General features: G+C 50.7%; 3 protein-coding genes and 1 long non-coding RNA gene across 4 annotated transcripts; all 4 read left to right on the forward strand.

Annotated features, from left to right (window-relative positions):
- Positions 1 to 10,219: 10,219 nt before the first annotated feature.
- On the forward strand, positions 10,220 to 34,756 carry LOC124239625 (myelin and lymphocyte protein-like). Its single transcript, XM_046661813.1, has 4 exons — positions 10,220 to 10,294; positions 29,081 to 29,248; positions 30,370 to 30,495; positions 34,667 to 34,756. Exons 1-4 carry the CDS (start codon positions 10,220 to 10,222, stop codon positions 34,754 to 34,756), a joined length of 459 nt encoding a protein of 152 aa, XP_046517769.1.
- A 22,326-nt stretch (positions 34,757 to 57,082) lies between these two features.
- LOC124239052 (uncharacterized) lies at positions 57,083 to 62,200 on the forward strand. The gene is made up of 3 exons (XR_006888505.1): positions 57,083 to 57,113; positions 60,538 to 60,582; positions 62,127 to 62,200. It is a non-coding gene; the product is annotated as an uncharacterized LOC124239052 (long non-coding RNA).
- Positions 62,201 to 65,467: 3,267 nt separating this feature from the next.
- On the forward strand, positions 65,468 to 72,041 carry LOC124239626 (MAL-like protein). Its single transcript, XM_046661814.1, has 4 exons — positions 65,468 to 65,518; positions 67,292 to 67,459; positions 69,412 to 69,534; positions 71,748 to 72,041. Exons 1-4 carry the CDS (start codon positions 65,468 to 65,470, stop codon positions 71,808 to 71,810), a joined length of 405 nt encoding a protein of 134 aa, XP_046517770.1. The 3' UTR covers positions 71,811 to 72,041.
- A 42,121-nt stretch (positions 72,042 to 114,162) lies between these two features.
- LOC124238941 (myelin and lymphocyte protein-like) lies at positions 114,163 to 138,026 on the forward strand. The gene is made up of 4 exons (XM_046660190.1): positions 114,163 to 114,403; positions 131,894 to 132,061; positions 133,157 to 133,282; positions 137,439 to 138,026. Exons 1-4 carry the CDS (start codon positions 114,311 to 114,313, stop codon positions 137,511 to 137,513), a joined length of 462 nt encoding a protein of 153 aa, XP_046516146.1. The 5' UTR covers positions 114,163 to 114,310; the 3' UTR covers positions 137,514 to 138,026.
- Positions 138,027 to 141,998: the final 3,972 nt, after the last annotated feature.

The following is a 141,998-nucleotide window of genomic DNA, read 5'->3' on the forward strand; positions in this document are numbered from 1 at the left end:
GCAGGGATGCCCCTCGGTGAAGAATGGCCGGCCGACACCCCTGATATTTTCTGAATTATATTCATGCTTTCTAGCAAGGTTATGTCTATACTTATTTCTGTTTTTCATCCTTGAAGATATATACTTTAGCTTAGCTTTTCAGCCCTTTACTTTACTAACAAAATGATACTTTCTCCAGCAGTGTACTTAAGGGACTGTTAGCTCTACAATCTAAAAGACAAAGGAATGCTTCCACCCCCTAAAGGGCGCGAAAATGTAAAGATGTTTAACTGCCCGCTGAGAATGCAGATAGCCCTGGGGATAAGATCCCATTAACCATCTACACTAATGGCGTAAATGATTGAGGGAGGCAGGGATGGCTCCCCCAGGATGTAAACAGCTGTCCTGTCCGGAGCCCTGGACCTTCTCTCTTTGATTTAACTTTACCATGAATTACAACAGATGTCTAGGTACCTATTTCTTTTAGCTTAGAGACAACAAACACTAGTTAGTTGCGGAGAAGACTACCATTAACCTTATGCTCTATAGAATAGAATGCTAATAAATATTCTTGTGCTCGTTTTTTACTTGCTTATCTCTCTGAGAATATTTGTAGAACTATTTCTGTACTAATCCTGAAAAATATATAAACGACACTTGTGCACAGTAAAGTCGGACTTGCTAACACCAACCCAAGTCTCACGTCCCCTTTATTTTCCCCTCATTGCGCCGACGCCGTCCATCCCTCAGGAACCTGGACTCAGCCGGGGCGGGACCCCGCACTCCTGTGAAGTGTGGGTGCCTCCACCGAGGTTTCCATGGGAAGGCCTGCTGCACACGTGGGAAGAGAAACGGGCTCACACTGCACACGCCCTTCCGTGTAGCGGATTGGAACGTCTTTCCGTGTTCCTGTAGGTTCACACTGCAGTTTCCACGGGGCAGATCCCAGAATCCCTGCGAGGCAGGTGCGATGACACCCCTCCAGCTTGGCTTGAGGCCCCTGTTTCTGTGGCCGCCGCCTGGAAAGCAGTGTAGCACCTGAGAGGAAACCAGCCTCCCCTCCTGGGCAGGGACATGCCCTGGCTGCCTTGCTCCTCCCACAGGCCGGGCCTTACCCAGGGTTGCCGGCCTCTCAGGCCTGCTGGTCACTGCGGCCAGCGCCATTGCTCCAGCCTTCCCTCTGCTCTGCCGTCCTGGCTCCGCCCCATCTGTGCAACCAGGGCCCAGGAGGGTTTAGGATGGAACACAGAATTGTTTGAGAGTTAAACCTGTGACAGTAATTTTGCACGTAAGTTTTGTACATGTTTCACATTCTGGATGTCAAGGTTAAAAGAATTTGGCCTAGTAGAGTAAAAGTTTTCATAGTTTAAAATGTGTCAGAAGTTGAGGTCTGTCATTTTAAGCTGAAACATTCTAAATTTATCAGCAGTATTACAATATTTCTGAGAACTTAAACACACAGTATTTTGAAATTTAATTTATTACATTTATGAGTTATTTAAATACTCAGGAAGGTTTATATAAATCAACTAATTGGAATTATTAAAGCAAAAAGAAATTATTACATTTATAAGTACAACTTTAAAGGCTAGAGGGAATTTAATTATCAAGAAATAAAGGCACCTTTGATTGCTAAATATGATGGATAAAAATTGTAAAATTTCAAAATGTGTTGGCTGAAATTAACGCTCCAGTAACACTAGGTTTTGAGTTTGTGAGTCTGGTGGGTTGGGTGTTAAACTGTAAAGTGGAGGAAGCTCTGCCTGACGGGTCCTGCCTCAACCCCTCCCTCAGGGACGACGACAGGGGCCATGGAGGAGGCCTCCTGGGGGGCTGGAGAGGGACCACAGTGACCCCAAAGCCCAAGTCCTGTGGGCAGAGAAACGGACTAAAAAAGAATGAAAAGAAGAAGAAGCCATGATGAAAACAGGGGAAGTCTAGTCTGATTTCTCTCTAGGAGTCACAGTTTGTATTATTGCTCTAAATTAACATGATCTAGGCAATAATTTCGAAATCCATCATGTACCCTATTATTTAAGCAGTCTGCTCTTCAGTTGTTTGTAAGGTTTGGAGAGCTAGACCAGGAACAGGGGAGGATTTGCTGTGAAGCTGTGAAGCCTCAGCTTCCAGGCCCTTCCTCGGCTCAGGGAGGGGACCCTGGTAATGAGCTCAAGTAGTTACATTTTAGATAAATTTTGCAAACTGTGAGTGTATAAATTACAATCCTAAATTCGAATTACTGAGACCCAGAGGCACGTTCGCTGGGTTGGGGCAGAATCCAGCGCTGTGGTTAAGACCATGGACTCTGGAGCCCAGCAGAACCAGGCACAAATCCAGACTTTCTAGCTGTGTGACCTCAGGCGAGTGACTCCATCTTTCTGTGCCTGCGTTTCCTGTCCTTACCAGTGGGTGTTCCAGCAGATTTCATGACAGAGCAGCACCACCCCCACTTTATAGATGAGGGCACTGAGGCACAGGGATGAGGGATGATGTCCTCATCACCATCTTGGCCGCTGCAGCAGCGGCCCAAGGCTTTGAATACCTGGGATGGTGGCCAGGAGGAACAGTGGGCTCTGCATTCCGGGACAGACCTGGGACAAATCAGGCTCCCCACTTCCTTGCTGTGTGAGCTTAGGAAAGTCTCTTGGCCTCTCTGAGCATCACTTTCTTTGTGAATAAAGATGGTTGTGAAGATCTGAGATGATGGGTAAAAAGCCCTTGGCAATTAATACAAGGCCAACCACTGGCCACTCCCACCCTCTGACTCTCAGAAGGGACCTGGGACGTGGCTCTAGCCACCAACAGGAGACCTGGCACACAGCTCCTGGCACCAACGACCTTGCCTAGAAGTCATGGGCTGCAAGGGACAGCCCCCAACAGCACCCAGCCCACCAGGGAGTGTTCTCTGGCCCTGGGACAGGCTGCCAGGGCCTCACCCTCCCAGGGGCTCCCTTCCTCCTGGGTGCAGAGCCCCCTGTGGCCCAGGGCTCAGGGCCTTGGTCCCAGCACCTTGGCCTCACGGTGGTCAGCACTTGGACCATCTCCTCAGGCCCTCAGGTCATTAGTGACCACAGCAGAGGGGACAGTCCCCTCTCCTCCAGCTTCCCCTGGTCTGGTTCAGTGTGTCACTGACTCTGACCTCGCCCACTGCCAGCCTGGCCCGTGACTGCCCTCAGCCTCGCTGACTCCAAGTCAGAGGTGGGCGTCCTGCCTGGGACAGCACCCAGCCTCTCCAGGGCTGGGCAGCCCTGGGGGACCCCCCAGTACACTCCAGGAGACTGGGGGCTTGCTGGACTTTGTGTATAAACGGCACATCAGAGATACACAGAGAGATGCAGAGGGACCCACAGGGCCTCTAAGTAGAGCTAATGTCAGTGAACATAAGTGAGGCCATCTTCTTATGCTAAATGGCCCCAGCCCCTGTGTGTGCCTACTTGCTGCTCTGCACGTACTGGAAAATAATTCATCATTTCCTGATTCATGGCCTCAGCTTACATGTGTACTCCTCTATAGCTTGATAAATTAAAACTTTCTTTCTCTCCAGGAACAGGCTGACCACAGGCAGGAAACACACCTACAAGATGTTCTTCATCACTGACAGAAGAAAAGAACAATGAAGGAGCCTGGAGTCCATCCTGCCTGAAGCCTGACATTTCTGAACCCTCCTTACTGCCCATTGTCACTATCTAACTACCTCGAGATTCTGTGATCCCTGAAGATGGTTTTTTGAGACAATAGCCACCTGTGTTCTGATTATGGCTGCCGATCAAATGAAAACCTCCTTTATCGATCCCTAACTCATTGTCATTAATTGGCTCAGATCACAGCGAGCAGAGTGAGCCCATTGCTCGGCCCCTAAAATGCACAGAATCCCGCATTGTGGACAATGAATCAGGCTGCTTCTGAGTGCAGGGAACAGAATCCCCAAACAAAGTGGCTCAAACTATACAGAATCTAGTGCCGGATATCACATACTGAAAAGCCCAGAGGCATGGTGCCTGCAGGGTGGATTAATTCGGTAGCTCAACACAGTCAGGTCCTGGCTCAGCCTCTCTGTTATTTCCATGGCTTTCCCTCATCATCTCAGGGAGGCTGCTGCAGCTCCAAGCATCATATCTTCACACAGTAATATCCAAGGACATGAAAAAGCCACAGTGCAGAGCACCCCTCTGTGTTGTGAGGCCTAAAACTAAGGCCCAACGTCATGTGCCGCCTTGATGTCTGGTGAAACAGGAGGACTGACTGGTCTGACCTCACCTTCTCCTCCCCACTCTGCCCACGGATGAGGCCCCTGCCAAACCAGCCTCCTTATCAAGGGAGCAGGCGCGGGCTCCTGTTTATCCCTGAGCAGCAGGTGTCCACTCCCTGCTGGCCCAGGGGATTATTCAGACTGGCCGATCCAGCCTCCTCTGGGGACCTCCACTGACCCCAGGTTGCTGGGAAGCCTGCCTCCCACGGCCCCTGCCGCTCACCTCCTCCTGGTGCATTTGCCACACACAGGTTGTCCCTACAGCTCCAGCTGCCTGTCCCCTGTCCCTGGGGCAAGCCCCTGTGTGGCCCTGCCTGGCAGCTGGCCCTGGTTTGGAGCTGTAAGTGACGAGGAGCCTGACTTTCCTCTGAGGGTCTTTGTATTGCATACCCACCAGAGGTACCTTTAAATCTCATGGAACAATTGGTGCTGTGACAGGATGGTGTGGCTGTGACCTCTGGGTCCTGGATGGCCTCATGGAGAGACTGCTCTTGATTTGTTAATTGGTCCCGACCATGGAGAACTTGGCACAGAGCTTGTGTGTTGGCCTTGTTGCCCGCTGCTATGTCTGCCAGTGGTCACCACTCTCTCCTGACCCCAATTTCCTCAGTGTGGGGATATTGCACATGAAGTGCTAATTGTCCCAACTCTGGGGACTGCATGCCAGCTCAGGTGAGGCCCACATTAGGGCACTGCTTCAGTGTCATTTGTGCTTATTATTCTTTGGGGCAGAACCCTGGTGTGTCTCGGGTGACCCCTGTGGAAGAAGGCATTGGTTGGCCTCCCCTGGGGTAGAGAAATGGCTTCCCGGTCTCAAGTGGATGTGGCCCAGGTGAGGGTAGCGGCTCACCTGTCTCCTTGCTGCTCACACCTGGCTGCTGTCACCTCACACTTGCTGCCCCCAGGTCCTCAGGGGTGTTGTGAGTTACACCCTCCCCCACCCCAACACCTGCAGAAGTTACCCAGCTGCTTAAATACTGCAGGGCCCCTGCCAGTGTGTTTGGGCCTGAGTGAGGGCCCCGCATGTCCACGTGCAAAGGGCCTGAGACCTCAGACAGGGATAACTGTGCTGTCCCAGGAGAGGCTGCTCTCTCTCCTCAGAGCAAACCTGGACCCCTGGGAGGGGATGCCCCTGCCCCTCCTTTTCCTGTAACCTCCCAGAAGGCCCACACCTTCAGTTCTCAGAGACAGAAACTAAACCAGGGCTATAGGCTGCTGGGAGACTCCCTTCCAAAAAATGGGAAAGAAACCTGGATCTGGGGTGTGTGAGGAGGTTAAAATATTTATATATACATAAAATAATACACATATATACATATATGCGTAATTAAATTGAAACAAAAGTCCATAGTCTGACTCAATTGGAAAGCTAAACTTTACCTAAAAAAATTATGTAACAAAAATATTAAAAGAGTACTGATTGGCTTATTGCTAACAGTGTCTGGCCTACAGAGATGGGGAAAGCGCCCAGTGCAGACCCAGCCCAGGAGTCTATTGACTGTGAATGTGTTGTCCCTTTGGGATGGAACTCACCTAGGGAGCAGGGACTCTGTCTTCCCTACTCGTAGACCCTGCACCCTCAGTTCCTGTCCCTGAGACACCAGACAAGGTGAGCCCCTGCTGCGTGCTGGGAATCTGGAGCTTGGTGATGACTCTCAGGCGGTGGGGGAGTGCCAATCTCCCTGGAACTAGGAAACACGAACCTAGAAGAGGATGGGAATAAGTGAGAAAGATCACATGTGGTGGCTCATTGTCACTGGAGGCTGCAGAGCACAGGTGCCCTGTCAGCCCATCACAGCACAGCTCTCTGGTGAGCGAGCCACTCACCACCCTGGTTTCAAGAGTGTGGACTTTATGCAGTAGGCACGGAGGCTGTGGGGACCGTCTGTCTTCTGGAGTCAAGCAGTCCGGGTGTCCTCCATGTGGCCTGAGTACGTTCCCTCCCCATCTGAGCCTGCAGGGTGGGGTGACAGCTGTCAGAAAGACTCCATGGGATTAATGAGGTCATGTGGGCAAAGTGCCTATGGTGGGGCTGGGCACTTAGTAGGTCCTCAGCAGTGCTGTCTCCCCTCTGCCCTCCTGGGGTCAAGGCAGCTGGGACTCCATTAGTCCATCGGCCCAGCAGGTGCCCTTGTTGCTTCTGCCAGGAGTGGGAATCCAGGGCTGCGGGTGACTGTGAAACAGACACAATCCCTTGGGGTCAGTGCTGGCCCAGGGCAGCTCTCTGAACTCAGCCTTCATCCAGCTTCCCCGTCCATAGTGAGGGTGATGGCCTCTGACCTTGTGTTCCCAGTCAGGGAAGGAAAGGTCCAGAGCCCTGTAAGCCGGGCAGACATGCCGCAGGGAGCCAGTGCCCAGCGCCACTTTTGAGATGAGCATGAAGACTGGATTTGGTGGCTGCCGATGGTCTGCATGGAACACAGCATTTGATTGGCACTTGTCCATGGTTTTTAAAAAATTTGACATTTTCTTTTTTAAAGATTTTATTTTTCCTTTTTCTCCCCAAAGCCCCCCGGTACATAACTGTGTATTTTTAGTTGTGGGTCCCTCTAGTTGTGGCATGTGGGATGCCGCCTTAGCATGGCCTGATGAGTGGTGCCATATCTGCACCCAGGATCCGAACTGGCGAAACCCTGGGCCACCGAAGCAGAGCGCGCAAACTTAACCACTTGGCCATTGGGCCGGCGCCTCACCATGGTTTTTAAAAAATTTCTGTACTGTTTGAATTTTTTCCAGTTTTACTGAGAAATAATTGACATCACTGTATGTCTCAGGCGTACAGCATGATGGTTTGATTTACATATAAATGTGAAGTGATTACCACAATAGGTTACTTAACATCCATCATCTCATACAGATACAATAAGAAGAAAAGAAAAAGAAAGTTCTCCTTGTGATGAGAACTCTTAGGCTCTACTCTCTTAACAATTTTCCTGCATCTCACACAGCTGTGTTCGCTGTAGTCACCAAGCTGGACACTACGTCCCTGGTACTTATTCATCTTAGAACTGGAAGTTTGTACCTTTTGACCTTCTTCCAATCCCCCTACCCCCAAGAACCCATCTCTGTCTGACCTCTTTTTCTATGAGTTTGGTGGGATTTTTGTTGCTGTTTTTTGTTTTTTTAGGTTCCACATATAAGTGAGGTCATACAGTATTTGTCTCTTTCTGTCTGACTTATTTCACTCAGCATGATGCCTTCAAGGTCCATCCATGTTGTCACAATGGTAGGATTTCCTCGTTTCCTATGGCTGAGTAATATTCCATTGTCTGTATATACCACGACTTCCTCCTCCATCCATCCATCCATTAAGTACGGTCTTGATCAAGGGCTTGCAGCTCTGGAGGCGCAGCATCACTCAGGTTCAAGGCTGAGCTCCCCCACTCACCTGCTGTGTGGCCTTGGGCAGCTACTTAACCTTTCTGAGCCTCCATCACCTCATCAGTAAAATGGGGGTCATTCTACAGACCCCAAAAGTAAATCCCACCTATTACTGGCAAGTCCTGCCCCATGAATCTTTCCCTGACATGTCCCTGTCCCCCAGTCCCTTCTCTCACCCCCAGTTCCCTCCCCCGACACACACCAGCTGGAGGTGACCTCTTCCACCCTCAGGCTGGCACAGCAATTGTCACTTTCTAGGTCCTACTTTGTAGAAACCCACCCCAGGCCATGTTCTTATTTTGACAGAAGCCCCAGATCCTCCCACACTGACCCCACGTTCACACCCACTGTGCTGCTAGGAGGACCGAGGACCCTGCAGTGAGTCATTATGGGCTGAGTGTGTCTTCTCATGTCCTGCTGGAGACTAAAGTGTGGTCCTGTCTTCTTATGGACATGAACCCCCTACATCATTGGCTCGTGGCCCAGAGCACCCTGGGGCAGCTCTGTGACATGCAGATAGACCGTCTCTACTGACCACACTCTACGTTCAAACAGAGTCATTGTGCTTCCTCCTTGGGCGGTCAAGCACCAACAAGGCTGGGTCCATCCCGGCAGAGGGCAGGTATTTACTGAGCACCATGCATGGGCTGGGGTCTTGGTTGGGCACTGAGGACATGATGTGGCAGGAAGGGGACAGGCGGATGGGGACGGGGTGGGGTCTCCCCTGCAGAGGGTAGAGTGTGGCCAGGAAGAGGAACATCAAGCAAAGACGGCAGGTGAGATGAGGGTCACAGAGAAAGGGCCCCTCCTAAATCCTTGTGGCTCTTGGGCCTCATCAAAGGAGGCTGGAGCCCATCAGCCTCACTGGGCTGCACCAGGGAGCTGCGCTGTCTCCCCAGGGTCATGAGCCCAAGCCTGAGGAATTTAGCAGCAAAGGTTTGAAACAGCCAGCAGAAAACCCAACCGAAAAATAAACAAACAAAAACTTCAAGTCTGGGTGAAGAGGTTATCAAGAGTTTAGAAGACCTTTGTGTATTTAATTAGTGAATACTGACAGTGAAATTGCCAAACAGCTTTGGATGGATTTGCTTGAGGGCGGCTTGTGGCTTGTCCCCACCAGAGTCTCCTGGCCAGGAAGATGTCCTCCCAGGGCCAGCAGGCTCTGCTGAGTGAGTGTAAGATGCCCCCAGAGAATGAGGAGCCATGGGGTGGGGGTGGGGGCTGACAATCTCACAGCCCTTCGAGCCCAGGAAGTCTCATCCAGGCATCAGGTCCTGCCCTGGGGCCCTGGTGGGGATCCATGGGCCCTGGCACAATGGCAACCTAGGTCTCAGGCCAGCAAGGCCAGCAGTTCAGAGGAGGCTCACAGAGACGCAGTGCTATTTTATCATTTTAAATGCCGGGTCTGTCTCTGTAAGTGTCAGAATGGACAGCTTGTGGCATGGGTTTTGTTTTCTTTTTTCTTTTTGGAAAGTGAGTCCAGGGACTGACCTCTCTTCATAAGGACTAGGAAGGAAAGAGCTGTGTAGAGAGAAAGGGTAAGGGTCCCACTGGAGAGAGGGGTCTGTGCCAGCTGGGGCTGTGGGTGAAGCCACAGAAGCGCTGGGGAGTCTGATCTGGCATGCACTGGACTGCTGGCTAGGATTTATAGGAGAGAACTGAGTACTAGTATGTAAACTAAAATAAACAGCAAACCACTGAAGTATGATTCTTGTGTAAAAAATATACCAAAAAGTAATTTAAAAACTGTGGTTCAGAAAAAAAGAAAACCAGCAGCAAAGGGTAGTGCAAGGACGTGGGGAGGGAGTCCTGCCACCGCAGAGACGCAGGGCCGCCCCCTCTGAGAGAAGGGCACGGATCTGCTCAAGGCGGCCCTTCCTGTGCCTTGGATTCAATGCAGATCAGCCCCAGCGCCGCCTCCACCGCCCTCCTCCGGGGCTGGCAGGGCTGAGAGCGGCCTCCTCCCCTCAGACGGACAGACTGAAGCTCCAGCACCCAGTGGAGCGGACTGTGGGTGCAGAGTTCCCGGCGCTCCGAAGCCGCAGGGCGAAGGGGTGGTGGCCAGAACCGGTCCCAACGACGCCCCTGCAGACCCCCAGCCTGCAGCTGCGGGCAGGACCAGGACCTCGTCCCACGGCGAGCCTGGACGCGGAGGTCGCTCATATTAAAGCAACCACTGAAAGATGGAGACACAACTCAAGAACAAAGTAATCGTGACCCGAGCGGTGCCGCAGTGGGGAGTTTTGGGAGCCTCGTTATTGATGGTTCTCATTCTTCAGTGGCTTTTCCTGCTCCCCACGGGAGATGGCGCCCGGAGGTGGACGCAGGAGTCGGGTCCCCGTCCCGGCTCGGCAGGCCCGCTGCGTGCCCTCGGATGGTTCAGGGCGGCGCCCGAGGCACTTTGGCGGGTCCCTTGGGGCGCGCAGGGCTGGTTCGGACGGGGCGGGGCGGGCGGCCGCCTGGACTCCTCCCTCCTGGGTCCCGGGCGCCTCTGCTCTTAATCCTCCCCGCGCGCGGGGGGACCGGGCCGCTGGGCTCCTAGAGCAGGTGAGCGATCACCGCGGAGCCAGAGCCTTGCGTCCTGTCCCGAGGCCACGCCAGCACGCCAGCATGGATGACGGACCCCTGCCCAGAGGCATCAAAGTCTTCACCACCTGCCCAGATCTGCTTTTCAGTTTAGAATTTGTGAGTGGCTGGCGCCCGAGCCTGGGAGGGGGCGGGATGGGCTGCGCGGTATCGTGGGGGCTCCTCTCAGAGATCCAACCAGATCCACAAGTTGCGCGTGTCCTGGGAGCTTTGGGATACCAGGGCCAGGGTGAGGAAAGTCTCCCAACTCGAGTCGTTTGGCCTTTTCTAGACCAATGATAATGGGGGAAACAGTCTCCGGGACTTAGGTAGGAAAATCAAATTCGCAACGTAGGTCAGATGTAGGAAGCTGGCCAGGGTCCATCCGTTGCGCGCTGGTTCCGAAGCTGCGCTCCGACCCGCCTCCCATGGGCGCAGAGGAAGCCTTTATGGGAGAGCGACGTCCTTGTGGAGCTGCCCAGCTTTGTCCATGGTTAGGATTTCGTTTACAAAAATGAACAAAAGAAGTCTGAGCATCACCAACTGAGGTTTGGGGACTGGGTTTGTGTCCTAGGAGGAGCTGAATCCGGAGTATTCTCTTTTGACCTTTGATAGTTTCTGGAGAGAGAACACATTTGCGACAACTTTGATCTGGAAATAATAAAACAGGCCACCCTTGCTCTGCCATAGTCTTTCTGCCCTGTGTGTGGAGTGAGGGGAGGGAGGGGGCTGGCGCTAGTGGTCCAGTGCCTTGGCTGACCTTGAGCAGTCCTAAGGCCTCCCTACCTGTGATTGGTCCATCCTGATACTGCAACCACAGGGCTCTCCAGGTGGCTGCCAGAAAGCACTTCTTACTCTGGGCTCCTGGTAAAGTGCTCACTATGTCATGGCCATCGCGCCCCTCAGCCTAAACTCCCCAGGGGCCACAGGCCCTTACCTGGGAGGGGCTGCTGTGTGTGTTCTATGGGTGCTGAGTGTTGCAGCCACGGAGACTCCATTCCCAGCACCCCTGCTGCAGAAGAGCTTGTTGGAAAAGAGTTTCTCCAAACCTGTTTAAAAACAGGACCCCAGCTTCTTCTTGCCTGATTGGAGGCGGGAGGGTGTGACCAGCACAGGGAGCAGGTTCTGTCATCCATGGAGGGTTTGGAGAAAGGGCTAAGGTGACCGAGGTTGCCTGGTGGCACCATTTCACTGCATTTGTGAGCGTTGAGTTGAGCTCACACCTGCGTGTATCCAGAGTGACATCAAGTCCTGGGGCCAGTCAGGCCCCAGGAAGTGACATCTAGAAGAAACGCTTGACACTACTGTGCCCAGTCCCACCATTTATAGATAGGGACACCCAGGCCCAGAGTGGGGAGGGGCTTGCACCCACTGGCACATCCTTTCCCCAAGTGGCTCCTCTGGGTGCGTCTGTTCAGCACTGGGCCTGTGCTTGCCTGAGGTTGGATGTTTGAAGATGAGCACACAGTGCCCAGGACCTGGGATGAGTGGTGGTGATTCTTTCAGAGGCCACTGTGTTTACAAAGGCAGATTCATGACCAAAAGAGATGGTGGCTGACGGTGAGGTGTGATGGGCAGAGAGATTTTTAAACAACAAAAGGTCCTCCTAGTGTCTCTTGCATTGCCCTAATGAGGGGTTTCCTCTGCCTTTGCAGCTGTTTGGGGAGCACTGTGACAAGAATCATGAGAGGGTATTAGCTGGGCTTCATGCAGAAGACTCTGGGACACCTCCTTCTCTTGCCTTCACAAGAGCTGGCTCAGGTGGCAGCAGGAGATGGCAGGTGGCAGGGACCTGGCTTCACAGAAGGCACAGCCCAGTGCCCACTGCCTCCTCTTGGTATCTCAGCCCAGAGGAAGGAGTGCCCCTGGGGGAAGGACAGCCCAGCCAGGCAGGTGGTCTGTGGGGGAGGGGACAGGAGGATACCCCCCCATCCCACCAAGTGAACGGAGAGAGCAGGGGGGTAGGAAATCTCAGAGCCCTGGATTAGTGGAGACTTTCTCCTACAAGGCAGTTTTCTGACTTGTGATAGTAGGGGCTTCTAGAAGAAATAATTCTCCATTTTCTACACTTCACTTTCAGCTGTCTTAGAAGATGTTTTTTCTCCTCCATCTGAGACATGCTCCCCTAAAGCCAACCCTTCCAACTTTCTGAGAGGCTCTGGATCCCTCTGTTTTCACCGTCAATCTCTTTCCTCCTCCCTAGATTGCAGGTGGCTCGCAGGGTGCCTAGAACAGGAAAGAGAGCAGACACCAGTCCTTTAAGTTTCCTCTGCAGGGATTGTATGTATAAAGCTGGATGTGCTTGGTGTGTGAAAGAGCAGAGAATGAAAGGGCCCAAGGAGGTGCTGGCCGCCCTGGGAGAGTTTTTTTAAAATTATGGACCATTACAACACAACAACAAAAAGATAAACAAGCCAGTTAGAAAATGGACAAAGGACTCAAATAGACTTTTCTCCAAAGATGATGTATGAATGGCCAATAAGCACATGAAAAGATACTCACCATCTTTAGTCATTAAGAAAATGAAATCAAAACCACAGTGAGGTACCATTTCACATGAAATTAGGATGACTATTATATAAAAAAAAAACAACGGGAAATAGCAAGTGTGAGCCAGGATGTGGAGAAATTGGAGCCCTCACACATTGCTGGTGGAAAGATCAAATGGTTCATCTGCTGTTGAAACCAGTTTGGTGGTTCCTCAAAAAAATTACACCATAACCCAGCAATTCCATGCTTAGGTTTATACCCAGCAGAATTGAAAGCAGGGACCTGAATAGGCACATGGACATGCGTGTTCATAGCAGCTCTATTCACAGTAACCAGCAAGTGGAAACAGCTGAAATGTCCAGTCAATGGATGAAATGTACAAACTGTGACATATTCACACAGAGGAATATTATGCAGCCCTAGAAAGGGAGGAAGCACTGAGACATTCCACACAGTTGGAAACGCTGTGCTGAGTAAAAGGAGCCAGACAGGAGGGTCACATACTGTGTGATTCCGTTCATATAAAATACCCAGAATAGGCAAATCCACAGAGACAAAGCACAAACTGGTGGTTTGCCAGGGGCTGGGAGGAGGGGAATGGGGAGCAGCTGCGTAATGGGTGCGGGGTTTCCTTTTGGGGGATGGAAATGTTTGGGATTAGACAGAGGTGGCGGCTGCACAATATCGTGAGTGTATTAAATTCCATTGAACTGGGCAATGTAAAATGGTTAGTTTGATATTATGTGAACTTCAATTTTTTAAAAAAACAAAAATTAAGAAATATTTCAAATATTACAGAAAAGTATATATAATACTTTAATAGACACCCACATAATTATCACTCAGCTTTGTCAAATCTTAATATTTTGCCGTATTTCCTTTTAGTATGAAGCAAATAAGCTTTTCAGGAGGCTTCTAAGCCCTGGATGTGCCGCTGTCTTACTCCCCTCCCTCCATCCTCAGGAGCCCCGGGCTGGACGTGGTGGTCCTGACACCTAGACAGGGTCAGCCCTTCCCTGCACCCTGACTGCCTGTGAGCTCCACGGGCGCTGTGTTCTGTGTTTTCACACTTCATGGAAATAGTGTTGTCCTGTCATGTCCTTCTGCAGCGTGCTTTCCACGCAACGGTGTTGAGGTTTATATACATTGATGCTGTTTGTCCATTCTTCTGATGATGGACATTTTGGCCATTTCCAGTTGTGGCTTTTTGCTGTTGCAGACTGCATTGCTAAAGAACATTCTTGTATTTGCCTCTGTGGTTACATCTTGGGAATTTCCTGGGGGACACACAGAGGATTGGACTCGCTGGGTCATAGGGAACGCACATCTTCATCTTCCCAGAGTTACCACATTGCTGTCCAAAAGGGTTATTCCAATTTACACAGCCTGGGAGCGGAGTCACTGGGAAGCTTATAAAGCTTAATTGAGCTCAGGACCCCCACTTGCTCAGGCCCCTTCCAAGACTCAGACTCATTTTTCATTCTTTTATAAAGGTCCCCAAATTGTATAAGCTTCAGGCTAACCCTGGACCTTCCTGACTCCCACCAGCAGCAGATGAAAGTCCCCGTTGTGCATCATCTTGGCCACACTTGGTAGCGTCAGACTTTGTAATTTTCTCTTAGTCCAATGGGTGTGAAATGCTTGATTAGTTTTTAAATCTGTCATCCAGCGAGTTGATTACTCAGAGTTCCTATTTCCATGCCTGAGCTCCTAATAGCCTGGGATGGGCAGATGTGAAACCCTTGGCCTCCAGGACCAACAGGGTGGGGCTCCCTTCCTCTCCCAAAGCAGGGACACTGCCCACCAGAGCAGGGAAGGGCGATGGCTCAGGGTGGGGCCTGGCAACCTTACCCTGCCCAGCACCTCAGCCCAGAGCCCCTGCCCTCTGAAAGCTCAGGGTCCTCACGGGAGGTGGAAGGCAGCCCAACCAGGGGGTGTGACCCTGGCTCTCTGAGCCCCCCGAGCCCACAGGCCACGCTGCTGTTGCAGGCGGTGGGTCCCAGTGCACCCCACACAGGCCCCGGTGGAACATTCAGGGTCTCCCTTCCCCAACAGCTGCACCCAGGGCTCTGCTTCTGGCCTGTTCCCTGTCGCCACCCAAGGGGGACATTCCTTTTGGAACCACAGTCTCTGTTTCTTCCTCTTCCTCCTCCTTCTAAGCCAGGGGCTTCATGACACTGGGTCCCCATTCACAGCACAGGATGTTAACATAGGACGCTGCTTGTCTCAGCTCTGCCCAGGCCCCAAGAGGAAGCTTCTCTCACAAAGTACCAGCAGATAACCCCACCCCCCCAACCCCCTTTCAGAATTTGGGAAGGAAATGCGTCCTCCTTTCCCTCAGGTTACCTTGAACAGTCTGGCGGGCCACAGCCAGCCAGGCGGTTTGCCTTTTCATCTTCTTGTCTTCTCTTTCATCCTCAGTTAAATCCTGGTTATTGATGGAAAAAGGGGCCAAGGGGTTTTCCACTGCTGCTGCCTCTTCTGCTGCTTGTAGCACCTGGGCCAAGCTGGGCCAGGCCCAGCACAGAGGCGCCCACCTGCGGCTGGGGCTGCCACTGCTGCCACCACCGTCACCATCATGGCTGGGGCCGCCGCTGCTGCCATGATGGCGCAGGAGCTCTGGGCTGCCCTCCTCCACCTTCTGTGCCGCCTTCCCCTCTGGGCTGCTGCCACTACTTATAACTTTGAGAACATGCCCATTTCAGGCAAACCAACAAACTTACACACACACGCACACACACACACACAGCTGCTGGAGACCACCAACCACACGAACCCTCACCAGGGCCATCCGACCACGGCACAAGACTCCTGGCTGGCTCAGCAGAATTGACGCCAAACCTCTCAATCTCAAGTTCGTGTGCCGGATGCCCAGCAAGTCAGACACTGAGACACTGGTGCTTGGAGATGGAGAAAGATTTATTTTAATTGGCGGAAATGAGTAGGCAGCAGCCTGGGTTCCCTTAAGCCCACCTCCCAAAGAACAGAAAGGCGGGGGGTGTTTACAGAGCTAAGGCACTTGGCAGGAGGAGCCTCAGGGAAATAAAAGGTCCCTCCCAATAAGCCCCTGAGCCATCTGACTTTTGGGTTTCAATGACTGCTGAGGGCTGGCCATTTGGTGATCGTGGCCTCTCTCAAGGCATTCTCTTTCTTTGTAAAACAAGCTCACGAATCCTCGAGACCCATGAGTCACCCCTCTAGTTAAACAGGAAAAACAGCAAATTGCCTTAATATCTGCAGAACCCCTCAGGTACCTGGCTTCACGATCACAAAAGAGGCTCAAATGCACACTCCGTGATAAGTGTCAGGTGTCCCGACCATAAAGCTAGACTCAAATCCAGAGGGAATTTAACTCCATCTAAGGCGACCCCTCCTTTTGTCACAGACACAGGCACAGACTACACAAACTCAGCGGTTCCAGAGGGCCTCAAGCCCACATAGGGCAGACTCAGTGACTCCACGGGGACCTCGAACCCCCACCTCATCACTCCAGAAGGGAATCAAACCCCATTAATGACTAGTCAAAGGTCGGAACACTCCCATTTTGCCAGACCCAAAGCACTGGGCCTCTCCAATGGCTGGGTCATGTAATCCCTTAATCACTGCAGAGGTGTCTCAAGCCCCGAAAGACAGGCACGGGGGCTTCAAACCCTCTAAAGACAGAACCAGGCTTAAACATATTTTGTGAGACAATTTAAAGAAATAATTCTTATAGCCATGCTGTGGCATGTAGGTGAGAGGTGGCACCACTCACCACCGTCAAGAGATCCTCTGAGCAAAGTTCTCAGGGCAACCTCTGGGTCCCCCGATGGGGCAGTGACGTCAAGCTGATGACACAAGATGAAGAAGTTTGTCCCTTCGTGGTTGCCATTTTTGTTACCTAACCAAAAGTGAGTTCACATCCTGGCAGATTAAAATCAGACTCTCGACCAGAAGTAGTTGTCACACAAAGTGGAACTTATTTGCAGCAAATGGGAGGCCACATGGAATCATTTCCAAAGTCCTGGCCTCCAGGAACAAAGGGACCCAGGGGCCTTTTATTATGGATGAAGAATGAATATTCAAAAGGGAGGAGTGGGTATTCCCTTGAGCAGGCTCAGTTGGAAAACACGCTTCCACATACACTACAGGTTACAGGAATAAGGCCTAAGCTCCTCCTGAGAGATCTCAGCATTAAAGTGAGGCAAAGGTCATAGGCCTCGCTCTTGTGGTGAGGCTTGGTCTGGTCCAGAGTGGTTGGCGATTGCATCTCTTAAACACGTAAATGCTTCAGAACCTATGCTTGAGTTCTGCAGTTCAGTTAGTGATGGGCGTCATGCATGTCGTCACTACCAAGCCACATGGAGAAAGATTGCTTTTAAATTTTCCCTAAGTCACTTCTCCACTTGACACAGATGGGGTAATATTGGGGGTGGTACGAGGCACCCTCTCTGTCCTAGTGTTTTCAGGAGAGAGCAGGAGGACCGCAGGCAGATGCCATGGCAGGGAGAGCTCAGGCTCAGGTCAGACAGGGACAAAGGCTGACTGTTGCACCCACAGGCCCACAGAGAGTGGGAGAGCGCATTGGGCTGCTGGCCGAGGCCGGGTCTGCAGCCTTAGGAATGGGTGGCTTTGCTCTGGGTTCAGGCACATCCTCTGAGGGAAGGGCTGGGGGTGGGGGACTCAGCCCCCTGGGCCCTGCCTTGAGGTGGGAGGGGGCAGCCAGTCTAGACTGGATGGGGGCTGGGGGCTGACTCCTGATGGATCCAGAGCTGAGCCCTAGCTCCTACCTGTGACACAAGTCTGTCTGGGCTCCCTCCTGGCCTTTCAACTCTCAGTCCCTGGAAATAGTGTTTGGGACCAAAGGCCACCAAGGGCAGGCCCTGGTGAGATGGCCCAGCAGGTGTCCTCCTCGGGTGCTGATGGACTAGGGCAGTAGGTGGGCCCCCTCGTCCCTGGAGCACTGATGCCATGGGGAAGTGTGGCCGACTCCTCACAGGTTGCAGACTGTCCCGGGAGCAGGAGCAACTCCCTGGGTTCTCTGCGTCCTGGGTCCTGACTTGCCCACTGCATTCTGGTGGAAGGTTTGGTTCCTGATTGGCTCCTGCTGGGCCCCAGCAGCATAATGATTTCCTAGGGGGATGGACTGGCCTTGACTCTCTGCTCCAGGCTCTCTAGCACTCCCAGCTCATTAATAGCTGCTGTTCTGTCCACACTGGGGCAGAACCACCCCTGTGGTGAATCACTTTGTGGCACCAAGGCCCTGGGGCCTGAGAAAAATGTGCTGGAACCAGAAGAAAAGCCTTGTCACCAGCCATCACACCTTGATCTGCACAGGCAGTGGGAAGAGAAAGGCCCAGGGCCACCCAGCCCCTCTCAGCTGAACTGAAATTGCACCCCAGAGCCCCCACTCCTGTTGGAAGGCTGTTGGGCTGGAGAGGAGGGGGCAGGAAGAGGAGGAGGAGGGGGAGGACCCTGCAACTCCTGGATCTACCCTTGAAGGAGGCCCTTAGAGGGCCCAGGGCACAGGCTTTGGGGGGGACACTCCAGGAAAAGAGCAAAGGTGGAAGGACAGGAGATGAAGGCCACATCCCGACCCTGGCAGTAGGGGTGGGGGTGGGGTGACAAAGGTCTTGTTGATGGACCCGGGGATGAGGAACACAGGCCTGTGTCTGCTGAAGAGGGAGTTATGTCCTTCAGGGTTCGGGTCTTTTGCTTGTTTTTGGTCTTAAACACACACCTTGGTGTTCTTTCCTCTGAAGGAACAGAGCCTGTTAGCCAGTGGAGGGTGGGGGAGGGGAGGCTGCCTCCCATGGCCTCCTCCTTTGGGTTCTCTGCTCCTCTAGACCCAGGGCGGAGGGAGCAGGACGAAGGCTGCCGGGCGGTCTCCTCTCCCTCCGTGTTGCTGTTCTCATGGCCATTTCCAAAGCCGGCCCTACACATGGGAGATTTCATGGTGAACTGCCTGTGGGTGGCCTTGGGTGACTGCCACACACAGGGCCGTCCTGACCTGGCTCCACAACCAGCCTGTCAGAGCTGGCCCTCAGCAGCTATGGGCATGTGAGCGGCCACTGCACCTCAGTTTCTGCATCAATGAAATGGCCTGTAATAGCACCCACCTCCAGGATTGCTGTGAGGACTAAGTGAGTGTAACGTACGCAAAGCTCTTCAAACCACATGGTGCCCGCAGCTCCAGCTCAATGGCTATTAGGTGCAATTATCATTAATTTACTAATAAGTCAAACAGCTGCTCTGATCGACTGGCTGATCCATGCTCAAAGGGGGCAACTGCAAGAGGGGCCGTGCGGCCAATCCCCACCACCTTTGACCTTCCATGCCCTTCCCGGGCAGAGTGCACGTGGCAGGGGGAGAGTGAGATTAGGGGGTGGGCTGGGCTGTGGAGGCACACGTGACTTGTCCCTGGGGTCCCCAAGTTCTGCACAGACACCACCCTCTGTAGGGCTTTCCAGTGGCTCCTGTGCTCGGAGCTGCCCCTGGTCAGCCTGATAGGGTGGCCAAAGGAAAGAGGGGGCTGTGGCAATCCTGTCCTGCCTCCTGCCTTGGGGGTGGGGATTTCCTGAGCCTCTCTCTGCACTGCCCTGCCAGCCTGGTGCCAGGTCGTGTTGGGGGAAAGCTGTATGAATTCTGAGAGCCAAGCAAATTGCTGCATCTGCCCGAAGGGGAAGGGACTGATGCGGGCTCGGGGAGTCGAGGAGTGGAAAGAAAGATTTCTTGGCTCTCAAGGTCTGGCAGTAGTGCTCTTTCATTCAGAGAATAGCATGGAGTAGCATGGGGACGGGACCCATGGGTAGTGAAGAGCTGCAATGGGTTGAGGTCAGGGCTAAATTTATAAGGCATAGGTGTGTGAGTTATTTCATTACAAGACAAAGGAAAGATCATGAAAGAAATCTTTAAAATGGTATCAGTTCAGGTGGGGTCTGGTTATCAGGTGGTCTTACAACTTTGGATAGGAATCAGGTCAGGATGTCCTGTGCTTCCCGGAGGATGATATAGACCGGAATGTAGGGCAGGATGCCTTGGATTTCTCTCCCTGTGGCAGCCTTGATCCTCATCAGGACCAGTTTCCAGGATCAAACCTTTAAAACTGATTTGTCGTCGGTGTCAGTGCATCACTGTTTGGGAGGGCGTTGCTTCAGGGAGGGGACATTCTCTAGCACATAGTCATGCCCACCTCCCCAGCCTTGTGGCTGCTTGGTGATAAGCCAGGGACGGTTGGACTGAGGGCCCTGGCGGGAAGGAACCACCCAGCTGTTACACTGTAGAACTCTTTCCAGAACCAGCCCCACAGTCCTCGCTGGTCTCCATTTGTGACGCTCCTTTGTTGTAGGTGGCACGGTGGGGCTAAGTCCTCTGTCCTTCAGGCCTGTCTTACCCAACATCTCCACCCAGAAGCCCACCTGCGGGAACCCCTTTCCTGTCCTGCAGGCCCTTGCTTGTGGTCTGTCTCCCACCTGGACTCTGAGTCTGCCCATGTCCCTGCCCAGACGGTGCCCTCTGAGACATTTGTTATCAGCGTGCATTGGTGGGAAAGGGGCTAGGATTTCATCTCCTGCGTGGATAATTTTTATAAATCATAAGAGAGTCCTTGACCCCAAGGACAGACAGAGGGTGAAACTGACAGTCACCACCACTCATGAGGGAGACCCCTGGGACCCTCAGAGATGCTTTGGGCCATTGATGGGGGTTTCTTCTCACTGTCAGCAGGTACACATCTGTTTTGTTGGCTGACCACATTGCTGACTTATTTGGTGACTCCCATCAATACCTTTTGTTTTTCTCGGACCAAAGCCTCTCCCGTCTGGTCTACATTTCCACAGATTTTGTCTCTTAGAGGTGGCTTACTGTATTTTTCATGGAACCTCCTTGTCTCTGTTCATCCTGTGGGTAAAGCCAGGGGGTACAGGTTGGTGGGGAAACATTTCCACCCAGACGAGGACAGGCCTGTGTGAGAGCCCCCAGCTTTGTCACCTAGGGGAGTGTCCTTCCCTCAGGAGCTGATGACTGTCTTCTGGCTCGTGAGGGAGGCCGACACTGGTCAGCGATTGTCCATCATGCTCACGGCCAGTGCTGTGGAGCAGAGGGCTAGCGGGTGCTACGGAGAGCAGACTGCCTGGGGACTTCGGGAAGGGGGGAGGCCTGAGTAGGGCCTCTCCCAGGGTACCCTCGCCCTGGTAACATCAGCTACAGACCTGAACACTCCTCCTCTCTCTTTTTTATTTTAAAGATTGACACCTGAGTTAACAACTGTTGCCAATCTTCTTTTTTTTCTTTCTTTCTGCTTTTTCTCCCAAAATCCCCCTGGTACATAGTTGCATATATTTTAGTTGTGGATCCTTCTAGTTGTGGCATGTGGGATGTTGCCTTAGCATGACCTGATGAGCAGTGCCGTATCTGCGCCCAGGATCCAAACCAGCAAACCCCCGGGCCTCTGAAAAGGAGCGCGCCAACTTAACCACTTGGCCACGGGACTGGCCCCATCTCCTCTCTCTTTGAATCCCAAATCTCTATCCTTCTCTTTACAAACAGACTCAAGGGCCCCTGAGTCCTGGGTTTGCCTACAGTGTAGATGAAAGGACACGATCTAAGCTGCCTTGAGAGGATGGTGCATGATAGGTCCCCTGGAAGGAGGGAGCCTGCTCATGAAGGGCCTGGGAGGGCAGAGCAACTGGAGCAGGTAAACTGAGTCAGGGGGCCTCAACACCACTGTTTGTTTTCACTTTGGGAGTAGCCTCAGAGCTCAGATTCCCAATAATTGGCAGAGAGGTAGGGGTCCCCACACAGGAGTCTTCTGCCTCCTTCCAGACATGTCCCCTGGGTTCAGAATGGGGGTCCTGTGCAGATTTCTGGGCCCTTGTCCTGGGGAGAGGTGCTGAGCAGTGTTCACCCTCGCTGGGGCCCTGACACTGTCACCAGGACCTGACTCTGCCCTTGCTGGACCCAGAGCTGCTCCAGTGGGCCTGGTGGCAGGACTGGAAGAGAGAGGACAGGAAGGGAGAGGTGGGCTCCATTTATTCGTGTGTGTTTAATAAAGTCTATGTCCCTGGATGGACCTGCCCTCAGTGCTGACCGTGGTCATGGTCACCCTCGGCATCTGTTAAATGCATGAATGAATGTATGAATGAATGAATGAGTGGGTGAGCAAGTGAGCAAGTGAAGGAAGTCCCTCCTTCGGCTTGCTGAGTTGAGAAACTCCATACGAGGGGGTGGGGCTCACACAGAACTAGGGCTCTGGCAGAAGCCCCTCCGTGTTTGCCTCCTGCTCTCCCTGCCTCTCAGCACCGGCCGCCCTCAGCCCCGTTCTCTGGGGTCTGGGAGGCCCCAGTGTGTTGGGGGTTTGGTCTTTCTCCTCTGACTTCCACTCTGTGCTTATCCTGTCCCCTGGTGCTCATGTCCTCTTGACTTCACCTTGATGCCACTGCCCTTCCCTGCAGGAGCTCATCCTTAACCAGTGTCTACACACACAGACACACACACACACACACGGCACATGCCCTCTACTCTAACTCACAGAATGACTCACCTTTGAGTCAGCACCCCATGGACCTGGGACTGCTGGGCCTCTCCTTGGGCACACAGTCATTGTGCTGGTCAGTCCCCTCCACAGCACCCCTCCTGGCATTGCGTGGTCCCTGACTGCTGACAGAGCTCAGTGGGGACAAACGCTTCCAGCAGCAGAATCGAGGCTGCTGATCCTGTGGCCTTGGGAGAGCACCCAGGGCCCAGAGTGCACAGCACCTGGGATGAGCCTCATCCGGTGTGGCCAGCTTTTCTGTTCCTTCCTGGAGAATGACTTTTGCCTGCCTGACATAAGTGACAAGATGGCTGAGAGTTGGGTGCACAGCCTGTGCTCTGTGCCCAGAGTCCTTTACTTCTCGAGTCCAAGGCACAAACTCCTGTCACACGCACCTTCAGGGCGCATCCCATGCCCTCGGAGCTGGTGGGAGTTCTGACGCTGGGCTCCGAGGGGCCGCACGAGCAGACGTGTGTGTGGGAAGTGCTCTGTCGTTTCACGTCTTGACTTGTTATTGGAAGAGGGTCTGCTTGTGGAGACCCTGACACAGTAAGATGGAGCCCCTGAGAAAATTCCAGAGAATTTGAGCAATTCCTCTGCACTGACCTCAGGTGTCCACGTCCTGCAGCAAGAACACTGGACAGTTGTGCATGCAGAGCTCCTCCAGCCCCGCACGAGCAGGGGGACGCCACACGGATCTCAAGAACGTGCCGGGGGATCCCTTTCCCTTTGTGACCAAGGCTCACTGTTTGCAGGAGGACTTGCTCATATTTTTACATCCTTTGTGTCCTTCCGCGGAGGCACACACATTTTCCTCCACTTCTGGTTTCCTGGAGATCACAGGTTTTTCTCTTTGATGCTTTTGAAGTTACCTTTAAATCCTGGTTTGCACCCGGGTGTGGAGGGGGTCCCTGTGCATGGTGAGATCCTAGCCCTCCTGAGATGTCACGTGGTTACAGGGGAGGCTCTGCCTCATCACATGACAGCTGTGACAGCGAGCACTTCAAGTGCTCCCCACATGCCAGGCACTCGGGCCCAATCCCATGAGGCAGTCCTGCTGTTATCACTGTTTTTCAGAGAGGGAACAGAGGGGTTAAGTGACTCGCCCGGGGACAACAGGCCACCCAGCTAGTAAGTGACAGAGCTGCTTCCAACTAAGTAACTCTGGCTGTAAAGTCTACACCCTTCACCACCCTCGCCTGCCTCCTGTGGATTAATTTAGAAAGAAGAAGAGTGAACCTTCTCTGAGATTACACAAGAGCGCCCCCCAAGACTAGCTCCTGAGGAAATTTTTTTCACAAAAGTCATTTGATCAGGTAGACCTCGGATGTAAACTCTTTTATGTCTTTGGAAATTTTTGTCTAGTTTTGTACATTATCCTTGGTTCTTAGAGAACCTCAGCTCTGCTCAGCATCCTAAACTGGACTGAATTAAAGAAGGGCGGTTTCCAGTCCTGAAACACCAGGGTGGGTGGGGCCTCAGATCACCAGGTCAACCCCATTCACAGACACTGAGGCCGGGTCCCAGCATCTAGAGGACACCCAAGGTCGAGCTAGTCTCACGTTCAAAGTAAGACAGGGACTGAAGCTTAAGGAGAAGAGAGGAGAGGAGAGGAGAGGAGAGGAGAAGGGAGGAGGGGAGAGGGAAGTTTGCCCACGTCCAGGCGGGAACTGCAGAGCGTCTGGGCCACCGTCGCTGAGCTGGGCAGGGCGTGCAGACAGCAGGCGCTTCTTCTTCTGTCTGACGGGGTCACCAGAGCATCTTCCACAGGCTCGTGTGGTGTAGACACATCACCAGGCCTTTGACAAATAGCCCGGGTGTCTGTTCCCTGTCCTGTAACTCTGCTTCTCTGCAGTCTAGTCAGACCCTGGGCCCAGACCTGGGCGTCGGTGTTTTTCCAGGTGTGTCAGTGATTCCAGTGTAGACTGAGGGCTGAGAACCACAGAGCCTTGGCCCAGGCCCCGCCCCCATTTTCCAGCTTGGGGACCTGGGCCCAGAGAGAGAGCTCCACCAGGTGACTGTCGGCCCCCCGACTTAGAGACCTTCGTCTGAGAGCACACCAGCCAGCTGCACCCTCTCTGGTGTGGAGGACGGTGACCCAGGGGCCGGCGGGGGTGGGGAAAGTCTGGCCTGTACTGTAGACAGAGATGAAGGGAAACTGAGGCCCTGCCTCCACTTGTGCGCCTGATGTTTCAAGGTGATCGCCTCTGAGCATTTACCGCCTGGAAGCTGGGAGCTGCTTAGAGTTTTCTTTACGAAGGAAAATGCTTGAACCCTCACCTACCCCTTTGCTCTTGAGAAGTATTTATCCAGCGGGGTCCTGATGTCAGGATGGGGTGGGCTGCTCCCTGCCCAGGAGGCCTGGTCTCCCTGGGTGTGGGCGCAGCGTCCGCTCTCCCTGGTGCTCTCTGCACACTGAGTAGGGGGAGGGCGGCAGGCGCTGGCTGTGTCCGTGATTCCCGCCGAATCCCAGCTTTGCACTGAGCGGGGCCTGGAGGCCTCCACACTGGCCCAGCGATGAGTTCTGTCTCAGGCTCACCCTCCCTCGAGCCCCATCTCCTGCCACTCCTTGTCCCCCACGTCGTGTGTGGCTCCCCGGTCTTCGGAAGGCCTCACTGGTGCTCCAGCATCCTCTGGACTCGGGGTGTACTCTTCCCTTACCTGGAGAGCTAATTGGTGACCCTGTGACTTGGACAACCACTGACGTCCACCTCTCCCTTCAGGACTCCATGCCCCAGTCCAGGCTGCTTGGCCCATTCAGGCGGGGCATCATCCTGCATTGTAACTGGCTGCCTCTGCGTCTGTCTCCACCGGGCTGTGGGCTCCTGGGTGAGCGGTGTCCTACCCCAGTTGTTGGGTGGTGCTGGGCATGGTGCCAGCAGCTTCACACACATCTGCACGGTTTCAGCCAGTTTGCACCAGCCCACAGTCAGGGGAGACAGCTGAAAAATGCCATTACAGACGAGGAAGCCGAGGCCCAAGAGGCCGAGTCACGTGCTCCAGCTCCTCCAGCACATGCAGCGAGAGCCCCTCTCCAGGGCTCACATGCGTCCCCACCCGTGCAGACGCTGCGTGGTGCAGGTGCTGCGGGAGCTGGCATGTGCCCGGGAGGAACGGAGCCTTCACACCTGCACAGCTGTTCCAGCTGTTACCCCTTCCAGCACGCATCTGCACTGGAGCTCTCACAGCATCCGTGTCTGTGTCCAGGGTGCTGCTCCCAGACATACAGCTGGAATAGACCCTCTGTTCTCAGCCTCGTCTCTTTTCCTAGCTCCACCCGTCCTCTCTCAGGGGTGTTCTGCACCCACCTCAGCAGCCTCCCAGATGGTCCCCTGTGCAGGTCGTCCTGCATTTGTCCCCTGGGCACCTGCTGGGCAGGGCTGTGAGGGGTACAGGGCAGGCCCACTGCCCATCTCCTGGGAGCAAAACCCCAGGGTTTAATCATTTCCTCTGTGTGAGGACATTCCCTTCACATGACGTGTCACTTAGAATATGTTTCTGGACAGACGGGACCTGGTGGCATGTTTCCTATGAGAAGGTCCCTGGGCACCAGAGGCTCCTCAGCTCTTTCCAGTTGGAGGCTCCAGAGAGCTGAGCCACATTCACTCAGTGTCCCCACATGGTGGGTCAGAATGGCCGGTGGATGGTGCTGTGATGGTGGAGGCATTTTGTAAAAGTCCCCTCGAGAGGGAATTTCTAACCTGGAAAGACATTTATTCTAAATGAAAGAAGCTCGTCACAAAAGTCCACCTTTTATATATGATTCAGCTTATGTGAAAGTTCATAGGGGAATCCATAGAGACAGGAAGTCGGTCAGTGGTCACTGAGGGAAGGGAGGAGTGGAGGGGGCCATAGCTAAAGGGCACAGGGCTTCTTTGAGGTGATGAAAATGTGCTAAAATTGGCTCTGGAGATGATGGCTGCACATGTCTGTGATCATCCTAAACCATTGAATTGTTACTTTAAATGGGTGAGCTGTGTAGTGTGTGAGTTCTCTCTCATTAAAGCTGTCTAAGAGAGAGAACTTCTCCCCGCCATCTTACCATGAAACTCAGTGCTACAGAGAAACCACACAAAGAAAAAGTCAGCATGATTCTTAAAGGACCTTTGCAAGGTGGTGCACCCAGAGGTGGGACAGGGTCCTGAGGTCCCAGAGGGCAGGGCTGGGATGGAGCACATTGTGGGCTGTGCTCCTGTAGGTGGGATTCTTACCAGAGCTCCTGGGGATCTGCATAAGGGTCTGTGTGTGTGTGTGAGTGTGTGTGACAGGGAGCATTCCTAGGGAGCTGGAACACAGTCTTCCTCACACTGGTGGAAGCGCACACCCAAAGCAGGTGGAGAGTCGGGGTAACCTCGAAGCTTCCCTCTGCACTGGGGACTGGGAGCTTAGCCCAGAGCTGCGGCCCTGTCTCGCTGGCGCTCACTCAGGACTCTGTGACGAGCACTCAGTGTGGGGACTGTGCTCTGACTTCCCCTCACTCTTCCTGCCTTTGATTCCTGACTGAGCCACACGGGGAGGAATCGAGCTGAACGAGGTGCAGGGCACTGAGCCTGAGACCAGGGTGTGAGAGCCGCCTTCTCAGATTGTGCCACTTCCAGGTACCCCGTGCCTTAATTTACCTCCTATGTATGTTAAAGTTAATTTTTCCAGAACTATGTCACTACCTTAAAAATAAAAGCCATGCCCTTCTCCAGGTCCCCTCTGCCTGCCCATCCTTGGAGCTCATGCTCTAGGGGAGCTTCAGATGCCTGGCTGCCCCCTGAGCCCTTCTCCTTGCCTTAGTCAGAAAACTTAAGAGAGTGAAAAAGAGAACCATTTTCCTGATGTGGCATTCAGTGTCCCTCAATGCCATGTTCACTGGCCACATACAAGCACCTCGGGCCAGCTGGGTCCCACGTGGGATTCCATAATGGAGGGCTCTCCCCTCCACGTGCAGCACCAGCTGCTCCTCTGGGATTTGGTCCATCAGCTGCTTGTTTGGGCACACCCATCTCCCAGGAGACCCTGAAGGTCAGGGAACTAACTCGGACCCTGACATACGGCTGGACGGGTCTTCCCTGTGTCCCACACCCAAGAGTCAGCCGTGAGCAAGGGGGACCTCACCCCCTCCCTCACCTGGTCACGGACAGGGCTACTTTGTGACTAACCAGATGCACCTGTCTTGTGCTGGGTGCTTCCAAGGGTCAGTGCAGGGCTCCCTGAGAGCACGTGAATGGGGACCTGACTTAGATTGATCCTCTTTGGATGGTCACCAGTTGACCAGGTACAGGACGCCTAGGAGAAGCGTGTCCCAGGCCCCTGCCTCTGCCCACGGGATGGTCATGCCCGATCCTCCTTCTTCTCCATGCCACACTCTCGTGCTTCCTAAATCCATGTCAGCTATTGACATGCTCATGTCCTTGTGTCCATGGACATTATGGAAAAGGCCAAGTGACCTGTTTGACCTTAAAGGCAATTGTGGATGAGATGGACACACACGTCTCATCTGAGGCAGTCTGAGGATTTGTGTTTAACTGATTTTGCTCCAATTACTGTATGTTGTAAAATGTGTCCCACTCACTCTGTCACGTGCCTTCCTCCAGGCCATCTCAGGTTCATCAGTAGAGGAAGTCTTCTGGGCAGAGATGCCCAGATCTGATTCATGAGGCCCAGCTTGGTTTTATCACTGCAGATTCTTCATCGCACTGATTTTCCTACCAACTGTGATTCTCTCCCGATGCTTCTCAGCTGAGAGTCTTGGAGAACCCCTGTGAGGACAGTGGTGTCTCTTATCCAGCAGGTGGGCAGCGGGACAGGGAAACGAGGTCAAGGTGCCACTTGAGTCCACACCACAGGGGGTGTAGGCCTGGGAAGCAGTCCATCCTCAAATGCTCAGGAGGATGGTGCCAAGGGTCACAGCACCTTGGTGCTTCTGACGGCAAAGCCATCTCCCCCCATGTCCTAGCCCACGACCAACACAGTCCTTACTTGGGTGTGGATGGTAAATAGGCTGAGCTGATGTCACTGGGATACAGAGGCAGAAGGAGAAGGGAAGAGAAGTACAGAGTCCCAGTTTGGGGTGAGCTTGTCCACAGGGTGGGCGGGACTGTGGCACTGAGGGGTGTTGTGACCCCACGTCTGTCCCTACGCTCCTCTTTGATTGGGGCTCACTGACCCTGCAAACATCAACTGGGGTGGAATCTGGGTGACGATGAGGGAGTGCTGCTCTCGTGCCGTCCTCCGCCACCCAAGGACACCTGTCTGACCTGTGTCCTGTCTACAGCCCAACTCCAGCCCAACTTCTGGGACTTGGAGATCTAAAGGGTCAATTCTTTTAAAAACGCTAGTGACATAGCGTGGCTAATTTATTTTGCTAATGAAGACCAAAAGAATCTTCTGGTCACTACCATTTCATAACAGAAAGGATATTTTTTTATATCAAAAATACAAGGAATGATATGATCATAGAATTAGCCCTTCTAATGATAATATTGGATGGTGTAAGTCTTTTCTTGGGATGATTAATTACTTAACTTCCACTTGCCTCAGTTTACCCATCTGACAAATGGGTCAGTATGTTGCTCATAGGGTTGTGTGAGGAGTAACTGAGTTAATATTTGTAAAGTGGTAGGACAGTCTCTGGTATATAAATGTGATATAAGTGCTCATTAAATAAAAAATAAAGAAGTGTATTTAAATAGTGAATGAAGGCAAGCAAGCAGAGGATTGGGAAAGACTGAGATTGGAGATCAGGCTAGAGCCTTGGGGCTGAAAGAGTCATTCTTGGTGAGGAAATGCCCCCCGCTGTTCTCTGCCTCCTTCCTGTTTTTCTGCCCCTCGTGCCCCAGCGTGACCTCTGGGTCTGGCCCTTCCTGGGCGTGGGCTCTCCTGGTCCGATGCTCACCCTGCCCTCCTTCCCTCTGCAGGTCTTTGGGGGCCTTGTGTGGATCCTGATCGCCTCGTCCCAGGTGCCCCTCCCCCTGCTCCAGGGCTGGGTGATGTTCGCGTCTGTGTTCTGCTTCGTGGGCACCACTGCCCTGCTCTTTCTGTACCTAATTGGTGCCCATGGTGGTGAGACTTCCTGGGTCTCCCTGGTGAGTCCCAGCTCTGGGTGTTTGGGTGGGGTGGGTAGGACCCTCTCCCCTGGGAGGCTGGCTTTTCCAGTGCTGGGTGAGGCTGCCCTCTAGCCGTCTTCCACCCATGTTCCAAGGCTGAGCTGGCTCGGCCTTTAGCTCTGAGCTGTGCACAGCAGCCCAGGGCTCCCTGCAGCCAGGTCAGGAGAAGGTGACAGCAGAGGTTGACTGTCACCGTCTGCTCTGCTTCCTCCTGCGTGACTGCCTTTTTCTTGGGTAACCAGCTGCCCAACCCCCCTCCCATCCCATCTGCACTGGCCAGGGGCCTGTTGGCACCTCCCATCATGCAGGAGGGCTGGTTTCCATCTCTTGGGAGCAGGGTCCTGGGGGCTGGCCTGGGCTGCCCAGTGTGAGGCCATGCTTACTGCCCAGCTCCATGTCACAGCTTCTAAAGCTGGGTCACCAGAGAGGGAGTTGGTGGGGGAGAGAGATGGCCTGTGGTATCTGTATTCTGCATAAATTCTGCCTTGAGGCCCATAAAGAGGGTGAAACTTACACATGGACCCCTGTACCTTACGTCCCCTGGAAGGGGTGGGGCCATTTGGCCAGGGCTCTCACTTGCAAAAGGTCTCCTTCTTACACTTGAGAAATCACCTCCAATTACAGCTACTCAAACCCCAGTCTAGTGCTTTTTTGCTTGTAAACACACCTGGAGCCCCCTGCCTCCCCCTCTCTCCCCTGCACTGGTCCCTGAGGCCACACTGGAACCAGGACTGTGACCATGGATGACATTTCTCAAGCCCAGAACCAACTTCTGCCTATTCAGTCCCAAGCTGCGCCCCTACTTGATCCCCCCTCAAAGGAGAGCAGTGTCCCTTCTCCACTGAAGTCCTTGCTCTGCCCCCAAACCAGCGAGATGAAACTCAGCTGGACCAACGACCTCTGTGAGGAGGGGGTTAGGGGGTGTGGTGATGGTGGATGGGGTGGGGGGAGTCAAAGGAAGTAGCAGAAGATGACCAAGGGACCTGAGCCATGCCAGGTGGGGACAGGTGGGGTGGACAGGGCCCTGCTGGGACCACAGCTGCCCCATATCCCTGTGTTTGGGCTCCCCATCTCTGTGACGGCCATTTTTGACCCCGCAGGACGCAGCCTACCACAGTGCTGCTGCCCTGTTTTACCTCAGCGCTGCCATCCTGGAGGCTTTGGCCATGATTCTCATGGAAGATAAAGTCACGTATGAACATTACCTTGAAAACATCTTTGCTGCGGTGAGTGCCCCGTCAACCCGCCCGTGCTCACTCTCCCACCGCCCGCTGACGGGGTCTGAGCGGAAGGCTGCCCGAGCTCTCCCCTCTGTTTTTAGTTCACTGACTTTTGAATGAAATGGACCTTCCCCTCATCATGAAGACACAAGTCCCGGAGAAGCGAGGGACGTGCCTAAGACTCCCTTCGTCACCTGGTCAGGGCTGTGCTGTCCAGGCCTGGGCTGGCCCAGGGTCCGGGCCTGGGTGGGCTTTGCAGACGGCGGGTGTGTGAGGACGTGACCACTGATGGCCGGCACCGTCCGAGCTCTCCGTGAACCATCGTATTGAGCCCTCACAGCAGCCCTGGGGTGTGGGCGCTGTGTCATCCCCATTTCACAGATGGAGAACCAGGGCACCACGAGCAGGATAACGTGCTCCAAGGTCACCGGGAATGGGTGGGGCTGGTGTCAGGCCAGGTGCCCTGTCAGCACCCTCAGCACCAGCTTGGAGCAGTGAGTCTGGCCCCTGGGTGTCCTGGCCCCCTGAGCGGTCTTCCATGGAAGCACAGTCAGGGGCGGGAGACTGAGGCCTGGGGTGAAAATCGAGTGGCGGGGGTCTCCCCAGGCCCTGGCTCTGGGCTGGGCTGTGGGGAGGCCCTTCTGGGCCCAGCGAGTCCAGACCCCCAGCTGTGGGTGTTTGCTGTGCGATCAGGCCTCGGCTCCTCATGATGGCGTCTCCTGCCCCACAGCTCTGAGCACCTGTGGGAGGAGGAGGGGCCGGAGGTCACGTCTCCACCAGCTCCCCGTGCACGTCCCCTGTGCTCCCTGAGCCTCGGCCTGCTCCTCTGTGAAATGGGACGGCGATTCCTGTCCCTTCCCCTCGAGGACTGTGGATGTTGAACAGCTCCCTGCCGAGGCCTCACAGGGGCCCTGGGGGGAACAGGGCTTGAGCCTCATTCACCCCGTCAGCAGAACAAACGCGGGGGCCGACTGTGTGTGACTGGGGGCACGGTGTGTGCAGGTCTCTGAGCTCTAAAAGGAACGTTCTCCTCTGCGGGGCCAGACCCACTGGTGGGGGAGGTTATGTGAGGTCATGACCTGGATTTTGTTTTTATGGAATGGGTCAGAATGACAGGAGTAGGAGAATGTATTGTTTCAGAAACGTTTTTCCAGAGCTGTGCATGGTGGGCTTGCACACGTGTGCTAACTCACCATATCAGATGTATTTCTAGGCAAGGGTATTGTTTAAAAAATAAGAAAAAGTTTCAGAAATAATACTCCTCAGATTCCTAGAGGTCAACCTCTGAATAATGGAAATTCTGAGGTCAAACATAATGACAGATCACAAGATGTCACCTCCAGGAGCCAAAGCTGTGCCGTCCCCCCAGTTTAGAGAGGACAGAGCAGAGGCTGAGGGAAATCCCACAGGGTGGGCACTATTGGGCTGTGGAGAAGGTTCCTCAAAGCCTTGTCTGCTGGTCCTTGTGGGCCTGTCCCCTGCCCCGTGGAGCCCACATGCTCCTCTTAAGCTCCCAGCCTATTCCCAAGTTCCATCAACATGACCACCTCATGGTCCCTGCACCCCTCAAGTGTCCCACAGTGTGGCAATGTCTCCCTTTTTGGCTCATCTCCCAAGATGGCTGGTTTCTAAACAGTAGCACAGCCAGGCAGCCCCTAGGATGCTCTTCCTTCCCTTGGGAGGCTGGTCATCCACCTCCTTCATCATCCTTCAAATGGCTCTGTTTCATCTCCAGTCATCTGGAGAGCCTTATACCTCCCCTATCCCAACCCCAGAAGCCTTCTCTCTGAACAGACTTCAGCAAGGCATTTCCCAACAAGTTCCGTAAAGTCATTGCAGACAACAGTAATGACATGTAGATGGAACATGGCTAGTGGGTCAGCACTTGGCGGAAGAACCCAGATGGGGTGGATTAATGTCCTTGCCTGCTGGACTGATCTCTAGCTGAGAACCACTGGGCTCTACCCTGTTCCAACTTCTCTTTTACTCTTTATCGAAATGCAGCACACATCCAGAGAAGTGAGCAGGATGCAAGTGCACAGCTTGATGAACTTCCATAAAGTGAACCCCTCTATGTAACAAGCATGCAGATTAAGAAATAGAGCATCATAAACAGCTCCCAGAAACCCCCTTCCTGTCCTGCCGCCGTCACTGTGCGCCCACACCAAGGATGACCACAGGCCTGACTCCTAGCTGCCTCCCTCGATTTTGCCTGATTTTGAACTTCATGTGAATGGAATTGCACAGTGTGCGTCTTTTCTCTCTGGCTTCTTTCTCTCCGCCTTAGGTTTGTGAGGCTCATCCCACTGTTGGGTGGAGATGCAGACTGTTTCTTCTTGTTGCTGTAGAGTATTCCATTCATGACTCTCCCAGCGTCTCTTTATCCAGGCCACAATTGATTGTGTCCCCCTTTCTGTTAGCTGAGTTGGAGAAATGTGAGCGCACCCAGGCAGAGTCAGGAGTGCTAGAACCAGGAATCACGATGTTCTCAGCAGGCAGGGGCGCTGGGCTGAAACCATCAAGGGGAACACGAGCCCGGTTCAATGTGAAGTCCCGCCTTTCTGTTCAGAATATCAGCTGTGTCCGTGCACAGAGGAAGGAGTCCTGGTAACTCAGGGTTCAATCCCAGATCCTGCCCAGCCATCACACAGCCTCCCATGGTCTCAGGGAGGCCCGTCCAGGATGTGGGAGGTGTCTCAAGACCTTCTCCTCACACCCCTGGCCTTTGGGAGCATCTGGCCTGCCTCTCGCCCTCTGTGACTCCTAACTGGGACCTGCCTCAGGAGCTGAGCTTCTCCCCTGTTTGCTGGCAGCAGAGTGTCTGCACCAAAGGAATCCCTGGGGTTGGTGGGAGCCGACTGAGGGGAGCTGGAAATTTCTGCAGAAATCAGGAGGTTTCTGGATCCTAACAGTGGGAGGCAATGATGACAGCCATTTAGGGAAAGGGGTTTCTGAAAACCTCAGGATGTCCCTTCATGTCCCTGCTGTCCGTGTCCCCAAGGTGCCATTTCTTGCCCTCACTTGGAAACTAAGCTCTGTGTCCTGTTCCTGTGGGGACTTCTGAGGTGCCTCTGCCAAGGTTTCTCGCTGGGTCTGGAGATGCCTGGACAGTAACCTGCTCCCTCCTGACGGGCTGAGGTGTTTTGGGGGCTGCTCACCCATGGTGACTGCCGCTTTCAGGTGGGCTGCCTCAGAGTTCCCGGATGAGCTCTCTCAGATGTGCGATCAAATACTCGGCTGACTCATCACCTCTGGCCAACGAGGGTGAAGTGTTCGCCCTGTGTGGGGCGGGAGAGGGCAGGCCTGGTGACGGCTGCTGTCTGTGGGTATTTTCACAAGTCACGGACGCTTAGCCGCTCTCAGTGTCGTGCCTGGTTGGACACTCCTGACCCCACGCCCCAGGTCACAGATCCAGGAGCAGATATGGGACTTGGGGGCAGCAGGCCTTTAGGAGTAGATGGTGCCCAGTGAGCACAGCACGTCAGGAGCCTGACAGGCCACAGGTGACTGTTTGCCATCTTTCCAGGGCCTTTGTTCCCAGCGTCAAAACAGCAAACTGGATCTTCCCAGCAGCTTTCTCAGGAGCCCCTCCTTTGCAGAATCTCACAATCCCACCTCCCTGTCCCTGTCCCTCAGTCCTGTGAGCCTGGCTCCTCGCCCATGTCTGTGAGATTATGATCCTAGAATAACATTCTGATGGGTGTGAGGATGTCCAGGCAGCATTGAGACCTTCACCAGAGCCAGCAATCCCTGTGTTCATGTTCTCCAACTGAGGCCGCTGGGCTCACAGCTGGTGGACCAGGCTCTTCCTGGTGTGGAGGAAGCAAGTTTCTCATGGAAAGCAGTTGATACTCGCCTGTGAGGATCATTTGAGGGGCCTCTGAGGGCCCCTGTTTCCCGTTGGTGGCACCAGTGTGATGGTGTGAGATGGCACGTAGTTGACCTTGCACACCACATCTGGTGGGTCGTGAGGTCACCTGGAGCTCTGTTCTGAAAGCATTCAGGGCCACATCTGTGCTCAGCAAGAAGATGTCTGTGTGGGTGATGGGAAACAGTGGTCCACACACTTCAGGTCCATCATCCCGAGGACCATGGGAACGGCCAGCCCAGTGTGGATGACCCATGTCTTGCCCTCTCCCTTCTCATGCCCATTTATGGTCATTTATCTTGGTTTCAGATGTTTTCGTACATAGCCGCTCTGCTGTACGTGGTCCATGCGGTGTTTTCTGTAGTCAGATGGAAGTGGCCTTCAGTGAACAACAGCTGAAGAACTTTGGCTAAAAACCCAGATGGTGGTAACCGATCAGCCCACCTTCCAGCATAACTTTTCAGCATACAGAAATGCTCTCCATGGAGGAACTAAGAAACCAAAAGAAGAGCAATGCTGTGTGTCTTGAGGGTGTTATGCGGACTCTCCCCTGTCCCTCCTGTCAGGGTTGGGACTTGCTGTGTTTAACCTCCAACTCCTGAGCCGTCTTTCACGGTCATCTCCTGTTTGTGAAAGGGGGCGGTGGGGTGGAGTGTGGGGACTGTGACCTGAGAGACCACAAAACAAAGATCCCCTGCTGAGCCCTGGACTGGATCTTGAGAACTCTCTGCTGGAATCTTCCACAGGCTCTTTTGAGCCCCTATCTGGTGGCGTGTTTCTAAGTCTTCATGGAGATTCTCCCTGTCGTAAGGATAAAACTTACCCAACAAGTACTTGCAGATGTCCACGGGGGAAGATGATAAAGCTTTGAAATAATTTACAAGGTGCCTTTATGTTCAATACTTTTGTGCGGTGTTTTCTTGGTTTTGTTTCAATTCCCCAGTATCAGAACACCATCTTTCCAGCTTTCTTTCTGAGGAATCCTGGGCTTAGACTGAATCTCTAGAGGTGGCATCAAGTGGCAGTTCAGATACAGCTGTGTGTGCTCGGCCACCGCACTCAGAGAGCCCGGCTCTTGGTCTCCCACCCTCCCCAGCTACCAGAGGCCTCAGATGGCTCCACCCTCTCTGGAAACTCGCCATGTACCAGCCTGGGGTCCCTTCTTTTTCCTACAAGACAAAGGGGTCTGTGCTCAATTAGAAAGTCCTCAAGCCACAAGAAACCAGATGCCGAAGTTTCCTCTCACTCTGTGAAGCTGATCAGAGATGTTCTGGGCAGTGGGCTGTGTGTTCTGTTCCAGTTAGTGATGTGGATAATAAGCTGGGTTTAGAATTTCCTTGGGCCACTCCATAGGGGAGAAAGGGGATCAGACTGCAGAGTGACAGGAAGTGTGGTGACAAGTACTGAGTGCAACATCCTGGGGATGAGATGCCCGGGTTGAAAGGAGAGGAGATAATAGGAAGGGGGCACTCAGTGAGGAATCCTAAGAGTCAGCTCCTGGCATGAAGTGCTCCTTCATCCCTTCACTCAAAGAATCCATGATGTCCCAGAGCTGGGGCACTAGATCAGGAGCCTCAGAAACTGGTCAGCCCCCAGCCGTGGAGGCGGATGGGCAGGGCTGGCTGACCTCTGGCTCGGAGCCACGAGGGCAAAGCTTCCAGCCTCAGGCAGAGGTTTAACTAGTTGACATTTTCCTTACCCTCCATCTTGGGGATCCCATGACTAAATTGAGTCTCAGCGTCGTCTCCAGGAGGTCCTTTGTTATCCCCAGATAATCATTCCAGAAAAGAGCCACTTTTAGTGAGTTCATGTAAAACAGAATTTAAATAAAAAACTTCATTGTAAATTAGGAGCAAAAGGTTTGATTGGGGCTTTATCCTCGAAACTTAAAGTACAAATTAAGAAATGATAGGAAGTTTGTCGTGTGTTTCACAAAATTCGCAATCAAGTGTTGATCTACGGAAGTCTCATTTTTTTCAACAAAACCACTCATCACAGTCTGGGGAGCCAGCACCGTGATGCTGACAGAGGCGCTTTGTTGACCCTCGTCGGAAGGAAGAAATCAAAGGCTTAGTTGAATTTCCAAGAGTTTCTCGTGTTTTGAAATTTTAATCATTCTCTTAAAAGAGATCTTGATCTGGTCTTTCTCTGTTTTCTCTTTTTTGGTTGCGAATTGGTCTCAGGATTAAACCCTTATAGTCTAAGGCTTTGCAGATGACGCTCTGACACGACTCTCGTTCCTCCCATCTTGAGTCAGCGTGAAATTTTCAGTTTCATTTGCATCCTATTCTCCTTGGATATTATGGGACGGGCAGCCTCAAACATGCCCTCTCCTGGTCTTGCTTTTGCTTCCCCCAGACCACCCTTCCTCCCCCCAGACCCACCCACAGTGGCTTCCTTTGGCAAATACTATCTAGACACATTACTAGTTTGGAAAGTGTCTTTATGGGTTAAATGGACAGTTTTCCAGTTTTCCTTCCCTTACACATTCATGTATATGTTTCAAAAACAGATATTCACTATGGAAACTTTACAGAAAAGTATGAGGAAGAAAGTTTAAATGACTGGCAAACCTACTAATTAGAGTAAACTTTATTAACCTTTTCGTTGCATATCTTTCCAGTTTTTTTCTTGCATTTACACATACTTTCTTTAAAAAACAAAAACTGGGAGTATATTATACAGTCTTATGTGAAGTTTCTTCTTTATTTAGCATTATTTTGTAAGTGATTTTCCCTAATTCTTTAGTGGCCACAGAACATTGCAATTTGTGGCTATACTCTCTCTGTAACTATGTCCCTATTGTTGACTACCTAATGTTTTCCCCCCTAATTTTTCCTATTAATTATAATACAATGGTATCTTGAGCCTTTTTAAATATCCGTTGTCCTCACCGGAAAGGGCAGGTGTAGGAAGATCTAGTCTTTCTTGTCCCTCTAAGGGATCTCACGGGCTTACGCAAGACTGTGAGCCTGGACCACATACAGATTTAACCAGGAGGAAAAGTCTGGCCGCAGCCTGAACCCGGCGACCCCACAGTGCAGCCCGGCCACGTCTGTCCTCTGTCACCACCACCAGCACCGCGTTCACCTGCAGCTCCTCTGCCGTTCCCCACAGCGACCAGGACGGGGATTGATTTCTTTCTTCCCTCTTTTGCCGTCATATGGAAAACATTTCTGACCTAAAAGACAAAGTGTCTCATGAATATTACACCTGAATAAAATTCTGAAGTAGGAACTGGAGTGACGACCTTACACACATGCACACGTGGTGAATCGTCCATTGTCCTCCAAGTCCACGAGCACAAACTGCAAACTTTCCCCAAGGAAACCTCTGTCGGGACTGTTTCTTCAGGAGCAAAATGGAAATAAGACTTTCTCTTCCTATTTCACAGCATTGTTAGAAGTTTCAATTGAAGTAACTTTTAAAGGAAACTGAAACTGTACAACTCAGCACGCCCTATTTTCATGAATGAATGACAATAAAAAAAGGTGATTATACTTTGACATGGTTTCTAACTGATTGACTATAAGACATACCCAATGTCAGAGATGTTAAAATATGAAAACACGTGCATCTTACAAATGATGAAATGCAGTATATAGACAGAATCAGCATAGGACTGGATCTCTGTGATAAGGATTAGGCTCAGCTGAGAGTAGAAAATTGGGACATTGCTTATTATGAACTACAGGAAAATCTGCATTTTTTGGCATATTTAAAGGGCAGGAACTATGAAGCTGTTAACTGCTTACCTGGCAGCCGCTTTTCCAAAAAATGTGGTTAAACGAAAAGGGAGCTCCTGTCTATGCCTGTGGATAATCTTACAGGAAATCACCACATACACAAGAATTGTTCAAAGAGATTAACTTCCAAAAGGTATAAACTGGGGCCAAAGACATAAAATACTTGTAAGCAATTTAAATTCTATAATGCAATTGACATTGAAGAAACAATGTACATATTCATTCACAAACTCAGTAAATGATCATTCCATGTGGTATTAACACCACATGTGCAGCACGAGCTCATAGGGACGTTGACCACTGTAGGGAACACCCTGGAAAGAGCGGCTGAAACTCACCGGGGACAGGCTTCAGTTTCAGGTGCCTGCAAACAGCCCAGCAGGTCACTTCCCATCAAGAGCTGGGCATTCACGGCCACTCCAAGCTTCCTACCCCCGTCCCATGGCTCCTCTCAGGCTCAGCTCCCTGAATTCAGTGCCACATGCAGCTGTTTATAATTCTAGGACAGATTCCTAATGCTATCTTAGCTTCAGGAAGGAGGAAATTTAAAGGTCATCTCCAAATTCTGTTACCGACAATACCTCCGAAGTCACCATGTCACGAGACCTCAACTGGTAGCCCCCACGAAGTGCAGCAGTCAGGAGAGCCACTATCAAGTGACTGAAATTCCAGTTCCATTATTTACTTACTCAGATCAGCTCTGTGTCTCAGAAAAGTCATGCACCAAAGCTTTTCCTAGCTGTTCCTCTTGCTCCATCCCCACCGCCCACACAGCTTCCCCTAAGGCTTAACTGGGTATTTAATTAGCATGCCTACCTCAAGTATCCTGGTATCAAAATCGTCATATGTTTCTGGAGGGAGAGAGGAAACAGGCAGACAGATAAATGTGTCTGCACAGTTAGTGCCTGAAAGCGCTTTTCAACACAGGCACCATCACCTGCTTTTAAGTGAGAAGAATCTCAGATCTTTTGGTGCCACTCCCAAGGCCACACCCTGGTCCTCCATCATCCCGAGACTGCTCCACCACTAAACTCATCGCCTCGGCCACCATCTCCCTGACTGCATCCTCCTAACCCTCCAGCTCGCTCACTCGTCCACTCCCAAGACAAGGGTTCTTGGAGCTCCCCAGCACCTCCAGACTCTTGCCGACTGTCCTCCCCTTCCCTCTCACTCCCTCTGGTCCTCACAGCCTCTCCCGCTCGGCCAGGACACCACAGTCCATCACCTCCACCAGATCTGGTGAATGTCCTCAACTCCCTCACACTCTTCTCCCTCCACCGCACTATCCAGGCCTGAATCCAAGCAGCTGTCTGGCCACCCCTGCCTACTGGGTGCTGCTGGAGAGAAGTCAAAGCATAGTACACACCTGGGCCACTAGAAACTCATGGTCTCGAACTCAGTCATGTCCTCCCTGCTACCTGCAGGCCTTTCAGGTCTTTTTAGTTAGCTCTGTCCCCACTCACCACAGCAGCCATTTCAAACACTCTGTGTGTGCTTCTATTTTTATCAACTTTTTGCTGTAGAAAATTTCAATCATATCCAAAAATAGAACGGCTGAGTGAAAGCTTGTACCCATTAGCCAGGTTCAACAATTATCACCTCATGGCCAATCTTCTTTACTCTAAACTCTGTCCACTTCTCACTCCCCTGGATAATTCTGGAGCCAGTCCCAGATACCCCACCTTTTCATCAATATTCTGGTGGCTGTGCTCATCAGTGCCCCCACCCTACTTTCAGCAGATGACCCCATCTCCTCCTCACAGACTAAATGAGGTCACCAGACAGATACACTCACACACCCCACCCCACACGCATCTCCACCACCAACAATCCGGGCTCCGCTGAACCTGCACTCTGCTGTTTCTTCTGTCAGAGTTAATCCACTTATCTACACTCTGGATTTGGGCCCTCATTATGGACTTACTGTGTTTGTAGGGTTTTTTCTCTCCTTCCCGTGTCTTCATCCTCTCAAGGGAAGCACTTTGCTCAGTTCTAAGCATGCCGCCTAAGCCTCTCCATCCCAGACTCTCCTCTCCTCCTTAAGCCAAGCTGAAGGAAGCAGCCAAACTCTGGTCTGACTCCTCATCTCCGACTCATCGACAGGAATCAATTTTCAGAGGATTTTTACTTCTTTACAGACTCAGGGCAGGGGGAGGGCTTTGTTTTCTAATTTGGCCTGATAAATTTTATCAGTTTTTATTTCCTGTGTGCTTTCATGAGGCTTAGTGACAACCATCCCGTCGGGTTGTCTTCTGTTACAGAAGCAGCTCTCCCCAGCTCTGCTGCTCCATGGGCCCACAGGACCAACGGTGTTTGGGAAACTGCATCCTGTCGGGGCCTGTCCAGATCCATGATGCCCCCACCACATTGACGGCTCTGAGAAGCGGCACAATAAAGACGCCAGAACCCAGGGCTTTGCAGCTCGTTTGTGGAATCTTCTTGGTTATGGGCCTCTAGTGTTCCATCAAATACAGTTGGATAATAATGTGGAGTTATTTCAATGATGTTCAAATCCTTTTTTGGAAAAAGGCAATTTAAACAGACAAGTAAATAAAATTGTAATAAGGAATCCCAGAACTACAAGTGCTCTCTCTGTCACAAAGGTAACAGAACCAGGACTCTGATACCTCCATAGGGACCAGGGTCTGGGGCGCCGAGACTGACACCTCCCCACGTGTTTCCGCTCCATCCTTGCTCCCGTTTAAGCTTCATCTTCCTCTTCCGGTCCCACTCCTCTCTCTGCTGGACCATCTCAGCCTCCACCTTCTCCTGCTCTTCTTTGCTTCTTTGGGCAATGGTCTGCACAGCTCCATTTCTCAGAAGAGGGACATTCAGACCAGGCCATAGGAAGCCATGATGCCCTGAAGGTTTAAAAACATACATAAATGAGAATTTTTTTAAGGTGTTCATTTCTTGAGTGTTAAAGCACCAGGCAATGGGTGTATAGATAATGATACTTCTAGTGGGAACTTAAAATAACATACATCACTTGGCAGGTGACTCAGCACTGTCTATTAACATTGTAAATGCACCCACCCTAACAGCTAGTAATTCCTCTTCATGGTGTCACCTAAAGAAACCCTCCACACAGGGACAAGGCACTGTGTGCTCGGACAAGGATGTCCACTGAAGCGTTATTTGTAAAGGCAAAAAACACAAACAATCTCAATGTCCTGCACTATTGGAATAGCTAAATGAAATGCAGCATATCCAACCTATGAAGGATTCTGTCCTAAATGGAAGAAATAAGGTTGCTGTATATGTTCTGATGTGTAACAATTTCCAAGACCTATTGAGTGAAAAAAGTTAATTATAATAGAGTATGTACCATATGATATGATTTAATTATTTCTAAAAAGAAGAAATCATATATTTCCTTTAGGGTTCTTATATATATAAAAGCATTAAAAAATGTCAGAAGGAAACAAACAAAAATGAGATCAGTGGTTTCCCTGCGGGTGGCAATGGTGATTGGGGGAGACAGAAAGAGCATCAAGGGGCACTTTAGGTTTCTGTATAGTCTTTGAATTTTTTACCAAGAGGGTATATATATGTATGATTATTATAATTTTAAAAAACATTAAAACAAGAGAAGTCATAGAGAAAAATATTTAAGTAGATGTGCAATATCCAGAAATGCTATAAATACAGTAGAAGGTGTTTTCTTTCACCCAGAAGGCTAGTACTATCAAAGATAATTTGTTAGCAAGCACAGTACAAAATGTTGACTCAAGTACACTGTACTATTTTTATTCTTCAGAAAACACAAGTATAGGACATCAGTGTCATGGCAGAGTGAGCTTGCCCAGGACTCTCTTACCTCCAACATACAACAAAAAGGAGGAACAATATTTCAACAGAAAATACTCTAAAAGCACAAAAATCCTCGGAGAGTAATAGCAGGCACATGACAGAGGGCAGAGAGGCTGGGGCTCCCCTTGGAGGAGCTGGAACAGTGTAAGAGAGATCTTTGCTCCCTCCCCTAAAGACTGTGGTCACTGCCGTGGGAGGATCTGTGAAGGAAGGAGTGGGGGAGGGGTTGAACATCCATGGGATCACCCAGGACTCCCTAGGGCCCTTCCAAAGGAAAGCCCTCTAAAGGGGTGAAAGCTTTCATGTGGGGTGACCTCATCAAGCCAAGACCCCAGAAGACCAGATAGCAAGAGCTGATAGAGAAACCCAGGACTGCATTCAGGAGAAAGTGCCCCTACCCTGACCCATGCTGTGCCATCCTGGCTGGAGGCGGAGGGCTCTTAATACACAGCTCTCAACCCTCACCCAGTGGTGATAGGCTGTAACTGCAAGTGAATAATATCAGAATGAGAAAGACCTGACCTTCCAACATCAGGCAGTTCATCAAATCTGCAGACCAGAGAGAGAACAATAAGCACCCAGAACTCAGTCCTGAGGACACAGAAATATGAAAACTAAATGGCAATGAATTAAAAATAGTCATCGTCAAAAAACTCAATGAGGTAAAAGAGAATATAGAGAAACAATTCAATGAGTTCAGGAGCTACTTCACAAACGAGAATGAAACTATAAAGAAGAACCAATTGGAAATATTAGAGATGAAAGTCACAATGGAAGAGATAAAACAAAATACAGATTCCTTGAATGCTCCTGTGGACATCATAGAGGAGCAAATCAGCATAATCGAAGATAGACATGTTGAAATGCTCCAGACAGAGGAGGAGAGAGAACTAAGAGTAAAAAGAAATGAAGAAAGTCTCTGAGAAATATCTGACTCAATGAGGAAATGCAACATAAGAATTATAGGTATTCAAGAAGGTGAAGAGGAGAATGGAGCAGAAAGTGTGCTCAAAGAAATAATAGCAGAGAACGTCCCAAATCTAGAGAATGAGAGGGAAATGTGTGTGGAGGAAGCTTTCAGATCTCCTAGATTTGTCAATGTAAAAAGACCTACTGCAAGGTATGTAGTGGTAAAACTGGCAAAAATGAATGACAAAGAAAGAATGCTCAGGGCAGCAAGGCAGAAGAAAATAACCTGCAAAGGAACCCCTATCGGACTTTCAGCAGATTTCTCTACAGAAACCTTACAAGATAGGAGAGAATGGAATGACGTATCCAAAACTTTAAAAGATAAAAATCTTCAGCCAAGAATACTCTATCCAGTGAAAGTATCCTTCAGATATGAGGGAGAAATTAAATCTTTCCCAGACAAAAGCTAAGGGACTTTGTAGCCATGAGACCTCCCCTAGAAGAAATCCTCAAGAATGCCCTCATACCTGAAAAAAGAAAAAAAGGGTCACAAAACACAGAGTAAGGAGACAAATAGAATCAGAATAGGATAGCAAATATTCAACTATAGCATTAGGATAAAGGGAAGGAAAACACCAAAAACAAAGACAGTCTTGTCACTTTAACCACAAACTCACAACACAAGTTGGAATAAGATATGAGAACAATAACTTAGGAGGGGAGGAGGAAAGGGACTGAATCAGTTTAGGTTAAGGAAATAAGAGGCCATCAGAAAATGGACTATGTCGTGCATGAGATTCTGAATACAAACTTCAGGGTAGCCACTAAGCTAAAAAGCAGAACAGAGACACAAAAAATAAATAAGGAGAAAACAAAGAAACACATCATAAAAAACTGCATAATTCAATTGGTAGACCAAAACACACAGGACAAGGAACAAAGGAAATGCAGGAAAACCAGAAAATAAAAGATATAGTGACAGCATTAAGCCCTCATACATCAATAATCACCCTCAATGTAAATGGATTGAACTCTCCCATAAAAAGACACAGAGTAGCAAGATGGATTAAAGAACAAGATCCAACAATTTGTTGCCTCCAGGAAACACATCTCAGCTCCAATGACAAATACAGGCTCAGAGTGAAGGGGTGGAAGACGATAGTCCAAGCTAATGGCAAACAAAAGAAAGCAGGTGTCACAATGCTTATATCAGACAAAGTAGACTTCAAGATAAGGCAGGTAAAGAGAGACAAAGAGGGGCAATATATAATGATCAAAGGGACACTACATCAAGAAGAAATAACGCTTATAAATATGCACCCAACAAAGGAGCACCAAAGTTCATAAAGCAACTATTAACAAACCTAAAAGAAGATAGTAATATTAACACAATAATATTAGGGGACCTCAACACTCCACTCTCATCATTGGACAGATCATCCAGACAGAAAATCAACAAGGAAACAGTGGAATTAAATGAAAAGCTAAACCAGTTGTACTTATTGGACATATATTGAACACTTCACCCCAAAACAGCATAATACACATTCTTCTCAAGTGTGAATGGAACATTCTCAAGGATAGACCATATGTTGGGAAACAAGGCAAGCCTCTATAAATTAAAAAAAATAAAAATAATAAAAGTGTCTTTTCTGACGATAATGCTATAAAGCTAGAAATTAATTACAAGAAAAAACTGAGAAAGGGACAAAGATGTGGAGACTAAACAATATGCTATTGAACAAGCAATGGATCATTGAAGAAATTAAAGAAGAAATAAAAAAATCTGGAGACAAATGAAAATGATAATATGCCACACCAACTCGTATGGGATACAGCAAAAGCTCTTAAGAGCTCTTTGCTATACAAGCTCACCTTAACAAACAAGAAACATCCCAGATAAGCAATCTCAAATTACACCTAACTGAATTAGAAAAGGAGGAACAAACAAACCCCAAAGTCAGCAGAAAGAGAGAGAGAATGAAAATCAGAGCAGAAATAAATGCTATTGAAACAGAAAAGGAAGTAGAAAGGATCAATGAAACAAAGAGCTGGTTCTTTGAGAAGATAAACAAAACAGACAAACCCCTAGCCAATCTTACAAAGAAAAAAGGAGAGAAAGCTCACATGAACAAAATCAGAAATGAAAGAGGAGAAATAACAGCAGACTCCACAGAAATACAAAGGATTATAAGAGAATACTATGAAAAACTATATGCCAACAAAATTGATAACTTAGAGGAAATGGATAAATTCTTAGACTCTTACAACCTTCCAAAGCTAAGTCAAGAAGAAGTAGACAATCTGAACAGACTAATCACAAAGAAAGAGATTGAAACAGCAATCAAAAGCATCCCAAATAATAAAACCTCAGGACCAGATGGCTTTCCTGGGGATTTCTACCAAACTTTCAGAGAGGATTTAATGCCTATCCTTTTCAAGCTACTCCAAAAAATTAGGGAGGATGGAACACTTCCTAACACATTCTACGAGGCCAACATCACTCTGATACCAAAGGCTGACAAGGACAACACAAAAAGGAAAACTACAGGCCAATATTGCTGATGAACATACACGCAAAAATTCTTAACAAAATTTTGGCAACCTGAATTCAGCAATACATCAAAAGGATCATACATCACGATCAAGTGGGATTCATACCAGGGACACAGGGATGATTCAACATCTGCAAATCAATCAACATGATACACCACATCTACAAATTGAGGGAAAAAAATCACATGACCATCTCAATAGATGGAGAGAAGGCATTAGACAAGATCCAACAGCTATTTATGATAAAAACTCTGAACAAAACGGGGATAGAAGGAAATTACCTCAACATAATAAAGGCCATATATGACAAACCCACAGCCAACATCATACTCAATGGGGAAAAACTGAGTGCCATCCCCCTGAGAACAGGCACCAGACAAGGATGTCCACTATCACCACTCTTATTCAACATAGTACTGGAGGTTTTGGCCAGAGCAATTAGGCAAGAAAAGGAATAAAAGGAATCCAAATAGGGAGTGAAGAAGTGAAACTCTCGCTGTTTGCAGATTACATGATCTTATATATAGAAAACCTCCAAAAATCCATTGGAAAACTAATAGAAATAATTAGCAACTACAGTAAAGTTGCAGGGTACAGAGTCAACTTACAAAAATCAGTTGCTTTTCTATACTCCAATAACAAACTTACAGAAAGAGAACTCAAAAATATAATTCCATTTGCAATTGCAACTGACAAAATACAGTACCTAGGAATAAATTTAACCAAGGAGGTGAAGGACTTATACAATGAAAACTATAAGACATTACTGAGAGAAATTGATAATAACTTAAAGAGATGGAAAGAGATTCCTTGCTCATGGATTGGAAGAATACACATAGTTAAAATCTCCATACTTCCCAAAGCATTCTACAGATTCAATGCAATCTTTATCAGAATTCCAATGACGTTCTTCATGGAAAAAGAACAAAGAATACTAAAATTCATATGGGGCAATCAAAGACCCTGAATTGCTAAGGCATTCCTGAGAAAAAAGAACAAAGCTGGAGGGATCACAATCCCTGACTTCAAAATGTGCTACAAAGCCATAGTGACCAAAATGGCATGGTACTGGTACAAAAACAGGCACACAGATCAATGGAATAGAACTGAAAGCCCAGAAATAAAACCACACATCTACGGACAGCTAATCTTTGACAAAGGAGCCAAGAACATACAATGGACAAAAGATAGTCTCTTCAAAAAATGGTGTTGGGAAAACTGGACAGCCACACGCAAAAGAATGAAGGTAGACCATTATCTCACACCATACATAAAAATAAACTCAAAATGGATCAAAGACTTGAAGATGCATCCTGAAACTATAAAACTCCTGGAAGATAATATTGGTAGTACACTCTTTGAGATTGAACTGAACAGGTTCTTTTCAAATACCATGTCCTCTCAGACAAGGGAAACAAAAGAAAAAATAAACAAGTGGGAATTTCTTTTGCAAGGCAGAAGAAACTAGGATCAAAACAAAGAGACAACCCACCAACTGGGTGAAAATATTTGCAAATCATATATCTGACAAGGAGTTAATCTCCATAATATATAAGGAACTCACACAAATGAACGATAAAAAAGCAAACAACCCACTCAAAAAGTGGGCAGAGGAGGTGAACATTTTTCCAAAGAAGATATACAGATGGCCAATAAACACATGAAAAGATGCTCAACATCACTAATCATCAGGGAAGTGCAAATCAAAACTACTGTAAGATACCACCTTACGCCTGTTAAAATGGCTGTAACCACTAAGTCTAAAAATAACAAATGTTGGAGAAGGTGTTGGGAGAAGGCAACCCTCATACACTGCTGGTAGGAATGCAAACTGGTGCAACCTCTATGGAAAACAGTACGGAGATTCCTCAAAAAACTAAAAATAGACCTACAATATGAACTAGCTCTCCCACTACCCGGATATCTACCCAAAGAATTTGAAATCAACAATCCTAAGTAACATATGTACCCCTACGTTCATTGCAGCACTATTCACAATAGCCAAGACATGGAAGCAACCCAAGTGCCCATCGACTGATGATTGGATAAAGAAGATGTGGTATATATATACAATGGAATACTACTCAGCCAGAAGAAAACACAAATTCATCCCATTTGCAATAACATGGAAGGGCCTAGAGGGAATTATGTTAAGTGAAGTAAGCCAGTCTGAGAAAGACAAACACCAGATGATTTCACTCATATGTGGAATATCAACAAGTACTGGGACAAAGAAAACAGTTCAGTGGATACCAGGCAAAGCAGGGTGGAGGAGCCACTGGGAGTGAAGGGGAGAACTTATGTGGTGACAGTCAAGAAATAATGTACAACTGAAATCTCACGTTGATGTAAACTATTATGAACTGAGTAAAAAAAAAATTACAATCAAAAAAAAAAAAAGAGAGAGAAAACACACGTATAAACTATCATGGGTTCCAGGGGTTGGCAAACTAAAGCCCATGGGCCAAATCCGGCTCACCACTTGTTTTCGTTAATAAAATTTTATTGGAACACAGCTCTGCCCATTCAATCATGTGTTGTCTGTGACTTTTTTTGTGCTCCAACAGCAGAGCTAAATAGTTGTAACAGAGACCATATGGCTCACAAAGCTGAAAATATTTACTGTCTGGCCCTTTGCAGAGAAAGTTTGCCAACTCTCTATTTATTCCATTTTCTGTCACTGAATCATAAGCTCTTTGAGGGCAGGGACTGTCACAGCAGATGCCATACAGGGGCGTCTTCTCAGGTTGACTCTTGTGTTCAACATATTCCCAGTAATATCCAGAACATTTTCAGTTCTGATTTTAGTAATTTGAGTCTTCTCATTTTTTAGTACATCTAGCTAAAGATTGTCAATTCGGTCATCTTTTCAAAGAAAGAAGTTTTGGTTTAATTGAATTTTTCTATTGCTTTTCTAGCATCTATTTTATTTATCTCTGCACTGATGTTTATTGTTTCCTTCCTTCTGCTAGCTTTGGGTTTAGTTTGTTCTTCTTTTTCTAGTTCCTTAAGTTGTTAAGCTAGGTTATTGATTTGGGATCTTCCTTATTTTTTAATGTAAATATTTGTAGGTATACATTTCCCCCTTAACCCTGCTTTCACTCTGTCCCACCATTTTGATATGTTGCATTTTCTTTTTCATTCATCTCTCAGTATATTCTAATTTACCTTGTGATTTCTTCTTTGATCCATTGGTTGTTTAAGAGTGTGGTGTTTAATTTTCCAGTTTTTCCAGTTTTCCTTCTGCTATTGATTTCTAGTTTCATTCCCTTGTGATTAGAAAAGATATTTTGTATGATTTCAGCCTTTTAAATTTATTAAGAATTGTTTTGTGGCCTAAGATGGTCTATCCTGGAGAATGTTCCATGTGCCCTTGAGAAAAATGTGTGTTCTGTTATTGTTGGGCAGAGTGTTCTGTATGTGTCTGTTAATTACAGTTGGTCTACAGTGTTGTTCATGGCCTCTATTTCCTTATTGATCGTCTGTCTGGTTGTTCTATCCTTTATTGAAAGTGGGATATTGAAGTCTCCTACTATTATTGTAGATTCACCTGTTTCTCTCTTCAATTTTGTCAATGTTTGCTTCATGCATTTAGGAGCTCTAATGTTTGGTGCATATATATTTATAGTTGTTATGTCTTTTTGGTGAATTGACTCTTTTATCAATATATAATAGCATTCTTTGTCTCTTGTAACAGTTTTTTGGCTTAAAGTCTATTTTGTCTGATATTATAGCCACCTCTGTTCTCTTTTGTTTACTATTTTAATGGAATATCTTTGTCTATCCTTTCATTTTCAACATGTGAGTGTCTTTAGAGCTAAATTGAGTGTCTTGTAGGTAGAATATAGTTGGATCTTATCATCTATTCTGCTAATCTGTGTCTTTTGATTTAAGAGTTTATTCCATTCTATTTAAGGTAATTACTGATAGGGAAGGACTTACTATTGCCATTTTTTAATTTGTTTTCTGTGTCTTGTAGATTTCTTTTCTCTCATTTCCTCCCTTACTGCCTTCCTTTGTGTTTAATTGATTTTTAGTGGTGACACATTTAGATTCCCCTTTCATTTCCTTTTGTGTATATTCTGTAGATTTTTTTCTTGTAGTTAGTGTGGGGATTACATATAACATCTGAAAGTTATGACAATCTATTTTAAACTGATACTAACAACTTCAATATTGACATTTTTTTTTTCCTGTTTTTGAGCCCTTACTGGGTACCAGCCATTGCATTAAGCACTCCACATTTACCTCATTTTTTAAATTAAGGTTATAAAAGATAACATCCTTGTGAAATTACAGTTGTACATTATTATTAGTCATGTTGTAGGTACACCACTTCACCCCTAGTGCCCTCCCCCCACCCCCCTTTCCCCTGGCAACCACTGATCAGTTCTCTTTGTGCATATGTTAACTACCACCTATGAATGGAGTCATACAGAGTTCGTCTTTCTCTGTCTGGCTTATTTCACTCAACATAATACCCTCAAGGTCTATCCATGTTGTTGTGAATGGGACGACTTTGTCCTTTTTTATGGCTGAGTAGTATTCCATTGTATATATATACCACAACTTCTTTATCAAATCATCAGTTGTTGGGCACTTAGGTTGGTTCCATGACTTGGTTATTGTGAATAATGCTGCAATGAAGATAGGGGTGCATGGAACTTCTGGAATTGCTGATTTCAGGTTCTTAGGATAGATACCCAGTAGTGGGATGGCTGGGTCATAAGGTATTTCTATTCTTAACTTTTTGAGGAATCTTCATACTGTTTTCCATAGTGGCTGTACCAGTTTGCATTCCCACCAACAGTGTATAAGTGTTCCCTTTTCTCCAAAGCCTCTCCAACATTTGTCACCCTTGGTTTTGGATATTTTTGCCATTGTAACAGGTGTAAGGTGATATCTTAGTGTAGTTTTGATTTGCATTTTCCTGATGATTAGTGATGATGAGCATCTTTTCATGTGTCTATTGGCCATCCATATATCTTCTTTGGAGAAATGTCTGTTCACGTCCCCTGCCCATTTTGTAATTGGGTTATTTGATTTTTTATTGTTGAGTTGTGTGAGTTCTTTGTATATTATGGAGATTAACCCTTTGTCGGATAAATAACTTGTGAATATTTTTTCCCAATTAGTGGGCTGTTTTTTTCATTTCAATCCTGTTTTCCCTTGCCTTGAAGAAACTCTTTAGTCTGTTGAAGTCCCATTTGTTTATTCTTTCTATTGTTTCCCTCATGTGAGGGGTTATGGTGTCCAAAAAGATTCTGTTGAAGCTGATGTCAAAGAGTGTGCTGCCAATATTCTCTTCTAGAAGACTTATTGTTTCATGCCTAATCTTTAGGTGTTTGATCCATTTTGAGTTTATTTTGGTAAATGGTGAAAAAGAATGGTCGATTTTCATTCTTTTACATGTCGCTGTCCAGTTTTCCCAGCACCATTTGTTGAAGAGACTTTCTTTCCTCCATTGTAGGCCCTCAGCTCCTTTGTCAAAGATTAGCTGTCCATAGATGTGTGGTTTTATTTCTGGGCTTTCAATTCTGTTCCATTGATCTGTGCATCTGTTTTTGTACCAGTACCATGCTGTTTTGATTACTGTGGCTTTGTAGTATGTTTTGAAGTCAGGGATTGTGATGCCTCCAGCTTTGTTCTTCTTTCTCAGGATTGCTTTAGCAATTCGGGATCTTTTGTTGCCCCATATGAATTTTTGGGTTCTTTATTCAATTTCTGTAAAGAATGACATTGGAATTCTGATTGGGATAGTGTCGAATCTGTAGATTGATTTAGGTAGTATGGACATTTTAACTATGTTTATTCTTCCAATCCATTTGCATGGAATGTCTTTCCATCTCTTTATGTCATCGATTTCTTTCAAGAAGGTCTTGTAGTTTTCGTTGTATAGATCCTTCACTTCCTTGGTTAAATTTATCCCAAGGTATTTTATTCTTTTTGTTGTGATTGTGAATGGGATTGAGTTCTTGAGATCTTTTTCTGTTAGTTCATTGTTACCATATAGAAATGCTACTGATTTATGTATGTTGATTTTATACCCTGCAACTTTGCTGTAGTTGTTGATTGTTTCTAATAGTTTTTCTATGGATTCTTTGGGGTTTTCTATATATAAGATCATGTCGTCTGCAAACAGCGAGAGTTTTACTTCTTCGTTGCCTATTTGGATTCCTTTTATTTCTTTTTCCTGCCGAATTGCTCTGGGAAAAACCTCCACTACAATGTTGAATAAGAGTGGTGAAAGTGGGTACCCTTGTCTTGTTCCTGTTCTGAGAGGGATGGGTTTCAGTTTTTGTCCATTGAGTATTATGTTGGCTGTGGGTTTGTCATATATGGCCTTTATTATGTTGAGGTACTTTCCTTCTATACCTATTTTATTGAGGGTTTTTATCATAAATGGATGTTAGATCTTGTCGAATGCTTTCTCTGCATCTATTGAGATGATCATGTGGTTTTTGTTTCTCATATTGTTAATGTAGTGAATCACATTGATTGACTTGCAGATGTTGAACCATCCCTGTGTCCCTGGTATAAATCTCACTTGATCATGGTGTATAATCTTTTTGATATATTGCTGTATTCGGTTTGCCAAAATTTTGTTGAGGATTTTTGCATCTATGTTCATCAGTGATATTGGCCTGTAGTTTTCCTTCTTTGTGTTGTCCTTGTCAGGTTTGGGGATTAGGGTGATGTTGGCTTCATAGAATGTATTAGGGAGTGCTCCATCTTCCTCTATTTTCTGGAATAGTTTGAGAAGGATAGGTATTAAATCTTCTTTGAGTGTTTGGTAGAATTCTCCAGAGAAGCCATCTGGTCCTGGACTCTTATTTTTGGGGAGGTTTTTGATTACTGTTTCTATTTCTTTACTTGTGATTGGTCTATTCAGATTCTCTATTTCTTCCTGATTCAGTTTGGGTAGGTTGTATGAGTCTAGAAATTTATCCATTTCTTCTAGGTTGTTCAAGTTGTTGGCATATAGTTTTTGATAGTATTCTCTTATGATCCTTTGTATTTCTTCGGTATCTGTTGTGATTTCTCCTCTCTCATTTCTAATTTTATTTATTTGAGATTTCTCTCTTTTTTTTTTAGTGAGTCTGGCTAAGGGTTTGTCGATTTTGTTAATTTTTTCAAAGAACCAACTCTTTGTTTCATTGATCCTTTCTACTGTCTTTTTTGTTTCAATATCATTTATTTCTGCTTATTTCTGATATTGTTTCAATATCATTTATTTCCCCCCTTCTACTGACTTTGGGCTTTGTTTCTTCTTCTTTTTCTAATTCCATTAGGTGTCATTTGAAGTTGTTTATGTGAGATTTTTCTTGCTTATTGAGGTGAGCCTGTATTGCAATGAATTTCCCTCTTAGGACTGCCTTTGCTGCATCTCAAATCATTTGGTATGGTGTGTTTTCATTTTCATTTGTCTCCCGATAATATTTGATTTCTTCTTTAATTTCTTCAATAATCCATTGTTTGTTCAGTAGCGTGTTGTTTAGTCTCCACATTTTTGGCCCTTTCCCAGCTTTATTCTTGCAGTTGATTTTTAGTTTCATAGCATTGTGATCAGAAAAGATGCTTGATATTATTTCAACCCTCTTGAACTTATTGATGCTTGCTTTGTTTCCCAAGATATGGTCTATCCTTGAGAATGTTCCATGCATGCTTGAGAAGAATGTGTAACCTGCTGTTTTTGGATGAAGTGTCCTATATATATCTATTAGGTCCATCTGATCTAATTTTTCATTTAATTCTATAATTTCCTTGTTGATTTTCTGTCTGGATTATCTATCCATTGGTGTTAATGGGGTGTTGAGGTCCCCTACTATTATTTTATTGCTGTTGATGTCTCCTTTTAGTTTTGTTAATAGTTTCTTTACAAATTTTGGTGCTCTTGTGTTAGGTGCGTATATATTTATAAGTGTTATGTCATCTTAGTGGAGCATCCCTTTTATCATTACATACTGCCCCTCTTTGTCTTTCTTTATCTGTTTTGCTTTGAAGTCTACTTTGTCTGATATAAGTATGGCAACACCTGCTTTCTTTTGTTCATTATTAGCTTGGAGTATTGTCTTCCATCCCTTCACTTTGAGTCTGTGTTTGTCTTTGGGGCTGAGGTGTGTTTCCTGGAGGCAGCATATTGTTGGATCTTGTTCTTTGATCCATCTTGCCACTCTGTGCCTTTTGACTGGAGAGTTCAATCCATTCACGTTTAGTGTGATTATTGAAACGTGGGGGCCTACTGTTGCAATTTTATCACTTGTTTTCCCTTTCTTTTGCATTTTATCCATGGAGAGCTGTTACTTTGTGTTATTGTCCTTCTGCTTATCTCCTTTGTTCTGCATTTTGTAACCCCTTTCCTTTTTTTTGATTTTTCAGGAATGAGTTTCTTCCTGGACAATTCTTGAAGAGGAGGTTTTGTGGTGATGAACTCCCTTAACTTTTGTTTGTCTGGGAAAGTTTTTATTTCTCCTTCATATTTGAAGGATATTTTTGCTGGGTAGAGTATTCTTGGCTGCAGGTTTTTGTCCTTCAGAGTTTTGAATATTTCATTCCAATCTCTTATAGCCTGTAAGGTCTCTCCTGAGAAATCTGCTGATAGCCTTATGGGATGCCTTTGTAAGTTATTTTCTTCTGCCTGGCTGCCCTTAGTATTTCCTCTTTGTCATTGACTTTTGCTAGTTTCACTACTATATGTCTTGGGGTTGGTCTTCTTTCATTAATAAAGTTTGGAGATCTATTGGCTTCTGTCACGTGAAGTTCCATCTCTCTTCCCAAGTATGGAAAAGTTCTCAGCTATTATTTCTTTGAACAGGCCTTCTGCCCCCTTCTCCTTCTCTTCTCCTTCTGGTATACCTATAATCCTTATCTTGCATCTCCTAATTGAGTCAGATAATTCTCGGAGAGTTTCTTCATTTCTTTTTAGTCTTAATTCTCTCTCCTCCTCTGCCTGCAGCATTTCTATATTCCTATCCTCCAAATTGCTAATTCTGTCCTCCATATTATCGACTCTACTGTTCAGAGAGTCCAGATTTTTCTTAATCTCCTCCATTGTGTTCTTCATCGCCAATATTTCTAATTGGTTCTTCTTTATAGTGTCAAGCTCTTTTGTGACATAGCTCCTGAACTCATTAAGTTGTCTATCTGAATTCTCTTTTAGGTTGTTGAGTTTTTTCATAATGGCAGTTTTGAAATCTTCGTCATTTAGGGTATAGATTTCATTGTCTTTGGGATTGTTTTCTGGGTGCTTATCATTTTCCTTCTGTTCTGGAGATTTAATATATTTTTCCATACTGCTTAATGGCGTGGATTTGTGCCTCCGCATAGAGATAGAGTTTAGTCACTGCTTCCACTTGTTGCGACTGGTGTGGGGGGGGCAGCTGTTTAGACTGCCCCAACTAGGAACCCTGTCAGCTGTTACTGACTGGGCCTGGACCCCTCCTCGTAGTTACAGTGGTCCTGTGGTGTCCCTCGTTGGTTGTGGGGGCAATCGCAAGGGGGGCCTCAGGCTGCTGGTACCTACTGCTGCAGCCCACCTAGATGCGCACCCTCCTTGTGGTCTGCAGTGGTGTTCTGGGCTTTCCCGTCAGCTAGGAGCAGGATCACCTATAATCTCCGATTTGTCCCTAACAGAGCCCACCAGATCACACTTGTCCACTATAGGTCCCAGCAGAGCTATGGGTATCTTCTGCAGTCTGTCGTTAGCTCACCTAGCTGTGCTACTTTTGCCCCAGGGCCTTCCTGCCTTGCGATTGCCAGTCAGGACCTCTCCACTAGTGCTGTGCAGAGGCTTTCGCTGAGGCAGCTGTAAGAACCTGGAGTTCCCCCCTGGGCTACGTAGCCGTTTCACCGGAGCTCTACTCTGCCCCACTTCACTCTCACAGGATCTCTGGAAGCCCCTTGCCTCGTCTGGGACATGGCCAGAGTCTGTGGGCCTGGCTGTGGCTTGTAAGCTGCTGCCTTGTGGGGAATTCTGCTCTAGGGAGCTTACTGGTGTTCTGAATGCTGGGCGGAGCCTCCCTGCCTATGGTGAGCAGAGGCCCTCCCTGCTGTGGGGGTGCAGGACCCTGGTGCAACACCCCGGGCCACAGAGCTGGGTGTTGGAGCTCCACCCAGTCCCCAAGTGCATCCACGGGAAGTCCGGGCACCCCCTGCAGTGACCCATGCACCGGAGACCATGAGCCCAGCGGCAGCTTGTAGTCTGGAGCCGCCCCGGGGGATCCTCCCACCGGGAGCTTCCCTTTGTCCTGGCTTCTGGGGGTGGCCTCCCTGCTAATGGCGAGCAGAGACTTTCCCTGCTGGGGAGATGCGGGACCCCAGAGCCTTCCCCCACACCACAGAGCCAGGCACTGGAGCTCCAACCGTGTCCCCAAGCACATCTACGGGAAGTCTGGGTGCCCCCTGCACCGAGCTGCACACGAGAGACCGTGAGCGGTCTGGTGCCATGCCGGGCCCTCCAGGAGCTTCTCTTTGTTCTGGCTTCTGGGAAGGGCCTCCCTGCTAATGGCAGGCAGAGGCCTTCCCTGCTGGTGGGTGCGGGACCCTGGGGAATTCCCTCTGGGCTTAGGTGTGATCGCGGGGGGCTTGGGTAGGAGTGTTGTCACCTGTTTCCACTGTCGCTCCACTGGTGAGTGCACACTCCTGCCCTCGGTGTGTGGTGATGCTATGGGGGAGACTGCTGGAAGAGAGCCTCCTGCAGCAACTAGGCTGTCCAGGGGTTGGGGGTTGGGGGTCGGAGAGTTTTCACCTATTTCCACCTCCTCCTGGGGGGAAGTCCATCCGCCTTCTGATGTGTAGTAGCATGAGACTTTTAGGCGTCTTGAGATGCTATCTGGATAGCCTTTGTTAATCGGTGAATGTCCAATTAGTTGTAGATTTGACAGGGGAGAGACAAAGAAGACCTCTCACTCCGCCATCTTGGTCCCACCCCTCTCACATTTACCTCATTTTAATCCTTTTAGTAACCTTTTGAAAGGCAGCTATTACTATCTGCATTCTACAAATGAGGAAACTAAAGCACAAGGAAAATAATTAATTAACCCAAAGTCTCATAGCTAGGAAGTAGCAAAGTCAGAATTCAGTCCAAGTCTGCCACCCCCTCCCACATTCTACCCAGAACCACGAACAGTCTGAACTCATGCTTCCCTCCAGTTTCCTTCTCCAACATCCATTGATGCCCAGACACCAGTCTGGGGTCCTTCCCTGAGCACTGGTGGATGGGAGTCAGACTGGAGCAGCCTACCCTGTGCCGCCTTTCCACTGCCTTCCTGGTTCCTGCTCAGCCTTCCATGAGCAGGGGGGCCTCCTAACTGGAAGATTCCTTTTACCACACCACAGTCATGAGGAGGAAAGAGAGGTTGGAAAAAAACATAGAAAGAAGAACAAAGTTTTCTAGTCTTATTCTGTCAGAGCCACTTCACTCCCACCATAGAAGTCCTGTCTACTTGGGCCAAGACTGACTTCAGAGCTCCCTGGGGTGTGGATGTTGTAGGGGCAGGTGAGGTGGAGGGGGCAGCTTTGAGCTCTCCCAGAGGTTAAGGTTATAGAATGTGTTATCAACAAATCATGTGGCACAGTAATTTGATGTTTTTATGCCTACTGCAGTAAAATAGACTGGATAAATTTTGTATAAAACCCTTTTTGTTCTTTGTATTTCAGATTTAATGAGTAATCCTGTGCTGGCCACCTTCCCCAGGCTCTGGGAGCAGCCTGATGTGATGGACGCTCTCAGGGTGGGTAGGCTGCATCATGATGGAAACCTGGCGGGCTCTGAAAGCAGTTACATTCACCACGTTACTGCGTTCTGACACCTGCTCTACGTTGTTCTTTCCCTATTTGGATGATGTCTCCCAATCCTTGTCCATTGTCTAGCTAACTTGGTCTCATCCTTCCTTTCTTAGTATGAATGTTGCTTCCCCAGGGCCGCCTTCCTGACCCAATAAGTAGATGGCGTATGTGCTACATACACTATTGTGACCTCTTGCCTGTCGTTTGTTCCCTGACTTCAGATGGCCACTGACTGTGTCCTAAGAGCAAAAACCCAAAATAGTTTGTTACATAAATGAACTGAATTTTCAGGGGAGAGTCAGGGCATGTATATAATTTTTAATTTAATTTGATATATTCTGTCTGTGAAATAGCCAAATATTAGGTTGAACCATATAAAACCTTTAATTTTCATCTGTTGTTTTGACCTTCAAAAATGGCAGTTTCATAAAGTTCAACTTAATATATCAAGGGCAACAAACATTAGAAGACCCGTATGCCTGTGAGGCAAATACTCAGATAAGATGACAAATGCCCCAGGGGAGCATAATCCAGGTCCTTGGAGGTTTGAAGAAGGTGGCAGTGAGGCTCAGGAGTCTGATTCATTGAAGAGGTCCTCGGCGAGCTGGACCTGATGACAGGCTGAGGGCCCAGTCGGGTTTTGACCTGCTGAGAGGGGAGGGGAAGACATTACAGGTGGGAGGATGAGCATGAGCAGACATTCTGAGGTGGGAAGAATTAGAGAGCGCTCTTGAGAGGAGCAGATGATCCAGCTTGCACGTTTGGTGTCGTCTGTCAGTGGGCAAGGTCCATCTGAGCCTCAGCTGAAGGTGAGGAGTGTGGGAGGTAGGGGGCAACCCGTGAAAGTTTTTGCTTCAGGAAAACTCCTGGCAGCACAGAGAGGTCGAAAAGCACCCGTGCAGGAGGGAGGTGAGCTGTATTAGGAGGTGGCCCCTGTTGATAAGGAGGGAGGTCATTTGAGCCTGACAGAGACATGGAAGGAGGAAGCAATCATCTGCAGAGGTTTCTGTTAGACTTCTAAACTGATTTCATGTGCTGGTTTGGCTAGGGTAGGGGTGTCATCAGTAATGATGAAATCTTCAGTAGAAAGACAAGAAAATATTCATGGCATCCGATTACCCATAATTTCAGACAAATTCATTTGGCACTATTGCTAGATAATACAGAATTTCTCAGTCTTCCTTTATATAATCATTAGTACCACAACATTTATTCATTATACAAAACATACGTTCAGTGATTCATTCAATAAATATGTCATGAGAGCCCACGATGGCTAAGGCACTGTGCCAGGCTCTGGAGCATTTCTCTAGAAGTGGAACATTCATGGAATCTGGACTTTGTTGTCAGGAGGAACCTTAAGACTAATCTAGCCTGAATTCTGCATTTCCTGATGAGCAGATGGCTCAGAGAAGTGCAACGACCTGGCTGGCCGTGGAGCTCAGCAGTGGCCGGGCCAAGGCTGTCACTGCAGGTCAGCTCTGGGTGCATCCAGATATGCCACAGGCTCTTCTAGAAAAGGCTTGTGGGTAAAGTTGTTCATGGATATTATGAAGTGAAAAAAATTTTGAGGTATAATAATAATATTTAAACATATATATTTATATTTGTACATCTGACTGTGGAAAAGTCTGGAAGAATAAACCCTAGGAAGGTAGCAATGATTACCTCTGGGTCATGGGTTATTTTGTTGATCTGTATTTCGTTAGTTTTTCCACCATGGATTGTTTGTATAATAAATGATAGAAATAAAAAGAGTGGTTTGCTCCTGCACCCTTGAGCCTTCTCCTCGTGGCGTCCTGTGTCACTAAGGATAAGCCAGGCTGTGTGGTGGTAGCTGCACAGGTGTATTTCTCACTCATGGTACCTTCCAGATGGATCAATGGGAGACCCTGCTCCATAGTCACCCGAGGGTGCAGGCCAGTGGAGGTTCCACTTCCTTATGGCATCATCTGGAAGGAGCGGCTTCCTCTGTTGCTAGTCACCCTCCAGGAAAAGAGAGAATGGAGCATCGTCCTTGGACTCTCCACTGCCCTTGCCCCGAGGCAGCACTGGCGCTTCTGCTCAGATTTCATTGGCTGGAACCAGTCACGTGGCCCCACTTAACTTCAGGGGAGCTGGGAGGTCTGGTCTTCTGTTTGCTCCAGAAGGAAGGGAGAAGGGGATCTTGGTGGGTAGTGGTGACTCCCCCACGTTTGCTGCTCCCCACTGAGTTACCATAAGTGAAACACCCTACAGCTGGCTGGGGCTCAGTGCAAATGAGGTGGGACCTTGATGCTTAACTGACAAACAGTAGGCAGATTTCACCAGACATAAGTCTAAAGTTGCCTCATGATATTCCCGTTAAGCCAGGTACCTTTTGAAGTTCACATTGTGAAGTGTGTGAGCCTCGCAGTGTGAAGTTAGCTAGGTTCAGTTTGTTGTTGGGGTTTTAATGTTAATGATGGCACCTGGCCTGTTTAGTAAGACACTCTGGCTCTCTAAGGGTCCTCTTCACACTCTCCAGGACCCACAGGCACAGCAGTCAATAGGGTGGAGAACCACAGTCCTGTAAGATAGTTCCTTCACAGTAGTAACTGACCATTCCAAGATGCGGTACGTGAGTGCACAGCCTGTGGTCTCTTGGTGGAAACTTCTCTTTTATTTCATGGAGCATCTCTTTCTTGGTGCCAGATGTCATATTCACCCCAGGGCCTTCCTACTGAAAAGTGCTGATGCTTTTGTGTGACCCATGAAATCAGGCCCCAAGAGGAGGAAACCTGCAGACAGACATGAAACCGAGGCCCTGGAAGTAGCAGCCGGGAGACTGTGCACACTGCCCCACGCTCACAGTCTGCGCAGAACCGGCACTGAGTGCCTTCAGTTCACACTTCCGCGGGGTTAATGGAACTCTGGGTTTCTTATTTCTTCAGAGAAGCTTTGCGAAGCCCTTTGGATAGATTGAGAGTATTTACTTGCAAAGCTGCCCTTCAATTTATTAACCTGACTGTTGTCATCATCATGGCAGACAGAATTGTAGAGAAGTATGGTATTTGGCAGTTTTCTTTTTCATTAGTGTCTCACCTTAAAAGCTCACTAGTATTTTATTGTTCAGGTGCTGTGTTTTCATGGATGTGTTAGTGTTTCACTGATTCTGTTCTTAAATTGATTTTGACTTGTAAGAATCGTGGGTCCCTGAGGTATCTTCCATGGCCCAGTCAGTCTGGTTCCGGGTTGTTGGAACAGATGCCACAGACCCACTTCTTACGTGTGTAGGTTCTGTACCATGTTTTTAGCCCTGTTCATGAGTTTCATTACAGTGACCTTGCAGAAGTGTGACGAAGACTTGTGAATACTCGGCTTACTATCATATTTCTGTTTTCTGTTTAGAGTTCGTGGGCTGAGAAAGAAAGCACATTGAAGAGATCAGAGAAGGTAATCTGATTTTCCAGCTGCACTTTATGTTTGCTGTGCTCACTGTTTGCTTGCACCTTCTAATAATGCCTCTGCTTCAGCTAAAGTAGCCAGAGTCACATCCCTCTGAATCAGGTCAACTGTGTCACTGTGGTTGCAAAGACGCTTTCCAAGAAGGGTACGGGTGATCAATTTCTAATGTGAAAAGAAACACGTCATCAAGACAGTCATTTTGGACCACTGAGTTTTATTGAATTGAGGGAAAGTTTCTAAACCAAAGTCTCCCAGTTGGCTATGAAATTTCTCTTGTTTTTAAAAAGCTCCTCTAGCTCTCAAGTCCATATCCGGTAAGGAGAAGGGATAAAATTGTAAGCTGTGTCACACACTGAAAAGGTTCACGGCTGGTGCTTACATCGCCACAGAGGTGCGGTCGTTACCAACCAGAACTTGCCTTAGTCAGTGAGTGGGGGCTTCACGCTCCAACCCAGGACTCAACAGACTTGTTCAGTAAATAAGATAGTAAATATTCTTGGCTCTGTAGGCCCTGCGGCCTCTGTCACAGCTGCTCAACTCTGCCATTGTGATACACAGCAGCTACTGACTACGTAAATGTCTGAGCAGGCCTGTGTTTCTATAAAACTTGAGTTATAAAAAGAGGCAGTGTGCCACATTTGACCACGGTCCATGGTTTCTGGACTTCTAAAGGGTTAATTATCTACAAGGAACGTGGGAGAACAAACCAACCAAAAACCCTAAACAGTGAAAAAAAATTCACATTGTGTCTTTCTTTGAGTTTCCATATGACCAGTACCATCTACACTTTGCTAAAATTGGCAGATTTGATGCAATTCTAGCACAGCAGTGGCCAAGGTGCTGGGCCTCTGGCCTGTAGAAATTGCCCCCTACATACGTGCTGTGCTGGGAGAGGTGACATCTGTGTGCAGACCCTGCTGCGCACAGACATCACCTTCGGCTGCTGTGCCCTCTGAGGTTCCCACCCGGCCTGTCGGTGTCGGGGGTCACTGACTGTGCTGATACGGCAGCCCTTGTTGTCCCCGGAGAGGGTCTGACCACACTGCTCCTTGGGTCTCCTTTCTCTGGATCTCATGCGGAACACTTGCTCCCCTTCTCTTATGACAACTCGACAATGTCTCTGATGCGCTGTAACCGAATTAAGTGGATACAGCTGACTTCACATTGTGCTTTAGTCATATTTACCTGCAGCCACATCCTTGTCCCCAGAATTAGGTTTCAGCCCCCACTTTCCTTGATAGGATGTGTGGGACAGCCTCGTGGAGCTTAGGAGACGCCCAGGTCTCAAGGAGCCGCTCCCGGACTCGGGGAGGATTGCTTGCCTCTGCTCCGCAGTGACTCTTGCTGCTTCCACTGCAGAGAGCGCTGTTTCCTGACTGAGCAGCTGGTTCAGAGCCGTCACCTGCCAGGCACTGCTGGCCCCTCTGTCCCTCCCATTAGATGGCTTCTAGTTAACAGAGTCCATAAATTTAACACTGAAAAAATGACGACGCAGATCCATTCATAGTTACTTGTGGTGCCGTTGTCCCCAGAGAGACAAAGAGCTCCTGAAGGCTGCGTTCGTCCTGGTCTACCACGACTGCGCGCTCCCTCTCCTCCAGTCCACCTCCTGCCCCCGTTCAGGTGGGCGGAAGGAGAGGCTGAGGCTGCCCGCTGGAAGGTGATCGCTGACTTCCTCACGGAAACCCGAGAGAACGGGGGCGCCCTCCACGCTCTGCTGTCCCCAGATGGGCTCCATGAACCCTTTGACATTTCAGAGCAGACCTATGACTTCTTGGGAGAAATAAGAAAGAATGCAGCCTGACAGCATGGCCCTGATGGACCCTCCACGGTGACCTGAATAAAGCGACAGAACCAAAGTAACGGTCGCATCAAGACTTAGGCTTTACTCTTTCTTGTACAGCCACGTTCCGTTAGAAATATTGATCTGATAATTGGAGTATGTTTTAATACAATAGAATAAATTCTTATAAAGAATACTATTATATCTCAATTTAAAGAGAAGTTTTTTCAAAAGACCAAGTAACAAATTTAATTTGACTGTATCTATAGATTTGTGTAAAACCAAGATTTCACCAAAAGCTAAATTTATGATTATTCAAGAAAATGAAAATACAATCTACACAATGGGAGAAGATATTTATAAATCAAATATCTGATAAGAGTCAAGTATCTAGAATATATAAATATACGATTATTGCTAAGAAAACTTGTGAAATGAAGGGAAAATGAGAGTAATCTATTTGAGAAAGTAGTGTTATTAATGGCTTAATTCAGTCTAATATTTGAATGTGATTTAACCTAATTAGGCATAAAAGCAAAATCCTATCTTGCCTTTTTGAGTCCCTATAATAAATGCTCTGAAAAAAACAAACAAAAAAACAACTTTCAGGCTTTGAGGAACGAGTTACCCCACCCCTGCGTCAAAGAACAAAGATTTTAGTGCATTTCAAATAAACTTGTGACTGCTGGTAAAGTGTCCCAGTCCTTCACCATTCGTAATAATGGTACAGTGGGCATTTATTGAGTGCCTACTGTATTTGTCCTCAATTAACTTGGTTAATCCTCACAACTATTGTAAGAGGTAGATACTGGGTTTTTCTAAATCACTGCTGAGGAAACAGGCCGGGCTGGTTAGATAGTTTCCCTAAGGTCAGAGCTGGCAAGCGGCACAGCTAATATGCCAAGTAGAGAAGCCGTGTGTCATTTCCTACAGCCTAAGATGTTCCCCTCGTCGGTGCAAATCTTTAAGAATTACATGTGAAGATGAAACGTGAGAAGGCTGTTTGAAGAAAACGTGATCAAATTTGAAGGAATTTAGCCTAAATGATCAGAGTACCAACTGAGGGACTTTTTTTGACAGCAGCTGCCTTAATAGAGGCGTTCAGTTTAGAGCTCCAGCATGTTAGGAAACTTCTGGGCTGCATCTCAGAAGCTCACCCTACACCCTTCCCCGACACTGAACTTGGGCCTTCATCTCAGAAATGGACATGGGGAGAGAGGGTCCCCCACAAACGTGACAAGAGAGCTGGGCCTTGGAAAAGACCTTCCACTCCGTCTCCCAGAGCTGATTCCAGAGACTCGGTCCCTCTGCGTCCCCTCCACCCTCAGGGACAGGGAAGCTGAGCCTCCGGACGCCGCCCACTTGCCCGTCACGATGTGGTGGCCCCATCCCCTCCCGGGCGAGGCTCCCCTTCTCCGGGGCCCTGGCCCCCCGTGTCCTGCTGACCAGAGGGAGAGGGTTTCTGCCTTCGAGTGGAGACGGTGAGTGCACAGGGCCTTTCCCCGCTCTGTCGCTGAGTCGTCTCCTCTCAGGCCCCTGCATCTTGTTGGAAGGAAATGAAACCATGTCCCTCCCCACTGTGGAGGGCATTTTTCTGTAGAGTCTTTAATTCCTGAGTTCCACCTTTCCATTTTTTAATCATCTGGCTTATTCTTAGCACGAAGCCAGAGGTGGGGCATTCTGAGTGAGAGAAAGTGTTGCTGTGGATCCATCTCAGGAATGCACAGCACGAGGGGAGAGAGCCTTCTTCAGGGCGTCTCCTCACGGACTGTCTCCCGTGTTCACGTGAAATGTGTCGTGACTGACGGTGTGGGCAACTTTATGGTTTCTGATGCATGAGAAAAATATGGGGACACGAGAGAGACAATTTCAGTAATGCTGGGGCCAGGGTGAGGCACAGAGGCAGTTGGTCGAACCGGACGGGACAGTCCCACAGGGGCAGGGCGTCTGCCATTGAGAGACTCATGCTTTCTCTTCAGTCAGGGGCATCTTTTTTTTTAAACAATGAAACCTGTCTGATGCCCGGTTCAGAGTGGACAGCAGCTTCTGTCCCTCCACACCCCCTCCTCAGGACAAGGCAGCCCCAATGCACTCAGAAGTGGTCCCAAGCCCAGCCCAGGACTCCCACAATTCACTTGGAGATTGATGTTAGGGTCGGGGAGATGTGCTCCCAGAGCTGGTGCTGTAAGAGAGGCCAGGCTTCTGGAGCGTTGCCCAGCCCTATAAGAGCCCAGGGGTCTCTGGCTTGTGGTCAACTCCCTGGTCTATTCTGGCCTCTCACCTCCTGCTCCCTTTCTCTCCTGAAGAGGCCACAAATCCTCCATCAATTCTAAAGTGCTTTTCCTCCCCAGGCCAGCAGCAGCGGAGCCTCACCAGGGATGGGGGGACACGTCCATGTCTGTGTATTGTTTGTGAGATGAGAACTGCCTGTCCCAGAAAGCTAGGCAGATGTCATGAAAAGCAGAACCTGAAGCTTGTGTATCTTTCAGCTGAGCTGGACAGAAGTAAGTGGAGGTGTTTAGTCTAGAAGGTTCTGACAGCATCACTCAGAACTGAGCCACCCCACAGTCATGAGCTCTCAATCAAAATTCATGAAACATAGGAGAGAAAAAGAGAACAGGAATGAAAGTTAACAGAAACCACAGACTGCAGAATCAGGCTACCAAGACTGAAATAATGGAATTATCAGATATGGAATATAATGAATACGAATATAAATGGACATGAATATAAAATGAATATCAAGCAAAATTATAAAAGGATATCCACACTTTGACATATTGTATCACTATCTCATAAACTGCAGAACACCAAAGATAGAGAGAAGACTCTAAAAGCAGCCAGACAGTGAAGACAGAGTCCAACAAACGAGCAGCAGTTCAACTGACAGCTGGCCTCTCAGCAGCAACAATGGGAGCGAGACTACAGTGGAATAACATGGAAAGGATGTAGAACACAGGGGTAAAATGTCTTGGAAGTGCTGAGAAGAAATAATTGTCAGTGGAAAAATAAGGACATTTTCGAATTCCAAAGAATCAAGAAGAAGAAGACAAACGTATAACAAATTTGTAGTCAAAGAACATCTTAATCATGGAGAGGCATACCATGTTCATGGATCAGAAGCTTCATCATAGTGAAGATGTCAGTTCTTCTTAAATTGATCTATAACATTAATAAGATCAAAATCCCAGCAGATAAATATTGTTGTTATTTACAAGCTGATTCTAAAGTTTATGTGGAAAGGCAGCAGAACTAGGGGAGGGGATGAGCTATCTCCTGAGATGGGCAGAAATGTGAATCACCTGCACTGGCAACTCTTTTGATTACTATAACTTTATAGAAAGTGTTAAAATCTGGTATTGTGATTCCTCCAAACCACATACTCAGGAGCCATCCTTGGCTCCCCCCCTCAATCAACACAAATCTCCATTGGTCTCATAATTCAAGTTCTTCCTCTTTTTTGAAATTATTTTATTACTTTATAAAAGATAAACTCCTGTGTAACCAGTATTCAGTGTAAGAAACAGGACATTATCCTGATCTTTGGAGGGCTCTGTACCCTCATTCCCAATCCCGTAACTCTCTCTCAGCAGGTGCTGAGGCAGGTGGGTTCTGAAGGAGTTTGGGAGTGACCGTGGGTTCAGATTTTTTACCTGTTGGATTTGAGGTGCTTGAGGGGCAGGGCCAGGACTAGGATAAAGCAAATGAGGAGTCTAGGGGCAAAATTAATGAGGCACTCTCTCTCTCAGGGTCATGCAAGTGCAGGGTTGGCCCCCACAGAGGGATGTCCAAGTAGAGACGTCCAGTGGGCAAGTGGACGTGTGGGGCTGAAGGCCGCAGGGAGAAATGGACTGAGGGGAGTTCCTGGGATTGCCAGCCTCTGTGGTGCCTGAAAACGCAGACGTAACAGGAGTGAGAGGGAGAACTGAGGAGGCTCACAGTGATGTCCCGAGGAGGCCCAGGAAGGGGAGGGGCTCAGAACGTCTGAGACAAACCAACGACAAAACACTTGGTGCTCTTGTTCATCTTCTCTCCAGGCCTCCAACTAAACACGCCGTCTGCTGGACACTTACTTCCTCCCCTGGGCTCAGCAACACGGGGCAAGCCCAGCCCCAAAGCAAACAGAGGCAGAGCCCAGAGAGGACAGGACAAAGGTGTGGTTTCTCCATCAAAGAAAAATTCAATGGCTGGACAGAGTTGAGAGGTGATTAAACTGGAACCGGGTCACCGAGCTGGTAACTGACCCCAGGGCATCAGATACTATAACCCCAAGAGACTCCATACCAAATGTCCTCAGGACCAGGCAGGCACTGTCAGTGGGTGAAGAGAGCCAGGAGAAGGAGAGCACTATTCCACAGTGACAGCGAGCAACAGGGTAAGTGCAACACAATGACGTAGGGTTGGGGGAGGGAGGATGTGGTCCACTGAGGACTCTAGATCCTTTTTAAAGAGACAGTCACAACTTGTTTCAGCCTACTCAGCCCTAGGAAATGAGTTCATTGTGGCCAGAATTGTGGATTTCTCAGGAAATGTCTGAAATCTGGATTTTTGATGTGAAATATCCTGTTTTAAATGTTTGCAACTGTGGCGGGCCCTGTGGCTGAGTGGTTAAGTTCACGTGCTCTGCTTCAGCAGCCCAGGGTTTTGCTGGTTCGGATCTTGGGCACAGACCTAGCACCACTCATCAAGTCATGCTGAGGTGGCGTCCCACATGGGAGAGCCAGAAGGACCTACAACTAGAATATACAACCATGTATTGGGAAGGCTTTAGGGAGAATAAAAATAAAAGATTGGCAACACATGTTAGCTCAGGTTCCAATCTCTTAAAAAAAAAAAATCAAAAACTATGCCCAGCAAAGGGAAACGTGCCCGCACAGACAAATGACGCCCCTTGTTCATGGTTTTCTCTTACAGGTGTCCAGGTGCTGGGTCTGGATCCTGGTGGCCGCCACCCAGGTAGCACACCCGTTGCTGCAAGGATGGGTGACGTACATCTTGCTCACCTCGTTCCTCATCTCCTTCATGTTCCTGTTGTCTTACTTGCTTGGATTTTACAAAAAATACAAGTCCTGGAAAGTCCTGGTAAGAAGAACGAGGGTGGCCCAGGCCTCGGGCTCCTCCCAGACTGACATCCTGGGTGATGTGAGGACAACGGCCCTCTGGGAGGGAGGGAGGACCAGAGACCAGGGTCCAGAGACCTTTCCTGGGCTCAGACCCTGTGGAACCAGGACTTTTTATTTTTGTGTGTCTCCTATTAAACTGGAATGAAGGCATCTTCTGCCGGAGTAAACCTTTCATTTTCGTCCCCTCCATGGCCGTCCTCGTCCGGAGTACGCACGTTCTGTAGGTTCCTGTGCAAGCCCGTCCCGATGCATTTTATTTATGGTGAAATCACTGGAGAAGCACTGAAGGAAATGTTAGTAGGAAAAAAGTCACCCCAATCTCAAGGTCCTACAACAGTCACTGGGTTCGTTCTTCCATATTCGTGGTAAATTTTATGCAAAACGTGTATAGAATCACATTGATCCAATAATTCAGGATGTTGATTCTTTCATTTAATATGAGGTCATTAATTTTTTTATGTTGTCATCATCATGATAACCATTTAAAACTTTTCTATATTGAACAATTTGAAACATTTACAAAAGTAGGGAGGGTTCCATCATGGACCCTCACATAACCATAACCCAGATTCCAGCGTCATCAAGACTTTACCACACTTGCTACATCAAGCCTTTCATTTTCCTGATGAATTCTAAAGCAAACCTTGAACATCACGTCGTCCCATTCTACAGGCATCAGTAGCCTTCAGAAACCTTGCAAACTGTCTCACACTGTCACACGTACGTAAAGCTGACAGGGATCCCTCAGCACCATCTGGGACCCGGCTCACATTCGCATTTCCCCAGTTGTGTCTGAAGTGCCTTGTGCAGTTGGCCTGTTTGAATCCGGGTCCTCACGAGGCCATGCACTGCCTTGGGTAGGTAGAGATCCTGGGCCCCTTTCATCTAGAAGGGCTCCCCCTACAGTGACTTGCTGAGGACCCTGGGTCGACCGTCCTGTAGAAGGTCCTCCATTTGGGGTTTGTCTGTTGGCTTCTTCCTGATGTGACCTGAATTGCTTCTCTAGTCCTGAATTTCCTGTCGACTGGAAGTCAGCATGAAAGGCTTCGTGGAATATGGGTTAAACCTTTGCAGTAAGAACGCTTCACAGGTGGCTTCACGTCACATCACACATGGTGACTGGCGGTCCCTCTTTCCGTGTGGCAGCCTTACTCCATCAATTCTTTCTCTAATGCCTTCAATCACCTACTGATGTGTTTTCCTGAACTGACTGTTTCATTAGGGGATGCAAAATGCCGATTTGCCTATTATGACATTCCTTCTGGAACCGATCACCGTTTTTAATGACTACACGATATTCTCATTGAGTTGAAGAACACTGCTGAGATTTAACACAGAGGATCAAAATTGGAAATCTAGAGTCAGATGAGCCTGACGCTCCCAGCTCTCCCACCTGTCAGCTAAGCCTCAGTTTCCTCAGCTGTGAGTTGGAGATAATGATAGAAGCAGCCTTATGAAATTAGCTGTGGAAATGAAATGAGACAACATGGGCACATTGTGAGGACAGTGCCAGCACATAGTAGGTCTTCACAACACTCATGGTTAAGAGCACTGGAGATAATGTGGCCTGGGTTCAAATCCTGGCTCATCCATTTATTCATTGACCTTAACCTTGAGCTTTCATTTCCTCCAAATTGACAAGGTTCAATGAGATAAATGAGAGAAGGGCTTAGCATAGAGCTTGGCATGGAATAAGCACCCAATGAATGTTGGCTAGTGTTAATATTATTATTGCCATTTATTAATCTACTGTTGTTGGCTACGTAGATATTTCATTAGAAACACTGCCCCCCTAAAAAAGCAGCAGTTTTGGGCATCGCCTTGTCTCTTTCCCTCCCTCTTAGCAGCCGTACAGTCAGAGTGGAAAGTGCTCACCTGTTCACGTGACGAGGCCTCTGCTGTGCCTTCCAGGACAGCCTGTACCACGGGACCACCGCCATCCTGAACATGAGTGCGGCCGTCTTGCAGGTGCACGCCACGATCGTCTCTGAGACCCAGAACCTGACCAACTACTTCATCAACACCACAGCCTTGGTGAGCGCTGGCACAGTGACCGCCACGGCACAGGGGCATCGCCTGAGGCTTAACTCTGTCTCATGGGGAGCAGAAGACCTGAGCCTCAGGCTGAGGGAGCTTGGAGGATGGGGGAGGGTGTGTGTGTGTGTGTGTGTCTGTGCCCGTGTGAACAGGTGTGCCCAGCTCACAGAGCACCAGGCCCCAGCTCAGGTGTCAGCTCTGTCTTCTGTTTTCCCACCTCAGCCTTGCGCCCTCTTCCAGCCACTGCACTGACTCAGAATATTTTTTACAAAACACAAATTGAAACACGTCTCTCTCCTACTGAAGATCTTTGGTGGCTCCCACTGCTTGTGGATGGAGCCCCAATTCCCCAGCATGGCTGAACTGTGTGTCCCGCAATGACAGAAGTCCACAGGAGGCAGATGGTGGCTGATGGACCCAAGGCAAGGTGGTCCAGGCGAATCGTGGGAGGAGCAGGACCCCTAAACCTCAGGCCTCCTGGGAGCAGAGACTCAAGGCAGCCCTGCCTCCCCTCTCCAGGCTCTGCACAGCAGCCTTTCTCTGTTGGTGGAATGGCGCCCTCATGTGGCAGGGAGCTCACAGCCAGAAGAGTCCTCCTCTGGAGCAGCCTGACCTTCCTCCTTAATCATCCCCTGAAAACCCCCAGGAAGGACTGGGTCTGAGTCCACCCCTGACCAGTCACTGTGATCAGAAAGGTGGAGTCCTGTGTCAGGCTGGGGGCTCCTGAGGGATCAGGCGGCAGGAAGAAGGGGTCCAGTACGGGGTGCTGTCCCCAGCATGAGATGGGGTGCGGGCCAGCACCGTGACGCACTGGGGGGCCGCAAGGTAGCTGAGCTGCCTTTCCGGCCTGTCTGCCTCCATTCTCTCTGCATCAAGCCTCTAACTGCCTTCAATTCGGCCCTCCAGCCGCGGCCCCCACCCTCAGAGCCCGGCCCAGCACCGCTCCCACCTCCCCTCCTGCTGCTCGCCCTGGGTGCGCTGCTCCAGCCACACTGGCCTCCTGGCTGCCCCTTGAACACACAGACACGCTGTCCCCTCAGCCTTGGCAAGGACGCCCTTGCTCCAGGAGGCAGCTCTCTCACCCCTTCTGTTCCTTTCTCACGTGTCGCCTTCTCAGTGAGGCCCTCCCTGACCCCCCGCATCCCCTCCCCCTCCTGCTTTATTTCCTCCTGGGCCCATGTCCCCAGCTAACCTACTCTCCTGCTGTTTATTGGGCTTATTTCCTGCTTCTGCCACTAGAATGTAAGCTCCACAAAGACAGGGGTGTTTGAACATTTTGATCACTGTTGTAGCCACTGTCAGTTTTGAAGCAGAGCAGGTGCCTAAAGGATATTTGTTGAAGGAATAAATGAATGAATGAATGAATGAGAACAGACTGTGAATGGACAGTGGAGCAAAGTGAGGCTGGAACGGCCGGCCAGCCTGGACGGTGTGTTGGGGTGATGGCCTCTGTCCTGGGAAGTGGGAGCCATCACACCGTCTAACGATGTGACAGAGCAGCCAGGCCACGTTTCCTCTTGGGGCGGATTAGAGGGAGGAGGGGGCAGAAGTGGAGAAGCTGAGGCCATGGGAGGTCCTGGTGATGGATGAGGGCGGCTGAGACGAGGGAGAAGTGGATGCACCAAGAGATGGTCAGGACAATCAGGCGACTCTGGGGGGCTTTGGCCATGGCGGGTGGGGAAGGAGGAGAGGGAGGGGTCCCAGGTTCCTGGTTTGGTGGCTGGACGAGAGGAGAGGAGGGTCCTGGAGCCCACTGAGCTGTGGAGGCCGGTGTGGACATCTCAGGAGTTCAGGGTGAACCGCTGAGAGCTAGGGGCCTCTGAGGCCTTCATGGAGGGGACAGACAGACGCCCAAAGCAGAATTCTGGGCCGTGAGTGAGACTGTGGGAGTGGTCAGAGCACAGGCAGTGACGGACGGTGGGCAGGGGCCCGGCAGGGGCAGGGTGGAGACGAGCCCCCTTTATGGCAGGTGGAGGTGGACACGTCTGCAGGGGAGATGGAGACTGCGTGGTCTGAGCAGGACACGGGGAGTGCGACCTCAGGATGCCTGGGGATGGCGAGCCTCAAGGAGGATGGAGCAGTTGTCCAGTGGTGCTGCCATCAGGCCGGGCAGTGCGCAGGGGGCGAAGTGGGGTCAGAACACGTGGCCTCCAGGCTGCAGGGGCTGAGGGCAGTGGCGTCTCTCACACTCCTTCTCCCATCCTCTTCAGCTCTTTGCCTTTATCACCACCCTGCTGTACATTCTCCACGCCTTCAGCAACTATTACCACTGAAGGGGCCGGGAGCCACGTGGCCGCGAGAAAGGCCCTTTCAGAAGCTGGGTGATTGGCTCCCAAAAGTGATCTTCAACGTCTGCCATCTGGGTGATAAACAGAAGATCGACAAAAACATCAATGGGATTGACAGACCATCTTTTCAGACTGAACGATGAAGCCACACTCTGGCACATCTGTTTGGGACATTTTAATTCATTAGGATGAATATGAAAAACTGTTTTTACTTTTTTTTTTTTTTTTTTGGCCTGGAAAAGTACCTGTCTCTTGGAATTATCTGACAATGAAACTCCATCTTCTAGAAAACTAATTCTCGGCCTCGCCGTTGAGGCTCCCAGACCAGCCACTGTCTCCCCACCTGTGGCTTCCGCCTCAGCAGCGAGGTTCCCTGTGGCAGGTTTGTGGGAACATCCAGCCTCACTTTCTAAAAATCGAAATGGTGCCGTCGACGCCTCCAGATCCAAAGAAAATCCACGGATCTGCTCCTGCTCCAGGCTCTGCCTCTGCTCTGGAGAGTGATCCAGACCCCTCCCCATCCCAGAGATGCTGACGGGGAGGAGCACACTGCCATCCCCCGCTCCACTTCCCTGCCCTTCCCTCCCAGCTCTGAGATCCAAGGGAAATCTGCCTAAAGTCAATTCTGAGGGTAGATCTGTGGGGAAAATAAGTGACCGACTACAAAATTGTCAGACAGTAAGACCTGGGGAGGGGCAGAGGGGACAGAGAGGGGAGGGTGTGATCCGCTTCTCCATAAGTCAGGCCTCTCAGAGAACTGCGGGGCTGCGGATGCCTGTGTGAGGCCTCCAAGTGCCCACCCCGTAAGGACTAGAGCCACCTTGTCCCTCAGACAAGACCCTCAAGGAAGGAGGCAGGACGTCGCGTGCAAGGATTCTCCTCTGGGCTCCTGTCACCACGTGGGACATCTCAGGAGGCCGGACACGACCCCATCCCAGGTCCGTGCTCTTTTGTGTGTGCCCACTGCCCTCCACCCCCTTGAGTGGGGCCTGGGACAATCAGTAGCCTCATGCGTGAGGGGCTCATAGGGGCCTGGACCTGCGCAGGCGTTTGCCCTTTGGGGCGGTTCTCAAGCAAAAGGCTGGCGTTGTGCGCAAAGAAACACAACATCGAGGTGCTTGGTTCAAAGTCACTGTTCTCCAGCAGAAGGCTGTGCTCTGGCATTTGTCCAGCTGTGTGGGGCTCCAGCCCCTGGTCCTCGGTCTCTGTGCTGGGGCTCCTGACCCCGGCTGGTTGGGCACAGCCCTGTGACTGCAGGTGCCACTGTCGTTCTGAAATGAAATAACTTATTATGTGGAGGGGACTTGTCCTTGCCGATTCCGGGCCTTACAGTTGTGTCAACTGTTCTCTGCGCCTGGCGGGGGTGGGGCACAGGGAGTCACCAGAGAGAAACCTCTGGCTTCACTGTCCTTGACGGCTTGCTGGCTAACCGCCCCGAGATCTTGAGAGGCCACCGTTTCTCTCTCACTTTGTTGCCTGGCAGCCATCGGGGACGATCCCTGTTCGATATTTCCAAACAAAAGGTGTTTGCACAGTAAAAGTACTGAGCTGGTCACTTTCGTGATGGCAGCAGCTGGAACTGGCTCCCATGTCACAGGTCCTGACAGCAATTGCACCCAGAGTGCCCCGTGAGGGTTTGGAGGCCCCAGCCCACCCGGCCTTGCTTGTGGGGCAGCCGTGGGGAGGCCAAGTTTGTCCCCAGGGCTCGGGGCTCCTGGTGTAACTTCAGTAAGGACCGTTTGGGTGCCAGTTCCAGAAACCAAACCCACAGCTTAGGCAAAGTTGGGGATGCACTGGCCGGCTTGGGAGGTGCAGAGGCCTCGGTGGGTGGGCAGTGGACCCTTGCTGGCCGCTGCCTCCTGTTCCTGCTCTTCCTCACCGGGTGCTGTCCTTCTGTCCCACACTGCGAGCTCCCCATCACTGTGCAGACGTGTGGACCAGCCCTGAGCCCAGGGCCCCCCGAGGTCACTGCAGTTGCTGCAGCTCCCAGCTCCCTGCCGCCTTCCCACCTTGGGGGGCAGCTCTCCTCTCTCCAGGGCCGCCCCAGGCTCCTGTCTCTGCAGGAAGACCCAAGGGCCCCGCATGGCTCCTCAGAGCTCCAGCAGGAGTGCGCCCCCTGGGCCAGGGTGCCGGCTTCACTGCCTCTGCTCCCTGACCTCATCTGTGCTCCACTCTCCCACGGGGCTCCCGGCCTCCTGCACACAAGTCCTCGCCTTAGGGTCAGCTTTCAGGGGAACTCAGATTAAGATGACCCACAACCATGTCCTGAGCACCGAGCATGAGCTGGGCTCTGGGGTCCCAGGGCGTTGGGACGCAGGTCCCACAAGCCACACCCTATGCCCCGTGGTGAGCAAGCCGGTGGTAGGTTTGATGTGTGGCTTTGTCCAGGACAGACAGAGGTTCCACTTCACCCAGAACTGGGCTATGATCATTTAAAAAAATAGGAAAAAATTTTAAAAATGTTAAAATTTGAAAATAAACAGCATCTTCACTTCTGGGGTAGCCACAGAGGGACAGGAGAACCCCTCAGCTGACAGGGTGTTGGTCCCCTCCTCCTGCCCCCAAATCTGTGCCTGACCTTCGTAGGAGGAACTGGGAGGGGAGCTCATCTCAGCGAAAACTGGACGCCGACTGGGGAGAACCGCGTGCAGGCTCGTGGTCAACGTGATGGGCGCTGAGGGAGCAGCGCCAACCCCCCAAATCTGCAGAGCTCACATCCCTCGCTCTGCTGCTTGATTCTCCCTCTGCTGGATCTCGCCCTTCCTGGGACCCCAGAGGATGACAAGTCCCCTTGCTCCCCACACACCTGTCCCTCTGTCAGCCATCTCCAAGGCTACAGATCAACCCTTTCTCCAAGCCTCATCATCACACAGCAGTTCCGCCATCACCTCCAGCAGTTCACAGATGGCGGGGGTGTGTGTGTGATGTTTCCACGGTGACGCTGGACCACCCCAAGGCTTAACTCCTAGGAACCTTTACTGACTTAGGGGACCAGGGCCTCAGTGCGTTGAGGTTTATCTCTGTGTGCAAGTCTGGAACAGGACTCTAAGCCCCTCCATCTCCCACATGTGTGTCCTCAGAGAAGGGATGTCAGAGTTAGTGACTAAGCCCCTGGGGTGAGTGAAGGCCCCATCTAGAGGCCTCTTTTACTCTAAGGCAGCCACCAGGGGCATCCAGGAAGCACACTGCTTTTTGCCCACCCACAGCATCCCATTGACCCGAGTCCCCTGACCATCCACCTTTGCTCCAGAGCCTGTGGCTGCATCTCACAGGGGATTCAAGCCAGGAGGGGCATCTCTGGTCCCCACTTTCCCTCCCTGTCCTGCCCCCATGGATCTCCATCCCTGCTCCCCAGGCCTCCCCACCAGGCCCTGCTCCCTGGACCAGCCCACTCAGAGGCACCAGCTCCTCACCTTACAGAAGAGGAAGACCCGGATTCGACACCCAGAATGCTACACTGGACGTTCAGGTCGTAGATCAAGGCCTCTCAACCATCAACCCCGCTGTTTCTCCACGTTTTCTTCCTTGTCTTGACCCTTAGCTGTAAGGAAAAGTTTTCAAAACATAGCAAACAGAAAAACATTACCCAATTTATCAAACATGCAGAATGTTGCCCCAGGAATGTTAACTAGCCCTGAGCCAAGCTCTTTTCCCACTTTCCCATCAGCTGCAGATTGATAAATTGTATATCACAGTCAGGCCCCTGACACCCATTTCTGGCTTCTCCTTTGTTAACAGGACCCTGATGCTGCCGAGGGCGGCAATGTGGGCAGGCTCCCTGGCAGCTAGGGCTCAATTCCGGCCCCTGAGAGACAGCAGAGATCTGCTCCAGGGGAGGAAGGGGTGGGGGGTCTGGGAAACCTCTTACTTTCCTGATTAAGGGCTCAGACATAACTGGCTGTCTTAGACTGAGTTTCCTGGACATGGACTCTGAGACCGAGGCTGTGTGTGCAGGCTTACTGGGGAGGGCTCTTGGAAGATGCCCCTGGGACAGGTGAGGGAGGCAGGACCGGGCAGAGGGGGAAGCTGGTCTGCAATAAGTTCGCAGCTGAGGCCCCGGCCCATGAGCTGACCACCCCTGCAGCGTGTCTGCCTGAGGCAAGAGGGCAGAGCCTGTGTCCCCACATCAGCCATCACTGCTTCCAGGTCAAGACCGTAATGGGTGAGTGGTCACTGCTCTCCCCAGCAGCTGGGGGTCCATCATCCTGAAGAGGTGACCTGGGCAGACACCACCTCACCCACTACACTGTCACCTCCTCTTCCTGCCTTGAGCAAGGACAACACGGCCAGGGCTACTGCCAAGGAGAGGGCAAGGACAGCCGGACACTAATGGCTGTTGGACCAGCACCAGCCACCTCCTTCCTCGGCCTCCGCACGGTGTAGAAAGATGGCTCTCTGTTTAATCCCTTGTGGTGAGCTTGCTAACGCAGCAGCTGAGGGCGCTGCAACCTGAGAGGCGGGCTGCTTCCCGCCTTCCCCTCCATCTCCAATGCCTGGCCTCCCCTTGGGCCTGACCCCAGCTCTTCCTCCTGCAGGATCTGGAATCCGTCTTCTCCCTACTGCCTCCCAGGCCCTCATCACTGGGAACCACAGGACCTGCGTCCCCAGAGCCAGGCACCAACTGCAGGAACACCTGGCCTGTCCCCCAGCCACGGATCAGATTCTGTCCCTCCCTGGCTCATATCCCTCACCGCCCTCAGATAAAGTCCAAACCCCTTGGGAAGTGGCCACCCAGGCCCGAAATGCAGGTCTGGCCCCTGCCCATGACCAGCTGCATCCCCACCCTGCCCCACCGGCCCTTACCCCGCCCTGATGCGTCAGGACGGCTGCTGGGGCCGCTCAGCCTGCTGTTGTGTCCTGCATGTGGTGGACACTCCTTTCCCTCCTCCTGGGGACATGAAGGCCCTGACCTGCTCGTCTACATGCGAAACTCTGGTTCATCTCGCAGGACGCCTTCCTCATCCCCTAAGGGTAATCATGGCCCCCTCAGCAGTCTCTGCCCCTGGGGCGTGTGCTGTGTCCCACTGCACTGCCCCCTGCGCACTGGAGTCTCCCCACTGGACCAGGAGGTTTCAAGGGCAGGGGTTGGGCTCTTGGATGTTTTTATCATCTTTGCCTTTCCCTACCCTCCCTGGCTGGGCCCTGCCACCCTCAGCTCTGAGTGCTCTGCCCCTGCACAGGTGACAGGGACAGGGATGTGCAAAGGCCACAGCCAGGCTGCAGGGACTGATGGCAGAGGTGACTCCTGAGCCCTCCAGGTCCTCACCTCCAGCCCACGCTCTGCCATCCCGGGACAAAGGGCTGTTTTCTGCCCCGTTCCTTTTCCTCCTGGACTCCTGTGTGGCAGTTTAGCTCCTTTCTCCCCAGAACTTCACGTACAGTGAGGAAGAGCCCAGCCGCCACCTCCAGGGCCCAGTGCCGCTCTGGTGGCCTTGGGGCCCCACTGCAGGCAGCACCGTGGACGCTGGAGCTCCCTGGGCTGACAGCTGCTTCCCAGTGCTCCCTGGTCCTGGGCCTGCACAGAGCAGGGCGGACATAGGCATTAAGTGTCCCTGGAGCCCCGAGGCCCGAGTGTCAAGGAGCAACTCTGAGAGAACTGCCACAACCAGGCCTCCAAAGTGTCAGGCTGGACCTGAGAGGCATGTGGATTTGGGTCCAGGGGGGCGACTGTGGCCTTCCAGTGGGACTGGGCAGGGTCCTCATCACTCCTGTGTGGGGAATGTTGGCAGTGGCTGCGGCAGCTCTTTTTAGGGCGCCCCTTCCTGGTGCCTGTTTTTCTTCACGTGGAGACCCACGCCCCCTCCAGGAGGAAGGGAGGGCAGGGCCGGCTCCCTGGGCAGCTCCACCCAGCTCCCTGCCCGGCCGAGGGCGATGGCGGAGGGCGGCGAGGAGAGCGCAGAGGATGCTGCCCCTGCCTCTTCCAGCCCTGTGAGCTCAGGCAGGGATGTCACGGCTTCAAGACTCATGTCTTATCCATGACCTGGGAGCCGTGGGTGTCCCTACCCTGGAACACCCAGGGCAGGCCCATCAGGACGGAGATGTGTCAGGTGGGGCTCCGCCAGGCTGAAGGGGGCCGAGGCTCCTGTAGGTCCAGGGACAGCTGGGTTCAGGTGTAATTCCTCCAAGATGTGGTAACGTCACGGTGTATTTACGTCAAGATGCGGCTGTGCAGGATTCAGAGACGTCAGGGGGCAGCTACGTCAAGGTGCTGAGAGGCTAAGGGGCGGCTACACCAGGACGTGGTCACGTTAAGGTGCATTTACGTGGAGTCGTCTCAGGGGGCAGTGAGGGTGGGGCGCCGTGAGGTCATGTAGAAGCTGGGTCACCAGGGGGCTTGGGAGCCTATGAGGTGTGATCATCACTGACTTGTGTGACTGACCTGGCAGGAACCCACAAGGGCGCCCCTGAATAATGTCCCTTCCTTCAGCGGTGATAAGAGACAACCCCACTGCGCTTAAGATGATGGGACAATTTCTCCTGTCAGAGCGAAGACTCTTTTAAGGGAAAATCATTCAGGAGCCTGATGCAGGCAGGAAACTGGTAGGACGGGCTGGTGCAGTTCCCCGAGTTTTCCACTGGGTGGCGTGTGGGCTGCACTCTGATGCCAGAGGAGCGGTCTTTCCTGCTGGTACCAGGTGGTCAGAGTCAGAAGGGGCGGGGCCTGACCCAGGCAGAGTCTTTGGGGATCTTCCAGGGAAGGCTGCCCTGCTGCACAGAGGTGCCCCCTGCCCTCGGAGCTTTGCCCACTGCCTCACATGAGAAAACTGAGGCTTAGGGACAGACTGCACCTTCACACGGTTTGCATGTTGGGGCAGAGCTGAAGGAATGGGGTGGGTATCGCTCAGAGGCCCCTCTGTGCATCCCCTGTCACTGTGGCAGGTGATGGCTGGGCCCAAGCCATGGGGAAAGGCCAGCTCTGCCTGGAAGGGGGTGGAGGGGCTTCTGTCTGATCCTCCCTGTTCATCCCCACCCCCTCCTCCCCTTTCTGCTCAGCTGTGTTCACCGAGAGCCCACGGCCTCCTGGGCCCTGGGGGAGGGGCCTGTGATGGAGAGGGTCACACGCTGAACAGGAAGTGAGACACATGCAGCTCCCAGGGGCAGCTGAGGGAGATGGGGGAGGATGTCGGGACACAGGGTCACCAACCTGTTCCCTTAATCACCTTCTGCCTGTCTGGTACATGCCCAGGTATCCAGAAGCTTCCTGACCTGTCCCAGCTCCCCAGCCTCCCCCTCCAGGATCCCTGAACAGACAAATTTGTGCAGGTGTTTCAGGCCTCAGCCCTGCAGTCTGGACCTGCTGTGGCTGAAATTCTGCAGCTGGATCTGAGGAGGGGCCGCCCCCACGTGCACTAATGCCCACACTCCTAGGCATGGGCCTTTCCTCTGTGCCTCGGTCTACTTCTCGGTGGGCTGAGGGGGACACAAGATGCCCTCAAAGGCCCCTTGGGACCACTACCTCCTCCTGGAGACGGGGACAGGGAGGCTGGAGGTGAATAGAGGGGAGAGACCCCAGGCCACTTCCATGCAGTGAGAGGCAGGTCACAAGCCCAAGTCAAACCCGAGGTCCCTCCAAGCCAGACTCCTCCGTGTGGACTCAGGAGACACGGGGCAGGCGAAGCTGAGACCTCGGGAGAGGGCAGGGCCCTGCTGGGCACGTGCCTTCTGGGAGCGGCCGTGGGCTGTGCTGTCAGCCCACACTCGCAGGTTCGGTTCCAGGGCCTGCGTGTCTGCTGAGTGCCTGCTGCCCGCCTGCCCTGGGCAGGACTCTGCTCTCAGGAACCCAGGAGGGGGTGGGCGGGGCCCAGAGGGCTCATGGCTTAGGGGACAGGGCACTGACTCCACCTGGAAAGGGAGGGGAGGGATTTACAGAGGCTGCCTAGAAAACGGGAGCTCCAGAAAGTTCCCAGAATGATCAGTGTCACCCACATGCCCTTCCCGGCTTAGAGCTGCCCCGGCTGGAGATCTAGAGGATGAGGAGCAGCCGGGAGGGGAGGGCACGCAGGATGGGGAACAGCATGAGGAAGGGCTTGGAGGCTCGGAGCAGCTGTGTCTCAGGAGCCACAGCAGCCAGGCTGGGGGTGAGTGGCACAGCGCCTGGCCTGGAGTCTGTGGGGCTCCCAGTTGGCGCTGTCCCAAGATTCTCCTGCAGAGATGGGGAGCTGGAGGTAGTCAAGCAGGGACGGCAGGTCCTTGTGCCTGCACTGGCCACCCTGGCCTCCCGAGCAGGGGAGGACACTCAGGGAGGTGACCACAGCCTCCTGGGGCTTCTGTCCCGCTCGACAATCTGTGAACTTGAGTTCTCTGAGAACTGAACACCACCGATTTGGATCCCACATCATGATACATGTATAAGGAGGATGACACTTCCCACGTTAGCAGTAAATTAGTAATTTAAATCAGTAGTTACAATACTAGCCAACATTCTCATAGGGCCTCGTAGGTCCTAAGCCCTCACACGGACATTTCTCCCTGGTCATCGGGATGTGCACCTGTGAGTAGATGCGGCAGGTGTTAAGTGACACCCTCGCTGCCTCCCAACAAGTGAGTGACAAGTGCTGTCTTTTGATGGAAGCTTACAGGCTGAGGGCTGGTCCCCAAGGCACCCATCCTGGCACAGCTGAGTCAGTCCCCAGTGCCCATGTCCCTGGGACGGAGGTCTGCGTCCTTGTTCGGTGTGAGTTAAGGGCTCCCAGACAGTGAGAGAAGGGACACAGCAGCCCTCAACTCATGGAGCAGTTGACTGGGGGGGCATGTTCAGGCCTAGGACTGACCAGCTGAAGCCCCTTGGCCTGTGCTGCTGAGGGGAAGGCCCAGGGGATGAGGGCTCCTCCCCTGCTCTTCCGGCTCCTGGGTCCACAGGCAGCTGTGTGAGAAATGGACTGGCCACACCCCCCATGCGTTCCAGAGGAGGGCAAGATGAAGCAGGGAGTGAGTGGCCCCAGCTCTGGGGGCACCTTGTCTGCAACGAGGGGGGATGCCTCCAGGAGGCTGCTGGCTCCCTCTGCCTGAAGTGCAGTCACAGTTCCCAAGGTGGGTGGATTCATCTGGCGGAGACCCACACCTCTGTGTTCAGAGCTGGATGAGGCCGGAGTGCTCTGCAGCCCTGGGTGGAAGCACTGGCATGGATGAAACCAGCCGGGCTCACAGGCGTCTCTTCCTGGTGCAGGTTAAATGGAACGTTTGCCTTTCATTTCACAAGCAGAGGTGAAATAATGCTCTAGAAACAAATTCACACTAAAGTGTAAATGGTAGATACAGGCCATTCCTTCCTTAGCAAATGTTTACTGAGAGCCGATGGGCTGGCAGTCAGAGGCTCCATCCTGGCCAGTTCATCCTCTTTCTTGGCCTCTGTTGTGAGAATTAAGTGAGTTAATGGGGCTCAACAGCCTGGCACATGGTAGAACCTCCTTACATCTTACTTCCCAACTTTTACACAACGTAGATCAAATAGCAAATAATACAATTTTTTTCACATTCAGATAAACTGAGATAACCATGTGGGGCTTAGTGAAAAAATTCTTACATTATCTTTATATATATACTTAAATATGATAAAAACAAATTTAAAAGTACTAGGGGAGATGTTAAATGTAGAATTCTTATGAAACATCAAAATAAAGTCTGTTCAAGAAAACTTGCTCTTGCATTTTTGTAGAAACGTTTTGGTGTAGGTGTGTTTGCATGAACTGGCTGCGGTCGATCCCTGCTCAGGACTTTAGCTCATCGCTCAGCGGAGTGAGTGGAATGGCCCCAGGTCTGCAGGTACCCGGACGGTCACCGCCCTCCCAGCAGGCGCTCACACGCCCATCTCAGAGAGGCTGTGCCTGGGTTCAGAAGTGTAGACACCAGGGCCTGGGTGTCGAGGAGGAATCTCATTTCTGGAGCTTTATGCAGGTAACGGGTTAGAGACCTGAGACTCTCTGACTCTGGTGTGAGAGCCAACTCATGGCTTTAGACTCATGGTTTTAGGCTGAAATCGAGGTTTGTAAAGAGTCGGAACGTTTAAGACAATGTGAGGTTCATCATATTTCAAATTCAATATTTGAAATTAAAAGGCTCAAAATGACTTTGTTGTCACACTGTTGAAGTTCTTTAAAAAAGTGCATATTAAACTTATAAAAACAGTTTAAAATATGGGAAGGTATTTCCTTAACTAAGTTTTCAATTGAAACCAAATGTTAATCAAAGACCCATTGAAAGTGATTGCTGGCTGTCACTATCAACGAATCATCCAAAAATATAATTAAGAAAACAATTCCATGTACAATAGCATCAAAAAGAATAAAATACTTAGGAATAAATTTCATGTAAAAAGTGTAAGACTTGTACACTGAAAACTACAAAGCATTGTTGAAAGAAACTTTAAAAGGCCTGAGTAAATAGAAAGACATCCTGTGTTTCTGGATCAGAAGACTTGACATTGTCAGATGGCAACATTCCTCCAAAGGAACCAACAGATTCGGTGGGATCCCTCCCAAAAGCCCACTGGCAGGTTTTGCAGAAATTGACAAACTGACTCCCAAATTCATATGGAAACGCACAGGACCCAGAATAGTCAAAAAGAAAGTGAAAAAGAAAAATAAAGTCGGAGGACTCTCATTTCTCACTTTCAAAACTTAATACAAAGTACAGTAATCAATACAGTGGGGGACTGGCAAAAGGTTAGACATATGGATCACAGCAATAGAATTGAAAATCCAGAATTACACCCTCACACTTACAGTCAATTGATTTTTGACATGAATGCCAAGACAATTTAGTGGGGAAAGAATTATCTTTTCCATCAACGGTGCTGGGACAACTGGGTATCCACGCGCAAAAGAATGAAGTTGGACCCTACTTCACACCAGATACAAAAAATAACTCAAAATGGATCAAAGACCTAAGTGTCAGAGCTAAGACTACTGAAGGCTTATAAGAAAACAGAGGAGTAAATGTTTGTGACCTTGGATTAGGCGGTGGTTTCTTAGATACAACACCAAAAGCAAAGGAAAACAAAGAAAAAATAAACTGAACTTGATGAAAAGTAAAAATGTTTATGCTTCAAAGGACAATATTAAAAGAGTCAACTGACAGCTTTCAGAATGGGAGAAGATATTTGCAAATCAAATACCTGATAAGGGATTGTATCTAGAATATATAAACTCTTACAGCTCGGTAACAAAAAGACAAAATCCCATTAAAAAGTGGACAAAGGATCTGAATGAAAAAAAGATATACAAGTGGCCAATAAGTATGTACAAAGTTGTTTAACTTCATTCACTACTAGGAAAACCGATATTAAACACATGCACCTATCAGAATGGTAAAATTTAAAATAATGACAACACCAAAAACTGGGAAGGATGCAGGAAAACTGGAAAATTTACACATTGCTGATGGGAATGTATGTAAAATCTGTGAAACTAAACATGAAATTACTACACGATCCAGTAATCGTACTGCTGGGCGCTTACCCCAGAGAAACGAAAACTTACATTCACACGACACCTGTACACGCATGCTCACAGCAGCTCTATTTGTAACAGCCCCAAACCAGAAATGAGCCAGGTGTCCTTCCACAGAAGGATGGTTAAACAGCTGTGGCCGATCCACACGATGGAACACTACTCAGTAATTAGGAGGAACACACTACTGAGAGACACAACAACCTGGATAAATCTCCAGAGAATTATGCCGACTTGAAAAACACCAATCCCCAAATGTTGCACACTGTATGATTCCATGGAAATAATATTCTTAAAATGACAAAATGATAGAAATGGAGAGGAGATTAGGGGGTCAGGAGTTAAAGAGGGGGTGGGGCAGGAGGGACATGAGTGTGATTATAAAGGGCTCAGGAGGGGTCCTTGTGGGGATGGATGTGTTCTGTGTCTTGACTGTGGTGGTGGATACACAAACGTACACATGTGATAAAACTCTATAGAACTAAATACACACACACACCCACACAACAAGTACAAGTAACACTGGGACATCTGAACAGATCCGTGGACTGTGTCCATGCCCGTACCCTGGTTGTGATGGTGCACTATGTTTGCAAGATGTTATTATTGAAGGAAACAGGGCAAAGGGCACATGGAGTTTCTCTGTATTACTTCCTAAAACCACATGTGACTCTACAATGATTTAAAATTAAAACTTGGGTTTTTTTTTAAGTGCTTTGGATCAGGAGGCAGGAGACCTGGGATGTGGCCGTGGCTGTTCCATCAAGTCACTGTGTGACCTGGGCATGTCACTTCTCCCTCTGCTTCTTTTTCACTTTTGTTGCCTTATCTGGAAAATCAAGGTTTAAATGTCCCGAAGGTGTCCTTCACTGTGGACAGTCTGGAGTCACGGCTGTGGGGTTGGTGTGGCCTGAGGCCACACTGAGAGGCTCCTCAGGTGTACGGAACAGACAGGCCTCCAGGGGCTGTCCTGCCCCCTGGGGTGGGGGGGAGGGTCTCAGGGCCAGGCATGGCACAGGATGTTAGGTACCAGAGACCAGGAGTCCTGGCCTGAGGGGTCACTTGCACTGCAGGCCCAGGCCAGATGCCCCACGTCGTGACCACACACCTGCTCCCTGTGGGAGGCAGAGCACCTGGCCAGAGGGGGAGCAGTCAGGAGCTGCAGAGTGGAGAGTGAGGAGGAGGATGGTGGGCCCACACAGCTGCCCAGGCTGACATGGGGACAGCGCTCGGCTGACTGAATCAGCCAGAGTCCAGATTGGAAAAGAGAAGCCACATTAGGTATCTCACAGGAGGGTTTTAATTCAGGGAACTGGTTCCAAACAGCGTGAAGGGCCGTAGGAGTCAAAAGGGGAACGAGGGGGAGCTCAGAGATGAGTAATTGCAGGAAGTCGGGACACCCCTGAGGGCCAGAGGAACACAACAGGGAGGTGGTGACACCACAGCCCAGCGGGACATTGCCGCTGACGCTGTTGCAGTGGGACCACGGCCACAGGAGCCACTGGAACCCGTGGCTGCCACAGCCAGAGCCACCCCCAGCAGCAGAGGAAAGAACAACGGCTTCTCCCCTCCACCCTCCTCCCGCTGTCCTGCCGGAGCCCACCTGGGCCAGCGACAGAACCCAGCAGCCAGGAGCCTGGGAGATGACGCAGAGCAGAGGAAGGAGGGGAGGGGCTGTCTGAGAAGTTTTCCTTCCAAATACACGGCCTCTTGCTTACACACATGTGTGCACAGACACTGCACACCAACACCTGTTCTTTACTTCAGTCTTGATGTGCATTTTTCTAGACACTCATATCCTTATCTTATCTGACTCCCGGGAGTCATTGATTTTCTCAGAAAAAGTTCTCATATAGGAATAATAAATTGTAGACATTTGGAAAACATTTTAGAAAATTTCAAGACACAAAAAGTGAAAAGAAAAATCCCTTGGAACGCTCCTCCCCAGGGACGGCCAATGTTAATCTTTTGGCGTGGGCGAGCCCTTCCTGACTGTAGCTGTAGATGTGACAGGGTGACAATGTGGTCCTTACCCACTTTGATGATAGAGGAGACAGGAGAGTGCCCTCAAACCAAATAAGGGGCAGCAGGAGAGTGTCCAGAAAACTTGGCTGGGTCCCCGGGAGTGTGGGGAGGTCAGCGCCAGGGCCCAGCTCCAGATTTGTGTCTGGGAAATCTCAGAGCAGGACAGGTGGCTGGAGGGGCCTCTCCTGCAGAGGGAGGAGACAGTGATGGAGGGCGCGCACTGCCTTCCCTGGGCAGCAGGGGCAGCCAGAAGGCACGAGCATCCCCAAGGGGCCTGGGAGGCCGGGAGAGGCAGGGTGACCTCCCCCAGGGAAATCCAGCCTGGGGTGGACAGCCAGCAGCCCAGAGCTGAGCTGCAAACAAATGGGGAGCCCCGTGAAGGACCCACAGGTGGAGTCCCCAGCACAAAAGCCCCCAGTGAGGGAAAGGCCACCCAGGGCATGACCCCGGCAGAGAGGACTGCAGGGAGACCTGGTGGCCCAGGTTTCTCTCCTTGTCCTCTAACTGCCTCTGCCCCCTGGTCCTGGCAGAGGAAGAGGGTGCCAGGGGCAGAAAGAGCAGCTCTCAAGTGGAAGAAAAGACGAAGTGAGGGAGAGAGAAAGCCCCCAGCTGCCCCTGCCACTGCAGGGGTCCCAGCCCAAGTCACCCTGGGCTGGGAGAGGGACGTGTGAAGGGGATAAAACATCGCAGCTTTGGTTCTAGACTGCACTGGATATTTTAACACCTGAAAACAAAGCCATCCCTGGTATCAGACCAGACACAGCTGCCGAGCACTTGGAATGAGGCCAGTCCGAATAAAGATACTCTGTTAAGTGTGAAATGCACACGGCATTTCAAAGACTTAGAATGGATAAAGTAAGAATGTAAAATTCTCAATAACTTTTATATTAATTAAATATTTAAATGATAATGTTTTGCATATATTGGGCCAAATAAAATACATAGTTACGATTAATTCTACCTGTTCCGTTCGACTTTTTCTCCTGCGGCCCCAGAATGTTGACACTCAGGTCTGCACAGCTATGGCTGTCACTCTCTCTCTGTAGGACAGCGCTGCTGGGAGCAGATAAGCTGAGACCTCACTCAGGAGTGGGCAGGAAGGACTCTGCTTGGCATTTGAAGAGGCAGGAGGGGGAAGGAGGAAAGTTGCTTCCACTTTTCCTACCAGCCGGGTCCCTTCAACAGCCTGTGATGTTCAGGGGGACTTGTGCAAGCAGTCAGAAAGCAGCTGCATTTGAATTTCCCTCTGTCCCTTTAACTCACTCTCTGGGCTGGTTCTTATCCTGGATGCAGAGGAGGGCCGGCTGTCAGGTGTTCCTAGGTGATGGAGACTGGGTCCCATGTTGAGTTCCTTCAAACCCCGCTCCCTCCCACCCCCACGGCTCAGCCTGCTGCAGCCCAGGAGGGGGCATGGCAGGCTCCTCCACTCTCCTTCAGGCCCCTTCTTGCCAGTGCAGTTTCTGACCCTCCCAGGGTGAACCAGGAAAGAGGCAGGAGCGGCAGGGTGGGGATTTTCCAGATGGGTCCTGTGGTGTGAGGGGCACTGGCAGAGGTGGGAAGCTGCCTCTTCCTCAGACAGGGGTTTCCATGACTTCTGAGGACATTCCCCTCCCATCCCCCAGGTGCTTTGCTGTCCCCTTTGGCCTGCAGACCCTGAAGGAGGGAGGATGTGGCTCTGTCCACCTGGGCTGCTTACCAAGGAGGCCCTGGGCAGCCAGCCTCGCCTCCAGCCCCTCAGTGCTGTCCTCCTCCCACAGGAGCCAAAAGCACCTCAGGACCCCTCCTGTCTGGCCACCGTCTGGTCTGTGGCAAACCTTGCTGGCATCCTTCGCCATGATCCACTTGGGCTCCAGCCAGCCTGTCACTTACTCTGGATTTTTCAAGCTTGACTCTGAGACCAGCCCCTGGGTCCCTCAAACTGCGGCTCACAGGTTAAACTCTTCCTGCAGCTCCTCACAGCCCCGACTGGAGACAAGCAGGTGGTCCTCTCTCCCTCCTCTTGGGGATCAGCCCCTGGCTCCCAAAAGCCCTTCCTCATTTCTCAGCCTTTTATTCCATGTGAGGGAGCTGTGGGGAGTCTTGTAAGAGTTTTCATCCCCTCGGTGGAAATTCGGCAGGTGGTTGTCCCAGGACGAAACCACAGTTGCACAGCTGTCCAGGGATGAGGTTATTGACAGGAAGGGGCGACAATGGTGAGGAGAGAAAGGGAGCAGAGGGCCTGGGGTGCCCACGAGAGCCTCCCCTCTCAGTCCAGCAAGAGCTCCCTAAGTGAGTCCTAAAGCAGCAGGGTCGCAGGACCAACTCCAGGCCCTCTCTGGGGTTCATCCACCTGCAAACGCGCGTTCAGACCGTGACGTCATGGTGCTGCCCTCACTTAGGTAAAGATGGTCCCGCTCTGAGCAGGCGCTCTGGTCTCTGTTCCACATCTTCCTCCTGCACAGCTGCGCACCTGCGCCCCAGCATCCTCCACGCCCTCACATGGTCCAGTGAGAACCCGGCTTCTGGGCTCCGGTGGGTCGCACCTGGCCCCTCCCCTGCTGTTCCCCAGGGGTCCAGCCCCTCCTGTGAAGTGTGGGTGCCTCCACTGACGTTTCCATGGGAACGCCTGCTGCGCACGTGGGAAGGGAAACGGGCTCACACTGCACACGCCCTTCCGTGTAGCGGATTGGAACATCTTTCCGTGTTCCTGTAGGTTCACACTGCAGTTTCCACGGGGCAGATCCCAGAATCCCTGCAAGGCAGGTGCGATGACACCTCTCTAGCTTGGCTCGAGGCCCCCGGTTCTGTGACCGCCGCCTGGAACGCAGTGTGGCACCTGAGAGGGAACCAGCCTCCCCTCCCGGGCAGGGACGAGCCCTGGCTGCCTCGCTCCTCCCACAGGCCGGGCCTGACCCAGGGCTGCTGGCCTCTCAGGGCTGCTGGTCACCTCCGCCAGCGCCATTGCTCCAGCCTTCCCTCTGCCCTGCCGTCCTGGCTCCTCCCCGTCTGTGCAACCAGGGCCCAGGAAGGTTTAGGATGGAGCACAGAATTACCTGAGAATTAAACCTGTGATAATAATTTTGCATGTAAATTTGTACACATTTCACGTTCTAGATGTCAAGCTGAAAATAATTTGGCCTAGTAGAACAAAAGGTTTGATTAGTTTAAAATGTGTCATCAATTGAGGTTTGTCATTTTAAGTTAAAATGTCCTAAATTTATCATCAGCATAAAATATGTGGAAAACTTAAAACATACTTGGTTCTAAATTTAACTTATTAGATTTTTTAGTTATTTAAATATTCAGGTAGGTTTGTATAAATCAAATAATTAGAATAGTTAAAAGGAAAAGACAAACTATTACTATTTGTAAATACACTTTTAAAGGCTTAAAGGAATTTAATTATCAGGAAATAAGGGCACCTTTACAATGATTGCTAAATATGTAAGATAAAATATGTAAAGTTTAAAAATGTGTTGGCTGAAATTAATGCTTCAGTTTTGAATTTGTGAGTCTGGTGGGTTGGGTGTTAAACTGTAAAGTGGAGGAAGCTCTGCCTGACGGGTCCTGCCCCAACCCTCCCTCAGGGACGACCACAGGGGCCATGGAGGAGGCCTCCTGGGGGGCTGGAGAGGGACCACAGTGACCCCAAAGCCCAAGCCCTGTGGGCAGAGAAACGGACTAAAAAAAGAGGGAAAAGAAGAAGAAGCCGTGATGAAAACAGGAAGTCTAGTCCAGGTAAGACCTGATTTCTCTCTAGGAGCCACAATTTTTATTATTGCTCTAAATTTCCATTGTCTAGGCAGTAATTTCAAAATCCCCCATGAAACCTATTATTTAATCAATCTGCTCTTCAGTTGTTTGTAAGGTTTGCTGGCCTAGACCAGGAGCAGGGGAGGATTTGCTGTGAAGCTGTGAAGCCTCAGCTTCCAGGCCCTTCCATGGCCCTGGGAGGGGCCCCTAGTATTGGGCTCAAGTAGCTAAGTTTTATGTAAGTTTTGCAAACTGTGAGTGTATAAATAACAATTCTAAATTTGAATTACGGAGACCCAGAGGCATGTTCTCTGGGTTGGGGCAGAATCCAGCACTGTGGTTAAGACCATGGGCTCTGGAGCCCAGCAGAACAGGTGCAACTCCCAACTTTCCAGCTGTGTGACTTCAGGTGAGTGACTCCATCTTTCTGTGCCCCTGTTTCCTGTCCTTACAGTGGGCGTTCCCACAGACTTCCTGATAGAGCTGGTGCGGGCTCGTCTCCATCAGCTTCAGTGCAGTGGCTGCTGCCCAGGACACTTGGTGACTCTTAGTGGACGTGGTGGGTTTACAGCTGGAATCAAGGGTGGAGACTCTCCCCTTGTGTATGAATCAGCTCGGGCTGCTGTAACACCATCGACTGGGGGCTTCACAGCAGACATTTATTTCTCATAGTTCTGGAGGCTGGGACGTTCAGGATCACGGTGCTGGCAGATTCTGTCCTTGGTGAGGGCTCTCTCCCGGGCTTGCAGACGGCTGCGTTGTTCCTCTGTCCTTACATGGTGGAGAGGGGGAGCTCTGGTCTCTCTTTTCTTCTCCTAAGGACATTAATCCCATCCTGGGGCCCCACTCTCATGACCTCATCTAAACCTAGTCACCTCCCAAGGCCCCCTCCAGCTACCATCACAGTGGGGTGAGGGCTTCCCCCTGGGAACCTGGGGGAACACAGTTCAGCCCATAGCACCTCGGCAGCTGCAGGCTCCATGGAGGATGAGTGCGGGGGGAGGGCACATGGCAGGGGGAGACCATGCTGAGCAAAGGCCTGGAGGACAGACAGCAGGAGCACATCCAGGAGACAACAGGCCAGGAGACGGGGCCACACGAGGGCTTCCTTCCGTCAGGAGATGGTCCTCTCACTGCACGCTGCTGCCTCTCCTCCCACTGCGGGCAAAGTGGTGTCTCAGATGACTGTCTCACTCTGCCTGAGGCTCCCGCGGGCTGGAAGTCTCATGGAGGAGCTTGTGGGAGGGGCAGGATTTGAAGGTGGGAGGAAGGGGCTGTCCTGGACCAGGACAGGGGGAAGGCCCAGGGGTGGGAATGCAGGCTGGGTGGATGCACAGAGCGGGGAGAGGTGGGGAGGATTCTGGGTGATAACTAGTGCCTGAGGCTCTCCTTTGTTAGCCGCTCAGATGGGATACACTCAAGACGGGAAAGACTCAGTGGATACCTAAGGATCCCAAGGGGAGGACCACGAGTGTATCTGCTTCACAAGGAGGAGATTGAGTCTTGAGTGAAGTGACTTGCCTCAGCTTCCAGGTGACAGAAGTGGACTTGAACTCATGCTCTGTGACCCAGCTCCCAGCAGGCCTCACAGCACCCACCGAGGGCCCATTCCTTAGACTCCTCTGTCCTCACCCCACAGCCACCATGTCCTCCCCTCCAGGAGCCAGGAGTTAGAGTGGGCCTTCCCACGTCCACTCCATCCTATGCTGTTGGAGCCTGCAGAGCTGCAGGATCAGGAACCAGCTCTCCCCCCAATCAGTCAATGAGTCACACTGTTGGCTCTCTGGCTCCAGACCTGCCAGTCAGCCTTGGAAGGAAGATTTAGAGGCGCCCAGTGACCAACTGCCCAGCCCAACAGGAACCAGTGTTGACCAGTCCTGTTCTGGCTGCAGAGTGATGGAAACAAAGATTAAATTCCAAGGTCTCTTGCCAGCCAATAAACCCTGGAGCATGTTGGCAGCCCCACCCATGTGTGTACACAGTGGCCTGTGTAACTTCAGCTCCCAGCACACTGGGGGCTGTGAGGACAAGGGGCTCTGCACCTTGGGCTTTGCAGTGGGGGAGACGAGATGGTGGGGTCATCTGTGATCTTCTTAAAGGCCTAGGGCTTGACTCCATGCTGCCATCATAGCTCCATCTCCTCTCTTTACTCTAATGGATGGAGGTAAATTTTAAAGGAGGCAGTCCAGCAAGAGACCAGTCATGCAGCGGTCAAGGGCTGCTCTGAGCCAGGCCCCTCACACATCCCTGTCAACTCTAATGACAGCAGGACCACCCCCACTTTACAGATGAGGGATCCACTCTACAGATGAAGCTCAGGGATGAAGTAACGTCTCCACCTGTCCTCATCACCACGGTGGCAACTGTAGCGACTGCCCAAGGCTTTGGATACCCAGGCTGATGGCCAGAAGGAAGAGCAGACTCTGCATTCCAGGCCAGATCTGGGACAAATCAGGCTCCCCACTTCCTTGCTGTGTGAGCTTAGGGAAGTCACTTGGCCTCTCTGAGCATCACTTTCTTTGTGAATAAGGATGGTTGTGAAGATCAGAGGTCATGGCTAAAAAGCCCTTGGCACTTAATATATGGCCAATATATCACCACTGCCACCCTCTGATTCTCAGAAGGGACCTGGGGCGTGGCTCTAGTCATCAACAGGAAACCTGGCACACAGCTCCATGCACCAACGACCTTGCCTAGAAGTCATGGGCTGCAAGGGACAGCCCCCAACAGCACCCAGCCCACTGGAGAGTGTTCTCTGGCCCTGGGACAGGCTGCCAGGGCCTCACCCTCCCAGGGGCTCCCTTCCTCCTGGGTGCAGAGCCCCTGTGGCCCAGGGCTCAGGGCCTTGGTCCCAGCACCTTGGCCTCACGGTGGTCAGCACTTGGACCTTCTCCTCAGGTCCTCAGGTCATTAGTGACCACAGCAGAGGGGACGGTCCCCTTTCCTCCAGCTTCCCCTGGTCTGGTTCAGTGAGTCACTGACTCTGACCTCCCCCACTGCCAGGCTGACCTGTGACTGCCCTCAGCCTCGCTGACTCCAAGTCAGAGGTGGGTGTCCTGCCTGGGACAGCACCGGCCTCTCCAGGGCTGGGCAGCCCCTGGGGGACATATCCCCCAGTACACTCCAGGAGATTGGGGGCTTGTGAGGCTTTGTATAAAGGGCACATCAGAGACACACAGAGAGACGCAGAGGGACCCACAGCAGGTCTAAGCTCCTTGGCCGTGTGGAGCTGGGGCCCTGAAATGCACGGAATCATGCAGTGTGGACAGTGAGTCAGGCTGCTTCTGAGTGCATGGAACAGAATCCCCAAACAAAGTGCCTCAAACTATAAGGAATCTAGTGCCGGATCTCACCTTCTGAAAAGCATGGAGGCCTGGTTCTCCAGGGTGGATTAATTCAGTAGCTCAACCCCAGTCAGGTCATGGGTCAGCCTCTCTGTTATTTCCATGGCTTTCCCTCATCATCTTAGGGAGGCTGCTGCAGCTTCAAGCATCATATCTTCACACAGTAATATCCAAGAACATGAAAAAGCCACGGTGCAGAGCACCCCTCTGTGTTGTGAGGCCTAAAACTAAGGCCCAGCTTCATGTGCTGCCTTGACGTCTGGTGAAACGGGAGGACTGACTGGTCTGATGGCACCTTCCCCTCCCCGCTCTGCCCATGGATGAGGGCCCTGCCAAACCAACCTCCTTATCAAGGGACCAGGCACGGCTCCTGTTTATCCCTGAGCAGCAGGTGTCAGCTCCCTGCCAGCCCAGGGGATTATTCAGACAGGCCAATCCAGCCTCCTCTGGGAACCTCCCCTGACCCCTGGTTGCTGGGAAGCCTGCTTCCCACGGCCCCTGCCGCTCACCTCCTCCTGGTGCACTTGCCACACACAGGCTGTCCCTACAGCTCCAGCTGCCTGTCCCCTGTCCCTGGGGCAAGCCCCTGTGTGGCCCTGCCTGGCAGCTGGCCCTGGTTTGGAGCTGTAAGTAACAAGGAGCCTGCCTTTCATCTGAGGGTCTTTGTATTGTGTCCCCCATCAAAGGAACCTTTAAATCTCATGGAACAATTGGTGCTGTGACAGGATGGTGTGGCCCTGACCTCTCCTTCTTGCATGGCCTCATGGAGAGACTGCTCTTGGTTTGTTAATTGGTCCAGTCCATGGAGAGGGGCTTGGCACAGAGCTGGCGTGTTGGCCCTGTTGCCCACTGCTGTGTCTGCCAGTGGTCACCACTCTCTCCTGACCCCAATTTCCTCAGTGTGGGGATATTGCAAATGAGGTGCTAATTGGCCCAACTCTGGGGGCTGCATGCCAGCTTAGGCGAGGCCCAGTTTAGAGCATTGCTTCAGTGTCATTTGTGCTTATTATTCTTTGGGGCAGAACCCTGGTGTGTCTCGGGTGACCTTTGTGGAAGAAGACGTTGGTTGGCCTCCCCTGTGGGAGAGAAATGGCACCCCAGTCTCACTGTGGGTGTGGCTCAAGTGCAGGTAGTGGCCCACCTGTCTCTTTGCTGCTTGTACCTCACTGCTGTCACCTCACACTTGCTGCCCCCAGGTCCTCAGGGGTGTTGTGAGTTATACCCTCCCCCACCCCAACACCCGCAGAAGTTACCCAGCTGCTTAAATACTGCAGGGCCCCTGCCAGTGTGCTTGGGCCTGAGTGAGGGCCCCGCATGTCCATGTGCAAAGGGCCTGAGACCTCAGACGGGGTAACTGTGCTGTCCCAGGAGAGGCTGCTCTCTCTCCTCAGAGCAAACCCGGACCCCGGAAGGGGAGGCCCCTGCCCCTCCTTTTCCAGTAACCTCCTAGAAGGCCACACCATCAGTTCTCAGAGACAGAAACTAAACCAGGGCTCTAGGCTGCTGGGAGACTCCTTCCAAAAAAAAAAGAAAGACACTTGGATAAGGGATGTGCAAAGGAGGTTAAAATACATATATGTAATTACACATTTATATACATACATGTATAATTAAATTGAAATGAAAGTCTATAAGGTGACTCAATTGAAATCTAAACTTTACTTTAAAAAATGATGTAACAAAAAAAATAAAAGAGTGCTGATCAGCTTTTTGTCCAGACAACATTGATTCTAAATTAACTTTAACATTTGTTTAAATGCACCAATTGACAAAATTTCATGGACTGAATCAATATTGGGGCTCTAATTGTAGTTATACCTGGGCAACCCCACTACAATTAAACATGACACCCCTGTAATCTTAAGGAAGTAACTAAATATAAGCTAGAGAAAAGATAGGTGTGCCTCCCTTTAACTGTAGCCTTGGATAAATTCTCATAGTTACAGTAACTAATAAATAAATGAAAAGCAATATGATAGATTGGAGTATACGAGGAAGCCATTTGGTTTAAAACGAATTTGTTCTGACCTTGTTTTTCTAAAAGGGCCTGATGTGGCCTGCCGCGCATGCATTGTACAACTGCTTTAAATATACTATGTCCCAAAGACAAGAATACTACCCTTAAAGATAGGGAGGTAAGTTCCCCCATATTGGCATTTCCTTTAGGATAAGCATCTCTCCCTAAACTAAGGATTAATTACTGACTTGCTTGTGACCACTCACCTGGTGACCTGCTATGTTCACCTATCTGCTACGCCAGCAAAGCAATCTTATGACGATTATAAGAGGGACATTCTTAGCATATGTGATGTATGCTTGTTCCAAGATGGTATATAACCACTCAGTACATCTGACGTCTTTGGTGCCCTTTCTTCCTTGGGGAAGGAAGGCCCTGGGCTAGTCCTCAGATCTGTTCATAATAAGCTCACCCCAATTTTGATTTCTAGATTGGTTATGGATTATTTGTGTCAACATACTCATTGCCCTAAAATATCCCACAGATGTTCTCACACAATGAGTAATAAGTTAAAATTAAGTTAAGTCTTGGGCACTTACAAATTGGTTTGACAAAATGGAATCTCTCAGATCCCAAGATATAATATTTACTGTGGTCCTATGTAAGTTATAGCAAGGCCGTCTAGGATTGAACTTACTATATAAGATGTAATGAATGACTGGGTGATTATCCTCACTGCTTCTCCATTGACAGCCCAGTTTTGCCTGCTCTTAAGCCTGAAAAGATATGTGGCCCCTCGTGGTGAATTATTGCAGCCTCCGTGCTGTGGTCCATCCAGTCAGACCCCCATACCCAGTACCCATTGTTGAAATCACTGACTCCATCCAGTCAGCAGACAGTGACTACTCTGCTGTTGTGGATTTGGATGGTGGGTGCTGTTCAGTGCCTGTTTCAGTAGCCTCCCAGCTGCAGGGTGCCTGCCCCTGTGGAGTAACTGTGTTTTCTCATTTCCTGTGTTCTTGATGCTCGGGCAACTGAGGTCCTGCTGATAAAGAGAGACCACCTCTCCCAAGTTTAGCTATTTCTTAGAGATACAGGCAACTCATTTGCAAACCAATCAATGCAAAGCCCACGCCCCCCGCCCCCTGGCCGCCCCCTCCCACCTGGCTCTCACCTGCCAGAAGCCAGTATTCCTCTTCCCTAATCCCCAGGGCCAGGACAGGACACCTAGGGCCACCACTCTGCCCCAGAGCCCTCAGAAATGACTCAAAGTGGCCCATCCTCAGCCTGCTCGCCCTGCCGTGCCCGCTCCTTCCTGCGAATCCACAACAAGGCTCCCGCTCCCTCTGCCCCCTCACTGACCTTGATGCCTCCCCATGTGACCCCTGTGCTGGGGCGTGCCCCTCCTCCTGGGACTGTGAGCTGCAAACTGTCTTTTCAGTGGCATCTGAACACTGAGCTGTTGGCCTCGTCAGACCCGAATAATCATAAAATCTACACTGTAAAACACTCCAGAGGACACAATGCACCTTTTCTGGGCTACCCAGTGGTCCCCCCATAGCTCTGCCACTGCACAGTCTTCCAGGCAAGATCTTACCTGCACCCCCTTTGCCCAGGAGCACAGCTGTGACGTTACGGGGATGACGTCCTCCTCCAGGGAATTGTGCTTAATGCTTCATTGAGGACACACAGTCCAGCATCCTTTAGTCCGTTTGAGCTCTGGAGGCAACAATTCCTCACTGACAAATTCTACTTAATCTCACTGGTGCTGCTCCTTACAAACCAGCCCTCCTTCCGTGGGGCCCTCACCAACCAAAGGCTCTGGAAGCTTCCAGATGCCCATCAACAGGCGCTCCTGCCAGGGCTCTAGAAACCCCTTCCCTGCAGAGGAGGTCCCAGCCTCCCCTCGGGCTCCTGGGGTCTCTGGGCGGCCTGTGCTGCCCAGCAGTTGCCCCTGGGCTTCTGAGGCAGAGCCTGCCCTTCTCAGCTCCGTCTGCCCACAGTGGAGCACCAATGGCTGACCACGTCCCGGGCTCTCCTGCACACAGAGGCCCTCACGGACCTGAGCCTGTGACCCTCTGCACCCAGCTGCCTCGGGTCGTGAAGGCAACACCCCACAAACTCAGCACGGCTACAGAGGCCTCCTTGATCTAGGATGGAGCCACCCCTGGGCCCTCTGCATATTCCCCCTGCAGGAGGGGGCGGCCTCCCCTACTCAGTCCCTTGCCAGATGCTTTTCATCTACCCAAGTGTCAGCGTGTTGTGTTCACCATCAAAGAATCTTTAAATTTTATAAAACACCAGTGCACCAAATGCTCTCTGACTCTCGAGTGGTTGGGAAGCACTGGGTCTGGGAAGGTGCCGTGAAACTTATAGGGGCCCAGGACCTGATGGAAATCTGGGTCTTGAGCCAGGAAGACGGCAAGATGGGGATGGATGTGAGTAGGCTGCCTCCAAGGTCAGCCCCAAAGGAGGAACTTTGCTGCCAGCCCACGTCTGTCCCCTGTAAGTCCTCTGTCAGAACCACTGTGTAGGTGCCATGACAGCCAGGCAGGATAGATCATTCATTCACTCACTCAAATATTCACATATTCATTTGCTCATTCACTCACTCACTCATTCATTTATTCATTCCCTCAGTCATTCACATATTTAGGGACTTGGTCATTCACCCGCTTATCAGACAGTTATGCCCCAGGCTTTAAGGATAGAAAGATGATTAAAATTGTTCTTTCCTTGGGGCCAGCCCTGTGACACAGTGGTTAAGTTCGCGCACGCCACTTCAGCGGCCCAGGCTTTGTAGGTTCGGATCCCAGGTGGAGACCTAGCACTGTTTGATGAGCCACGCTGTGGCTGCACTGCACGTAAAATAGAGGAATATTGGCACAGATGCTAACTCAGGACCAATCTTCCTCACACACACACATAAATTGTTGTTTCCTTGAAAACTCCCAGACCTGTTCTGGGGGTTAGTGAATAATTAACGTAGAGAAATGCTAGGTGAATAAAGTGACACAAGAGGTCTGGGAAGGAGCTGCCCTAGGGGGTGGAGGAAGGAGACATGTGGGGGCTACACAGGTGGTACCTTGGGTCAAGAGGCAAGTGGAAAAGAGAGTGGAAGGCGAATGCACAGATGCAGAGAAAGGAAAGAAAGTTCTGGTTGCCACGCAAAGGACCTGCGAGCATCACATCAGACATCAGTTCTAGGTCACAAAAAGTGCACACTGAGGGAATTCTGATGGATCTCTGAGGGGGAGGAAATGTGCACTGACAGAAAAAATGATGATGTTGATTGGAGATGCAAGAAGGTGGGGCAGCCTCATGTAAGCAGTGCAGATCATGAGTCAGACTGTAGACGATTCAGAACGTGGTACCTCCTGACCCCGCTCGCAGACACGGCATCTCCATCCTGGGATGCTGCGGTGGGCGCTGGCTCCCAGAGAGCTCAGCAGCAAGTGCCAACTGCAGATTAACTCTCATCAGTATGAACAAAAGGACCAGCTGCACCTGCTGAACTAGGCTAGCTTCCAGTTTCTGGAAGGATCTCACCATATTCCCTTATGAGATGCATTGACTCACCCAACAGCTGTTTATTGAGGGCCTTCTCTGTGCCAGCATTATTCCAGGATGGAGGACAAGGCAGGCCTTCCAGAGGGTGAGCGTTCATTAAACAAGTAAACATAGGACAATTCTCAATAGAAGAAAGTGCCATGAGAAGTGATCAGGGGGACACAATAAGTGATGTGGGGAGGAAGGGTCTTTTGGGGTGGGCATGTCAGGGAAAGTCTCTCTAAGAGGAGATCACATGACTGTGTCCTCCAGGAAGAAGGGTTTTGAGTGGAGAGAGCACAAAGGCCCTGACGTGGGGACAGGTTTCCTCTGTCTGAGGAGTGGAGAGGAGGGGAGGTGAGACCTGAACAGCTCAACAACCGAGATGAGGCTGGGGCGGCAGGGGAACCGGGCAGCGCTGTGGAGGAGAGGCCATCAGAAGATGTGAGCACGGGCTCGAAGTGCCCTGAGCATAGCTCGAGAAGGCTCCTCCAGACCCTCAAGGAGGCTGCCCAGGGGCCCCAGCCAGGGCGGCCTCAGGCTTGGAGCAGGGCGGTGAGGGAGAGGAGAGAATGGATGGATGGGTGAGATCTTTTGGAAACTTCCCAGGCTTTGGTGTGAAGCTGATGAGAGGAGATCATGCTGCCCAATGGGTGTCCGCAGGCTCAGGTTAGAGCAGGAGAGAGGTGCCTTCCAGCCTCACTCTCACTTCTGCTTCCTAGGGCTCCACAGGCCCTACTTCCCTACCACCCTTTTTCTGCTTTGGTCCCACCCCACCCCCTGCCCTGGGCAGAGCCTCCGGTTCTCCTCCTGCTTGCTCAAGAGTTGGGCGCTCTTCTCCATGCTGTAGACTCTGCTGATCAGGTCATAGCTGATGAAAACACATCTGACTTATTATCTTTCTCTACCGAACACACTAGCAGACAGAACCCAGAACAGGGAGCTGAGAACTGTCTTCTCTTCTGGCGCCTTGTGGGCTTTTGAGCCAAGGGTTGCAAGGTTTTTGGTGGCCGACCACACACTGTTCTTGCTTTCCAATGCAGGAAGAATTTGGTGACCACAAAGTTCAAAATAGAAATGATGCATTGACACAGGAACAAAGCAATCAACAAAAGAAAGCATAAATTGTTCTAAGGCTGTATTAATTAATACAAGTGAAATAGCTATTGAAACCCATGAGAAACTCAGGATGACTCTTGTTTTATGGTGATCTTCCTCAAAATTGTAAAAATTATACCCACTTGCATGAGAGTGAGACCTAGTAGTGGGAGCCTTAGCCTAACACTCCTCACCAGACAGATTTCTCAGGGAAATACTGAACTAGGGCCCTAGAAAAAACTCGAGTAACAAGCTTATCATTTATGATTACCAGCCTTAGCAGTGCTTGGAAAGTCCCTGAGGAGTTGCTCCGTGAAGTGTCTTCAAGTTATCTGCAAAATCCAGGGAGCCAGCTGTCCTTTGCTTGTTAAGAACATGAACAACCAAGAAAGATTCAGGGAGGATTTGTCCAGTCAGTTCTTGGCCTGTGGGGAGTAGCCTGACAGTTCCCCAGGGGCCCTACTTGAGCCGGTCTCTTCCTTCAGTGGTGTGAATGCACTCCTTACACCCCCTCCCTCCCTCAGAACTGAGTGCCTGAGCCAGGGGATTTCAGGTTGTAAGTAGCACCAAATTACAGTGAGAAAAGTGTTCCCTTTTCAATAAATCATTCTTTTTATTTTATTGATTAGTTCAAAGAAACTCAAAATATACCAAATGGTGAATGGGGAAAAATAATTTTTCTTTTCACCCTTTTCTCCCCAACCACCCACTTGACCTCCCAGGAGGCAACTAGTGCTACCAACTTCTTGTGCATGTGTCCCAAATGTCCCAGGCATCTAAAGGTAGGTTCCAGAGCAGTGGAGCAGTCTGGACAATTCCGTGAATGTTGCTGGGACAATGACCCATCATATGAAAAAATGGAATTGGATCTCTACCTTCACCACACACAAATACCAATTCCATTTGTATTAAAGTCCTAAATGAGAAAAGAAAACCATTATCTTGAGATAGAGAAGAACTTCTTAAGACACATAAAACACAAACCATAAGAGAGAAGCCTGATAAAGTCTCCTTCACTAAAAACAAACTAACTTCTGTCCCAGAAGTCACAGACTGGAAAAGACATTTGCAAAGAATAAAAGTGTCACAAGAGTAGAAAATATAAAGAATGCCTCTAAATACCATCTCAGACACTTAAGATTGACAAAATTTAAAGAACTTGGCAATGCTGGGTGCTGGAGATGTGGAGTGACAGGAGCCCTGCCCTGGGGGAGGGAGAGTCAAGTTAGCCCACTCCACAGGGAGCTGCAGATGAGGCTGTACCCTGAGGGCCAGTGGATCTCATCCTTCTTATGCTGTCATTGGATCTATATCTCCACACATTCTCAGGCCCCAGTGGAGACCCCAGTGTGGCCACATAATCTTCTGGAATGTAATCCTGCTCTTTGGCTTTCATAGTATCTATTTTCAGAGTTCCTTTTTACATATGGTACTATGCTGTTTTTCCATTTACAAAGATGACAAAGTTTCCGATTAAGAAGTACAGCTGTCAGTCAGAGGATTCTGGGAAGATGGAGGAGTAGGAAGCACCAGGAATCTCTCTCCCCACCTGGACAACAGCTGCAGTGGTGGAATCTGTTTGTTGTAACTATTTTGGAACTCTGGAATCATAAAGGCCTGCAACTTCCAGGGGAAGACATGGGGAAGACTTCAGTACCCCACTAATAATAATGGATAGAACAGCATGAGAGAACATAAGCAAAGAAATAGAGGACGTAAATGACACAACAAACCAACAAAGTCTAGCAGACACACACAGAACACTCTATCCAACAGAATATACATTCTTCTCACTTGCACTCAGGGCATTGTCCAGGATAGACTATATGTTAGGCCTAAAGTTAAATTTCAGTAGATAAAGAGATAGATATTAGACAATGGATCTTTTCTGACCACAGTAGGATTAAGTTATAAATCAGTAACAAAAGGAAAACTGAAAAATTGACAAAATTGTGGAAATTAAACAATATGCTTTTAAACAATCAGTAGTTGAAAGAAGAAATCGAAAAAGAAATTAGAAGATACTTACAGATAAATGTAAACCTAAAACACAACATACCAAAAATTACGCGGTGCAGTGAAAGTGGTGCTGAAGGGAGATGTGTAGCTAAAGGCACTTACATTACAAGAAAAGAGAGATCTCAAATCAACAATCTTACTTTACAACTTAAGGAACTAGAAAATGAACAAACTAAACTCAAAGTTACCAGGAGGTAAGAAATAGTAAAGATTAGAGCAGAGATAAACAAAATAGGGAATATAAAAACAGTGGAGAAAATCAATGAAACCAAAAGTTGATTCTTTAAAAAGATCAACAAAATTGACAAACCTTTAGCTAGATGGACTAAGAGAAAAAGAGAGAAGACTTAAATCACTAAAATCAGAAATGAAACTGGAGACATTACTACCAACTCTACAGAAATAAAAAGGATTATAAGAGATTCTTGTGAACAATCGTACATCAACAAATTGGATAACCTTGATGAACTGGACAAATTCCTAGAAACACAAAACCTACTAAGACTAAATCACAAAGAAATCAAATACCTGTAGACCTTTTAGTAAGGAGATTGAATCAGTAATCAAAAATATCCCAAGAAAGAAAAACTCTGGACCTGATGACTTCTACCAAACATTTAAAGAAGAACTAATACCAGTCCTTCTCAAAGTTTCCAAAAAAAATTGAAGAGGAGGAAACACTCCCAAGCATTCTATAAGGCTAGCATTACCCTGATACCAAAGGCAGACAAAGATAGTACAAGAAAAAAGGGGATATTGATGCAAAAATTCTCAACAAAACACTGGCAAACAGAATTCAGCAGCATAAAGATGGATTATACAACACAACCAAGTGGAATTTATTCTTGGAATGCAAGGATGGTTCAACATATGAAAATCAATCAACGCTATATGCCATATCAACAGAATGGAGGAAAAAACCGCATGATCATCTCAATAGATGCGGAAAAAGCATTTGATAAAATTCAACATCCTTTATTGATAAAAACACTCAACAAACTAGGAATAGAAGGAAACTGCCTCAACATAACAAAAGCTATATATGAAAACCTAACAGTGAATATCATACTCAATGGTGAAACACTGAAAGCATTTCCTCTAAGATCAGCAACAAGGTAAGGATGCCCACTTTCACTACGTCAATTGAACATTGTACTGGAACTTCTAGCCAGAGTGCTTAGACAAGAAATACGAAAATAAGGCATTAGAGTTGGAAAGGAAGAAGTAAAATTATCTTTATTTATAGACAACATGCATTTATATGTAGAAAATCCTAAAGATTCCACCAAAAAACTGTTAGAACTAATAAATTAATTCAGCAAAGTAGCAGGATACAAAGTCAACACATAAAAATCATTTCCATTGCCATACATGAATGATGAACAATCTGAAAAGAAAATTACAAAAAAAATTCCAGAGCCAGCCCTGATGGCCTAGTGGTTAAAGTTTGGCACGCTTTACTTTGGCAGCCCCGATTTAGTTCCCAGGCACAGAACCACACCACTCATCTATCAATAGCCATGCTGTGGCAGTGGCTCACATGGAAGAATTAGAAGGACTTACACATACTAGGGCTTTTGGGAAGAAAAAACAAGAGAGATGAAGATTGGCAACAGATGTTAGCTCAGGGCAAATCTTTCCCAGCAAATGAAATAAAATAAAATAAAATAAATTCCATTTATAATGGCATGAAAATGAATAAAATATTAGGAATTGACAAGAAGGTGAAAGGCTTGTACAATGAAAACTACAAAACATTGTGAAAGAAATTAAAGAAGACAAAAATAAATGGAAATCCCATGTTCATAGATCAGAAGACTCAATATTATTAAAATGTCAATACTACCCAAAGTAATCTCCAAATTCCATGCAATCCCTATCAAAATCCCAATGAAATTTTTTGCAGATATAGAAAAATCTATTCTAAAATTCATATGGACTCTCAAGGGACCCTGAATAGCCAAAACAATCTTGAAAAAGGACGAAACTAGAGGACTCACACTTTCTGATTTCAAAACTCACTACAAAGCTCACTACTACAGTGATCATAGTGTGGTATTGGCATAAAGACAGACATATGGACCAAAGGGATAGAATATGGAGCTCAGAAATAAACCCTGGCACACATGGTCAAATGATTTTTGACAAGGGTCCCAAGACCATTTATTGGAGAAAGGACAGTCTTTTCAACAAATAGTGCTGGAGAAACTGTATATCCTCATGCAAAAGAATAGATTTGGACCCTTTCCTAATGCAATATACAAAAATTAACTCAAAAGGCATCAAGGATCTAAATGCAAGACATAAAACTCTTTGAAGAAAACATAGGACAAAAGCTTAATGGGATTGGATTCGGCATTGATTTAGAGGACAGGACACCAAAGGTCAGGCAATAAAAGAAAAATAGATAAAATTGGACTTCATGAAAATTTTTAAAAATTTGTACAAGAGACGCTATCCATAGACTAAAAAGGCAACCTACAGACTGGGAGAAAATTTTTTTTTTAAAGATTTTATTTTTTCCTTTTTCTCCCCAAAGCCCCCCAGTACATAGTTGTGTATTCTTTGTTGTGGGTCCTTCTAGTTGTGGCATGTGGGACGCTGCCTCAGCGTGGTTTGATGAGCGGTGCCATGTCCGCGCCCAGGATTCGAACCAACAAAACACTGGGCCGCCTGCAGTGGAGCGTGCGAACTTAACCACTCGGCCACTGGGCCAGCCCCTGGGAGAAAATTTTTGCAAATCATATTTCTGAAAAGTGATTAATATCCAGAATATATAAGGAATTCCTAAAACTTAAGAACAAAAACAAAGAACCTGATTCAAAAAAAAAAAGACTTGACTAGGCCTTTCTCCAAAGAAGATGTACAAACGGCTAATAGGCACAGGAAAAGATGCTCAACATCACTTATCATTAGGAAAATGCAGGTCAAAACTCTAATGAGATACCATCTCACACCCGTTAGGATGGCTACTATAAAAAAACCAAGATAATAAGTTTGGCAAAGATGTGGAGAAATTGGAACCCTTGTGCACTGTAGGTAGGAATGTAAAAAGGTTTAGCTGCCCTGGTAAATGGTATGGTGGTTCCTAAAAAAATTAAAATTAGAACTACCATATGACCTACCAATTTCACTTCTGGGTCTATACTCCAAAGAGTGCAAGCAGGGTCTCGAAGAGATATTTGTACACCCATGTTCACAGCAACATTATTCACAGGACCTAAAATGTGGAAGCAACCCAAGTGTCCATCGACAGAGGAATGGGAAAACAAAACGTGGTCTATACATACAATGAAATATTATTCAGTCTTAAAAACGAAGGAAATTCTGACGCATGCTACAACATGGATGAACCTTAACGACATGATGCTAAGTGAAATAAGCCAGACACAAAAAGACAAATACTGTGTGGCTTCACTTACATGAGGTGCGTAGAGCAGTCAAAATCACAGAGACAGAAAGGAGATGGGGGCTGCCAGGGGCTGGGGGATGGCAGAGTGGGGAGTTATTGAATAAGGGGACGGAGTTTCAGGTTCACAAGATGAAAAGAGTTCTGGGGATGGATGGTGGTGATGGTTGCACAACAGTGTGAATGTATTTAATATCACTGAACTATACATTTGAAAATGGTTAAGATGCTAAGTTTTGTAAGTACATTTTACCACAATAAAAAAAAACTTTTAAGCAGAGTTGTTGGACAATTAATGAGATAACACGTTAAATAGTGAGAACCTGGAAACATGTGCAAAATGGAACAGGTGCTGTTCATATAATTAGCAACAGCGCATGCCCACGTTTCATGACCAGAAGGAGGTCCACCTATTTTGTGAGCTACAAGAGATCCCCGGGGAGGGAAGAGAATCTGTGCCTGAGCTGGTCCTGGCCTGGTTGTAGAGGAGCCTGGGGGCTGGGAGGGGCTTCTGCAGACGGTGGGGGGGGGGGGGGTAGGGGGCGATGGCAGGACAGGGTAGGCGGGGTGTGGGGGTGGGGAGGCAGAGGGGTAAGGAGCAGGGGAGGGTAGTCATGTTGCCCTCCTCTATGTCCCAGGGCAGGACTCAGAGGCCAGCGGGGTGCAGTTGTAGGTGGGGAGAGGACGTGCCTCCTCCTGAGCAGGCGGTGCTGGAGCAGGAGGCAAGAGGATTTCATGGAGGCAACATGAAGCCTTCTGGGCTGAAGGCAGCTGCTCAGGACCCCACTGAACCAGGCATGACCCAAGGTAATTGGTATGCCAGTGGCAATTCTGCTTCTGTCCCCTACTTCAGAGCTGGGAGGCCCCCATGTACACCCACAGGTCACAGAGGTCACTCAAGGGTGAAATGTCCAGAGCAGACTGGCCCAGTGACTAAGGCCTGACAGGGAGGAGGCATCCAGCTGCCACACTGGGTGCCGCCTGGTCCCTATGATGACATGGTGCCAGCTGATGGCGCAGTGGGAGCAATGGGGGTGAACCACAGAAGAAGAGAGTCCACAAGGGCGGTTCCTACTGGGGCTGAGATTCTATTTGCTGGTGAAAGTTCTGGGACCTTTTGGAATTGGTTTTCCTTCCCCAGCACTGCGAGGCCGTGAGGACCCCGTGTAAGAGCTCCGAGTTAGGCAGGGGGCCTCTCACATGGGTCACTCTCTGGTTCAGCTCTCAGCTGCTGACTGTGGGATTGGCTCCATGGCCTTCCCATCTTCTGAGTTACAGCAATGCACGGTTGGTGGCTCCTGCGGTGACCAGAATAGAAATTTCCACTTTCTGAAAGAGGAAGGGACAGCAACAGCCTCAGGCCAGCAACTGGCGTGGTATCCCACAGTAGGGACACAGACCTTGTGTGTCTGGGTGACTCGTCCTATGCTGAGTGGATGTGGTCACAAGGCTTTCTTGAGAATGAGTTGTCCTTTCCCAGACCTGCTCCCTCTGAGTGACTGATCAGAGGTGGGGGAGGTGGGAGAGGATGTCGTGTCTCAGAGAACCTGGCAATGCCGGGATTCTGGTCTCTCTGAGGTTTAAGGGGTTGAGGGGAGAATTTGGATCTGAGAGGTGATGGAGGTCTGGGAAGTGATGGTTTGAGAGAAGGTGGGGTCTGGAAGGTCTTGGGTCTGTGAGGTGACAGGTTTGTGAGGTGATGAGTCTGGGAGGCGATGGGGTCTGGGAGGTGATGCAGAGGTGGTGGGGTCTGAATCATCTCCCATGATGCAATGGGCAGCTCTACATAGTCAGGAGTGCTCCCAGACCAGCTGAGTTGGTCAGACGAGCGTCCAGCCCTCCTCCCCACAGGTTGTGGTTGTCCTCCACCCTCTTCGGCCAGCCTGTTTGCTGCCCACCTCTGGGGTGCATATCTCTGGAGCTTCCTCCTCTGTCATCCAGGTGAGGCAGCCACGGGTCCCCTCCCTTCCTTCTGAGGGCTTGGCTGCTCTGAGTCATAGACCAAGACCCAGGGCAGCCAAGAGCTTTTCCTTCCTCTTCTTTTAGGCCCCATAGCTGGAAAAACTGGTCTGTTTGTCATGACAGGAATCAATTCATCCAAAGGACACAGTTCATTTCACAGTTGGCAAGTTTAGGAAATCAATGGACACAGCCCCTGAGGAGTCTGAGGGTTCCTCGGCTTTCCAGAACTTGCCGGCATGCTTCACTTTCCCTTCCCTCTTTCCTTCTCTCCTTTCCTCCACTCTCTGTCCTTGTCCTTCAGCAAACACTCATGCCCCTCCCATGGACCAGGCGCTGTGCTAAGCACTGGGCACCGAGAGACGAGTCAGCAAGTCCCCCCTACTCTCCAGAAGAACATGCCATTCTTCTCGGTACCAAGTTTCATACTCTATTTAGTTGAGTTCTATGATTTTATTGTTCTTTCTGGTCTCATGCTGTTCTAGATCTCCAGGCCCCCTAGGCCAATTTAGAGACCTCTGCCCTGGTCTCTGGACCCCTGTTTCTTTTCGCACTGCTCCAAGTTCTTGGCACTGACCAAGCTTTCCGAGTCCAGAAGACAGGTGGGTACCTGCTGGACTCCCTTCCCCTCCCCCAGAGAGGACCTCACACTGACTGTGGAAAGGGCCTTGATGGCCCCCACGCTGGAATGCTTGCAGGAACAGTGGCTTCGGCTCCACCACCAAAGATCCCACACGCACCTTCTTTTCCAGCCTGGTTACCTGTGCTCAGACAGCTTGGACATGGTACTCAGAGCGTGTGTTTGAAACTGGATGAATAGACAAGTCACTATGTGGAAATAGAAGCTCAGAGAGGTAACAAGTCTCCTCTCCATGAGTTCTAGTAGATAATATGCAGAGATGAACACAGTTGCCTTGATTTGGAAGAATCAGGGGGCATTAGTACAATTTTCTTTTCTATGTTTTCTAAGTATAAGTGTACTTTTTCCAAATGAAAACAGAATTGGTAGGAAGAAGAACAGATAGCCGACAGGGCCCACTGGTGTGGTAGGTGGGAGGTTAGAGGTTCCCTCACTCTCTCAGTGACTGCAGGGCAGGTGGCTTCTCTAGAAGGTGGGCTCCTGGTCATCATGAGGGGTCAGTCCCCATGGAGAGGCCTTTGGAGGAAGCCCAGGTAGAAGGATGAGTGTGAGAGTGAAAGGTGTGGGCCAGGGCTGTCCCAGGAGGCATCTGCTAGATTCTGACCTCCGCTCAGCAACTGCTTCCCCATCTGAGAAGCTCGCTGTGTGGCAAAGGCGCTCTGCAGGGGCTGTAGGTGAAACCTGGGAGGAAAGTGCTGAACTGAGGAGCAGGCCGCCCAGCCCCAACCTGCTGAGGCTCATTCCGAGGACCCACTGGCCCAGCCCTGCTCTGTGCATTTGATGTTTTGGGCAACTTGGGCCAAATTCCCGGTGAAACTCACTGTACAGGTCGTGAGCTTTCACGCAGAAGGGCGGGGTCCGGTCCCTCTCTGGGCAGAGAGAATGAGCCCTGTCACTCTCAGGGTTAAACAGCGGACATGACTGAGCTTGATGGATGCTTTATACTCTGAATTTTGCCTCTTTCTCCTGAGCCCTGCCTGCCCTTGGCCTTTCCAGCTCTGCCCCAGGAGCCACCCTGCTCCCCAACAGAGATCAAAGGCTCTCTGGGCTCTGGGACTCCCCCATGCTGCTCCCTGGCCTGGCACATCCCTCCTCCCTCTGCTCCGCACAGGCCCTCTCCACATTGCCCTGTGGGCATCAGTCCTGTCATCTTCTTGCAGAACTCGCTGCCTGTGCCTGCTTCCTTCTGCCCTGGACCCCCGTGGCTGTCCACGCTCTACCTCCTGCCCCTCCCTGAGTGCCCCCAACTCTTATGTTGGATTTCCTTATTTGTACTTGTCACCCTGCAGTGTGGGGAGCAGTGCCTGATGCTCCTCCAGGAGATGGCCTGGGGCCTGGCACAGGCTGCTCCTCTGTAGGGAAGCTCTCTCCCCCTCCCCCCAGTTAACCACTGCTCACTCACTCAAGGGGCCCTTCCTCCCACAAGCTCCCCGACCCCCAGGCCAAGCCCGGCTGTGCTGGTGGATGCTCTTGGGGCTCCCTTCCAGCAGCAACCTCGTTACACATTTATGACGCAGGTGTGTGATGGTTGCCCATCTCCTGCCCTCATGAGAAGCTTCACGAAGGCAGGGAGCACGTCCGCCCTGCTCCCATTGCCCAGCACTCACTGACCTGGTGCTGATGCGGCGCTGAGGGCAGGGCCTCTATTACTGCTGTGTCTTCAGTGCATCCAAGACGTGCTCAGAAATGGGGGCCTGTCCCCATCCCAGCTTGATTGTATAATGACTGGCACGTGTGCTTCCTCTCAGTGTCTGGCCTGCAGAGATGGGGAAAGTGCCCAGTGCAGGCCAAGCCCAGGGGTCTATTGACTCTGAATGTGCTGTCCCTTTTGGATGGAATTCGCCTAGGGAGCAGGGACTCTGTCTTCCCTATTTGCAGGCCCACCACCCTCCGTCCCTGTCCCTGAGACACCAGACAACACAAGCCCCTGCTGCATGGTTGGAATCTGGAGATTGGTGACGACTCTCTCAGGCGGTGAGACAGTGCCAATCTCCCTGGAATTAGGAGACATGAACCTGGAAGAGGTTGGGAAGAAGTGAAAAAGATCACATGTGGTAGCTCATTGTCACTGGAGGCTGCAGGGCACAGGTACCCAGTCAATGCATTACACCACAGCTCTCTGATGAGCGAGCACTCACCACCTCTGGTTTCAAGTGTGTGGATTGTATGCAGTAGGCACAGAGGCAGTGGGGACAGTCCACTTTCTGGAGTCAAGACATCTGGGTGTCCTCCCTGTGGCCTGGGCACGTTCCCTCCCCATCTGAGCCTGCAGGGTGGGGTGACAGCTGTCAGAAAGGCTCCATGGGATTAATGAGGTCATGTGGGCAAAGTGCCTATGGTGGGGCTGGGCACTTCGTAGGTCCTCAGCAGTGCTGTTTCCCCTCCGCCCTCCTGGGGTCAAGGCTTCTGGGATTCCATTAGTCCATCGGCCCAGCAGGTACCCTTGTTGCTTCTGCCAGGAGTGGGAATCAAAAAACGGGGATGACGGCCTCCAATCTTGTGTTCCCAGTTCAGGGGTTAAAGGTCCAGAGCCCTGTGATCCGGGCAGAGATGCCTCAGGGAGCCAGTGCCCAGTGCCATGTTTGAGATGACCACGAAGCCTGGATTCGGGTGGCTGTCGATGGTCTGTATGGAATGTGGCATTTGATTGGCAGTTGTCCACCTTAAGTATGTTCTTAAAAATTTCTGTACTGTGTGAATTTTTTCCAGTTTTACTGAGAAATAATTGACATCGCTGTATAAGTCTCAGGTGTACAGCATGATGGTTTGATTTACATATAAATGTGAAGTGATTACCACAATAGGTTACTTAACATCCATCATCTCATACAGATACAATAAAAAGAAAAGAAAAAGAAAGTTCTCCTTGTGATGAGAACTCTTAGGCTCTACTCTCTTAACAACTTTCCTGCATCTCACACAGCTGTGTTCACTGTAGTCACCATGCTGGACATTACGTCCCTGGTACTTATTCATCTTAGAACTGGAAGTTTGTACCTTTTGAGCACCTTCCTCCAATCCCCCCACCCCCCAGACCCAATCTCTGTCTGACCTCTTTTTCTATGAGTTTGGTGGGATATGTGTTTTTTTTTTTTAGGTTTCACATATAAGTGAGGTCATACACCATTTGTCTTTCTCTGTCTGGCTGATTACACTCAGCATAATACCTTCAAGGTCCATCTGTGTTGTCACAAATGGTAGGATTTCCTCATTTTCTATGGCTGAATAATATTCCATTGTCTGTATACACCACGACTTCCTCCTCCATCCATCCATCCATTAAGTACGGTCTTGATCAAGGGCTTGCAGCTTTGGAGGCACAGCGTCACTCAGGTTCAAGGCTGAGCTCCACCACTCACCTGCTGTGTGGCCTTGGGCAGCTACTTAACCTTTCTGAGCCTCCATCACCTCATCAGTAAAATGGGGGTCATTCTACAGACCCAAAAAGTAAATCCCACCTGCTATGATTTCCTGGCAAGTCCTGCCCCATGACTCTTTCCTTGAACACATCCCTGTCCCCCAGTCCCTTCTCCCACTCCCAATTCCCTCCCCCGACACACACCAGCTGGAGGTGACCTCTTCCACCCTCAGGCTGGCACAGCAATCGTCACTTTCATGTTTCTGCTTTGTAGAAACCCACAGTAGGCCATATTCTTATTTTGACAGAAGCCCCAGATCCTCCCAGACTGACCCCACATTCACACCCACTATGCTCCTAGGAGGACCAAGGACTCTGCAGTGAGTCATTATGGGCTGAGGGTGTTTTCTCATGTCCTGCTGGAGACCAAAGTGTGGTCCTATCTTCTTATGGACACGAACCCCCTACATCATCGGCTTGTGGCCGAGAGCACCCTGCGGCAGCTCTGTGACATGCAGACAGACTGTCTCTATTGACCACACTCTACGTTCAAACAGTGTCATTGTGCTTCCTCCTCGGGCGGTCAAGCACCAACAAGGCCAGGTCCATCCCGGCAGAGGATGGGTACCTACTGAGCACTGTGCATGGGCTGGGGTCTTGGTTGGGCACTGAGGACGTGATATGGCAGGAAGGAGACAGGCAGATGGGGATGGGGTGGGGGCTGCCCTGCAGAGGGTAGAGTGTGGTCAGGAAAAGGACCATCAAGCAAAGATGGCAGGTGAGATGAGGGTCACAGAGAAAGGGCCCTTCCTAAATCCTTGAGGCTCTTGGGCCTCATCAAAGGAGGCTGGAGCCCACCAGCCTCACTGGGCTGCACCAGGGAGCTGCGCTGTCTCCCCAGGGTCATGAGCCCAAGCCTGAGGAATTTAGCAGCAAAGGTTTGAAACAGCCAGCAGAAAACCCAACCGAAAAACAAACAAACAAAAACTTCAAGGCCAGGCGAAGATGTTACTAAGAGTTGAGAAGACCTTTGTGTGTTTAATTGGTGCATACTGACAGAGAAATTGCCAAACTGCTTTGGATGGATTTGCTTGAGGGTTATCTCACCTCCTGCCAGTTGTGGTTGTCCCCACCAGAGTCTCCTTAAGACGAAGCAGATGGACACCTTGGGTCTCAGGCACCAAGGCCAGCAGCCCCGAGGAGGCTCACAGAGGCGCAGTGGGATGTTCTCATTTCAGGCGCCTGGTCCCTCTCTGTGAGTGTCAGAAAGGACAGCTCATGGGAATGGGTGTTTTTGTTTTTCTGAAAATGTGTCCAGGAACTGACTTCTCTCCACAGAAACGGGGACGGAAACAGAGCTGTGTAGAGGGAAAGGGTGAGGGTCCCACTGGGGAGAGGGGGCGGTGCCTGCTGGGGCTGTGGGTGCAGCCGCAGAAGGGCTGGGGAGTCTGAGCTGGGGCTGCCCTGCATGGCAGAAATATTTTCGGCTCTGGGACTGTAGGAGAAAACTCAGTGCTACTGTCTACATTAAAATAAAGAGGAAAACTACTGGAGTGCGACACTTGTTAAAAATACAGTCAAAAAAGAATAAAGAGCTCTCGGTTCTGTTCCATTGATCTGCGTGTCTGTTTCTGTGCTCGTACTATGCTGTTTTAATTACTACAGCATTGTAGTGTGTTTGAATCCAGGGAGTGTAATACCACAAATCTATGGATAGCTCATCTTCGACAGAAAAGATGCACTGGAGAAAGGAAAGTCTCTTCAATAAATGCTGCTGGGAAAACTGGACAGCCACCTGTGAAAGAACGAAAATACACTATTATCTTACACCAGGCACAAAAAGTACCTCAAAATGCATTAAAGACTTGAATGTAAGACATGAACCTAAAATTCCCCGAAGAAAATATAGGCAGTACACTCTTTTACTTCAGTCTTAGCAGTCTCTTTTTGAATACCTTGTCTACTCAGGCAAGGAAAACAAAAGAAAAATAAACAAATGGGACCACATCAGGCTAAAAAGCTCCTGCACAGCAAAGGAAACTATCCACAAAACAAAAAGACAACCCACCAAAGGGGAGGAAATATTTGCAAATTATGTATCTGACGAGTAGTTAATTTCCAAAATACATAAAGAATGCATACAACTTAACAAAAAATGAACAACCCAATCAAAAAAGAGGCAGAGGATATGAACAGCCATTTTTCCAAAGAAAATATACAGATGGCCAACAGGCACAGGAAAAGATGTTCAATATGGCTAGTCACTAGGGAAATGCAAATCAAAACTACAATGAGATATCACCTCACACCCATCAGATTAAGAAGACAAGAAATAAGTGTTGCAGAGGATGTGGAGAAAAGGGAACCCTCATATACTGCTGGCAGGAGTGCAAATTGGTACAGCCATTAGGAAAACTGTATGGAGATTCCTCAAAAAATTAAAAATAGAAATACCATGTGATGTCAGTATTTATCCAAAAAACATGAAAATGCAAATTCAGAAAGATATATGCACCCTTGTGTTCATCACAGCATTATTCACAATAGCCAACTTGTGGAAGCAACCCAAGTGCTTGTCAATGGATGAATAGATAAAGATGTGGTGTATACACACACATATATATACATACACATGCAATGGAATACTACTCAGACATAAAAAAAGACAAAATAGTGCCATTTTCAACAACATGGATGGATCCTAAGTGTATAATGCTAAGTGAAATAAATCAGAGAGAGAAAGACAAATACGTATGACTACACCCATATGTGCAGATAAACAAACAAACACACAGATAAGGAGAACAGATTAGTGGCTACCAGAGGGGAAGGGGGTGAAGGAAGGGCAAATGGGGTGAAAGGGTACATATGTATGGTGACATCAAAATTAGACTACTGATGATGAGCACAATGCAGTCTATACAGAACCTGATAGATAATAAGGTACACCTCAAATTTACACAATGTTATAAACTAAGGTGACCTCAATAAAATAATTAAAGAAAAAAAATAAAGAAAGTGTGGTCCAGAAAATAAAGGAAAACAAAAAACCAGTGGCAACAGGCAGTAAAAACACATGGGGAGGAGTACTCCCACCCCAGCGGTGCAGGCCCCCCTCCCTGAGAGAAGGGCACGGATCTGCTCTAGAAGGTCCTTCCTGTCCCTTGGATTCAATGCAGATGGACCCCAGCACCTTCTCCACCGCCCTCCTCCGGGGCTGGCAGGGCTAAGAGCAGCCTCCTCCCCTCAAAGAGACACAAAGCTCCAGCACTGAGAGGAGCGGACTGTGGGTGCAGGGTTCCTGGCGCTGCGAAGGCGCAGGGAGAAAGGTTGGTGACCAGAGCTGGTCCCAACGACGCCCCTGCAGACCCCCAGCCTGCAGCTGCGGGCAGGACTAGGATCTCGTTCCACCGCGAGCCCGGACGCGGAGGTCGCTCACATTAACGCACCCAGTGGAAAAGTGGAGATCCATCTTAAGAACAGTTAGAGCAATGGGGACCTGAGGGGTGTCGCTGTGGGGAGTTTGGAGCCTAGTTAGTGACGGTTCTTATTCTTAAGGGATGGAGATCCTCTGCCACGAGGGCAAAACGTGCGAAGCGCTCCGTCAAAGGGACTTTTCCTGCTCCCCACGCGAGATGGCACCTGGATGTGGGGCGAGCGAGTCAGGCCCCCGCCCCAGCTTGGCGATCCGGTTGTGCGCCCTCGGGTGGTTCAGGGTGGCGCCCGAGGCAGTCTGGCGGGTCCCTCGGGGCGCGCAGGGCTGGCTCGGACGGGACGGGACGGGGCGGGACGGGGCAGGGCAGGCGGCGGCCCGGGCTCCTCCCTCCTGGGTTCCGGGCGCTTCTGCACTTAAGCTGCGCGCGGGGTACCGAGAGCAAGAGAGCGGTCAGCGCGGAGCCAGAGCCAGAACCGCGCGTCCTGTCTACAAGCCGACACCAGCACGCCGGCATGGCCCCTACAGCGTCATCGGGCGGCAGCACCCTGCCCAGCGGCTTCGCGGTTTTCATCACCTTCCCCGACTTGCTCTTTATTTTGGAGTTTGTGAGTGGCTGGGCCGGAGCCTGGGAGGGCGTGGGATGGGCTGAGCCGTGCACTATCGCGGGTCTCTGCGCAGGGTTCCGGACCAGATTCACAGGTGAGGTGGGTCCTGGGAGCATCGGGATAGCCCGGCCGGGGTGAAGCAAATCTCCCCGACTCCAGTCGTTTGGCCCCTCTCAGACCAAGGACAATGATAGAAACAGTCTCCACAATTTAGGTGGAAAAACCAGATTCGCGAATGGGTCAGACGTTGGGCGCCGGCCAGGGTCCATCCATCGCGCGCTGGTTCCAAAGCTGCGCTCTGACCCGCTTCCCATGGGCGCAGAGGAAGCCCTTATGCGAGCGACGTCCTTGTAGGGGTGCCCAGCTTTGTTCAGGGTTAGGATTTCGTTTACAAAAATCAGCAAAAGAAGCCTGAGCATCACCAACCGAGGCGTGGGGATTGGGTTGGTGAGGGAGGAGCGGAATCCGGGTTATTCTCTTCTGGCCTTTGAAGGTTTCTGGGGAGAGAACTTATTCGTGACAACTTTGACCTGGAAATAATAAAACAGGCCACTGTTTGCTCCGCCACAGTCATTCTGCCCTGTGTGTGGAGTCGGGGGAGGGGAGAGGGCTGGCAAAATTGGTCCCATGTAGCGGCTGACCTTGAGCAGTCTGAAGGCCTCCTGACATTGGTCTGTCCTTGGGCTGGAGCCCCACAGCTCCGCTGGTGGCTGTAGGAAAGCGTTTCCTAGCCTAGGCTCCTGGTAAAGTGCTCACTATGTCCTTAGGCTTCAGACTACCCTCAGGCTAAACTCCCCAGGGCCCAGGGGCTGCTGTGTGTGTTATGTGGGTGCTGAGTGATGCAGCCAGCACCCCTGAAGGAGAAGAGTTGGTTAGAAAAGAGGATGTTCAAAACTGTTTAAAAACAGGACCCCAGCTTCTTCTTGCCTGATTGGAGTCAGGAGGGTGTGACCAGCACAGGGAGCAGGTTCTGTCATCCATGGAGGGTTTGGAGAAAGGGCTAAGGGGACTCAGGTCTCCTGGTGGCCCCGTATCACTGCATTTGTGAGGGTTGAGTTGAGCTCACACCTGTGTGTATCCAGAGTGACGTCAAGTCCTGGGGCCAGCCAGGGTCAAGAAAGTGACATCTAGAAGAAACCCTGGACAACACTGCACCCGGCCCCACCATTTATAGATATGGACACCCAGACCCAGAGTGGGGAGGGGCTTGCACCACTGGCACATCCTTTCCCCAAGTGGCTCCTCTGGGTGCGTCTATTCAGCGCTTGGCCTGTGCTTGCCCGAGGCTGGACATCTGAAGATGAGCGCACAGTGCCCAGGATCTGGGATGAATGGTGGTGGTTCCTTCAGAGGCCACTGTGTTTACAAAGGCAGATTCATGACCAAAGAGATGGTGGCTGACAGTGAGGCGTGATGGGCAGAGGGATTTTTAAGCAACAAAGAGTCCTCCTAGTGTCTCTTCTGTTGCCCTAATGAGGGGCTTCCTCTGCTTTTGCAGCTGTTTGGGGAGCACTGTGACAAGAATCATGAAAGGCTGTCAGCTGGGCTTCATGCAGAGGACTCTGGGGCATCTCCTTCTCTTGACTTCATAAGAGCTGGCTCAGGCGGCAGCAGGAGATGGCGGGTGGGGGGGACCTGGCTTCACAGAAGGGAGGGCCTCCCAGTGCCCACTGCCTCCTCTTGGTGTCCCAGCCTAGAGGAAGGAGTGCCCCTGGCGGAGGGACAGCCTAGCCAGGCAGGGTGGTCTGTGGGAGAATAGACAGGAGGAAACCCCGCCCCCGCCCCCACCCTACTAAGTGAAAGGAGAGAGCTGGGAGGTAGGAAATTTCCTGGGTTAGTGGAAACTTACGCCTCCAGGGGCAGTTTTGTGACCTGCAATAGGACGGTCTTCTAGAAGAAATAATTCTCCCTTGCCCAGACCACTTCCCTCTCAGCCATCTCTCAAGTTGTTTTTTCTCCTCCACCTCAGCCCCTGCTCCCCAGATGCTGACCACCACCCCCACTTCCCGAGAGATGCTGGATGCCTCAGCTATCACCTCCAATCTCTTTCCTCCTCTCTAGATTGGGGGTGGCTCCCAGGGAGCAGGGAGAACAGGAAGAAGGCAGACACCAGTCCTTTAAGTTTCCTGAGCACACTTTGTACATTTGAAGCTGGATGTGCTTTGCTGTGTGAAAGAGCAGAGAATGAAAGGGCCCAAGGAGGTGCTGGCCGCCCTGGGAGAGTTTTTTTAAGTGTGGACCATTACAACAACAAAAAGATAAAGAAGCAAGTTAGAAAATGGGCAAAGAACTTGAACAGACATTTCTCCAAAGAAGATATAGGAATGGCCAATAAGCACATGAAAAGATACTCAACATCTTTAGTGATTAGGAAAATGAGATCAAAACCACAGTGGTGTACCATTTCACATGAAATTAGGATGACTATTATCAAAAAACTGGAGAATAGCAAGTGTGGGCCAGGATGTGGAGCAATTGGAGCCCTCACACATTGCTGGTGGGAATGTGAAATGGTTCATCCGCTGTGGAAATCAGTTTGGTGGTTTCTCAAAAAAATTACCCTATGACCCAGCAATTCCACACCTAGGTTTATAAGCAAAAGAATTGGAAGCAGGGACCTGAATAGGTAGATGGATATGTGTGTTCATAGCAGCTCTATTCACAGGAACCAGCAGATGGAAGCAGTCAGAATGTCCCATCAGTGGATGAATGGACAAACTGTGACGTATTCACACAGTGGAATATTATTCAGCCATAAAAAGGGAGGAAGCACTGAGACATTCCACACAGTTGGAAACACTACGCTGAGTAAAAGGAGACAGATGCAAAAAGTCACATATTGTATGATTGCGTTCATATAAAATACCCACAATGGGCAAATCCACAGAGACAGAGCACAAACTGGTGGTTTGCCAGGGGCTGAGAGGAGGGGAATGGGGAGCAATTGCGTAATGGGTGTGGGGTTTCCTTTTGGGGGATGAAAATGTTTGGGGTTAGATAGAGGTGGTGATTGCACAACATCGTGAATGTATTAAATTCCATTCAATTGGGCAATTTAAAATGGTTAGTTTGACGTTATACGAACTTCACTTCAATTTTTAAGAAAACAAAAATTAAGAAATATTTCAAATATTACCAAAAAGTATGTATAATACTTTAATAGACACCCTTGTAATTATCACTCAGCTTTGTCAGATCTTAATATTTTGCCATATTTCCTTTCAGTGTGAAGGAAATAAGCTTTTCAGGAGGCTTCTAAGCCCTGGATGTGCCGCTGTCTTACTCCCCACCCTCCATCCTCAGGAGCCTCGGGCTGGACGTGGTGGTCCTGCAGCCAAGGCAGGGTCAGCCCTTCCCTGCGCCCTGACTGCCTGTGAGCTCCACGGGTGCTGTTTGCTGTGTTTTCACACTTCATGGAAATAGTGTCGTCCTGTCATGTCCTTCTGCAGCGAGCTTTCCATGCAACGGTGTTGAGGTTTATATACATTGATGCTATTTGTCCATTCTTCTGATGATGGACATTTTGGCCATTTCCAGTTGTGGCTTTTTGCTGTTGCAGACGGCATTGCTAAAGAACATTCTTGCATTGGCCTCTGTGGTTACATGTTGGGAATTTCTTGGGGGACACACAGAGGATTGGACTCGCTGGGTCATAGGGAACGCACATCTTCATCTTCCCAGAGTTACCACATTGCTGTCCAAAAGGGTTATTCCAATTCACACAGCCGCGGAGCGGAGTCACTGGGAAGCTTATGAAGTTTAATTGAGCTCAGGACCCGCACTTGGTCAGGCCCCTTCCAAGATTCAGACTCATTTTTTATTCTTTTATAAAGAAGGTCCCCAAATTGTATAAGCTTCAGGCTAACCCTGGACCTTCCCGACTCCCACCAGCAGCAGATGAAAGTCCCCGTTGTCCCTCATCCTGGCCACACTTGGTAGCATCAGACTTTGTAATTTTCTCTTAGTCCAATGGGTGTGAAATGCTTGATTAGTTTTTAAATCTGTCATCTGGCGAGTTGATTACTCACAGTTCCCATTTCCATGCCTGAGCTCCCAATAGCCTGGGAGGGGCAGGTGTGAAACCCTTGGCCTCCAGGACCAACAGGGTGGGGCTCCCCTCCCCTCCCAAGGCAGGGACACTGCCCACCAGAGCAGGAAGGGCGATGGCTCAGGGTGGGGCCTGGCAACCTTACTCTGCTCAGCACCCCAGCCCAGAGCTCCTGCCCTCTGAAAGCTCAGGGTCCTCATGGGAGGTGAAAGGCAGCCCAACCAGGGGGTGTGACCCTGGCTCTCTGAGCCCCCCCGAGCCCACAGGCCACGCTGCTGTTGTAGGCAGTGGGGTCCCAGTGCACCCCACACAGGCCCCAGTGGAACTTCTAGGGTCTCCCCTCCCCAACAGCTGCACCCAGGGCTCTGCCTGTCCCTGTTCCCTGTCCCCAACCAAAGGGGACATGCCTTTTGGAACCACAGTCTCTGTTTCTTCCTCCTCCTCCTCCCTTCTAAGCCAGGGGCGTCCTGACCCTGGGCCCCCATTCACAGCACAGGATGTTAACCTGGGACGCTGTTTGTCTCAGCTCAGGCCAGGGTCCAAGAGGAAACTTCTCTCACAAAGTACCAGGATGTACCCCCCCCCGCCCCCACTTTCAGAATTTGGGAAGGAAAAGCACCCCCTGCCCCCACTTTCAGAATCTGGGAAGGAAATGCCTGGAAAGGGGTTGTGAAGTCATTAACCCGGCTCCCTCCCCCCAGCCTGTGTGCAGTGCAGCCCCTGAAAGAATGGCTGGAATGGAGAGAACTTTTCTTTGGACAGAGCCTGCTGGAGTGCCACCCCTTCTCCAGGGCGGACCCCCTCCTTGCATGGGTCCCCAGGAGCTTAGGGACTCAGAGGGGTAGGGTCACCTGGTGGGAGGCAGCGCTTGTAGGGTGCACTTTTTGGGTTGGGGTGGGGTGGGGGAGCCACCTGGAGTCGGTTTGCAGTTTCCATTCTTACAGTGAACTGGACACAGTAGTTACTAACATGAGCCTGTTTCTGTGACCCAAGGTGACTGGGGACTTTTTGTTATTTGAGAGTGACCGAACAGGTCCTCAGACCTGCCCTACATTTTCACCTGTCTGGGATCCTCGGACCCCAGAACCAGGATCGGGCAGTGGGGTGGCGGGCAGGGTGACAGAGCAGCTTTCCGGGGCATGGTCCATATTCCGGCTCCACTGAGAAGGCCCCATGAGGACTCCTGGGCTGAGAGATGGAGAAGCAGAAACCTGACTTTCCAGAGCTGGGAGGAAATTGAGGCTCCGAGAGGGGCGGCAGCTGCCCAGGTGCCCCTGTCTCCAGGGTGGGACTTCTTCAGTGACAGCAGGTCACATCCAGGTTCCTGCATTCACCCAGACACCTGGGATGAACTGCCCACAGCAGGAGGGATCGTGAATAGGAGACCCCGCCCACCTGGGAGCCCTGGGCAAGGCCTGTCCCCTGCTCTCCACCCAGGGAGTGAAGGGACAGCTCAGAGCCACTGGGGAGCTCACACCCTCAGTCCTGCTTGTCACATACACACCCTGGAGGTTCTGAGCCACTAGGGCCAGGGTGGGCCCAGGAATCTGCATTTGATAAGCACTGCCCAGCCCCCATGGATCTGGCGAGGTTTGGAGTGGGCATTGGTAGGCTAGGCCACCCCCTCGACGTTGTTATGGGGGAGAGGACAGTGGGGACAGTTCTCAGTGAGAGGCTGGGGCAGGAAGCCAGGGTCCTGAGGGTCTCCAAGGTTCAGGGCAGGCACCCTCTCTGTGCTACCCCAGCCAGGGACACTCATACAGTCCCCAGGGAGTGGGGGCAGCCCTGCTGGCCAGTGCAGGACAGTGGGCGAGGCTGGCATTCCCTGGCTCTGCCCACTGACCCCTGGCCCTGTGTCATCTTCCTGTGCTGTGGGCCCCTCTCTGTCGCTGTTTAGAAGGGGTGAGGACACTGCCCGGGTTTTCTCCTTCCCCCTCTCTGACGGGGGTAGTTACAGGCAGAGGTCTCTCAGGGCTTTGTTCTGGGAGTTGAGAAGTGACTTTTCTGGTTTTTCCAGAACAAGAGGCCTGGTTTGATTAGCAGCCAGTGACTCTGAGCTGTTCTCTGGAAACTGCTAAGTGTGATGGTGGGCTCAGCTCTGGGAGGCTCATGCGTGTGTCGTCATAACCAAGCTCCACTGAGAAAGATTGCTCTTAACCTTTCCATAAGTCACTCCTCAACCTGACCTGACGCAGGTGGGGTAATCTCCCTGTCCCAGTGCTTTCAGGAGAGAGCAGGAGGGTCCCAGATGCCATGGCAGGGAGAGCTCAGGCTCAGGTCAGGCAGGGACAAAGGCTGACTGTTGCACCCACGGGCCCACAGAGAGTGGGAGAGGGCATTGGGCTGCTGGCCGAGGCCGGGTCTGCAGCCTTAGGAATGGATGGCTTTGCTCTGGGCACAGGCACATACTCTGAGGGAAGGGCTGGGGTCGGACACTGGGTCCCCTGGGGCCTGCCTTGAGATGGGAAGGGGGCCAGCCAGTCTAGACTGGATGGGGGCTGGGGGCTGACTCCTGATGGATCCAGAGCTGAGCCCTGGCTCCCACTCCTGACACAAGCCCGTCCAGGCTCCTTCTGGCCTCTCAACTCTCAGTCCCTGGAAATAGTGTTTTGGACCAAAGGCCACTGTAGGGGAGGAAGACATTTCCTCTATCCAAAGTGGGTTCGTCTGGCCGGAGAAGGAATTAAATTCACATGAGACAGAATAGCAAGAGAAAATTAAACAAAGCTTTATGAGGAACCATGGCCCGGGGCCTTTCTTCCTGAAGGAAGAAAGAGCACCGAAGAAGTGGGGTGCACATATACCCCCAAACAGGGTGTTTCACATGTGATTGAAATGTCCCTCCCACAATAGTCACAAGATTGCCCTGTCAGCACAGCACTTGATGGACACAGCAGGTAGTGGGTCTGCTATCTTGATGGGAGTAGCAGGAGGCAAGTCTATTGTCTTGCGCTGGGCGGTCACAGGTGAGCGCAGCAATCAGTTCCTAGCCTAAGGAAAGATGCTTAATCCTTAAGGAAATGCCAACATTGGGAGGGGGAGGGAAGTCAGTTACAGGAGGTTACCAGACAAGAACAATAAACAAATGCAGATTACAGTCCTTGCCTTCCCCATTGATTAAGAGTTTCTAGAGACAAGGTCATCTCCTTTCTTCTTCCTGGTGCAGAGAGGGAGGCACCTTTACAGATAGAGATTTAGTTCTACTTTTTAGTTGCTTTCCTGTCTGCAAAGAAACCAGCCTCAAATAGTCCTCATGCCAAAGAGACATAGCTTAGGGTGGCCATTCCAGTCCCCACACCAGCAAGGGCAGGCCCTATGAGATGGCCCAGCAGGTGTCCTCCTCGGGTGCTGATGGACGAGGACAGTGGGTGGCCCCCTCGTCCCTGGAGCACTGATGCCATGGGGAAGTGTGGCCGACTCCTCACAGGTTGCAGACTGTCCCGGGAGCAGGAGCAGCTCCCTGGGTTCTCTGAGTCCTGGGCCCTGACTTGCCTTCTGCATTCTGGTGGAAGGTTTGGTTCCTGGTTGGCTCCTGCTGGGCCCCAGCAGCATAATGATTTCCTAGGGGGATGGACTGGCCTTGATTCTCTGCTCCAGGCTCTCTAGCACTCCCAGCTCATTAATAGCTACTGTTCTGCCCACACTGGGGCAGAACCACCCCTGTGTTGAGTCACTTCAAGGTACCAAGGCCCTGGGGCATGAGAAAATATGCAGGAACTGGAGGAAAGGCCTGTCATCTGCAATCACACCTTGATCTGCACAGGCAGTGGGAAGAGGAAGGCCCAGGGCCACCCAGCCCCTCTCAGCTGACCTGGAATTGTACTGGAGAGCCCTCTCCTGTTAGAAGGCAGTTGGGCTGGAGGGGAGGGAGCAGGAAGAGGAGGAGGAGGGGGAGGACCCTGAAACTCCTGGATCCACCTTTGAAGGAGGCCCTTAGAGGGCCCAGGGCACAGGCTTTGAGGAGGACACTCCAGGAAAAGAGCAAAGGAGGAAGGACAGGAGACGAAGGCCACATTCCGACCCTGGTAATAGGGGCGGGGGTGGGGGTGACAAAGGTCGTGTTGATGGACCTGGGGATGATGACCCCAGGCCTGTGCCTGCCGAAGAGGGAGCGATGTCCTTCAGGGTTTGGATCTTTTGCTTGTTTTCGGTCTTAAACACACACCTTGGTGTTCTTTCCTCTGAAGGGACAGAGCCTGTTAGCCAGTGGAGGGTGGGGGAGAGGAGGCTGCCTCCCATTGCTGCCTCCTTTGGGATCTCTGCTCCTCTACACCCAGGGAGGCTGAGAGCAGAACGAAGGCTGCCGGGCGGTCTCCTCTCCCTCCGTGTTGCTGTTCTCATGGCCGTTTCCAAAGCCCGCCCTACACATGGGAGGTTTCATGGTGAACTGCCCGTGGGTGGCCTTGAGTGACTGCCACACACAGGGCTGTCCTGACCTGGCTCCACAACCAGCCTGTCAGAGCTGGCCCTCAGCAGCTGTGGGGGTGTGAGCGGGCCACTGTGCCTCAGTTTCTGCATCAATGAAATGGGGCTATAATAGCACCCACCTCAAGGATTGCTGTGAGGACTAAGGGAGTGTAATGTACGCAAAGCTCTTCAAACCACGTGGTGCCCGCAGCTCCTGCTTGGTAACTATTAGGTGCAATTATCATTAATTTACTAATAAGTCAAACAGCTGCTCCCGTCAACTGGCTGATCTGCGCTTAAAGGGGGCAACTGTAGGAGGGGCCATGAGGCCGATCCCACCCCACCTTTGACCTTCGATGCCCTTCCAGGGCAGGGTGCGCGAGGCACGGGGAGAGTGAGATTAGGGGGTGGGTTGGGCTGTGGAGGCACACATGACTTGTCCCTGGGGTCCCCAAGTACTGCATAGACACCACCCTCTGTAGGGCTTTCCAGTGGCTCCTGTGCTCGGAGCTGCCCCTGGTCAGCCTGATGGGATGGCCAAAGGGAAGAGGGGGCTGTGGCAGTCCTGTCCTGCCTTCTGCCTTGGGGGTGGGGACTTCCTGAGCTTCTCTCTGCACTGCCCTGCCAGCCTGGTGACAGGGCTGGTAGGGGGAAAGCTTTGAATTCTGAGAGCCAAGCAAATTGCTGCATCTGTCCAAAGGCAAAGGAATCAGTTACCAGTGGGCCCGGAGCAAACCTTTAAAACTGATTTATCATCAGGGTCAGTGCATCACCGTCTGGGAGGGCGTTGGTTCAGGGAGGAGGCAGCTTCTGGCTCAAAATTTTCCCCACCTCCCCTAGCTCCATCCTGCTCTGTAGGTACTTGGTGATAAGCTGGGGACAGTTGGATTTAAGGGTCTTGTAGGAAGGAACCACCCAGCTTTTACATCTTAGGAGTCTTTCTAGAACCATCCCCTAAGCTGCCTTGGGAGGGATGGTGACAGGATAGGTCCCCTGGAAGGAGGGAGCCTGCTGATGAAGGGTCTGGGAGGGCAGAGCAACTGGAGCAGGTAAACTGAGTCAGGGGGCCTCAACACCACTGCTTGTTTTCACTTTGGGAGTAGCCACAGAGCTCAGATTTCCAATAATTGGCAGAGTGGGAGGGTGTCCCCACACAGGAGTCTTCTGCCTCCCTCCAGACATGTCTCCTGGGGTCAGAATGGGGGTCCTGTGCAGATTTCTGGGCCCCGTGTCCTGGTCAGAGGAGCTGAGCTGTGTTCACCCTCGCTGGGGCCCCGGCAGTGTCACCAGGATCTGACTCTGCCCTTGCTGGACCCAGAGCTGCTCCAGAGGGTCTGGTGGCGGGACTGGAAGAGAGAGGACAGGAAGGGAGAGACAGGCTCCACTTATTCATGTGTCTTTGAATAAAGTCTGTCTCCCTGGATGGATCTGCCCTCAGTGCTGACCGTGGTCATGGTCACTCTCGGCATCTGTTAAATGCATGAATGAATGAGTGGGTGAGCAAGTGAGCAAGTGAAGGAAGCCCCTCCGTGGACTTGCTGAGCTGAGCTCCTCCATACGAGGGGCGGAGAGGCTCACACAGAACTAGGGGTCTGCAAGAAGCCCCTCCGTGTTTGCCTCCTGCTCTCCCTGCCTCTCAGGCCCCGGCTGCCCTCAGCCCTGTTTTCTGGGGTCTGGGAGGCTCCAGTGTGTCAGGGACTTTGTCTGTCTCCTCTGACCTCCTCTCCGTGCTTCTCCTGCCCCCTGGGCTCATGTCCTCTTGACTTCACCTTGATGCCTTGCCCTTCCCTGCAGGAGCTCATCCTTAACCAGCCTCCACACACACTCACACACACACACACACACACGGGACGTGCCCTCTAACTCACAGAATGACTCACTTTTGAGTCAGCAACACTTGGACCTGGGACTGTGATCCTCTCCTTGGGCACACAGTCACTGCACTGGTCAGTCCCCTCCACAGCACCCCTCCTGGCATTGTGTGGTCCCTGACTGCTGACAGAGCTTGGTGGGGACAAACGCTTCCAGCAGCAGAATTAGGGCCGCTGAACCTGTGGCCTTGGGAGAGCACCCAGGGCCCAGAGCACACAGCACCTGGGACGAGCCTCATCCAGTGTGGCCAGCTTTTCTGTTCCTTCCTGGAGGATGACTTTTGCCCGCCTGACCTAAGTGACAAGATGGCTGAGTATTGGGTGCACAGTCTAAGTTCTGTGGCCGGTCCTTTTCTTCTCAAGTCCAAGGCACAAACTCCTGTCACACGCACCTTCAGGGCGTACCCCGTGCCCTCGGAGCTGGTGGGAGTTCTGATGCTGGGCTCCGAGGGGCCGCACGAGCAGACGTGTGTGTGGGAAGTGCTCTGTGGTTCATGTCTTGACTTGTTATTGGAAGAGGGTCTGCTTGTGGAGACCCTGACACAGTAAGATGGAGCCCCCGAGAAAATCCAGAGAATTTGAGCAATTCCTCTGCACTGACCTCAGGTGTCCACGTCCCGCAGCAAGAACACTGGACGGTTGTGCACGTGGAGCTCCTTCAGCCCCGCACGAGCAGGGGGACGCCACATGGATCTCAAGAATGTGCTGGAGGATCCCTTTCCCTTTGTGACGGAGGCTCACTGTTTGCAGGAGGACTTGCTCATATTTTTTTTTTTTTAAAGATTTTATTTTTTCCTTTTTCTCCCCAAAGCCCCCTGGTACATAGTTGTATATTCTTCATTGTGGGTCCTTCTAGTTGTGGCATGTGGGATGCTGCCTCAGCGTGGTTTGATGAGCAGTGCCATGTCCGCGCCCAGGATTTGAACCAACGAAACACTGGGCCGCCTGCAGCGGAGCGCGCGAACTCAACCACTCGGCCACAGGGCCAGCCCCGACTTGCTCATATTTTTATGTTCTTTCTGTCTTTCCGCTGAGACACACACATTTTCCTCCACTTCTGGTTTCCTGGAGATCACAGGTTTTTCTCTTTGATGCTGTTGAAGTTACCTTTAAATCCTGGGTTGCACCTGGGTGAGGAGGGGGTCCCTGTGCACGGTGAGATCCTAGCCCTCCTGAGATGTCACGTGGTTACAGGGGAGGCTCAGCCTCATCACATGACAGCTGTGACAGCGAGCACTTCTAGTGCTCCCCAAGTGCCAGGCACTCGGGCCCGACCCCATGAGGTGGGCACTGCTGTTATCAGTGTTTTTCAGAGAGGGAACAGAGAGGTTAAGTAACTCCTCCAGGGACAACAGGCCACTCAGCTAGTAAGTGACAGAGCTGATACAAACTCGGTAACTCTGGCTCTAAAGTCTACACCCTTAACCACCTTTGCCTGCCTCCTGTGGATTAATTCAGAAAGAAACAGAGAGAACCTTCTATAAGTTTACATGAGAGTTCCCCCCATGACTATCTACTGAGGAGATTTTTTTCACAAAAGTCATTTGATCTGGTAGACCTTGGATGTAAGCTCTATTAAGCTTTGGGGAATTTTTTGTCTCATTTTGCACAGTCCCCTTGGTTCTTAGAGAACCTCAGCTCTGCTCAGCATCCTAAACTGGACTGAATTAAAGATGGGCGGTTTCCAGTCCTGAAACACCAGGGTGGGTGGGGCCTCAGATCACCAGGTCAACCTCATTCACAGACGCTGAGGCTGGGTCCCAGCGTCTAGAGGACACCCAGGGACGACCTAGTCTCATGTTCAAGGCAAGACAGGGACTGGAAACTTAAGGAGAGGACAGGAGACGCAAGGTGAGGAGAGGAGAGGAGAGGCAAGTTTGCCCATGTCCAGTCTGGAACTGCAGGGCATCGGGCCGCTGTCGCTGAGCCGGGCAGGGCGTGCAGACAGCAAGCGCTGCTTCTTCTGTCTGACGGGGTCACCAGAGCATCGTCCACAGGCTCGTGTGGTGTAGACACATCCCCAGGCCTTTGACAAAGAGCCCGGGTGTCTGTTCCCTGTCCTGTAACTCTGCTTCTCTGCAGTCTAGTCAGACCCTGGGCCCAGACCTGGGCGTCGGTGTTTTCCAGGTGTGTCAGTGATTCCAGTGTAGACTGAGGGCTGAGGACCACAGAGCCTTAGCCCAGGCCCCGCCCCCATTTTCCAGCTTGGGGACCTGGGCCCAGAGAGAGAGCTCCACCAGGTGACTGTCGGCCCCCCGACTTAGAGACCTTCGTCTGAGAGCACACCAGCCAGCTGCACCCTCTCTGGTGTGGAGGACGGTGACCCATGGGGCAGGCAGGGGTTGGGGGAAATCTAGTACTGTAGACAGAAATGAAGGGAAACTGAGCCCCTGTCCCCACTTGTGTGCCTCATGTTTCAAGATGATCGTCTCTGAGCATTTTGCCGCCTGGAAGCTAGAAGCTGCTTAGAGTTTTCTTCAGGAAGGGAAATGCTTGAACCCTCACCTACCCCTTTGCTCTTGACAAATATTTGTCCAGCGGGGTCCTGAGGTCAGGATGGGGTGGGCTGTTCCCTGCCCAGGAGGCCTTATCTCCTTGGGTGTGGGTGCAGCGTCTGCTCTGTTCTCTGCACACTGAGTAGGGGGAGGGTGGCAGGCGCTGGCTGTGTCCGTGATTCCCGCCGAATCCCAGCTTTGCACTGAGCGGGGCCTGGAGGCCTCCACACTGGCCCAGCGATGAGTTCTGTCTCAGGCTCACCCTCCCTCGAGCCCCATTTCCTGCCACTCCTTGTCCCCCACCTGGTGTATGGCTCCCTCGCCTTCTGAAGCCCTCAGGGGTGCTCCAGCATCCTCTGGACTCGCGTGTACTCTTTCCTCCCCCTGGAGAGCTGCTTCGTGAACCTGTGGCCAGGTGAGCCAGTTACATCCATCTCTCCCTTCAAGACTTGATGGGGCCCTGCCCCACCCAGAGCTGGTAGGCCCACTCGGGCGGGGCATCATCCTGCATTGTAACAGGCTGCCTCTGCGTCTGTCTTCACTGGGCTGTGGGCTTCCTGGGTGAGCAGTGTCCCACCCCAGTTGTTGGATGGTGCTGGGCACAGTGCCAGCAGCTTCACACTCACCTCCATGGTTTCAGCCAGTTTGCACCAGCCCGCAGTGTTGGGAGACAGCTGCAAAATGCCATTTACAGACAAGGAAGCCGAGGCCCAAGAGGCCGAGTCACGTGCTCCAGCTCCTCCAGCACATGCGGCGAGAGCCCCTCTCCAGGGCTCATGTATGCTTCCGCCCGTGCAGACGCTGCGTGGTGCAGGTGCTCCGGGAGCTGGCATGTGGCGGGAGGAGCGGGACCTTCACACCTGCACAGCTGTTCCAGCTGTGACCCCTTCCAGCATCCGCACTGGAGCTGTCACAGCAGCCGTGTCTGTGTCCAGGGCGCTGCTCACAGACGTCCAGCTGGAATAGACCCTCTGTTCTCAGCCTCGTCTCTTTTCCTTGCTCCACCTGTCCTCTCTCAGGGGTGTTCTGCACCCACCTCAGCCCCCTCCCAGATGGTCCCCTGTGCAGGTTGCCCTGCATTTCTCCCCTGGGCACCTGCAGGGAAGGGCTGTGAGGGGTACAGGGCAGGCCCACTGCCCATCTCCTGGGAGCAAAACCCCAGGGTTTAATCATTTCCTCTGTGTGATAACATTCCCTTCACATGACGTGTCACTTAGAATATGTTTCTGGAACAGACGGGGCCTGGTGGCATGTGTCCTATGAGAACGTCCCTGGGAACCAGAGGCTCCTCAGCTATTCCCAGTTGGAGGCTCCAAAGAGCTGAGCCACATTCACTCAGTGTCCCCACATGGTGGGTCAGAATGGCCGGTGGGCTGTGCTGTGATGGTGGAGATATTTCCTACGAGTCCCTTCGAGAGAGAATGTCTCACCTTGAAAGATGTTATGCTAAATGAAAGAAGCTCGTCACAAAAGTCCATCTTTTATATATGATTCAACTCGTGAGAGTTCAGAATAGGGGAATCCATAGAGACGGGAAGTGGGTCAGTGGTCGCTTAGGGATGGGAGGGGTGGAGGGAGCCGTAGTGAAAGGGCACAGGGTTTCTTCCAGGGGATGAAAATGTGCTAAATTGGCTATGGAGATGATGGCTGCACATGTCTGTGATCATCCTAAACCATGAGTTGTCACTTTACGTGGGTGAGCTGTGTAGTGTGTGAATTCTCTCTCGTTAAAGCTGTCTAAGAGAGAGAACTTCTCCCCGCCATCTTACCATGAAACTCAGTGCTACAGAGAAACCATCTAAAGAAAAAGTCAGCGTGATTTTTAAAGGCCCTTTGCAAGGTGTTGCACCCAGAGGCGGGACAGGGTCCTGAGGTCCCAGGGGGCAGGGCTGGGATGGGGCACAGGCTGGACTTTGCTCCTGTGGACAGGATTCTTACCAGAGACCCCGGGGATCTGCATAAGGGTGTGAGTGTGTATGAGCGTGTGTGTGTGTGTGAGTGTGTGTGACAGGGAGCATTCCTAGGGAGCTGGAACACAGTCTTCCTCACACTGGTGGAAGCACACACCCAAAGCAGGTGGAGAGTCGGGGTAACCTCAAAGCTTCCCTCTGCACTGGGGGCCGGAAGTTCAGCCCAGAGCTGCGGCCCCGTCTCGCTGGTGCTCACTCAGGACTCTGTGACAAGCACTTAGTGTGGGGACTGCGCTGCGCTCTGACTTCCGCTCACTCTTTCTGCCTTTGATTCCTGACCGAGCCACACGGGGAGGAATCGAGCTGAACGAGGTGCAGGGCACTGAGCCTGAGACCAGGGTCTGAGAGCCGCCTTCTCAGATTGTGCCACTTCCGGGTGCGCCCGTGCCTTAATTTACCTCCTATGCATTTTACAGTTAATTTTTCCAGAATAACTATATCACTCCCTTAAGAATAAAAGCCACGCCCTTCTCCAGGTCACCTCTGCCTGCCCGTCCTCAGAGCTCATGCTCTGGGGAAGCTCCAGACCCCTGGCTGCGCCCTGATCCCTTCTCCTTGCCTTACTCAGAAAACTGAGAAGAGTGACAAAGAGAACCGTTTTCTCCACGTGGCATTCAGTGTCCCTAAATGCCATGTCCACTGGCCACCGACAGGCACCATGTGCCAGCTGTGTCCCACGTGGGATTCCATCACGGAGGGCTCTCCCCTCCACGTGCAGTGCCAGCTGCTCCTCTGGGATTTGGTCCATCAGCCGCTTGTTTAGGCACACCCATCTCCCAGGAGGCCCTGAAGGCCAGGGAACTAACTCGGACACTGACACATGGCTGGACGGGTCTTCCCTGTGTCCCGCAGCCAAGAGTCAGCCCTGAGCAAGGGGGACCTCACCCTCTCCCTCACCTGGTCAGGGACAGCGCCACTTTGTGACTAACCAGAGGCACCTGTCTTGTGCTGGATGCTGCCAAGGGGCAGAGCAGGGCTCCCTGAGAGCTCGTGAATGGGGACCTGACTTAGATTGGTCCTCTTTGGTTGGTCACCGGTTGACCAGGCACAGGACGCCTAGGAGAAGCGTGTCCCAGGCTCTTGCCTCTGCCCAGGGGATGGACATGCCCGATCCTCCCTCTTCTCCATGCCACACTCTCGTGCCTCCTAAATCCAAGTCCGTCTCAGCCGTCAGCTCATGTGCCTGTGTCAGTGCCCGTGATGGAAAAGGCCAAGTGACCTGTTTGATCTTAAAGGCAAGTGTGGATGGGATCGACACACACGTCTCATCTGTGGCCGTCTGATCATCTGGATTGAAGTGATTTTGTTCCAATTAGCTATAAATTGTAACGTGTGTCCCACTCGCTCTGTCACGTGCCTTCCTTCAGGCCATCTCAGGTTCATCAGCAGAGGAAGTCTTCTGGGCAGAGATGCCCAGATCTGATTCATTAAGCCCAACTTGGTTTTGATAACTCCAAATTCTTCATTGCACTGATTTTCCTACCAACTGTGATTTTCTCCCGATGCTTCTCAGCTGAGAGTCTTGGAGAACCCCTGTGAGGACAGTGGTGTCTCTTACCCAGCAGGTGGGCAGCGGGTCAGGGAGATGAGGTCAAGGTGCCACTTGAGTTCACACCACAGGGGACATAGGCCTAGGAAGCAGCCCATCCTCAGCCCCCAATTCTCAGGAGGATGGTGCAAGGGTCACAGCACCTTGGAACCTCTGACGGCAAAGCCATCTCCCGCCATGTCCTAGCCCACGCCCAGCGCAGTCCTTATATTGGTGGGGATGGTAAATGACACTGAGCTGATGTCATCGGGATGCAGAGGGACAAGGAGAAGGGAAGACAAGTACAGAGAGTCCCAGCTTGGGGTGAGCTTGTCCACAGGGGAGCGGGACTGTGGCACTGAGGGGTGTTGTGACCCCACGTCTGTCCCTACGCTCCTCTTTGATTGGGGCTCACTGACCCTGCAAACATCAACTGGGGTGGAATCTGGGTGATGATGAGGGAGTGCTGCTGTCATGGCATCCTTGGCCACCCGAGGAGACCTGGCTGACCTGGGTCCTTTCTACAGCCCAACTCCAGCCCAACTTCTGGGACTTGGAGATTTAAGGGGTGAATTCCTTTAAAAAAAAGCTAGTGACATAGCATGACTAATTTATTTTGCCAATGAAGACCAAAAGAATCTTCTGGTCACTACCATTTTATAACAGAAAGGATATTTTTATATCAAAAATACGAGGAAGGATATAATCACAGAATTAGCCCTTCTAATGATAATATTGAATGGTATAAATCCTTTCTTCAGATGATGAAGTACTTAACTTCCACTTGCCTCAGTTTACCCATCTGACAAAAGGGTCACTATGTTGCTCGTAGGGTTGTGTGATGACTAACTGAGTTAGTATTTGTAAGGTGCTAGGACAGTGTCTGGCATATAAATGTGACATAAGTGTTCATTAAATAAAAAATAAAAAAGCGTATTTAAATAGTGAATGAAGGCAAGGAAGGAGAGGATTGGGAAAGACTGAGACTGGAGATCAGGCTAGAGCCTTGGGGCTGAAAGAGTCATTCTTGGTGAGGAAAATGCCCCCCGCTGTTCTCTGCCTCCTTCCTGTTTTTCTGCCCCTCGTGCCCGAGTGTGACCTCTAGGTCTGGCCCTTCCTGGGCGTGGACTCTCCTGGCCCGATGCTCATCCTGACCTCCTTCCCTCTGCAGGTCTTTGGGGGCCTCGTGTGGATCCTGATCGCCTCGTCCCTGGTGCCCCTCCCCCTGCTCCAGGGCTGGGTGATGTTCGTGTCTGTGTTCTGCTTCGTGGGCACCACTGTCCTGCTCTTCCTGTACCTAATTGGTGCCCATGGTGGTGAGACTTCCTGGGTCTCCCTGGTGAGTCCCAGCTCTGGGTGTTTGGGTGGGGTGGGTAGGACCGTCTCCCCTGGGAGGCTGGCTTTTCCAGTGCTGGGTGAGGCTGCCCTCTAGCCATCTCCCACCCATGTTCCAAGGCTGAGCTGGCTGGGCCTCAGCTCTGAGCTGTGCACAGCAGGCCAGGGCTCCCTGCAGCCAGGAGGGCAGGAGAAGGGGACGGCAGAGGTTGACTGTCACCGTCTGTTCTGCTTCCTCCTGTGTGACTGCCTCCCATCCTGTCTCCTCTCCAGGGGCTCGTTGGCATCTCCCATCATCCAGGAGGTCTGGTTTCCATCTCCTGGGAGCAGGGTCCTGGGGGCTGGCCTGGGCTGCCCAGTATGAGGCCACGCTTACTGCCCAGCTCCATGTCACAGGCTTCTAAACCTGGGTCACCAGAGAGGGACTTGGTGGGGGAGAGAGATGGCCTGTGGTCTCTGTTCTGCATAAAATCTTCCTTGAGGCCCACCAAGAGGGCAAAACTTACACATGGACCCTTGCCCCTTATGTCCCCTGGAAGGGGTGGGGCAATTTGGCCCGGCCTCTCATTCTCAAAAGGTCTCCTACTTACACTTGTGAAACCACCTCCAATTATAGCTCAAATTACTCAGAACCCCAGTCTAGTGCTTTTTTGTTTGTAAACATACCTGGAGCCCACTGCCTCCCCATCTCTCCCCTGCACTGGTCCCTGAGGCCACACTGGAACCAGGACTGTGACCATGTATGACACTTCTCAGGTCCAGAACCAACTTCTGCCTATTCAGTCCCAAGCTGCCCCCCTCACTTGATCCCCGCTCAAGGGAGAGCAGCGTCCCTTCTCCACTGAAGTCCTTCCTCTGCCCCCAAACCAGCGAGATGAAACTCAGCTGGACCAACGACCTCTGTGAGGTGGGGGTTAGAGGGTGTGGTGATGGTGAATGGGGTGGGGGGAGTCAAAGGAAGTAGCAGAAGATGACCAAGGGACCTGAGCCATGCCAGGTGGGGACAGGTGGGGTGGACAGGGCCCTGCTGGGACCACAGCTGCCCCACATCCCCATGTCTGGGATCCCATCTTTCTGACGGCCCTTTCTGACCCTGCAGGATGCAGTCTACCACAGTATTGCTGCCCTGCTGTACCTCAGCGCCGCTGTCCTGGAAGCTTTGGCCACCATTTTAATGCAAAATGGCTTTATATACGAACATTACCATGAAAACATCGCTGCTTCGGTGAGTCCCTCGTCAACCCGCCATGGTCACAGCTCCCACCACCCACTGACAGGGTCTGAGCGGAAGGCTGCCCGAGCCCTCCCCTCTGTTTTTAGTTCACTGACTTTTGAATGAAATAGACCTTCCCCTCATCATGAAGACACGAAGTCACGGAGAAGGGAGGGACGTGCCCAAGACTCCCTTCGTCACCTGGTCAGGGCTGTGCTGTCCAGGCCTGGGCTGGCCCAAGGTCTAGTCCTGCGTGGGCTTTGTGGAGGGCAGGTGTGTAAGGATGTGACTGCTGATGCCCGGCACCATCCGAGCTCTCCGTGAACCATCGTATTGAGCCCTCACAGCAGCCCTGGGGTGGGCGCTGTGACATCCCCATTTCACAGATGGAGAACCAGGGCACCACGAGCAGGATAACGTGCTCCAAGGTCACCGGGAATGGGTGGGGCTGGTGTCAGGCCAGGTGCCCTGTCAGCACCCTCAGCACCAGCTTGGAGCAGTGAGTCTGGCCCCTGGGTGTCCTGGCCCCCTGAGCGGTCTTCCATGGAAGCACAGTCAGGGGTGGGAGACTGAGGCCTGGAATGAAAATCGAGTGGCGGGGGTCTCCCCAGGCCCTGGCTCTGGGCTGGGCTGTGGGGAGGCCCTTCTGGGCAGAGCGCATACAGACCCCCAGCTGTGGGTGTTTGCTGTGTGATCAGGCCTCGGCTCCTCGTGACGGTGTCTCCTGCCCCACAGCTCTGAGCACCTGTGGGAGGAGGAGGGGCCGGAGGTCACCTCTCCACCAGTCCCCGTGCGCGTCCCCTGTGCTCCCTGAGCCTCAGCCTGCTCCTCTGTGAAATGGGACGGTGATTCCTGTCCCTTCCCCTCGAGGACTGTGGATATTGAACAGCTCCCTGCCGAGGCCTCACAGGAGCCCTGGGGGAACAGGGCTTGAGCCTCCTTCACCCCGTCAGCAGAACAAACACGGGTGCCGACTGTGTGTGACCGGGGGCACGGTGTGTGCAGGTCTCTGAGCTCTAAAAGGAACGTTCTCCACTGCGGGCCAGAGCCACTGGTGGGGGAGGTCATGACATGGATTTCCTTTTCAATGGAATGAGTTTGAATGACAGGAATAGGAGAATGTATGGTTTCATAAACTTTTTTCCAGAGCTGTGCATGGTGGGCTTGCACACGTGTGCTAACTCACCATATCAGATGTATTTCTAGCCAAGGGTATTGTTTAAAAAATAAGAGAAAATTTCAGAAATAGCACTCCTCAGATTTCTAGAGGTCAACCTATGAATAATGGAAATTCCGAGGTCAAACATAATGACAGATCACAGGATGTCACCTCCAGGAGCCAAAGCTGTGCTGTCCCCACATTTTGGGGAGGACAGAGCAGAGGCTGAGAGAATCCCACAGGGTAGGCACTGTTGGTCTCTGGGAGAAGGTTCTTCAAAGCCATGTCTGCTGTCCTGTACCCTGTCCCCTGCCCTGGGGAGGCCACATGCTCCTCTTAAGCTCTCAGCCTACTTCCCAGGTCCATCAACATGGCCACCTCCTGGTCCCTGCACCCCTCCAATGTCCCACAGTGTAAGAATGTCTCCCATTTTGGCTCATATTCCAAGATGGCTGGTTTCTAAACAGTAGCACAGCCAGGCAGCCCCTAGGATGCTCTTCCTTCCCCTGGGAGGCTGGTCATCCACCTCCTCCGTCATCCTTCAAATGACTCTGTTTCATCTCCCCCTCATATAGAGATCCTTGTACCTCCCCCCATCCCAACCCCAGAAGCCTTCTCTCCGCCAGACATCAATAAGGCTTTTGACAACAACTTCAGTAAAGTTATTGCAGACAACAGTAATGACATGTAGATGGAACGTGGCTAGTGGGTCAGCACTTGACAGAACAACCCAAACGGGGTGGATTAATGCCTTAGCCTACTGGACAGATCTCTAGCTGAGAACCACTGGGCTCTACCATTTTCCAACTTCTCTTTTACTTTTTATCAAAATGCAACACACATCCAGAGAAGTGAGCAGGATGCAAGTGCACAGCTTGATGAGTTTCCATAAAGTGAACCCCTCTGTGTAACAAGCATGCAGATTAAGAAATAGAGCATCATAAACAGCTCCCAGAGACCTCCTTCCTGTCCTGCCGCCGTCACTGTGCACCCACACCAAGGATGACCACAGGCCTGATTCCTAGCTGCCTAGCTCGATTTTTCCTGATTTTGAACTTCATGTGAATGGAGTTGCACAGTGTGTCTTTTCTCTCTGGCTTCTTTCTCTCCACCTTAGGTTTGTGAGGCTCGTCCCACTGTTGGGTGGAGATGCAGACTGTTTCTTCTCATTGCTGTAGAGTATTCCGTTCGTGACTATCCCAGTGTCTCTTTATCCAGTCCACAATTGATTGTGTCCCCCTTTCTGTTAGCTGGGTTAGAGAAATTTGAGCACACCCAGGCAGAGTCAGGAGTGCCAGAACCCGGAATCACGATTTCTCAGCAGGCAGGGGCGCTGGGCTGAAACCATCAAGGGGAATACGAGCCGGGCTGAATGTGAAGTCCCGCCTTTCTGTTCAGAATATCAGCTGTGTCCGTGCACAGGGGAAGGAGTCCTGGTCACTCAGGGTTCAACCCCAGACCCTGCCCAGCCATCACACGGCCTCCCATGCTCTCGGGGAGGCCCGTCCGGGCTGTGGGAGGTGTCTCAAGACCTTCTCCTCACACCCCAGGCCTTGGGGAGCATCTGGTCTGCCTCTTGCCCTCTGTGACTCCTAACTGGGACTTGCCTCAGGAGCTGAGCTTCTCCCCCATTTGCGGACAGACAGTATCTGCACTGAAGGATCCCTGGGGTTGGTGGGTGCCAACTGAGGGGAGCTGGAAATTTCTGCAGAAATCTGGAGGTTTCTGGATCCTAACACTGGAGGGCAATAATGGCAGCCACTTAGGGAGAGGGGTTTCTGAAAACCTCAGGATGTCCCTTCATGTCCCTGCTGTGCATGTCCCCAAGGTCCCATTTCTTGCCCCACTTGGAAAATAAGCTCTGTGTCCTGTTCCTGTGGGGACTTCTGAGGTGCCTCTGCCAAGGGTTCTCGCTGGGTCTGGAGTTGCCCGGACAGTAACCTGCTCCTGCCTGACAGGCTGAGGTGTTTTGGGGGCTGCTCATCCATGGTGACCGCTCCTTTCAGGCGGGCTGCCTCAGAGTTCCCAGATGAGATCTCTCAGATGTGTGATCAAATACTCAGCTGACTCATCGCCTCTGGCCAACGAGGGTGAAGGGTTCACCCTGTGTGGGGCGGGAGATGGCAGGCCTGGTGACGGCTGGTGTCTCTGGGCATTTTCATGGGTCACGGACGCGTAGCCACCCTAAGTGTCATGCCTGGTTGGACACTCCTGACCCCACGCCCCAGGTCACAGATCCAGGAGCAGATATTAGACTCGGGGGCAGCGGGCCTTTAGAAATAGATGGTGCCCAGTGAGCACAGCACGTCAGGGGCTTGACAGGCCATGGGTGACCGTTTGCCACCTTTCCAGGGCCTTTGTTCCCAGTGTCAAAACAGCCGACTGCGTCTTCCCAGCAGCTTTCTCAGGAGCACCTCCTTTGCAGCATCTCACAATCCCACCTCCCTGTCCCTGTCCCTCAGTCCTGTGAGCCTGGCTCCTCGCCCGTGTCTGTGAGATTAGGATCCTAGAATAACATTCTGGTGGGTCTGAGGATGTCCAGGCAGCATTGAGACCTTAACCAGAGCCAGCAAACCCTGTGTTCATGTTCTCCAGCTGAGGCCGCTGGGCTCACAGCTGGTGGACCCGGCTCTTCCTGGTGTGCAGGAAGCAAGTTTCCCACGGAGAGCAGCTGGTACTCACCTGTGAGTATCATTTGAGGGGCCTCTGAGGACCCTGGTTTCCAGTTGGGTGGCACCAGCATGATAATGTGAGATGGCAGATGGCTGACCTTGCACACCATGTCCAGTGGATAGTGAGGTCACCTGGAGCTCTGTTCTGAAAGCATTCAGGGCCGCATCTGTGCTCAGCAAGAAAGGATGTCTGTGTAGGTGATGGGAAGCGGTCGCAGTCCACACACTTCATGTCTGTTGTCCCAAGCACCATTTGAGCAGCTGGCCCAGTGTGGACAGCCCACGCCTTGTCCTCTCCCAATGCGTGCCCGTTAATGGTCATTTATCTTGATTTCAGGTGTTTTCATATGCAGCCACTCTGCTGTACGTGGTCCATGCGGTATTTTCTTTAATCAGATGGAAGTCTTCGTAAAGCAGCAGAAGAACTTCAGCTGAAAACCCAGATGGTGTTAACTGATTGGCCCGCCTTCCAGCACAACTTTCTAGCATGCAGAAATGCTCTCCATGGTGGAAAAAAGAAACCAAAAAAAAAAAAAAAAAGCAACGCTGTGTGTCTTGTGGGTGTTATGCTGACTCTCCCCTGTCCCTCCTGTCAAGGTTGGGACCTGCTGCATTTAACCTCCAACTACTGAGGCGTCTTTCAGGGTCATCTCCTATTTGTGAAAGGGGGCGGTGGGGTGGAGTGTGGAGTCTGTGATCTGAGAGAGCATGAAACAAAGATCCCTGCTGAACCCTGGACCGGATCTTGAGAACTCTCTGCTGGAATCTTCCACAGGCTCTTTTGAGCCCCCATCTGGTGGCATGTTTCTAAGTCTTCATGGAGATTCTACCTGTCATAGGGATAAAACTCACCCAACAAGTACTTGCAGATATCCATGGGGGAAGATGATAAAGCTTTGAAATACTTTATAAAGTGCCTTTATGTTCAATACTTTTCTCAGGTGTTTTTGGTTTTGTTTTGACTCCCCAGTATCAGGACCATCTTTCCAGCTTTCTTTCTGAGGAATCCTGAGCTTAGACTGAATCTCTAGAGGCGGCATCAAGTGGCAGTTCAGGTGACAGGTGTGTGTGCTCGGCCACTGCACTCAGAGAGCCCGGTACTTGGTCTCCCACCCTCCCCAGCTACCAGGGGCCTCAGATGGCTTCACCTCTCTGGAAACTCGCCACTTACCAGTCTTAGGGTCTCTTCTTTTTCCTACAAGACAAAGAGGTCTGTGCTCAGTTAGAAGGTCCTCAAGCCACAAGAAAACAAGGTGTAGAAGTTTCCTCTCACTCTGTGAAGCTGATCAGAGATGTTCTGGGCAGTGGGCTGTGTGTTCTGTTCCAGTTAGTGATTTGGATAATAAACTGTGTTTAGAATTTCCTTGGGCCACTCCATAGGGGAGAAAGGGGACCAGACTGCAGAGTGACAGGAAGTGAGGTGACAAGTGCTGAGTGCCACGTTTCGGGGATGAGATGCCCGGGTTGAAAGGAGAGGAGATAATAGGAAGGGGGCGCTCAGTGAGGAATCCTGAGAGTCAGCTCCTGGCATGAAATGCTCCTTCCTCCCTTCACTCGAAGAATCCGTGATGTCCCAGAGCTGGGGCTCCAGACCAGGAGCCTCAGAAACTGGTCAGCCCCCAGCCGTGGAGGCGGACGGGCAGGGCTGGCTGACCTCTGGCTCGGGGCCACGAGGGCAAAGCTTCCAGCCTCAGGCAGAGGTTTAACTAGTTGACATTTTCCTTCCCTCCCACCTTGGGGACCCCATGACTAAACTGAGTCTCAGTGGCATCTCCAGGATGTCCTTTGTTATCCCAGGATAATTATTCCAGAAAAGGGCCACTTTTAGTGAGTCCACTTAAAACAGAATTTAAGTAAAAACTTCATTGTAAACTAGAAGCTAAACGTTTGATTGGGGCTTTATCCTCGAAAATGAAAGTACAAATTAAGAAATGATAGGAAGTTGGTCACGTGTTTCACAAAATTTGCAATCAAGTGTTGAGCGAGGGAAGTCTCATTTTTTTGACCAAACTGCCTCATGGCATCGTGGTGTACCAGAACCGTGATGCTGAAAGAGGTGCAATTTTTTTCATTTTCGCTTATTTTATTGACATCATACGAGCTTATGCCACTGTGTAAATTTCAGGGGTACACCATTATATCCCGACTTCTTTATAGACTGCATTGTGTTCACTACCAATAAAATAGTCTAGTTTTTATTTGTCCCCACACATATCTGCCCCTTTACCCCTTACAGGCACATTGTTGACTCTCATCCAAAAAAGGAAACCAAAGGCCAAGGACTGGTTGAATTTCCCAAGCATTTCTCAATGTTTTGAAATTTTTAACGTTCTTTCTAAAGAAAGTTTGATATGGTGTTTCTCCATTTTCTCTTTGAGTTGCAAATTGGTCTCAGGATAAAAGCTTTTTAGTCGAAGGCTTTGCAGATGATGCCCTGACATGGCTCTCTCCTTCCTCCCATCCTGAGTCACTGTGAAATTTTCAGTTTCATTTCAGGTTGATTTGCATCCTATTCTCCTTGGATGTTACTGGGATAGGCAGCCTCAAAAAATGTCCTCTTGGGGATGGCCCAGTGGTGGAGTGGTTAAGTTTGCACAGTCTGCTTCAGCACCCCGGGGTTCACAGGTTTGGATCCTGGGCGTGGACCAACACAGTGTTCATCAAGCCATGTTGTGGCAGTGTCCCACATGTAAAATAGAGGAAGATTGGCACAGATGTTAGCTCAGAGACAATCTTCCTCACACACACACACACACAAACACACACACAAACACACTCTCCTGGTCTTGCTTTTCCTTCCCCCAGACCACCCTTCTCCCCCAACCCGTCCTGGTCCAGATCCCTTGCTCATGCATCTCGTAGCTCAGATCTGTCTGCATCCAGCTCCTTGGGGAGTGTTGAGCAGGCCTCCGGCTGGGGCACTGCCCCCTGGAAGCCCAGGTGCCTGGGGAGGAAGGGGTTGGGGAAAGGGCATTTAAGGAGCCTGCTGGGCAATATCCTAAATGTATCAGACTTCAAAGAATGGGCTGAGAAGTGAACACCTACTGTGTGCTGGGACCATTGGTCCCTTGAGATTTGAGATGGTGTCTGGCCCCCAATTTCTTGTGGCCGGCATGCCTCACCTCTCTGCCTCTGGGTCTTGGGCAGGAGGGAGCCTCTGAGGCATAGCTTTGTGGCACACCAAGGGCAAGTGGGACATTCCTTAGATGTTGCCTGCTTGGTGGCCCTGACTTGGGCCAAAGGTAAGGAAGCATCAATAACCAACCACAACAGCTCAAAAGACCCACGTCTGCACCTGCGTAACCACCTTGCCTGCCATTTTTGGATCTCTTGCCTTGGCTCATGCACTGCATAAGACATATATCTAGAGCCTCCTGTCATCCTCCCTGTGGCCACAGGAGATGCCACTACTGTCCTTTTACAGGTGAGGAAGCAGACAGACTCAGCTGGGGAGAACTGGAGCTGGATTTAGTGCCTGTTCCCTTTGTCCCTGGGGCCCTGTGCTCACTTACTGTCTTAGGGACCCCAGACCTGTCCCCATGTGGGTCTGTCCTCCAGCCTCTCAGGAAGTGACAGTGGCAAGAGACCTTGCAGTAGACCTGATGCCAGTAGACAGAGGCCTTCAGGGCGAGATGAAGCCAGGCTGGGACAGCTCTAGACCACTGGCAGGGTCAGCAGCAGACCACGTGGCCAAATCCAGGTCCTTATTGAAAGGGGCTGGCTGGGGCTGGTCCCGTAGCCGAGTGATTAAGTTCGCGGGCTCCGCTGCAGGCGGCCCAGTGTTTCGTCGGTTCGAATCCTGGGTGCAGACATGGTACCACTCATCAACCATCCTGGGGCGGCGTCCCACATGCCACAACTAGAAGGATCCACAACTAAGAATATACAACTATGTACTGGGGGGCTTTGGGGAGAAAAAGGGAAAAAATAAAATCTGTAAAGGGGCTGGCTGCTGTGAGCTGCAAAGTCACGACAACGCCAGTTCAGGCAGCTGCCGAGTTCCACTTTGCAGCTTTCACAAAGCCAAAGGCCCACCCAGACCAGCTGATGCTTTGTAAAGAAGATGAGTAACTGGGTGTTTTAAGCTCCTGGAACAAAGAGCTGAATGCCTGCATGGGCCTGAGAAAGGATCAGGAGGAAGCTGGTGTCTCTTTTGTGACGAGTAGCCAAAGCTTGCAGGACAGAACAAACCACGGTCCCCACAAGTATGTGCTGAGGGTGTGCGTCAGGGGAGGGCCCACAGCGAGAGGCAGCTGTGGGTCACGTCCACCCAGGACGTGTTGGAGCAGTCGTCTGTGACTGCAGTGGCTGCAGCCCCCTTGTTCATGGGGCTCTGGGGCACCTCCTGGGGGCATTCTCCTGGTAGCCTTCCCAGGGCAGGGCAGGGTGGCCTGGGAGGGGCTTCATCCACACGCAGTCTTCCTCTGGGACCAGCCCGCTGGCCCCTGTTCTGCTCACAGTCGGTCCCACTGGACCTGCCCTTCTCCTGGAGAGGACGCAGTTTACAGGAGCTGAGCTTCTTCGACATCCTAGAACCAAACTCTAAGAAGCCTCTCTGATCAGAACCCGGCAACAGCCCGAATGGGGGCTTTAAGGCTCCTGTGCTGACCTTACAGAGGAGCAGAGGATTCTCACGCCAGCCGGGGGTGGAGTGAGCAGGCCTGCAGGGCCCACACAAGGGCCTATTGTTCCGGGAATCACTCGGGACCAGTTCGGGGTCACAATGGGGCCTTTCAGGGGACAAAGCGCTTCTAGCCTCGAGTGTCCCTGCTCACGTGGGCATCGGCCCAGAGCATTTAAAATAACATGATTTGGAAAAACAGATTTACAGTGACTTCCCCACTCTCTGTGACTCAGAGGCCTGTGTTCCGTCCCCATCGTCCCCGGTCACGGCAGC

The sequence above is a fragment of the Equus quagga genome, chromosome 5 (genome assembly GCF_021613505.1).
Source record: "Equus quagga isolate Etosha38 chromosome 5, UCLA_HA_Equagga_1.0, whole genome shotgun sequence".
Lineage (NCBI taxonomy): Eukaryota > Metazoa > Chordata > Mammalia > Perissodactyla > Equidae > Equus > Equus quagga.

Coding starts and splice junctions, on each gene's coding strand:
- LOC124238941 (XM_046660190.1), top strand. CDS start 114,311: ATGGCCCCTACAGCGTCATCGGGCGGCAGCACCCTGCCCAGCGGCTTC. Junction 114,404..131,893: donor TGCTCTTTATTTTGGAGTTT/GTGAGTGGCTGG, acceptor TTCCCTCTGCAG/GTCTTTGGGGGCCTCGTGTG. Junction 132,062..133,156: donor AGACTTCCTGGGTCTCCCTG/GTGAGTCCCAGC, acceptor CTGACCCTGCAG/GATGCAGTCTACCACAGTAT.
- LOC124239626 (XM_046661814.1), top strand. CDS start 65,468: ATGGAGAGGCATACCATGTTCATGGATCAGAAGCTTCATCATAGTGAA. Junction 67,460..69,411: donor ACAAGTCCTGGAAAGTCCTG/GTAAGAAGAACG, acceptor TGTGCCTTCCAG/GACAGCCTGTACCACGGGAC. Junction 69,535..71,747: donor TCATCAACACCACAGCCTTG/GTGAGCGCTGGC, acceptor CATCCTCTTCAG/CTCTTTGCCTTTATCACCAC.
- LOC124239625 (XM_046661813.1), top strand. CDS start 10,220: ATGGATGACGGACCCCTGCCCAGAGGCATCAAAGTCTTCACCACCTGC. Junction 10,295..29,080: donor TGCTTTTCAGTTTAGAATTT/GTGAGTGGCTGG, acceptor TTCCCTCTGCAG/GTCTTTGGGGGCCTTGTGTG. Junction 29,249..30,369: donor AGACTTCCTGGGTCTCCCTG/GTGAGTCCCAGC, acceptor TTGACCCCGCAG/GACGCAGCCTACCACAGTGC.